This window comes from Aotus nancymaae, unplaced genomic scaffold (genome assembly GCF_030222135.1).
Source record: "Aotus nancymaae isolate 86718 unplaced genomic scaffold, 86718_ANA_hifiasm-v0.15.2.pri h1tg000033l, whole genome shotgun sequence".
Taxonomy (NCBI): domain Eukaryota; kingdom Metazoa; phylum Chordata; class Mammalia; order Primates; family Aotidae; genus Aotus; species Aotus nancymaae.
The window spans coordinates 22716428-22860606 of NW_026988447.1; the positions used below are offsets into that span (position 1 = coordinate 22716428).

At 36.9% G+C, this 144179-nt stretch overlaps 1 protein-coding gene and 1 long non-coding RNA gene across 4 annotated transcripts; one reads left to right on the top strand and one right to left on the bottom strand.

The window, feature by feature from the left end:
• Positions 1–21790: 21790 nt before the first annotated feature.
• On the bottom strand, positions 21791–115756 carry HHIP (hedgehog interacting protein). 3 transcript variants are annotated; one of them, XM_064383843.1, is made up of 14 exons: positions 114952–115756; positions 109133–109325; positions 102682–102838; positions 101786–101987; positions 57528–57679; positions 56959–57132; positions 55907–56050; positions 52161–52282; positions 49383–49506; positions 48307–48437; positions 46057–46138; positions 30356–30504; positions 27400–27524; positions 21791–26573 (listed from the first exon to the last, which is right to left on the bottom strand). In XM_064383843.1, the coding sequence occupies exons 1-14, from the start codon at positions 115228–115230 to the stop codon at positions 26559–26561; spliced, it is 2049 nt and encodes a 682-aa protein (XP_064239913.1). In that variant the 5' UTR covers positions 115231–115756; the 3' UTR covers positions 21791–26558. The 3 variants fall into 3 exon arrangements, with proteins under 3 accessions (XP_064239913.1, XP_064239912.1, XP_021522400.2); XM_064383842.1 differs by having other exon boundaries at positions 27396–27524; XM_021666725.2 differs by having other exon boundaries at positions 21791–27524.
• Positions 115757–116388: 632 nt separating this feature from the next.
• Positions 116389–118885, top strand: LOC105718356 (uncharacterized). The gene is made up of 2 exons (XR_001107742.2): positions 116389–116683; positions 118083–118885. It is a non-coding gene; the product is annotated as an uncharacterized LOC105718356 (long non-coding RNA).
• The last annotated feature ends 25294 nt before the right edge of the window (positions 118886–144179 follow it).

A 144179-nucleotide genomic window follows, 5' to 3' on the forward strand; every position in this document is an offset into this window, starting at 1 on the left:
ACAGACTGGCAAGTTGGATAAAAACCCAAGAACCATTGGTGTACTGTATTCAGGAGACCCATCTCCCATGCAAAGACACACAAAGACTCAAAATAAAGGGATGGAAGATTTACCAAGCAAATGGAGAGCAAAAAATAAAAATAAGCAGGGGTTGTAATCCTAGTCTCTGATAAAATGGACTTTAAACCAACAAACATCAAAAGAGACAAAGAAGGGCATTACATAATGGTAAAAGGATCAATACAACAAGAAGAGCTAAGGATCCTAAATATATATGAACCCAATACAGGAGCACCCAGATACATAAAGCAAGTTCTTAATGACTTAAAAAGAGACTTAGACTCCCACACAATAATAGTGGGAGACTTTAACACTCCACTGTCAATATTAGACAGATCAACAAGACAGAAAATCAACAAGGAAATCCAGGACTTGAATGCAGATCTGGACCAAGCAAACTTAATAGATATTTACAGAATTCTTAACCCCAAATCCACAGAATATATCTTTTTCTCAGCACCACATCACACTTACTCTAAAATCGACCATATAATTGGAAGTAAATCACTCCTCAGCAAATGCAAAAGAAAGGAAATCATAACAAACTGTCTCTCAGACCACACTGCAATCAAATTAGCACTCAGGAATAAGAAACTAACTCAAAAACGCACAACTTCATGGAAAATCAACAACTGGCTCCTGAATGTAGACTGGATAAACAATGAAATGAAGGCAGAAATAAAGATGTTCTTTGAAACCAACAAGAACAAAGACAGAACATACCAGAATCTCTGGGACACATTTAAAGCAGTGTCTAGAGGGAAATTAACAGCAATAAATGCCCACATGAGGAGGAAGGAAAGGTCTAAAATTGGCACCCTATCATAAAAATTGAAAGAGTTAGAGGAGCAAGATAAAAAAAAAAACCCAAAAGCTAGCAGAAGACAAGAAATAACTAAGGTCAGAACAGAACTGAAGGAGATAGAGACACCAAAAACCCTTCAAAGAATCAACAAATCCAGGAACTAGTTTTTAAAAAGATCAGCAAAATAGATAGACCACTAGCCAGACTAATAAAAAAGAAAAGAGAGAAGAATTAAATAGATGCAATAAAAAATGATAAAGGGGACATCACCACTGACTCCACAGAAATACAAACTACCATCAGAGATTACTACAAAAAATTCTATGCACACAAGCCAGTAAATCTGGAAGAAATGGTTAAATTCCTGGACACTTGCACTCTCCCAAGACTAAACCAGGAAGAAGTTGAATCCCTGAATAGACCAATAACAAGGACTGAAGTTGAGGCAGGAATTAATGGCCTGCCAACTAAAAAAAGCCGAGGTCCAGATGGGTTTATAGATGAATTCTACCAGACGTACAACAAGGAGCTGGTACCATTCCTTCTGAAACTATTCCAAACAATCCAAAAAGAGGGAATCCTCCCCAACTCATTTTATGAGACTAACATCATCCTAACACCAAAACTGGGTAGAGACGCAACTGAAAAAGAAAACATCAGGCCAATATCCATGATGAACATCAATGCAAAAATCTTCAATAAAATACCAGCAAACAAAATGCAACAGCAAATCAAAAAGCTTATTCATCATGATCAAGTAGGTGTCATCCCGGGGATGCAAGGCTGGTTCAACAAACACAAGTCTATAAATGTAATCCATCACATAAACAGAACCAAAGACAAAAACCACATGATTATTTCAGTAGATGCAGAGAGTGCCTTTGACAAAATTCAACAACCCTTTATGTTAAAAACTCTCAATAAACTAGTTATCGATGGTATGTATCACAAAATAATAAAAGCTATTTATGACAGACCGACAGCCAATATCATACTGAATGGGCAAAAACTGGAAGCATTCCTTTTGAAATCTGGCACTAGACAAGGATGCCCTCTCTCACCACTCCTATTCAATATAGTATTGAAGTCCTAGCCAGAGCAATCAGGCAAGAAAAAGAAATAAAGCATATTCAATTAAGAAAAGAGGAAGCCAAATTGTCTCTATTTGCAGATGACATGATTGCATATTTAGAAGACCCCATTGTCTCAACCTAAAATTTCCTGAAACTGATAAGCAACTTCAGCAAAGTCTCAGGATACAAAATCAATGTGCAGAAATCACAAGCATTTCTATACACCAATAACAGACAGAGAGCCAAATTAAAAGTGAACTGCCATTCACAATTGCTAAAAGAGAATAAAATACCTAGGAATACAACTAACAAAATATGTAAAGGACCTCTTCAAGGAGAACTACAAACCACTGCTCAATGAAATAAGAGAGGACACAAACAGATGGAAAAACATTCCATGCTCATGGTCGGGAAGAATCAACATTGTGAAAATGTCCATACTGCCCAAAGTAATTTATAGATTCAACACTGTACCCATCAAACTACCATTGACCTTCCCAGAACTGGAAAAAACCACTACAAACTTTATATGGATCCAGAAGAGAGCCCACATAGCCAAAACAATCCTAAACAAAAAGAACAAAGCTGGAGACATCATGCTGCCTGACTTCAAACTATACTACAAGGCCATAGTAATCAAAACAGTATGGTACTGGTACCAAAACAGAGACATAGACCAGTGGAACAGAACAGAGGCCTCAGAAGCAACACCACACATCTACAAGCATCTGATCTTTGACAAACCTGACAAAAACAAGCAATGGGGAAAGGATTCCCTGTTTAATAAATGATGTTGGAAAAACTGTCTAGTAATGTGCAGAAAGCAGAAACTGGACCCCTTCCTGACACCTTACACTAAAATTAACTCCAGCTGGATTAAAGATCTAAACATAAGGCCTAACACCATAAAAATCCTAGAAGAAAACTTTGGCAAAACCATTCAGGACATAGGCATAGGCAAGGAATTCATGGCTAAAACACCAAAAGCAATGGCAACAAAAGCCAAAAATAGACAAATGGGATCTAATTAAACTCCAGAGCTTCTGTACAGCAAAGGAAACAATCATTAGAGCAAACTCTCAACCAACTGAATGGTAAAAAATTTTTGCAATCTACCCATCTGACAAAGGGCTATTCTACAAAGAACTAAAACATATTTATAAGAAAAAGACAAACAAACCCATTCAAAACTGGATGAAGGATATGAACAGCCACTTTACAAATGATGACATCTATGAGGCCAACAAACATGTAAAAGTGCTCATCATCACTGGTCATTAGAGAGATGCAAATCAAAACCACATTGAGATAGCATCTCACACCAGTTAGAATGGTGATCATTAAAAAATCTGGAGACAACAGATGCTGGAGAGGATGTGGAGAAATGAAAACACTTTTACACAGTTGGTGGGAGTGCAAATTAATTCAACCATTGTGGAAGACTGTGTGGTGATTCCTCAAGGACCTAGAAATAGAAAATCCATTTGACCCAGCAATCCCATTACTGGGTATATACCCAAATAATGATCAATTATTCTATTATAAAGACGCATGCACATGTATGTTCATTGTGGCACTGTTTACAATAGCAAAGATCTGGAACCAACCCAAATGTCCATCAACGATAGACTGGATAAAGAAAATGTGGCACATATACATCATGGAATACTACACAGCCATAAAAAATGATGAGTTCATGTCCTTTGTAGGGATGTGGATGAACCTGGAAACCATCATTCTCAGCAAACTGACACAAGAACAGAAAACCAAACACCGCATGTTATCATGTTGGTGTTGAACTATTAGAACATGTGGACACAGGGAGGGGAGCATTACATACTGCAGTCAGTTGGAGGGGCTAGGGGAGGGACAGTGAGGAGTGGGGAGGGATAAAAAGGGGAGCAATACCAGATGTGGGTGATGGGGGATGAAGGCAGCAAACCACCTTGCCATGTGTGTACTTATGCAACAATCCTGCATGATCTGCACATGTACCCCAGAACCTAAAGTACAATAAACAACAACAACAACAAACAAACAAACAAAACAGAAAAACCTTTACATCCAGTTTGGCAGATGATATGCCTATTTGTTGTATCCCGTAATTCATGCTGCCAGATTTTTGGCACCAGGATCACAATCCTACTCATCTGAAACCCACTTAGATGGTGCTTTTCTGCCATATTCCACTTCCGTGTGATATTCAGAGATGTCTTGTTAGCTTGTTTCCATAGAGAATGGTAAGAGCCCTTAAGTAGAGGCCACACCTAAAATAAAGCTTGATAATGGAAAAAAAAAGTATGGTCATATTCTTTTTTATAGCAGTGTAATATTCCATTGTTTATACATACCATATTTTCTTTATCTAGGCTACCATTTACAGGCATTTAGGCTGATCACATGTCTTTGCTGTTGCAAATAATGCTGCAATGAACATATGTGTGCATGTATCTTTATGATAGAATGATTTATATTCCTTTGGGTATATACCCAAAAATGGGATTTCTGGGCTGATAATTCACTTTGAGTTCCTTGAGAAATCTCCAAACTGCTTTCCACAATAACTGAACTAATTTATATTCCCACCAGCAGTGTATAAGCATTCCCATTTCTCTGCAACTTTGCCAGCATCTGTTGTTTTGGTTTGTTTGTTTGTTTGTTTTTTTACTTTTAATTAGTAGCCAGTCCAACTGGTGTTAGATGGTATCTCATTGTGTTTTTGATTTGCATTTCTCTAATGCTCAGTGATGTTGAGCATTTTTTCATATGCCTGTTGTCAACATGTATGTTTTCTTTTGAAGAGTATCTGTTCATGTCCTTTGCCTACTTTTTAAAGAGGTAGTTTTTTGCTTGTTGATTTATTTAAGTTTCTTATAGTTTCCAGATATTAGACATTTGTCAAATGTATAATTTGAAAAAATTTTCTCCCATTCTATAGGTTGTCTACTCTGTTGATAGTTTTCTGTGTTGTGCAGAATCTCTTTAGGTAGGTCCCACTTGTCTTATCTTTTTTTTTTTGCAATTGCGTTTGGCATCTTCATTGTGAAATCTTTGCCAGGCCCTACATCCAGAATGATATTTCCTAGGTTACTTTCCTTAGTTTTTATAGTTTTTGATTTTACATTTAAGTCTTTAATCCATCTTGAGTTGATTTTTGTATATAGTATAAGGAAGGGATCCTCTTCAATCATCTGCATATTGCTAGCCAATTATTCCAGCAACATTTATTGAGTAGAATGTCCTTTCCTCGTTGCTTGTTTTTGTCAGATCTGTTGAAGATCAGATAGTTTTAGGTATGCAGCATTATTTCTGGGTTCTCTATCCTGTTCCACTTGTCTATGTGTCTGTTTTTGTACCAATACTATGCCGTTTTAATTACTTAGCCCTGTAGGATAGTTTGAAGTCAGGTAACGTAATGCTTCCAGCTTTGTTCTTTTTGGTTAGAATTGCCTTGGATGCTAGGGCTCTTTTTTGGTTCCATATGACTTTTAAAATAGTTTTTTCTAATTCTGTGAAGAATGTCATTGGTAGTTTAATAGTATTAAAAATACTGTTAAATCTATAAGCTGCTTTGCTCAGTGTGGCTATTTTAACAATGTTGATTTTTTTCTATCCCTGAGCATGGAATGTTTTTCCTTTTGTTTGTGTCATCTCTTATTTCTTTGAACAACCTTTTGCAATTCTCATTATGAAAATCTTTTACCTACCTGGTTAGTTGTATTCCTAGGTATTTTATTCTTTTTGGAATGGGATTGCATTATTTTATTCTATTGTGAATGGGACCGTATTCTTTCCTTTTTTTTTTTTTAAAGAAAGAAAGCAAGAAAGAAAAAAAATCAAGAAGAGGAGGAAAAAGGAAGAGAAAGAGAGAGAGAGAATGGGAGTATTGCTTTCTTGCCCAGGCTAGAATGCATTTTAATAATGGGTATTGAAAACATCTTTTATACCAATAATTATACTTGATGTAAACAGAAAGGAATAAGGGAAGAAAATAACAAATGAGCAGCCAACCAATATTTCATTTAAACCTATGAAATGCTATGCGATTACTGAGGAGTGATTTACTTCCAATTATGTAGTCACTTATGGGATAGGTGTGAAGTGGTAATGTATGTTTTATGTATTTGAAGTGGAGAGTTCTATAAATGTTTATTAAGTTTACTTGTTCCGGGTCTGAGTTCAAGTCCTGGATGTCCTTGTTAATTTTCTGTCTTGTTGATCTATAAAATCGTTAGCTCTTCTTGTTACATTGATCCTTTTGCCATTATGTAATGTCCTTCTTTGCCTCTTTTGCTCTTTGTTGCTTTAAAGTCTACTTTATCAGAGGCGAGAATTGCATCTCCTGCTTATTTATTTATTTATTTTTACTGTCTGATTGGTTGATAAATCTTCCTCCTTCTCTTTGTTTTGAGTCTTTGTGTATCATTGCATGTGAGATGGGTCTGGATGCAGCATACCAATGGGTTTTGGCTTTTTATCCAATTAGAATATATATAACTTTAATACTGGCATTTGATGCTGGCTGGCTGTTTTGCCCATTAGTTAGTGTAAATTTTTCGTTGTGTTAATGTTCTTTTCTTTTTGATATATTTTTGGGAAGGCTGATATTGGTTGTTCCTTTATATGTATAGTGCTTCTTTCAGAAGCTCTTGTAGAGCAGGCCTGGTGGTGGTGAACTCTCTAAGTACTTGTTTGTTCACAAAGGATTTAATTTTTCCTTCGATTATAAAGCTTAGTTTGGCTGGATATGAAATTCTGGGTTGCAAGTTCTTTTCTTTAAGGATGTTAAATATTGGTCCCCACTCTTTTCTGGCTTGTAGGGTTTCTGCTGAGAGATCTGCTGTAAGTCTGATAGGTTTCCCTTTATGGGTAACCTGACCTTTCTCTCTGGCTGCCCTTAGTATTTTCTCCTTCATTTCAACCCTAATAAATCTGGCAATTATGTTCCTTGGGGTTGGTCTTCTTGAAGAATATCTCTGTGGTGTTCTCTGTATTACCTGGAGTTGAATATTACCCTGCCTTGCCAGGTTGGGAAAATTTTCCTGAATGATATCCTGAAGAGTATTTTCCAACTTGGATTCATTCTCTTCATCACATTCAGGTACACCTATCAAACGTAGATTAGGTCTTTTCACATAGTCCCATATTTCCTGGAGACTTTGCTCATTCCTTTTCATCTTTTTTTCTCCAATCTTGTCTTCTCGTTTCATTTCACTGAGCTGGTCCTCGACTTCTGATATCCTTCCTTCTGCTTGATCAATTCGACTGTTTAAACTTGTGCATGCTTCACGAAGTTCTCGTGTTGTGTTTTTCAGCTCCATCAATTCACTTATATTCTTCTCTAAATTGTCCATTCTCAATAACATTTCGTCAAACCTTTTTTCAAGGTTCTTAGTTTCTTTGCATTGGGTTAGAACAAGTTCTTTTAATTCACAGAAGTTTCTTATCACCCACGTTTTGAAACCTGCGTCTGTTATTGGAACACACGTGTAATCTATTAAGCCTTGTTCCGTTACTGATGAGGAATTGCAATCCCCTGTAGAGGGAGAGGCATTCTGATTTTGAGTATTCTCTACCTTTTTATGCTGGTTTCTTCCCTTCATTATATATTTGTCCATCTGTAGTCTTTATAATTACTGACTTTCTAACTGGGTCTCTGACGTCCAACTTGTTGATTCCCTGCGCCGAGATCTGAGCAATCCACTGTGCCGGCCAAAATAGCGGTGCTAAGATTGATGGTGCTTTTCTGCCTGGGAATCTCCGGACTCTGCACCAAAAACTGGCGCGCTAAGACACCAGCAAAACCGCCGCGCCAGCCACAAGAGTCGCCCTGGCGACACTTGGGGCTCCTCTGCTGGGAATCTCCTGGTTCGTGAGCAACAAATATTCATCTGAAAGTGTGGAGTCCTCTCGGTCTCTGTGCTTTTACTGGGAACTACGAGCCTGAGCTCCTAGTGATCAGCCATCTTCGGGACTGTATTCTTGATCTGACTCTCAGTTTGGATGTTGTTGGTGTACAAAAATGCTACTGATTCTTGTACATTCATTTTGTGGCCTGAAACTTCACTGAAGTTGTGTATCAGATCAAGTAGGCTTTGGGCAGAGACCATGGGGTTTTCTAGGTATGGAGTCATATCTGCTGCAAACAGGGATATTTTTGTTTACTCTTTTCCTACTTAGTGATGCCTTTTATTTCTTTCTATTGCCCAATTGCTCTGGTCAGGACTTCTAGTACTATGTTGAATAGGAGTGATGAGAGAGGGCAACCTTGTGATACAGGAGTCAAGAGTAAATCACTTAGGCAGATAGTAAGGGTGTAGGAGTCCTTGGTAAGGCTTTTCTTTTTAATGAAAAGGAGCCCCAAATCATTTTCTAACAAAGAGCAGCCTATGAAGTTGAGCTGCAGACATAGACAAGCAAGCTGAGAGATTGCATGGGTGAATGCTGGTAGGAACTAGGGACTACACACATTCAAGATGGCGGCTCCATCTTCCTTTCTCTTCCTCTATGGAGGACCCTGTTTTTCTTTCTCTTCTCTTCTACCTTTTAAACCTCCACTTCTAAACTCCTCATATGTGTCTGTGTCCTAATGTGTTCTATATGTGGTTATCCAGTTTTCCCAGCACCATTTATTGAATAGGGTGTCATTTCCCCAATTTGTTTTGGTATACTTTGTCAAATAACAGTTGGTTGTTCGTGGGCTCTCTATTCTGTTCTATTGGTCTATATATCTTCCTTCACACCAGTACCATACTGTTTTGGTTTATGTAGCCTTGTAACATAATTTGAAGTAGGGTAATGTGATACTCTGGATTTGTTCTTTTTGTGTAGGATTCCTTTGCCTGTTTAGGTTCTTTTTTGATTCTATATGAATTTTAGGATTGTTATTCTAATTCCGTGAATACTGCTGTTAGTATTTTGATAATAATTGCATTGAATCCATAGATTGCTTTGGGCAGTGTGGTAGTTTTCACAATATTATTTTAATCCAGAGCATGAGATGTATTTCCATTTTTTTGTGTCATCTATGATTTCTTTCAGCAGTGTTTTTAGTTCTTCTTGTAGAGATTTTTCACCTCCTTGGTTAAGTATATTCCTAGGTATTTTATTTTTCTGAATCTATTGTAAAAGGGATTGGATTCTTGATTTGATTCTCAGCTCAGTCATTGTGGATGTATAGCAGTGCTACTGATTTGTGTGTATTGATTTTGTAACCAGAGATTTTACTAAATTTGTTTTTTTTTAATTGCATTTTAGGTTTTGGAGTACATGTGAAGAACATGCAAGATTGTTGCATAGGTACACACATGGCAGTGTGATTTGCTGCCTTCCTCCCCATCACCTATATCTGGCAATCTCCCCATGCTATCCCTCCCCAACTCCCCACCCCACACTATCCCTCCCCTATTTCCCCTTGATAGACCCCAGTGTGTGATGCCTCCCTCCCTGTGTCCACGTGTTCTCATAAATTTTTTATCAGATTTAAGAGTCTTTTGGAGGAGTCTTTAGGGTTTTCTAGGTATATGATCATATCATCAGCAAACAAAGATAACTTGACTTCCTCTTTTCCAATTGGGATCCCTTTTATTTCTTTCTCTTACCTGATTGCTCTGGCTAGGACTTCCAGTACTGTGTTGAATAAAAGTAGGCATCCTTTCTTGTTCCAGCTTTTAGGGGAAATGCTTTCTATTTTCCCCCACTCAGTATAATGTTGGCTGTGGGTTTGTCATATATAACTTTTATTTTTGAGGTATGTTATTTCTATGTCTAGTTTGTTGAAGGGATGCTGGATTTTATAAAATGCTTTCTCTGCATCTATTGAGATGATCATATAGTTTTTGTTTTATTTTAATTCTGTTTATGTGCTGAGTCCCATTTATTGAATTGTATGTATTGAATCATTCCTGCATCCCTGGGATAAAATCCACTTGATCATGGTGAATTATCTTTTTGATGTGCTGTTGGATTCAGTTTACTAGTATTTTGTTGAGGGTGTTTGCATCTATATTCACCAAGGCTACTGCCTTCCATCTGCCTTCTAGTTTTTTTGTTTGTTTGTTTAAATGTCCTTTCCTGGCTTCTGTATCAGGGTGATATTGGCTTTCTTTGAGTTAGAAAGTATTCCCTCTTTCTCAATATTTGGATTAGTTTCACTAGGAATGATACCATTTTTTTTCAAATGTCTGGTAGAATTCAGCTGTGAATCTATCTCGCCCTGGGCTTTTTTTTATTGGAAATTTTTTTTTTATTACCGATTTGATTTCACTGCTTGTTATTGGTCTGTTCAGGATTTCTATTCCCTCCTGATTCAAGCTAGAAGGGTTGTATGTTTCCAATATGTTTCCAAGTGTTTTATATTTCCAATTTCTCCATTTCTGCTAAATTTTGTAGTTTGTGTGCATAGAGGTGTTCATAGCAGTTTCGAATGATCTTTTGTATTTCTGTGGTGTCCGTTGTAATGTCTCCATTTTCATTTCTAATTAAACTTTTTTGAATATTCTTCTTTTCTTGGTTAATCTAGCCAATTCACCTGAAATCATAATTGTGACACAGGTAAGATCTCACCCACATCTCTTGACCAAGGACCCAAACATAGGCCTTAGGTAAGTAACTGTAGTAGACTACATGTAGGAAAAAAGTTTTGGTTTGCCTAGTAAGTACTTTTAGATACTAATAATGTTATCTTTTTGTGTTTAGATTGTTGTCATTTCTTTCCCCCTGGGTTTAAGTGTTTTGAGAATGAAGGACCTTCTTTTTATACCTTTGTCTTTTCAATAGGGCTTAGACCTGTCTTGAATAACTATATATCAATTGATTGGTAGATTGTTGAAGGCTAGTCTAGGCCCTTTTGGGTTTAACCGTGTAAATTTAGAAAGACAGTATAATATATAGGAAGGAAATCTTCACATTTTTTCCTATCTTCCTCCCTCCTTTCATGCTTTCTTTTTTTCTTTCTCTATTTTCTTTCCTTCCTTTGCTTTTTCCTCTCTCTATATCCCCTCTTTTCTTCCCTTTTTCTATTCTCCCTTTTTTTTTTTATTATAAAAATAAGGACCTGCATTTATTTGGCTTTTGTTTTTCCCCAAACACTGGGAATCAAATTACACTTTCTCCCTTTACATTTGCAGTAACAATAGCACATTAATATGAATGCTTTTTTTAAAAAATCTAATATTGTAGAGAAGATAGCCAATTAATGGAAGCACATGGAAGCACATTAATATGAGATCCTAAGTCAAAACAAGTGGAATTGAAATACTTTAAAGCAAGCTGCTAAGAAGCCAACAGAAACACACCAAAAAATTTCTTACTATAAAACAAGGAAGTAGTGAGACCAGTCTCCACATATATCCATGGAGGATAGAGGAATGTTGAAAGTAGGTGAAAATGTGAGTTCATGTCTCAAATATGATAATGCTTTGTGAGATGAGTGCAGTAGACCTTCCACATGACTGCTATGTTTGATGTTCAGCATGCCTTTGAAAAACTCTGTGGACTTTGTTCTTACCAAGGTCAGTAGCATAGTGAGTTCAGCTAGAAAATCAACAAACTTACTAACAAAGCATGACTGCATTGTTGTGTATTAAACTCATAATCAGAAACAAAAACTTACTAACAAAGCATGACTGCATTGTTGTGTATTAAACTCATAATCAGAAACAAATGTTTGAAAACAACATACAAATAAATATTATCATTAATCTAGCAGTCTCATTGTGGGAGGCAACATAAATACCTAGAAATTTGGAGCAATTAAGTCATTGTGACCTTAATTAGTGTTTTTAAATGAATGAACAAATTAAATAAACTTCAAAACCCCCTTCCTCTTTTATTCTTACTAGAAACTATCAAGATTGTCCATTATGCCAAGAAGATATGAGGCCAGTTTTCTCTGTTAGACTTCTAATGAATTGTATCTGCATCTATGGGACACTATTTTCAAAGAAATTTCATGAAGTTATCTCATTTGAATTTAGAAATGTGTAATTATCTTTTCATCCATTTTATCAAATACGAAATAAAACACAGATGATGATTTCTTCCAATGTCTTGACTATGAGACATTATAATGACTACTAATCAGTAGCCAGTGAGACTCTGACTCAGTTTCCACTGCTGGTTCAGGAACTTGGCACCATGTTGTTATCTAGTCTAAAGTACCTTAGACCTCAAACTATGAACACAGATTAGCTTATACTCAACATTAATTTCCAGTCTAGCACATGATCTTGAATTATATTCTGATGTCAAAGGTATGTAAGAATTGCCATACTGACCCATCCACCCCACTATTGTCTTGCTAAAGTACTTTCCTGGGAAGAACACAATCTGAAATTATCTTTAAAATTCAGGTGTATTTCAGCTTTAGTATACATTATGGATTTTCCTCTTCCACATGTCTATAGGAGAAAGAAGACAACATTTTGCTTAATCCTGTAATTCCTTATTCTAATAGTTACTTTCAAAAGAGTTTGAATGATTAATAGAATTATCTGAACTTTTGCTACTCAGGGAAAATCTGTGGAGCAGTAGCATTGGAATTACCTAAGACCTTATGAGAAATGCAGACTATTGAGCTCACTCCATTCTTAGTGAGTCACAAGATTCACTAAAATCTTAACAAGATCTACAGATAACTGGTTAGGAAGAACATTAAAACTTGAGAAGAATGAGCCATAGAAAATGGTGTGCTAATTAACAGGGATAGGGATGGGGTATCTGGGTCACACACAGCATCTGAGGTTGAATAAATGGACACATCTTTTCAGAGATTTACTGTTCTGGTGTTTTGGTTGGTGATGCTTGCTGTTCAAGGTTTTCGGCACTAGAGGGTAATGCTGGGCTGAATAACCAAGTGAGCAAGCCCTCTCTCCAGAAAACAAATGGGCATCTCAAAATTATCTACTCTTAAATGTTTGTTTGGTCTTTTGTGTTACATTTATTCTAGCTACCGAATAACAATTGGCATTTACTTAGCACAAATTATATGTCAAACACTATGCCAGGTCCTTTACATGAATCACCTTATTTTATCCTCATATGTGCTATTATTACCCTACTTTAAAGATAAACAAATTAGGGTTAAGGAAGGTCAGGACATATGTTTGTGGTCCCACAGCTGAGAAAAGGTATCTGACAGAGCTTGGATCAGACCAGGTCTGTCTGACTATGAGCCTGTGTTCATAGTCTACACTACAGCCATTCTGCTCTGGCTTCTCTTGACTTCTCTCAATAATCTATCAGGGAAGGGAGATAAAGTAAACAACTGTGACTACATTGAACGATCAAAAACAGAAGGACAAAAAATTAAATTAAAATTCCATGTTTTCAATGTACTTTCTTTGTAAGTGAGAACATAGTGATTATGTGCCCACGTTCTAGAGTTTTCTGTATAATAGAGGATTGCTAGCCATATATGGCTTTTGAGTGATTGGAATGGGGCTACTATGACTAAAAAACAATGTTTAAATGAGTTTTTAACTAGTTTCATGTTAATTAGTTTAACTCTAAAAAATGATACTCAATTCAGTCTTTAGAAAGCTTTTAAGAGTGTTTGGAATGACTTGGGCATGTTAATCCATTTTTTCAGCTGTAAGCTTTATGCAAAATTTATTTAACAGATCAAGTATTTTAGCTGAAAATTTTGTGTTTGAATTGAGATGTGCTATAAATGTAGAATACACACTCTCTTCCAAAGACAATATACTGACGTAAAGTATTTTATGAATAGTCTTGATATTGATTACATGTTGAAATAATAATATTCTCGGTGCATTGAGTTACACAAAAAATATTGTTGAAATTAGTATCAGTTGTTTATTTTACTTTTAAAATGTGGCTACTAGAAAATTTTAAATGATATATGTAGTTCACATATTTCTGTGGGACAGTGCTGCTCCCCCATTGCTGGGCTCAAATCCTCACTCTACCATTGAATAGCTGTGGGAAATTTGTGTCCTATTTCTTAATCTATAAAATGGCATAAGAGTACCTATCTCATGTGGTTGTTGAGAAGATTAAACAAATTAATATATGTAAAATACTTATTGCGAAACAATTCTCCATGCACCTTTTGTGTTTCTGCACATCTTGTAAGCAGAAGCTCTGAATGCCTTTCTTCTCAACTAGCTTTTAAAGGATGCTTGTATAACAACCAGCCTTGGAAGATAGTGATAGCTTCTCTCTCTAATGCAAAGTTCATGTAGGTTTTGCCTACTGTCTTTTATAAAAGATTTGGGATTCTTAAGCTCAAAGTTTCTTTTCTGAAACTCAACCAACTGCCCATGCAGATTATCACATGGCTTTTTATGTTTCAGTCTGTGAGAACTGGGGCTCAGGGAACTGATTACTGGTTCTGGATATTCCTGTGATTCATAAACTGTCCTTTGTCTCTGACCCAGGAGTCTCATGTCTTCTGTCAACCTCCCTGAAATTATGTCAGGCCAACTTGTTAGTTTCTAAGGGGAGTGAAATCTCAGAACTTTCATAGTTCTTGGCATTTCTTTGAGTAGGTGTCTGGCACACAGCACCACATAAGTGTTAGCAATTATTACTAACTCTCACTTGTTTCCATTCTGTTTAGCTGACTTGTTACTGTATACACCTGTTATGTCCACTTCCACTTAGGTAGGTATCTTTTCTTTGCTCTTTATTTGGGTCTCTGACATTCCCTCTGGCTCTACTCTATTGCTTATCTCTCATGGTTATTTCAGGTTGTATGTGATGAAATTTTTAGAGCTGTATTTTATGAATCAATGTAATGGATTTGATTTTCTTGCTTTAAATATGCTTTAAATATTCAAAATTATTTTATTGCTCCAAAATTTGTCTCTTCCAGGATAATTTTACAAAACTAAATATAACAATGTGTGGTGGCAGTCTCATGCTCCTGGTTCCTCTGCCTGTATTTAATTGAGGAAAGTTTGGCACCTGACAAGCACTAGCCTCCCCTTCTTCTGCCCACTAGCAATTCTCTCTATATAATGCTTTTTCTTCACTTGTACAATTTTAGAGATGTGCATACCCATGATCACTGTGCATAGTTTCCATTTGCACATAATGCATTTTGACTACACTATAAAACTGTATTTAGAGTTTAGAATTTTACTGAGTTTGGTCAAAGGTTAAGGTAAAAGTTTTCAGAGCAAAGAGTATGTACACTATACTATTTTCAGTAATTACAGGAACAAATGAGAACAATGTTAAAGGGAATATGAAACATTTCAGTACACATTACATATAAGGGATTATCAAACATATCACCAAAATGTTTTAACCAAATTGTCTCAATTGCTTTTAACTCTGACTTTTGAAGTAGCCAATATTAAAGAAAAAGCCAATATTAAAGAAGCTACTCTGCATGATACCGAGTGGCAGGTACATGTCAATATCCATTTATCACAACCCATAGAATACACAGCTAAGAGTGAACCCTAAGGTAAACCATGAACTTTGGGTGATTATGAGCAACTAATATTTAAATTTAATTAAAATAATATAAAACTAAGTATTCATTTCCTCAGTTGTACCAGCTGCATTTCAAGAGCTTGATAGCCAACCATATTGGACAGTCCAAGTATACAAGATTTCTATCATCACAGAAGGTTATATTGGGCAGCCCTGCTGTCATCCCTTCTAAATGTGGTACATAAATGTGCGGATCAGATATTTTGTGTTGTTCTTTAACAGATAGCACTAGATTTGCTTCCATAGCATTTTTGACATAATTCCAGATATGTTTACAATTCTAAGTAACATGATTATACCTTGGTTTAGGATAAAGTTATAAAACATTTCCTTCCTTCCTTCCTTCCTTCCTTCCTTCCTTCCTTCCTTCCACACCATGAGCCACCGTGCCCAGTCTGGATACACATTTCTAAGCAAATGCATATTACTAAGCAAAGAAGCCATTCTGAAAAGGCTACACATTGTTTGATTCCAACTATATGACATTCAGGAAAAGACAAACTATAAAGACAGTTAAAGAGATCAGTGGTTGCCAGGGCTTGGGGAGAGACAGGGATAAGTAGGTGCAGCACAGAAAACTTTTAGGGCAGTGAAGCTACTCTGTGTGATACCATAGTGGCAGGTACATGTCAATATCCATTTATCACAACCCATAGAATACACAGCTAAGAGTGAACCCTAAGGTAAACCATGAACTTTGGGTGATTATGATGTGTCAATGTAAGTTCATCAATTTTAACAAATGTACCTCTTTGGTGAAGGATGTTGATAACAGGAGAGGTAGGCTATTGCATATGTGGGAGGAGAGGGTATATGAGATATCTCTGTACCTTCTTCTCAATTTTGCTATGAACCTAAGATTGCTCTAAAACATAAAGTCTACTTAAAACTGGTAGAAAAAAATGTAATATAACATAGATGTTCATTTTCTTTGTTTTTCAAGGTCTCCATCTTCATTAAATATATTCATAGTGATAGTTTCCTTTCAATTTTTTTTTCTCTTAACAGGAGTCTTTCACAGTTTTCTGTTATTGCAATGTACCATCTTGGCACAATTTACACAGTTTAAAACTAATGTATATTTTATTTATAGTACATATGACTTTAGCAACCCAGTTTATTTTAAACAGATAGAAGAATTCTAGCATACATTGAAATATTGCATTTGTTTGTGTGATGATAATGTTATTGCTGAAAATAAGATCCTTTAATAATCACAGCAAGGATCCCCAGTGTCATGAGGATGACTGACTGCCATGCACAAATATTGACTCAGTGCTGTTGTGTACATTCAACCCAACTAAGCACAAGCCCGGAATTAAGATGGAGACCACACCATTGTTTCCTTTTTGGAGGTAGAAGGCCATGTTTCCACTAAGTTTTTTCCAGCATTGCCATTCTACCCTCGAAGTTAAAACAGCTTATGCCCCATGAATTAGATCCTTGCTCCTCAAAGTAAGCCCATGTACCATCAGCATTAGTATAACCTCAGAGTTTGTTAGAGAGCATCTGAGGCCCCAGCCTAGATGTGCTAAATCAGAATCTGTGTTTTAGTGAAGTCTGCATGTGACCTAAGGCACCCTGGAGATTGAGAAGCCCTCAATCAGACAAAGAAAATGAGACCTTCGTGACGTAGTGCTGTGGTGAATTGTGTTCCCTCCTCCTCTCCTCTTCCTTCCTGCCTCCCTCCCTCCCTCCGTCCCTCCCTTCCTTCCCTCCACAGGTGTGAGCTGCCAATTCACTTCAACATATGAATTTCATATGGTTGAAACCTCCAGTACCTTAGAATGTGACTCTTTTGGAGAGAGAGTCTTTACAGAGGTAATCGAGTGAAAATGAGGTCATTAGTTTAGGCCTGAATCCAGTATGATTGGTGTCCTTATAAAAAGGGAAACGTGGGCACAGAGACACACATAGAGGGAAGGTGATGTGAAAAGACACAGGGAGAAGTTGGCCTGGCACAGATCTTTTCCTCACACCCCTCAGAAGGAGCCAGCCCCGCCAACACTTTGATCTCATACTTCCTGCCTCCAGGACAGCAAGGCAATAAATCCCTATTGCTTAAGCCTCCCAGTGTGTGATACTTTGTTATGGAAGCCTGAGAAGACTAATAATCTGGGTTATGCTTTCTTCTGTACCTTGAATTGAATGCCTTCTCGATGGTATCAGCTGGGCATTTCTGCTCTTCTATGTGCCCAGAGTATGCTGTCAGGCAGGGTGCCTACAGCAGTTCTTGCGGGGACATAGTTCATGGAAGAGACAATAATGGTATTTGTGACAGTTGTAAAACCAAGCATTAAGGACCCATTAAGGACAATGGCAGCTTCCCTGTAACATTGACTTCTTCAGCATAAAGGAAATGATGGACATGGATCAGATAATGTCTTAAAAATTTTGGGTGAGAGCTGTGGGAGACATAAATGGATTCAAGAATGAACCTACCAGATGGAAAGAACAGAAAAAGGAGATTCAGAGAACACCTAAGAGCAGGCAACACCAGAAACACAGAAGAGTGGGAGAGAGCCAGGGCAAAGAGGAAGCTGGGAGATGAGCAGAAAACGAGCAAGAGTGTCGTTTATGGTTATGTAACCACCACAAATTCGTGAAATGCAGTGGTTAATATATTCCTATCTAAGATTTGCAGTTTCAAATCTGCCATCCACATGGATCGTGGAATTAGTACTACTGAATAGTAATACCTGTTTGTTAGAGCTGAAAGGGTGTGAGTTCTTTTATATATAAGGAAGCTGAGTCTCAGTGTGGTGAGAGATGTATCCAGTAGCTTCCAGCTAATTAGTTGGAGACTCAGGCCCAGGATCCACATCTCCCAGCCCTAGGCCAGAGCTCTTGCCAGTGCACCTGGCATGTGTGGTTTTTGGTAGCTGTAGATCATAGAACAGAATGTCTACGATAAGTGAAATTGCTTTACATGAAGCACATGGATTTTGCATCAAGGAGTTTTAATTATAAGGCTATAAATGTGTCAAAAGGATCTGACAACATCTTATTAAATTACAAGACTGAGCTCAAGTAGTTTCTGATGCTGGCATAGTCCCAAGAAGAATAAGTTTTATAGTTGGGAGCTACCCAGCCTTATACCTCCCTCTCCCCACCCCCTCCTTTTCCCTTTTAAAGTGTTTATTTATTTTAACCATAGAAAATACTGTATAGAAATTATAAAAATGCAGAAGAAATATTTTATCCAAATTGTTTTCCTTCCCTTTTTCCTCTTGTTTCTTTGAATGATAATAGACTTTAATCTTCAGAGAGTCCTCTTTAGAACTCCAAATAGAAAAAACTTTTTTTTACTGATGAGATATTAAGTGTGGCTGGTATTTTAAATTGCATTTCCATTGGAAATAGGACATTAGTCTCAAATTTTCTATGAAAAAAGTGAGTGCAAAGGAGTGATTTTATAGACGTATCTGTCACATTACCTGTCAGAATCCTGGGAAAATTGGCATCTGAGAATTTGTGATAGTACAAGTGTGAGCTATGAAGACTTTTAGTGAAGACTGAATGTTCTACTCCTCCACTGGTAGCTGCCTGAAAAATGTAAGAGTTACAGTCCAAGTTTGGAAGTAGGATCCCACTAACCTCATGTTATTGTGATTATATGGGATCCAAGATAATGGTTTCTTAATGTGTCGTCTTAAAGATCTCATCATGTCCCTTTTTAGTTCTGCCACAGCATCTCTCTTCTCACCAGTCTGTCACTCTTATTAATATTTGTATTGGCCGGGTGTGGTGGCTCATTCTTGTAATTCCAGCACTTTGGGAGGCCGAGGTCAGTGGATCACCTGAGGTCAGGAGTTTGAGAACAGCCTGGCCAACATGGTGAAACCCCGATGCTACTAAAACTATAAAAATTAGCTGGGCTTGGCGGTGGGTGCCTATAATCCCACCTACTTAGGAGGCTGAGGCAGAACACAGGAGGCTGAGGTTGCAGTGAGCTGAGATTGTGCCATTGCACTGGGCAGCAAGAGTGAAACTCTGTCTCAAATAATAATAATAATAATAATAATAATAATAATAATTGTAGCAATCAACATCTACAAATGGGAAATGGAGGCCACTTTAAGTGTTTACAACAGTGGGAATTTAAAGCAGGGAATTGCTTATGCTGGTGATGGTAGAGCTGAGAAGCCAAAAAAGAAACAGTGAAGGAACCCAGAGAAAAGTGCAAGAAATCACTTCCATCACTAGAGTGGATATATGGACTACTATATTATTTTTATGTGTGTAGGAAATAGGTAGGTCTGTCAGGGATTCACAAGTAGTAGACACACAAGAAACAAAAGGGTGGTCATGAGCTGAGCCACAAGGACGCATTCTAGGAGCCGGAAGGTAGAGCATAAAGAACTCTGGTGCTTCCTGGGTCACTGTGAACATTAGCTAGAAGGCTCTTTTCATGGTGACATTTTGTCTGACTTAAAACTTTTCTAAGGAACAACCTGAGCTGAGGAACACTTTCTGAATAAACATGTTGTAACACATTTTATTCTCTTAGAGATAACAATGTCTTGCAGAGAGATAGATTTTCCTTTCAACCAGTCAAAGAGATGCATTTTTCCAGGAAGAAAGGGGACTTAGATGAACACATTTTGCTTTTCTAAAAAAAAATATTGGCAGATTTTAAATTCGTGCTTAAAGTAACTGATGAAAATACTCCCGGTAGGGTTAACTGGAAGCACAATGGCAAGGTCAGCAAAGTTGTGGGGTACCTGCAATCGCCTTAGTTCATATCCCTCCCCACTCCACGTGCTGCTTCTGTTCATTTTGGGCACCCAGTGTTCCTAACTTCTCTTCTACATTCTTTACTTATTCTTACTTGAAAGAATGAGGTTTAAGGGACTTAACACTTAGAACAAATTTATCAATGTAAGATGTTCATGGCTGCCTAATGGAACTGACCCTTAACGTTGGCATATATTTTGGAAGATATTTTAAAATTAGAACATGAAAATGACAAAAGATGAGAATATTTTGAAGTAGTTTGGCTATAGAGTATTTAAAAATTGGTGTTTATGTAATCAGTCTGTATATTTAGAAAAAAGTTTTAAATTCTAAAATAAAAAAGAATTTTAAAATAGCACATGTACATCAAGTCATAAGATAAAGTTTAATACATTTGATCACGTTAAAAGACACAAAACACAGCCAATCTAACCAAATTTCAGGCATGCATTTACATAAATATATTAAATTAAGAAAAGAAATTATACACTTAAACATCCTTTTCACCTAAAAATCATTAAATCCACAGATCAACAATAAAACCAATTCTCTGCATTTACCACTTCAAGATACAATTGTTCTATTTTAAAGATAACACAATACACTTGTTAGAATTTATATGCATTATACATATATTATATTTTACATAGATAGTGTGTATACATATGTAGTGTTTGTACAGATAGATAAATATATATACATGGGTGTGTGCACACGTACAGATACACACAGATGTACTTTAGGCCATCTGTACTATTACTGCTGAATTCTAAAGTTGAGCTGAACTGGTGCTGTTGGACGTGATTATTGTCTTTTACTTCAAACATGCTCATGATGCCCATGGGGCCCACAATCCCCCCTAGTGAATGTCCTTGTCTTTCTACAGCACATAATCATGGTAGGCACTTTAATAAATATTTTTTGAATTAATAAATGGATAGATGATTGAATAATAGAAGATTGATTAAAGAGAACTGTGTATTTTAATAACTTGGTTAAATAAATCAAATAAGTTCAAATTCAGAGAAATTTCCTGAGCCAATGACTATGCATGTAACTTTTCAGACAGTTATAGAAGTCTCTCCTAGAACATATGCTAACCCTGCTCCCTTAAGCTTGTACCTGCCTTTACTACCTGTTCATATACCTTCTCCCTCTTATTAACAGAATTCTAAGTATGGGTCGATTCTGGTATTTGCTGTTAGTTAGGTTCTGGACAAACTGCCCTAATTTTCAACAACCTAAAGGAAAATGAACCGCTAGAGACACCAAAACATGTTAAAAGAATGATAAAGATAATCATTCCTTAAAACTGGACAAAATTAATCACAGATGAAACCAAAAAAGACAGAGTTTTCATTTTAGTATTTTGTATTTGTTCATTATGATTCAACAATTTTTTTCACTTTATTTAGTTGGGTTACTTTTGAATAAATAGTTTAGTTTACTGTAGCATGTCCTGGAGAATCAAGTTCTAAAAATTTCATAGTACTTCAGTTACCATTTATCTTATTACTACATGGTTCTTGGTGAAATGCATGTCTAAACATATGTAGTGAATATAATGAGATAAGGGAAATACCCAATTTCTCATAAGGTAGTCAACTGGGTTTTTCAATAATAGTATTAGGAAAGGGACTCTATTATACATGAAATCTTAATTTATTCTAGACAAGTCATGTCTCAGATTTTAAGAATATGAGGTAAAGAAACATATCTTTTGGGCATACCATCCCAAACCTGATCATACCTTGTTCATGCAAATGAAAACTATCAATCAGTTATTTTTTTAATGAAAAGAGATGGCTGACTTTATGATGTCTGATAAGAGGTAACCTTAGATTTATGTTGAGCTGATACCATTTTGTTATGTTACTATTTAGTCTGGCTCAAAAAAGAATAACAGATTTTAAGTACAAGGCTTTCTGTTGATACAAGGAATCTAATTATTTATTTTTTATTTTGTTAATTGACTTATATATGACCTATACAAATCATATGAGAATCAAGGTAAAGATGGGTATACCTAAGGTTCATATTTAATGAGGAATTTGAGAAAAGTCCTAATCTTATAAGTGAACAAACCTTTCCATAGCAGCTAGGAAGACCACCAGCATGACTGAGAAGAAAACAGTTCTACAATACTCCCTCCAAATCCCATGAATATATGTTACTCTTCTAAAATCTTGTTTCAAGGTGATGTCCAAAACTTATTTAGAGAAGATAGTTAAGAGAAGGAAGGATTGAAGTTGGCTAGGATTAGTGATTGACAGGTTCCAAGGTCATTATATATATGTGTGTGTGTGTGTGTGTGTGTGTGTGTGTATACACAGTAGAAGCATATATATATGCTTCTATTCTTAGGTTTCATACTTTCCTTTACATCTTATTAATTATCGGAGGTATGACCAATTTGTGTTGGTGTGACACAAGAGAAAGAGAGTAAGATAGCAAACATGTATTTCTTTTATGTATTGTAAAGATGAATTTTCTGATGGTATTGCCAGCATTCAAGTAATAGTTTACTTCCTGGGAGTAAAAATCTGTACATTTTCTGCCATGGGACTTTGTTCTGAGTTCTCTGCAACTTCAAATCTCATCCCAGGGGTGGGGATATGAAGATTTTTAAAGTCTCCATTGACGAACTGCTTATTTTTTTCCTCATGGATTTGGAATAACTTTCTTTAAAATTATTCCATAGAGAAGGTTGTTCCTCAGCTAAGAAATAGCTACTAACTTTCCCTGCTGTTAGCTAACCCCAGTGTTATTCCCTATGTCTTACTTATATCTATGCTTGGGCAGCTGAATTGGAGTATCTGGACTGTTAGTGATTTATACTCTTCCTTATATCTTTCAAGGATTGTAATAGATCAGTCTAGTATGTCATTTGTTTACTATCCACTATTCTTTGTTGTATAGAATTTGAGAAAATGTGGGACAAGGAGAGACTGTTTTTCATAAAAACAAAGAAAAGATCATAACCAGCAAAATCAACAGCAAACTATCCCAGGCTACCTTGAATATGGGTATATTGAGAACATGTCTATTTAGGCAGAACCAACAGAAAATATAGGAGAGAGAAGTGGTTAAAAGAAAAAAGAATATATGTGTGTGTGTGTGTGTGTGTGTATGTGTGTGTGTATATATATATATTTTAGCTGAGAGAGAGAGAGAGAGAGAGAAAGAAGGAGGGAGGGAGGGAGAGGAAGACAACACAGATATTATAGGTAACATTTTATAGAAATACTTAAACTAATTTGTTAATCTGTCAACTACAATTAAAATTATAACTCCCAATGGTATACCATAGTTTTCCTCGAAAAATTTGGGCTTGATTTCCTTTTTATGTTTCAAAGCTAAGAGGCTTAGTGGAAATTTAGACTAATAAAAGTTTAATGTATACCTTGAACGCTCCTAGATGTAGCATCTAATCTCACATTTTACATCTGGTAGGCTTGTATAGTTTATAATTCAGAGATAAAAACAACATCAAATGCAAATGGAGGCAGGGTGTGGTGGCTCACGCCTGTAATCCTAGCACTATGGGAGGCCAAAGCGAGTGGATCGCTTGAAGTCTGGTGTTCGAAACCAGCCTGGTCAATATGGTAAAACCCTATCTCTACTAAAAACAAAAAAAAATTAGCCAGGCATGGTGGTGGGCACCTGTAATCCCAGCTACTTGGGAGGCTGAGACAGGAGAATTGCTTGAACATGAGAGGTTGAGGTTGCAGCAAGCTGAGATCGCACCGTTGCACTCCAGTCTGGGCAACAGAGCAAGGCTCCGTTTCAAAAAAAAAAAAAAAAAAAGAGCAAATGGATTAAAATTATTAGTATATTATTTTGTAATTATTTCCAAAGAAATAAATAGGAAAGAAATAACTATCTGGGACTTGCAAACGACAAACAGAACCGTTTTCTGTTTAGGTTGTGTGTATATATATGTGTGTTGGTTTCCCTACTCTTTATGAGATACTCAATAATCTGAGAAAACTTCTGAGTATTCTTTGTGATAAAATAAAATATATATTTTACAATAATTACATTGAAAAAAATCCAAGAAGAAAAGTTATGGATGGAAGCACTTTTTGCCATCACTCACGTTTCTTAAATCTTTTCTCCTTTTCACTTAAACATCTGCCAATTGGTGTTTCTTTTATTACCTTAAGTAACTGTCAAGAAAACAAGGTTCTATGAACCAGGACAACAGTATGGCAGAAACAGTAGTGGAAAGGTTATTTCCAAACATTTAAAACAACTATTACATCGTTTCACATTCAACTGACATTAAACTTGAGAATGGACAAGGAAATAATAATATACAATTTTCTTTTTCATTATTTCATCTTTATCTTACCCATCAGTATTCTTATGAAGGACCTTTTCTTTCCATTGAGATTGCGTGCTTTATGAACTGAGCAGATGTTGCCTTTCATATATTAAACAATAATTTTTTTCTAGCTCATACTTCTTAATTAATTCCTACCTGCCTCTCATCATGAATCATGGAAGATAATTCACCAGTCATGCATTTAAAAAATCTACTTGAAAGAAAAGGTCAAAGAGATTTTTCGAATTGACCACTTAATTTAAAATATGTTGCCATCAATTAGCCAGTGCTATCTACTTTTCTCCTAAGAACAGAAAGAAATGACTCCAATGACTTTACTTTCTTTGCTTGGTTTAATATCCGTGGATCTTGCTATCTTCTCTTGAGAAGAACTTGGTCTTTTATTCTAACGACTCACAAAAGAAAAGGCAATGACACCTGGGGCACATATGTTTTTCTAAATCACTTAAAAATCTTTCACTTGGGAAAAAGCCATATAAAAAACCTGGGTCTGTTCAACTTAATATAGATATTTTAAAACAGTAGAACTAATGGCAATAGGACACCTTTTATTTTGGGGAGGAGATGGAACGTTTAAAGATGTAAGAAGAAATGCTTGATTTTTTTACATTTTGCTGAATATATAGCAGTATCCTTATTGTTTTCAGGGAAACTAGGAATGGGAGAATGTGTAATAAAACTGCACAATTTGACAGATTTAGACAGCTGGCTCCCTCACAAGAAGTTCACATTTTGTTAATGTCACCCACGTTGAATAAGAGACGATTAGATGGTAAGGTCCATTTACAAAAATGGTTGTCAGGACATTTTTTTTTTTAATTGTAAAACTTTCTGTGATGGAATTCAGTAAAAGGGCTATGAAGAGAAAGCAATGGAGACAAAAGATTGCTATTAACCTACAGATGCAGGCTACTGCATGGTTCATTGCAAGATTTGTCACACTGTTGGGCCAATGAAGTGTTGGTGTGACTAGAAGGGACCACCCCTTTTCTGGGGTAAGAGGGCAATTTGGTCTCCATGCTCATTTAATCCTGAGACTTCTTTGAATAGACTGTCAATTGAATCTAAATTGTGCAAAATTATGCATGCACTTTTTAATGCAGGCTATTGTTCACTAAGCACTGAACCAAGATTTCTCAACCCATTTCCATTTGGCATGAGGTCACTTGAAACTTAAGTAATCATATATGGAAGACAAGAGCAGTATACTTAACCAATCTTTCTACATTGTGGCTTCTATATAAACGCTTACTGGGCTTTAATTGAAAATCTCTCACCTTAAAACAATAGAGAAATACCAGCTACAATATATTTTTTAAATTGAGGGCTGTATTCCTAAAGGTAAGGAGCAGGTTTAGAAAGTCAGCTGGTGCTGCATAATCTATACTGCTCCACAATTTAGATTCTACAGGAATGGATGTTTACAGAAGGACAGCCATAGTGAGTGTGCACTTGTCATGAGTAGATGTGTTTTTTTAGTAGTGCAAAGAGGCCTTATATTTTGTTAAAATCCAAACTTGGAGAGCTGGCCTTGAAAACCATGAAGAAAAATATCTACTAGACTTTTTGCAGATTTAAATCAGAATGTGTCATCTCTTTAAAACCCTAAACAGAACATTTACAGAAAATTTATTGATACATTAACCAAAGAGTATTTTCATTGAGTTCTGAAGTAACACATACATTTAAAGTCATATTTGGCAAGAATTATTATGTTAAAAATTTGTACAGGTGACAGCTTACACAGCCAAGGTTTTTTAAAAACAAGTGAGCTCTTCTCCAGTGAGGTTCAATTCAATGGAAATCTGCAACATTCTAATAACATATACTCTGACAGTCTTACTATGGCGAAAAGCACTTTACAAATGTTTAATGCTGGAATTTTATAAAGATTGGCTGTTTTCTTGCTTTTTCATCCGTCGTTAATGATTACATGTTGGCACAAGAATACCTTGCTAGATTAGATCCACAGCACATTAAAGACTGTTTGCTTTCTCACTCCCCTTCTTTCCAATTAAGTTGGTGAAAAATGTAACTTTAGTATTTTACAGGACAGGGTAAAGGTGTTTCATCTAGGTGATGTCTATATTATAAAAATAAAATAAAAAATATAAATACGTAACACAAACCCAGTGCCTATTGTTAAATAAAATATACAATAAAAGCAGACCTTTTAGGAAGACTGATTTTAAAATATGCCATTATGATTTAATTATAAAACCCTTGAAAACAATCTTGAGATTAAGATGAAGTAACCAGATTTCTCTGCCAATAAAAAGGTAAGTGCGTAACATTCTGTAATTGGATACACTGACAAAAATGAAGATTACAATTTTATATCAAGTTGCTTACTTAGAAATTCATCAGGGAGTTCTGAAACATTCTCTCCCAGTATAGTACTTTAATATAAAAATATTGCCTTTTTTATTAGATCCATCAGATTGCACAGTAATGTTTCAAAACTCTATTAAAGTTGACTTTAGTGATTACAGACAGAAAATTCCTGGGAAGTCAAATAATCTATTCTGGTGACATAAAAAATCCATTATCAATTTACAATGGAATTTCTGCATAAATTACTCTGCACAAGGAAGTATATACTTTAAAAATTCATCTGTTATGCAACCACGCATATAGGGGTTATGAGTGTGTGTATGTGCATATGTGAACAAATGTGCTGACATACACACAAAAGATCTGCACATTTTTGGAAATTATTTTTAAATTAGTGAAAGAGAATGAAATCACAGGAGTGTGTAGCAGGATAACAGTCTTTCTTTTTAATGACAGAATAAAAAATAAATGCCCATTGGAAAGGAATATTCAAACAGTCCCATAAACTATACAATGTAACTTGTTAGATCCAGCAAGTAAGATGTCATGTCAATGATCTGATCAAGAATACCTGCCCTGGTCACTCTGCGGATGTTTCTGTCCACTTGTTCACATTGAGGACCAAGATATCCTTTTTTACAGAGGCACTTGTTTGGTCTAACACAGACACCTCCATGACGACAAGCTGGCTCACATTTTGCTGGGAGAGAAAAAGAGCAAGAACATCATACTCTCATTCTGTATGTCAGAAACAGGACTGAGCATGAGACCAGCAAATATTTGCTGACTAAGGGAAGCACGGGAAAGAAAAAGGGAGATAATTACAAAATGATCTGAAAGATAAATATGTAAGTAGGAAACAGGCTTTTACACCTATAGCTATTTGGGGGCCTGAACTCAGCAGAGAACGGGAGACATTTCTAGAGAAGCAGAGATCACGAGAAACAAATGCAATGCTTTGCAAAATTAACTCTTTTTAAAATGAAGATTTTAGTCCTTTGAAATCTCTGCTCCACAGGAGCCTTCCCTACAGAGGGCCCCGCACACTCTGCTATGTTCCTATTCCTTCAAGGTAGGACCTCAACATGGAAGCAGCCTAGCCCGAGGGGGAGACACAGAAGCTCAAGCATCTCCAATGCAACATAAAGGAACAATTTTGGATTTTCGTTAGGTGAAATATCCACCATATAAACTCCCTTGAATTCCTTTTTTCCCTTGCTTCCAGGGGGCACACAGCATATGCTTTGCTCTCTGATTACACTTTGAAGTTCCTTTCTGGAATCAGTGCAATTGGCCAGCAAAGGATGTTTTGAGCAAACCTTTTTAGGGTCACCCTACAGCCCAGAATTTATTTATTAAAGAATTTTTACCACTACATTATAAATGGGGAATATGAAGATTTAATGCTAAAATGAGACATAAAGTTGGGTGTATAAATTGCCATTTTCTGGTAAGATAAATCTGGGGAGTACAATCCCTGTGGATGGAGTCAAATTCCTTCAATACATTTCCTTATGTTTTGACGAGACACGGTCATTTTGACCTTTCAAATGCATTAATCAAATTCCAGGGGTCTGTGGTTGACACATGGAAAAGAAAAAATAAGAAGAAAATAAACAATTTTATCTTTTAAATCTGTGGGAGATGAGAAAACAATGTGAGTACATTAATAAAATTCTTGTTTGCGTACAAAATAAACATTACTTTTATAAAATGATTTTGGTAAATGTTATATATTCAAATGATTTAAATTTACTCAGTGTAAAGATGAAAGTACCTCATGGAGTAAAACTTTAGGATAACTCAATGTATGTCTATTTTAATTTATATCACAATTTACTATTAATATCAATTAAGGTATGTATAATGCCACCCGTATTCAAGATAATTCATTCATCGTCAGTTTAAACATACTGCCACTAGAAGGCTTCAGGTAACATAAGAGATTAGGCAAAATGCAAAGCAGGGAATATAGCAAAATGGACACTATTATGTTATATTCTGTTACTAAAAGATGCAGAGAGGCTGAATGTGGTGGCTCACACCTGTAATCCAAGCACTCTGTGAAGGTGAGGCGGGCGGATCACATGAGGCTGAGAGTTCAAGACCAGCCTGGCCAACATGGAAAACCCATCTCCACTAAAATACAAAAATTAGCAGGGCATGGTTGTGGGCACCTATAATCCCAGCTACTCAGGAAACTGAAGCAGGAGAATCATTTGAACCTAGGAGGTGGAGGTTTCAGTGAGCTGAGATCACCTCACTGCACTCCAGCCTGGGCAACAGAGAGAGACTCCATCTTCAAAAAAAAAAATGCAGAGAAAGTAGATATTGTCAGGCAGCAAAGGAAACAGAGAGACAATATATTATCAGGAATTTGAATATCACTGCATTTGAATACTGATTGTCATATTTTTGGTCAACGAACAAAAAGAGAGAGGATGGGTCAATAAATTGTGAGCATTTGTTTTAAATAATGTAATTACTTAATTTCTGTTGAGTTTTAATTTTGATATCTCCTTCCTAGATACATAAGCATAGAATTAATAAACACATCATGTTATTAATGCCAAAGCAATGTAAGTTTAAAATGTATCCTCTATATGTGATTTTCAATGTTGGTTATTTTTGTTAGGCAATATAAAAATAGACAAGTATAGTTGTAATTTTTTGAAACAAATACATCTTGAGGACCAACAAGAGCATTTATGAATTAATACTATTAAATGTTAATCTGAGATTTTAATTTTCATTGGCAATAAGTATTTTCATATTTGAAATAGCTGAGATCGAAATCTTTTCGAAGTGATGATATATGCTGGTTGTTAATTATGCGTATTCAATTTTAAACTCTAGGTTTCTAAATGTATCTAATTTTCTTCACACAAAGTCGAACTTAACATCATTGCACATAATTGAGGAAATATCAAGTTACAGGCTAGAACAACCCTGGAGTAAATCTCCTTTGCTGTCTCTGAGCAGATGCACACCTAGTTGATGGTTCACAGGGGAGTGGCAAAAAGCATGAAAAAAATCTCATAATATATCTCTAGATAATTGCATTTCTCCTTTTATTTAATAACACCCACTGAAAAGCCCTGTTTTTAGTCTGCTGTAGCAGGAAAGCAAGCAGTAAAGCCAGGGAGGTCATTTACGGGGTGTCTGGAAAATGCTAGCACTTGGAGGGGGGCTTTGCAAACACTAAGTCATCGCTAGTGTGAAATCTCAGAGTCCAGGACTGAGAGGTCCACAGAGATGATCCAGTTGTGCTGTTTTTTACTTTTTGAAAGGATTCAGTCATTTAAAGATTTTGTATCTTTATAATTAACTTACATAAGTGAATTGTTCACATTAAGAAAATGAGCAAGATTCTACTTACAAGCTCGGAGACAGATGAGCATTAATAGTATTGTAAATGGCTAACCACTTTTGAACGCTATATAATTGGAGAAAAAACAATAGATGTCGAGTTCTTGAGTATCTAAGGACTGGCTCGTCCCCAGTCCTCAGGTGAAAACAGAAAATACTAACCGATTCTGCAGAAGTCCCCCTCCCAGCCGGCGCTGCAGCAGCATTTTCCTGTGGGGGTGCAGTAGCCGTTTCGACAGAGCCTGGAGCACTCTGAAGCCAGTGTCTGTGCGGGTTGTACCGTGGCTCTGCATTCCTCAGGCATTAAAGGTCTACATTAAAAGACAATAGTTGAAAGTATATTCTCGTTGAAAATCAACATTGGAACGAAATCTAGTGATTCAGTGCCTTACAAAACATGCCTCTTACTTTATAGAGAGACTTTTTTTTTTAAAGTGACTCAGATATACCACTTTCTAAGGACAGGAAATACATACCAGTGAGGAAACAAACTAAGCTGTTTGGAACCCAACTGAACACATTAAACATTCTCAGAAATTTGATCCTGATCAAAACCCATTGATGAAAACTGTTTAATTAAATTAATATTTCACATTTGGTAACTAAGAATTTCTAACCATTGCAATATTTAAAATAAATATGTATAAATATCTTAAAACTTTCTCTTTTATATCTATGAAAATGTTTAGGAATAGCGTCTGAGAGAGTTTCACTTGTTATTGACACAGTTGGCAGCATTACAGGGCTGAAGGCATTCATCAAAATGACTCGTGGCCTACAGAGCTTTGGAATCAATTTTTGTTTTAATTTTACGTTTCTTTTGAGATAATAGTTTCAGACTGATTTTTCTTGAAAGGTAACCATAATATATGTGCATACTATCGAGTCAAAGTTTAAACTCCATGCACAGAAAGATCAATATATATATTGATTATAAATACGTAATCTGATTTTGATCCATATATATAATGATTATATATAAAAATAATTTGATTTTGTCCTGCTATAAGGAAAAAGAATGCTAAAAGTAGCAAACAGAGGCCAGGCGCGGTAGCTCACGCCTGTAATCCCAGCACTTTGGGAGGCAGATCAGATCACAAGGTCAAGAGATCGAGACCATCCTGGCCAACATGGTGAAACCCCGTCTCTACCAAAAATATAAAAATTAGCCAGGCATGGTGACACGCGCCTGTGTTCCCAGCTACTTGGGAGGCTGAGGCAGAAGGATCGCTTGAACCCAGGAGGCAGATGTTGCAGTGAGCCAAGATTGCACCACTGCACTCCAGCCTGGTGACAGAGCAAGACTCCATCTCAAAAAAAAAAAAAAAAAAAAAGTAGCAAACAGAAACATCTTATTTGTAATGTAAAAAGTCATAGATTTTAATTGTTCTACAACTGACATCATTTATAGAGGGAAACCAAGATACCTTCAGAAGATTTTTTGGTTCTTACTGTTTTTAAAGTAAGATGTCATTTGAGCTGGGTCACGCTGGAGTCATGGTCATAACTGCTCATTACCTAATCTTCAGGGAAAAAATGCAGTGGCACATTCCTATCAGTCACTGTTACCTGTGCCACAGTGTGGTGAGAAGTTTCTTTTCAGTTAAGGAATGTAAATGAATGTTTTCATTGCTGGTCAAATCAACAGCATTAGGAAGGCCAAACAAATGGACACCTTAAGTATCATAAAAAGAAGGTGATCATTACAGGTCAAAACCTCAAGGGTAAATTACAGAGCGTTCTGAGAAAAGCAAATAATTAAGCCCTGCAGACTCAGCTCTTTTGAGATAGGTTACCTTGTTATGTCCCTACGGCAATATAAACAATGATAATAATCTGGGGCCTGACTTCAGGCTGTTTCCACAATGACTCAAAACCATATATGTTAAAAACCAAAATATTTAAATAGTCCAGTGACTTCTCTAGCTCTTCTCCCCAAGGAAAGTTCCACTCTATGTTGAAAGTGCTGTGTTCTGTAGCTAACATGATAATTCAGAAAACTCCCTTAAATCTATTCAGCCTCTTATTTGAATCTAGGAATGGTCAATTTATGTGAAAGGTCCTTCAGGCATTCTATGCCCTAAGCATATTTTTATTCAAAAAAACATTAACAATTTCCATGTGTTCCTCAAGAGTGTCTTTCTGAGAAAAAGGGTGGGGTGGTGTAAGGTAGAGAGAATGTTAAGTGGCTATGCCAGGGAAAGTAAGCGCACAATCTTCGTCTTCTTCTTGTCCTTGAGTATCCCAAGTATATTCTATTTCTTTCTCATTTAAAATTTTTATTTTGTTTGTGAGACAATGGTGGCATTTCTGACTACAAGAAGAGCAATTTTTCAGTAGCCATGATCATTTACTAAGTGGCATTCAGTAAACAAATACGCTAATTGAAATTGTAGAATTCTGTGCATCTAATTTCTATTCCTTTCTCACTTGCTCACCCACTTTCTGACTCATTCAAGAAAAGAGACTCCGAAATAGGGTATGTTACAAATATATTACATGCTATAGGCAATGCAAAACATGCTGGTACCTACCCTCACTTACTACTCTATGAGATGGTTTATGCCTAAGTAGGTGAATCTAAAGAGATGGCATCATTTAGGTCATGAATATAGGTCAACTTAGTTAAACAACAACTAGAAAGTGTTTCCTGTTTGAGGCAAAGTATAGGAACACTGATTCATTGACACTGGGAAAAGGAATGAGGACATGATGAATAGAAATCCGATACTGAAGGGCAATTCTTTAGGGGAGAGTGCCTGACCTGTTTCCCTGCTGATACTCCAATCGGATGCTTTGACTATTTTTCACCAAACATTCAAACATATGGAAACTCAGATTAGGAAGAAGATTCTAATTTTTTTTTTTTTTTGACTAAGATTTGGTAAATGCTTGCCTACCCACTGATGTAGTAATTATTTCACACCTGAGCTTGTTTACTTTAATTTATATAAGACTGTGTGGCTGTCATATACAAACATTGTAATTCTCTCATCTTTTATTTAAATACCAGGAGAAATTATCTTTTTTTGGTCTATGCAGTGATAAAAAACATTCTGCATTTATTATATTAAACCAATCCTCACTCTTTTAAACTGTTACTCTATGTGGGCTCCCTTAATATGAACATTTACATAAAAGATTGAGTGTCTCTTACAGGGCTTTGTTTCTCTTCAGGAATAGGCTATTTATCTCTCTCTCTCTCTTTTTTTTCTTTCTTCACTGAAGGTTTTCTGAGAGCAGAAGCTACATATTCAATCCTCTTCAAGTCGAATCATTTACTTGGGTAAGTACCACACTCTTTGGGGGGATAAGACATAAATATTACAGGGTCCTGAGCCTCACAGAGACTACTGAGGGAAAGACAGACATGCATACACAAAAGTATAATGCACTCTGACTTTGCTATGACACAGGTGTACATGAAGTATCATAGAAATACTCATGAGGAGGCAACTAGTTTAAGAGATGTTATAGAGAGATGACATTTACGCCACCATGTATTTTATCTTTTCAACTACTCATAGTCATAGGAACTAGGAAAATACTGTATAGGCAGTCAATAGAAGTTTATTAAATTAAATTAGCTCATGCCTGTAATCTCAGCATTTTGGGAAGCCAAGACAGGTGGACCACCTGAGTTCAGGAGTTCGAGACCAGCCTGGCCAACATGGTGAAACCCCCATCTCTACTAAAAAGTAAAAAATTAGCTGGATGTCGTGGTGGGTGCCTGTAGTCCCAGCTGCTCAGGAGGCTGAGGCAGGAGAATTGTTGAACCAGGGAGGCAGAGATTGCAGTGAGCTGAGAGCACATCATTGCACTCCAGCCTGGGTGACAAGAGTGAAACTCTATCTCAAAATAAATAAATTGAATTTAATAGTATAACTTTCTCAAATACACTCTCTGAAATATGAACTCCATGAGGACAAATATTTCCTCTCATCTCTTGTGGTTCCCCAAGACCTAGATGGATGTGTTGCACATGGAAAATGGTTAATAAAAATCTGTTGAATGATTGAAATTAATAAGAATATGGAATTTTAAAAGGGTGTTTGTGTTGGGTAAAGATATGAGGAAAATATGGGCCATTCAGGGAAGGGATATCCTTAAAATCTAATTGCTATACCTTCATATCATAAACACGAACATTTACTGTATTTCTCTCTATTGACTAAATAAACTTGTCTTCAAGTTTTTTCCAAGGTACAGTTAAATTCATTCTGAAAGATGTATTTTTATACTAACTACAACCATAGTAAATGAACAGAAGGCTAAGCAAGTCAAGGTCAGCATGAGATAAAGAGATAGGATTGTCTTCTTTTCCAGATGGGAATTAAGTCAACACATTAAAATTCAATTTTCTAATATTTGGTAGCATCTGACAAAGATTTTTCGTGATTCCAACCATTCCCCTGCAATAACTCTTGGTAATGGTGACATTCTCCCTTTTAAGGAAAAGAACAGGGCTCCTTTACATGGAATAAAGAGAAACAGAAAGGGAATAAATAGTACCTTTAAGCTTTCTCATTATTGTCATGTTGAAATAGACCATCTTACATATATACACCTAGATAGGATATAAACAAAACTTTAGGGTATATTTCTGTGATGCATTAACCCATTTTCATACTTATTTTTATTGGACTGGAAAATTGGGTGCTTTAATGTATGATCTAATAAGAATCATTTAAATTGTCTCATTCTTCTTTTAAACATTAACTCTTTAAACTTTTGGCACTCTATAAAATGAAGTTTGAAGTAACTTTCAAAACAGAAAATGTACCCCAGAGGGTGTTTAGGATTGTAAAAAAGAATATTTCTAGCCTGTTTGTTGACAGCTATCCCCATAGCCCTTGAACTTAATTTAAATCAGAAAAACATATTTCCTGGTCCCTTCACACATGACAAATAATGAAACACTAAAACCCTAGTGCAAAAAACTGTCCAACATTCTTTAATGCATAAAGCACTGTTTTCAGAAATTTAAAATATTTTCTTAGAAACCAGCTTTGGCTTGATTTGTGTAGTAGTATAAAGATTTGGATACTTTTTTGAAAACAAAGGAGAAGTTGAGAAGCATAAGTGATTTATAACACACGTTATAGGTGATGACTCTCTGTGAATAGCTAAGACCAACAGTGAAAGTCTTTGGGTAATGGTATTATGAATGGTTTTCATTTCATGATATTTAATTTAATGGATGAACAAATAAATCAATACACAGGAAATCCTTTGATTCTGTTTGGAGGTACAAGGATAAATCCTGTCTGAGCAAGAGTAACTACTTCCACATGAGCACTGCAGAAATCTATTTTGTCTCACAAAAAGGAAAGGAGCTCATTCTGAAATTTTTGTGAGGTGTCTAGATTTTGAATTCATTTCATTGTAAAACAAGTTATACAGATCATGAGTAATACTTAGGTATGAAATTCTGATGGAGGTTTTAGAAGTTGTAATAATTCTGTAGCCTCTCTCTTAGATAGCTATATGTTTAAGGGTGGAAGGTGACGTAAGAGCTGTCTTAATCCCTTATCCACAGACACGTTGGGATACACGGAAAAGAGCACCCTTGCAACTCTAACATTTAAAAAACTGCTTATCTTCCATGTTTTTTTCATTCTCATGAGTCAGGAAAAATTGGCAAGTCAAAATCCTCATTCCACAGAATGCAGAATCTTAGGCCCTAACCCCAGATCTACTGATTTTGAATCTTTAACAAGATGGCCAGGTGACTTGCATGCATATCCAAGTTTGTGAGGCCTGTTTCTAAATTAGGACCATTTCCCAGTCAGGAGGAATTAATGTTGCCATTAATTAGTGTGTTCAGGCGCTTCCAAGTACAGAATGCTCTGAAATCTTCCAACTGGGTGGAGTCTTTGCCTTGAACAAGGAGGCAGTCTCCGGATGCCACAGCAGATTCTATGGTTTAATGAATTTCCTCATGCTGTAAGCAACTCGATACACAGTGATTATCCTTGACCACTCATCATTTTTAAGCCAATACTCATCACTTTTACCTAAAAAAGGATAAGGAAGTGAAAAATTTCTCATGATGGGACAAATTTTTACTGCCTCCCATCTGTAGAGCTTTAGGCATAGGAATAAGTGCTAGTATGTGTACCAGCTGTGTACTTGCTGCGTCATCTGTGTATTAAGCATTTTAGTGCCTTTCTCAAAGGCAGTACACAAACTGATATTTCTCCTCTTCATAATTGTCTTTAATCTGACTGTTCACTGAATTTTTCCTGGGCATATCAGTGTTTCTTACTTCAGTGTCAGTTTACTTATAAGGAGTAGAATGCTGTATTCTGAAGGATTTACTGCATGTTTTGAGACCACACATAGCCATTTTGTAGCAGCTTTAAAAACAACAATGCGGCCGGGCGAGGTGGCTCATGCCTGTAATCCCAGCACTTTGGGAGGCCGAGGCGGGCGGATCACGAGGTCAGGAGTTTGAGACCAGCCTGACCACCATGGTGAAACCCCGTATCTACTAAAAATACAAAAAGTAGCCGGGCGTGGTGGCTTGCGCCTGTAATCCCAGCTATTCAGGAGACTAAGGCAGGAGAATTGCTTGAACCCTGGGAAGGGGAGGTTGCAGTGAGCTGAGATCACGCCACTGCACTCTAGCCTGTGTGAAAGAGTGAGACTCCATCTCAAACAAAACGAAACAAGCGAACAAACAAAATGCATTATACAAACTTAATTTAGCTGAGGAATCATATATTTATAATAAAATCATATTCCATAATGCAGCCAATGGAATCTATTCCTGTGTAACCATGTAATATTGATCTCATTGGGACTTCATGGCAGTAGAGACAGCAACACACATTTCCTAATGGTATCTTTCAAGTACTATTTGAAGTACAGCAAGGAAGTAAATGTTTTAAGAGTTATTGCTTTCATTTTATTTTTAAGGAATATCTTCTTTGACATTATAGCATATGTAGGCTGCAGAAATATCTGTTTTATGTATTCTTAAATAACTCTGGGCTGGGCCCGGTGGCTCACACCTGTAATCCCAGCACTTTGGGAGGCCAAGGTGAGCGTATCACAAGGTCAGCGGTTCAAGACCAACCTGACCAACATGGTGAAAACCCGTCTCCACTAAAAATACAAAAAAGTTTAGCTGAGTGTGGTGGCTCACTCCTGTAATCCCAGCTATTCAGGAGGTTAAGGCAGGAGACTCACTTGAACCCAGGGAGCAGAGGCTGCAGTGAGCCAAGATGGCACCATTGCACTCCAGCCTGGGCAACAGAGCAAGACTGGTCTCAAAACAAAACAAAGCAAACAAACAACAACAACAACAACAACAAAAAAATGGGGCGGGGGTTGGGGAGGGATAACAATGGGGAGAAATGCCAGATATAGGTGACGGGGAGACGGAGGCAGCAAACCACCTTGCCATGTATGTACCTATGCAACAATCCCGTAAGATCTGCGCATGTAGATCTTGTGTGATAGATCTAGAACGTATAGTACAATTAAAAAAAAAAAAAAAACCCTGATATTGGAACAAAGAGAAAACAAACCTTTAAATTCAAGGATAACTCTGAACTTATGTACTTTATGAATTATATTCAAATTTTTAATTTGTACTACGTATTTCTAAAATTCAAGTTTAGGGTTGATAAAGCTAATGTTCTATCTTATTTTTACATAGTGTCTAGAAATTTCTCTGTTCTGAAATGTGCTGAAAACAAGTGGGGCTTGGCACTGGCTGTCTTCTTTGTGACTAATAGTCGTCTCTTCCTCTCTCTATCCTGTTAGGATCCAGTGAGAGGGTGGCAATGTGCAAACCAGAAACAGAGCCTTTACCAAGAATCCAACACGCTGGCACCCTGCTCTTGGACTCCCTTCAGTACCATTACAAGTAGATGTCTGTTGTTTAAGCCACCTAGATATTTTGTTATAGCAACCTAAGCTGACTAAGACAAGCGCTTATGGCAAGAATTGGTCTGGGGCAGACCCCTCAAGATCTGTGCAGCTTTGTAACTAAAGCAGTGGTGAAAACAAAAGTTGGTATCTTGGAAGAAAGTTTGAGCAATGAAGCGAGCAGCTCAGAAGTAGCTGGAGGTTGCTTCAAGAAATTAGAAAAACACAAAACAAAATGATGATGGAAGTGGAACTCTGAAAAGACGATGTGCACCCTGAAGAGAGACATGCAAGGCTTTAGGGTGACTCTTGGAGGAGGGAAACCCAGTGCAGGCATTTATTTTTCATTGGCAGCTCAGCTGAGAAGGCTCTTTCTGCCTGTGCAACAGCTCGGCTGAGGGTATGTTCCTTTCCTTATAATTCTTTATGAAATTCTTATAATTTCATAAAGAATTATGAAATAATTATATTTATATATAAATATGTATAAATATATAAATATAATTTATATATAAATTATATTTATATATAAATAATTTATATATAATTATGAAATAATTATAATTCTTTACGAAATTCTTATAATTTTCATAAGGAATTCTTATAATTCCTTATGAAAAGCTACATAACTTTCATGTTATGCTGATATTCTCTTTTGTATATGAGCTTATTAGTGTTAAAGAAATTCATAATGTAGCAGAACAGATTTGAATGGGAAGCTGAATCATGGTGAGTTTTACCTGCATCAATAATTTCTGGATCATTCATTTGGCAATTTATGATGTATAGTGTTATGGTACAGTATTTTTGTTCCAAAGTGTTTTATCTCAAATGATATTTTTCATATTTTAATAATGTATACAATCTCCTGATTTAAAGTAAAAATAAGCTTCTTAGGGGATGGGACCAATTTCTCATTTATTTTCTCCCTCCATAGCACATAATGCAAATACAATATCTTGAACATGAGAGACATACAAAAAATGCTTCTAATGACATCAGGACTAATAAAATCAGGACTCTTGGATTATATCTTTACTTACTCTGATATGACACAAAAATAAAAACTAATTAATTAGGGTATGATTTTTAAAAAGCCAATGCCATTGCTTCCTAATATAAAGAAGGAAATATATTCTATTCAGAATTTCATGTCCAAGATCAAGTTTTTAACTTACATACTTAATTCATAAACCATAATTGATAAAAATGTTAGAAACCAAGTATTGCTTATGTAACTTAATATAACCAGAGAATTTCTTTCTGATTTTATCTATTTTTATTGTGATGAAAATGGCTCAGGGGAATGACAACTAATATTAACAAATAGAATAAATAGGCTGGGCGTGGTGGCTCATGCCTGTATTCTCAGCACTTTGGGAGGCCAATGCAGGTGGATCACCTGAGGTCAGGAGTTTGAGACCAGCCTGGCCAATTGGTGAAAACCCATCCCTACAAAAAATACAAAAAATTAACCAGGTGTCATGGCGTGCGCTTGTAATCCCAGCTACTCGGGAGGCTGAGGCAGGAGAATCGCTTGAACCCAGGAGGCAGAGGCTGCAGTGAGCCAAGATCGTCCCATTGCACTCTGGCCTGGGCAACAGAAACAAAACTCTCTCTCAAACACAGACACACAGACACACACACACACACACACACGCACACAATAAATAACACTTGTATTACAACATTCCAAAAAACTTAAAGAATGTATTTTTCTTTTAGAAATTATCAAAAAATAAATTAACTCTATTTCCCCACTCATAAAGCAATACATCTACCAGTGTTTTAATTTCATATCACATGAAGGTAGAAATTTAAGTATCACTAAATACTTTAAAGGAAAAAGAAACTTAAGACAAGTTTCTTTCCTATAAAAGAGCACAGAAATGTCAGTTCAAATTCTCTTTGAAGATGACTAGCCTGATGAATTTCCAAATTTCAATGTTCATATATCATTTATTTGTCACAGCTGACAAAAATAAGTCATTTAAATGACAATTTTTTTAACTCAACCAAAATGAATTAGTAAGAAAATGATGTTAAGATGCAGTTTTTTCTTTACAAGCTACATCTTCCTCTAGAAAACATCTTTTCAAGAAATTTGCATGACTGTTTTAGACATATCTAATGCAACATTAAATCTGCCTTTATCTAAGGTACTGCAATATCTGAAAATATACTACCTTACAATGAAAGTATCAGACATTCAAAAGTACTAATATCAGACTTCTAGCGTTGCCCTACAAGAGACAGTGTCAGGCATGGTAATGATGGTGGCCGTGTTAATAAAAAAAAAAAATGCTTTTAAGAGCTTTTGACTCAATATATAAGTCTCACTTTGAAGAATATATTCTTCATCATTCACATTCTCCATTTTATATCTTTTTAAATGAATGCCAATTTGAAGTGGCAATTCAGTCAAGTTTTCATAGCAGTCTGTCCAATTACTAAAGGGGATGATATTCTAAGATTCAAAATTGATAGCTTAAGAGTGACTACTTAGTATAAAACAGAAAATTCCTTTGAATGTTGGGCTCATATGTCACATTTCCAGGAAACAGGATATATACATATACATACAGGAAGACTAATATATATTCTCACCATAAATAACGGTAAGTATGTAAGGTGATGGCTATGTTAGTTAACTTGACTGAGTCATTTCACAGCATTTATCAAAACATCATGTTGTACACTGTAAAATATGCAATTCTTATTTGTCAATTATACCTTAAAGTTGGGGAAAATTAAGCTTTTAGTGTCATCTTTAATAGTTGTGAGAGACCAGTGAAGGATTTCAAGGGGAGAAATAGAAGTAGTTTTGCATTTTATAAATACACATTTGTCAGCATTGGGAATAAAAGCATATGATGGTTTTTAAAAATAAGACATAAGCACTTCAAAATAACATGGTCACACAAAGGTTTTTTCGTAAATTATTATATAATAGTTTCTGTTTATTTTGAAATAGATGATGGTTCTACATAACATGGCATGTGTTACTCGTATGTTTAAGTATGTCTGTATTCATGTACATGTATGCAAATCTTGCTAAAGTATAAATAAAATTTTAGTTATGCTCAGGCTGCTACCATCTATTATGTATGCATGCTCATCCATTCATTAGAAGTTTTGACTTTGATCTTGCCCAATTCTGTTGTAGTATATCTCTAAAATTTCAGATGCTATATGGCAGCTTAGGAGGGATTTGTTAGTTGAAAAGGTATTGTACACCACAACAGGAAATCTAGTATACTGAGAATAAAATATAATCAGTCAGATAAGTGTATATCCATCTTTAGTTACTGGATACATAGAATAATCATGACAGCAGATATGTGGAAAATGTTTCCTTGTCTCTTAGACTTGAAATCCACCATGCTGAATGGACTTTTATAGGGCATATACTTGTTCATGACCTCTAGTGTTAAGAAATTCGGTCATGTTTGAAAACTAGTCCCTAGTGGAGCCCGTATCCCTGTTAATAGCTGAAAGGTCAATGGAGCTGCTAAACAGTTTGTATTACTGTCAGGGTGGCCATGAAAACACCACCTGCTGCAAGAGGACTTGGCAGCTGGGTCAACAGGCACTGTGGGAATTTATCAACTTAGGGGGGCCACTTGCATAAAACTTTGACTGATGAATTGGGACTAGACTGGCTTATTGGGCTAAAGCTGCTCTATTATGTATGACTTTCTTTAGGATGGCAGAGCTGCCTGCTGGCTCCCTGAGACACATGCGAAGGATAAACAGAACTGATTTCTTCTTATAAAGTGATTTTTTTTTGAAAAAAGCACTCTTTAGCATCCAATGCAATAGGTAGGATGAAGATATTAAGAAAACAATAAACAAGGGGCAGTAAGTGGGCCATGGGGGAAGAGGTGTGGGGGCAATTTTGGATATTGGTCATAGAGGAGTTTGCGGATACAACGTTTCTGTAAAATGACCTCTCGAGCCTGGAATTTGCATTGTTAATTTATAGATGTCTTAAGGGAACGGTCTGTGTGACTTGGTTGGGTAACAGATAAACGGTATGTTAAAATATAGCAAGAGTGAGTACATAGTAATTAAATCAACATGATGGAGAATAATTTTCCTTTACAAATTCCTGGAGAAATAAAGCCTGGAAACATTTCAAAACAAAAAAGTCATTTGGTTTAAGTTCATCTAAAACAGAAATTAAAGAATATTTGTCAATGCTATGAAAAAAATTGTGTTTTATAAAAATAAATCTTGGAAGTTACATAACTGTCAGAATTCTTTTATTTCCACCCCCAGGAACATTTATGATATTTTGAAAGGATTTAGCAAAGAGCAAGCATCCAAGGTATAATTTGGACATTTGAAAACTACGTGTTGAAAGTTTTTTCTTTTTTTTTTTTGAGGCAGAGTCTCACTCTGTTGTCCAGGCTGGAGTGCAGTGGTGTGATCTTGGCTCACTGCAATTTCTGCCTCCCGGGTTCAAGTGATTCTCCTGCCTAGCCTCCCAAGTAGCTGGGATTACAGGCATGTACACCACACCCAGCTAATTTTTGTATTTTTAGTGGATACAGGGTTTCACTTTTTTCGACCAGGCTGATCTCAAATGCCTGACCCTCAAGTGATTCACCCGCCTTGGCCTTCCAAAGTGCTGGGAATACAGGCATGAGCCACTGTGTCTGGCCATATTGGGAGTCCTTAGAAGCTCCATGAAGGTCTGTATTCCAATTTTGGAACTAAAGGAACCTTAAAAGTTAAGAGATCACCTGAAAATAATCCTGGAATGCCTAGAATAAACACGCAAAAATTACTAAAGAATGTAATATGTTTAAAATATATTATTTAATCACCTTCGCAGCCCTCTGTAGAATGCAGCAGGGACAGAAATATCACCTATATATTATTTGATGGACAAAGGGGCACAGTATGGTGAAATAATCTGTGCTGAGTGCTACACTAAGAAAGATTTAGAGACCAGATCAATCCACTCCCTGTCTTACCCAGTTAGACTCGCTCCCAGTCTTGACTAGTTTCAGATGGCACTACTAAGTGAAAGCAAAATTACTGCCAAGATTTTGTGCCAGTTCATCTAAATCTGTTTTCCAGAGGTGCTAGCTGTAGGAGCCCCCAGCCTATGGCATGCTGGATTCAGTACTAGACACTTTTTGGAGCCTGTGAGTTGGATGAGCCAACTGGGTGATTGGTGTTGATTTGACCCTAACTCTGCTCTGCCATACGATGTGACTGTTCAATCCCTGAAGATATTCCACAAGTGTATACAATGTTCTAACGTGGAGGCAAACTTAATTTCTTTTTGTTTCCTTGGAATGTTCCTTCTGTTTCCTTTTTTTTTTTTTCCCCTTAAATTAACTTCTGAGTTCCAGGCATTTTCTATTTTTTTTTTCATGCTAAATGATAGCATTTAATTTTTACAACAGGGTATCTCACCATCGTTTTCTGAGATGGCTGCACACTATAATTGATTTGAAATTAATGTAAATGATTATGTAACTTATAGCCTTAGATCAAATTGTCCTTACAGACTGAGATGGTAATACTAGAGCCTTATCTGTTTTTGCCAAAATGATTTAAGAAATACTGCATATATAGTTTCTATGGTTTCTAAACTCCCTCACTGTGTGTGTGTGTGTTTGTGTGTTTGTGTGTGCACATGTAGGGAAAAATAGAAAAAACATAAATCTTATGGTAAGAGTGTAACTTCTATGGCATATAACAGAAAATAATAATTTTATAATTTGCTGCTTTTCTCTTCTTGGGCCACAAATCAACTGATGTTTGAAAGTTATTCTGAAAACATTATTCTAACAAGTCTGGGGGCTTCAGTGCAAGAATATAATTAACCTAAGAATTTAATTTGTGTTTGATTTGTGGTATAACAAAACATGTCTATATATTGCTTTTTAGTTGATAAGGTTCTTTTTAAAAATTCTGCCTCAAAAATTTTAGGAAAACAATCCTGCTCTAACACAGACATCCTGAACACTACTATGCTTATAATTAGTTTGTTTCCAAAATAATCCTGTTCACATACTTAAGTGTCTGCTTATATAGAACGTCAACTCATCTAGGAAGAAATACTATAATAATAAACGTTGATGGCCAAATCAAAACAGCATGAGGCTCCCAACAAGTGTTTATAAAAACATTTGTTTTCTTATAGTCAGTTTAATTTCGGAATTTATGCTCATGTCTGTGTACAAGGACAATGTCTTCGGGACTCTGCCACTTCCCCCACCTCCTGAAAAGCAAACACAAATCTTAACCCAAGCCCCCCACATGACATGACTCGCCAGAAACAGGCACTATAATGAGAAGTCAGGCCTTCAGGTATGTCACTCTGAGACCACCCTACTAGAGGAGAGCTAAGATCACAAAGCCAAGGTCCCTTATGGGAACCTTGGTAATTAGACACTAATAATAGATTGAAGGTGTAAAATTCACCTCAACTCAGCCACAGACTAAACAATCCAGATGAAGAGAGAAAGATTTTTGTGAGGAGAGAGAATCCATTACAGTACTACCAGGTACTTTGCAAAAACGTATCAACTTAGTATAATGGAATAACCATGACTGTTTTGAAACTAATTGTATTAGATCTGAGTGAAATCCCTACATCTCATTATGAATCTTTAGAATGCTGCTATTTTGTGAATTAACATTAGTTTGATTTTTATTCTTAAGATTGCCAACTTCAACAATCCCCTAAGTGTCTGATTTTTTTTCATTAATGTCTTTAATTTTCTCATGGAGGTCATTAATTTCACATTTGAAAAAAATCACTATAGCATATAGATGGGTATTTTTCTTACTGTGAAAGAAAGTGTACACTGTTAAATAGAAAAGGAATGTTATCAACTTGAGATATGTGATACTGCCCAGAGATCGTTTAGAACTGATTCTTCTTTTTGTTCCGCAAGAGTCGATGTAAACCTACATTTCCCTCAGAAAAGCATTTTGTGGTATAGAAAAAGGACAAAAATCTCAGAAAAACATACGAAATTTACAATTTGCAAAGAATATTTTAAAATACCCTTAGTAAACTTTTCAGATTATTAGAATTAATTCTTTTGAAAGAGACTTGAAATTCAGAAATTGAAATTTGAAAATGGGCTCATGAAAATAATGTAGAAGGAATCTGAAATTTGCAGCATGGTGTGGCTAAAGAGTAATAACTCCTAGTGTTCAACAACAGTGGTGTCTGTGATGATCCTTAGGTTTTTTTATGGTTAGTTGTTTCTAAATTTATGACTAATGCCTTTTTGACAACATATAATTTTGGCAGCTTCTGATAGCTCAGGTTTGATCCATGAAATTAACAATGGACTAGTAATGATTCAAGATGATTGAAGTACCTATGTATACATGTTGTGATGGGTGGGTGGGAAGGACTAGGGGCAAGATAAACATACTCTTTAAAGGATTAAAACATTCAAATCTTTCTTTTGCTGAAGCGAATAACAAAACCCTACCTAAGTTTTTATTTGTCTAGTCACTACAGTCTTCATGAGTACTGTGAGCTTTTCAGATAGTTTCCAAATGAGGCTCAGATGTTGAACTGCCAAAGTAACTTACCTGTTTACTTAGCAAAAATCATACTAAGCAGCTGTCACGTCTGCCAGTATGTTTCTCATTTTCTTAACAATAAGGAGGGTTTATGGCTTCCAACACCAGAGCCTAAGCCACTGCCTCACGTGTCAGGCCCCTCTCAGGCTTTTAACTGAGGACTCTATTCCATGAATATAACACTGCTCTGTGATGACAGCAAGAACAACACGAATGAGCTTTTAAAGCTCTTCATAGTGGCATTAGTCATCTTAGACAGGGGAAGAGGATCCTCTCAGGACAGTGCTGAGTATAAGGAAATGGCAGAAGTGGACATCTTGGCTGATTGCTAATTGTAACGTTTCTGTCATTAATTGAATGAACTAAAATAACTGAAAGAAGAAAATTACTTGGCTTAATGGGATAGAAAGAAATCTCACCTTTTGGGATCTACAATTTTGTAGAGTTTTCCATTGTGAGTCTGGGTCATACTTTTACTGCTTGATAAAATGTAAACTTCACCTGTTAAAGAAAGAAATAACAATAAGCAAATTCACAGCAGTGCAGGACCTTACTTCCTATTGCCTGGCAGATATTCTCTATGTAAATCTGTCTCCATCTATCCACAAGAAAATCCCTTGCCTAAAGACTATGCAAGAGTCTTACAAGTTTGCCTTCACAATGCATCCAGAATTCCAGATTCCAGTCACTCCTTTAGTAGTAGCAATATCCTGCCACTACTCAGTGCAAGCAGATATTATTTCTCACCTAGATTATGACTACAGCTTTCTAACTGAGCTCCCTGTTGCCACTCTTGTTCTTCTGTGTGTATTCTCAACGCATCAGCCACAGCAATTCTTTCAAAGAAGTTAGTTAGATCATGTAAGTTAAATCACAGTCATTTGTTTCAATGCCCTGCAATAGCTTCTTATCTCATTCAGAGCAAAAGCAAGTCCTGACAGAAGCACTTATTGCTATAACCTCATCTGCAACATTTTGCCCTCTTGTTCACTCCTCTCTAGCCTCACCGGCTTGTGGTTTCACACATGGGAGGCAGTTTCCCAGCTCAGGCTCCTGTTTCAGGTTCTTGCTGTTCCAGGCTCCTGTCACAGGCTCCACCTTTCTGTGAGTCTCCACTAGATTAATCTTTTCCCCCTCCTTCAAGGCTGTATTTAAATATCACCTTTCCTGACTGCACTTTAAAATTGCGCCTTCCCCAACTCCCAACAATTCCTCTTCACTGCTAGATTTTTCTTCAAAGCATTTATTACCCATTTATAGTCAGTATTTTTAAAAATTATTTTCATTTTCCTCCTCCTTTACAACATAAATTTTGTGACACTAGTTTAGACTTTTTGTCTCTTTGTCCACTGCTGCATCCCCAGCATCTAGAACAGAGCTTTTCACAGAGTAGGTGCTCAATAAATATTTGTAGAATGAATGTTGAATGGCCAAGTTTTATCTTGATTTATTTATGTGCAAGACTGATAGGTGTTGGTTATCAAGTTGTTACTATTAATTGATAATTTGAGGCCACATGAAATTGGGTTGCACCTTCTTAATCTTTAGCTTTTTAGGAGATATGAAAGTACACCACAATATGTTAAAATAAACATTGCGGGGAGAGAGAAAGAGAGAGAAAGAGACCCTGATGCTCAGTCTCAACTCTCTAAACTAACTCTTGATGTTAGCTGTGTTCATAATGGTGAAATAAAACAGATGGGTACTCTTTTAGGAGAAAATCACCCCTTTTATCACCACTACTTTCATATAATTCTATGTATCGAATTGATCATGTGAACAGAAAATTAGAAGCTGTATTTATAATTAGAGCTTTAAATAAGTTTTAAAATTTATATTTGGTCCTCTCTCATGAAATAATCCTTGATTTAGTCTATATTTCTCTTTTTCACTCTATTATTGTGCACTAAACACACCCTGCTACTTTTCTACTTCTGAAAAGGATGTTACACAGTTTGTACTAAAAACATAGGCACAATAGAAAAAATTAAAATGAAAGTAAAAAGCAAAGGAATGTAAGCGAGAGAATTAATACTTATTTTGTCAAATATTTTATAGTTTGCCTCATTTAATCCTCACAACAAATCTGTCCTGACTTTATAGTTAAAAAAATGCAAAATATCCCAGACTCTCAATAATTTTATTTTATTTATATAAAAGGAGTCACTATGAAACTACATTTACCTCTGTAATTTAAATTAGTAGATAGCAAAATTTTTACTCATTGACTGATCATGTTTCAATTTCAACTTCTTTTTGCTTGCTAAGCTGCATACATTTTGATAAACATGCATATTATATGTTATACCATAGATTGTCTCATGATAACATAATTTCTATTCTATTAGAGATGTATATAATAAAAAATATCATTAAACAGTTAAAAAATTATCTCTTCAGGACTAAAAAATTCTTTTTCCTACTTCCCATTTTTCCACCTTGTATTTTAGTATTTCTAGTGTGGAAATAAAATATAAAGGCCCTCAGGGAAAAGTTACTGGTAGATAATATGTAACTGGACCATCTTAATTTCTGGAGTAGGTTGTCTTTGCTGTAGATTACATTCCCAACAAGTAGAGGATAAGATTGCTATATTTATTCTTCAGGGCAGAACAAAGCCTCTTGAAAGAAGTGAGGATGAGTCTTAACAAATCTAGTTTATGCAGTACCTAGTTCATCTTCTCCAAATCCCAAGATGTGGCCGGAAAGGTAGCCTCTACAGGACCCACTAGTGCCGAGACAGAGTGGTTTTTCTTGCCATTGCTTTGTCACAGGACTTTGCTGGAGAGTTAAGAAATTCCTACAACAAAAACATACCATAAACCTACAATGAAAACATGCTTTTGTTTAAAGATGACAACAAAATGTTTAAAATAAAATTCTTAACAGTCGCTTTGCCATAGACCTGGCTTCTAAAGGAAAAAATAAAATAGCCCATAATGTGTGTGAGTACTGTGAAATTCCCATATGTGGAGAAAGTACTTAAAGATAGTATTTTGTTTGGAGGGGGCACTAAAAGTACCTGAGTATGAGAAAAGCCCTCCCCTTCATCCAGAGAATGATACTTCCTCGCCAGGACTAGACTCCATGCTGTGCTATTAATCAGAGAGAGGAACAGGGGAAGAGCATGGGGTCAGTACATTTTTCTAGTTCCCAGTAGCGATCAAGAGTATCAGCTCTGCCATATGCCTGAATGCCAGTGACTTGGGAAACAAGATTCTTAATTTGGATTTCATCACAGAGTTTCTTACAATTGTCTACAATGTGACCTTGCAAATTGAGACTAAAATTTAATTTTGTATTATTTTTACCTATAGAGACAAATTATGTTCTCTTGCTTAAAAATCCTGAAAATTTGACAAAACCAAAAATCTTTATCCTTCCAATATAATTTTAAAAATATTTATAGAGCAGGTAAAACAATAGTTTTCCAATTATTTATTGTCATGGTAAATTTATGTTGAGGATGAAGGGAAGAGGCTAAATAATATGAAAAGTCCATCTGAAGATTTCTGTGGCCTTAAAATTTATTTTGTGAAATTTATCAAGCCTGTTGAGAAGCATTTTTTTGGTAAGTTCTTCAACTAAACCATTATATCTATGGAACTAAAAGTAAACAATATTTTTGTGCGTTTCCCATCTGATCCACAAAAAGAGACACTCATTTGAATATTCTGTGGCAGTTTGCCAAGCGATTAATGGATATGTCATTTGGTTTATCATATTGTAGTATCAGGTAACCTACCCATTACGATCTCCAAACACATAGCTTCCATACAGTCTTTCTGACTGGCAGCCCCGGTATACAAATCCACCAACCAAAGGACCATTACTGAATGGCTTGAATTCTAACAGTGATGGCTCACTTTCTGGAAAGAAACATAGCATTAGATCAAATGAAACATATTTTCATAAAGTAAAAGGAATTTTTTTAAAAATTATACTTTAAGTTGTGGGGTACATGTGCAGAACGTGCACGTTTGTTATATAGGTATGCATGAGCCATGGTAGTTTGCTGCACCTATCAACCTGTCATCTACATTAGGTATTTCTCCTAATGCTATTCCTCCCCTACCTTCCCCACCCCGCAACAGGCCCTGATGTGTGATGTTCTTCTCCCTGTGTCCATGGGTTCTCATTGTTCAGCTCCCACTTATGAGTGAGAACATGTGGTGTTTGGTTTTCTGTTCTTGTGTTAGTTTGCTGAGAATGATGGTTTCCAGTTTCATTCATGTCTTTGCAAAGGACATGAACTCATTCTTTTTTATGGCTGCATAGTGTTCTATGGTGTATATGTACCACATTTCCTTTATCCAGTCAATCATTTGTGGGCATTCGGGTTGGTTCAAAGTCTTTGCTATTGTGAACAATGCTGCAATAAATATACGTGTGCATGTGTCTTTATAGTAGAATGATTTATAATCCTTTGGGTATATACCCAGTAATGGGATTAATGGGTCAAAGGAAATGTACACCAAGCAACAATTACTACAGCAATTTAACTCTGAAATGTGTTCTATGATATACCAAAGGAATTCTTGCTAGAGATATTTAGTGAAAATAGTCTCCATATTTAATGCAAATAGACCTCCTTATACAGCTTAGAGAAATGAGAATACTCTGCAAACGCTTGCTGTTGTAATTTTCAAGACATACCAAGTTTTCATTGAAATCAGAATCTGGATATTTTGGGACTCATGATTATTTACTTTAGAACCAAAATACTTTAAAAAAACACTTAAGGTTTTACATACTAAGTTTTGTGTAGAAATGCTTCTGCATATATTGAGTAAATTGAGACAGACCTCTGTCAAAATATATAAAATGTTTAAAAGCCTACACTTTAATGAAAATAAAACATAGTACATAAAAGGTCTTTAAACATGCATTTATTCTATATGTGAAAACGTTGTAACTCAGTCAAGTAATACCTTCATTCAAAATATTTTATTATTCTGTTCAGAGAGTTGTGTGGATAACAAAGTCTATTTCAATAACTCTTGAGCTACATGTGCATAGCCTGTGTCTCTATCTTTCTATGCATGCTAATTGTACTGGAAAAGCTCTAAAACCACTTGCAAATTAATATGAAAATTACCTTTTATGCATTTAATGTCAAATAAGTCATTATCAACAGCTTTTATCAAAAGCTTTTGTGGAAAGATAGTAATTTTAATGACCTCTTTCCTTCCCATGTGATTATGATATATATGAGACTACAAAAAGATAGAAAAGATAAGAGAAATTTTAAATAATGAGCACACTGAGAGGTAGCATAATTGAATAATTAAGGTCACAAACTGGAGTTAGGCTGCTCAGATTCAAATCCTGACGCTGCCACTTCGTGTTGTGTGAAAATTAATCTTTCTGTGCCTGTTTCCTCATTTGTACAACGTGACCAATGATAGTGCCTATCACATAGCGTTGTTCTGTAAAGGAAATCAGTATAAAGTGCTTGCTACTGGGTCTGGCATGTAGTAAGCACTGTAGATGTGTTTTAAAAATACATAAATGTAGGGCTGTTGATATTGTAACCAATTTTAGCTTAACCTCAATTAATGTGACTGTAGAATTTCGTTTAATCTGCAAATATAGCCAAAATTTCATCGAGCTAGTGAGGCATTAGGTTTTTTTTTTTTCTTTCAAAGCACATTACTCTTTGGTTTGGCTTTTAAAAGATGCATGTGCATGTACACACACACACACAAATACCTGAAAAAAAGTAAAATAACTGAATACCACATGAACTAACACAGCTGCTTCATTCCTGGTGTTAAATAAATATCTGTATTGAATGAGTAAATAGAAGAAGCAATCAATTTAATAATCTTAATCTACTGTGTTTCCTCAATCATAATAATGGTTGATATATTGCTTCCTTCAAAAGGAATAAATTCTAAAATATTAAAAAATACTAAGTGTTTTGAACTTTATTATTATCCAACTTTGTATTTTTAAATGTTCTCTCTAAATATTCAAGTATTCATGTTATTAAAAATACTGCTTAAATTTCCCATTCCCATGACTTGTTTTACACATTGATTACTTTTCTTTCTCTAAAATAAACATTTCTTTAAAAAAATTACATTTTAATCTGAATCACTACAATTTTCCTAACTACTGAGACAGGCATGTTGGATATTGAGAAATGTCTTACTTTTAACACTTGTTCTTTCTCTGTATGTATGACGTTAAGACAGGCTCTCCCTTATTGAAGAGAAGTTTTTCATCTTGATTCTCTGATGAGCAAAATATAAGCTGCTAACTTTTGAAGGCCTGTTAAATTTTTTGGACCTACTGAGAACCATTCAACCCATGATAATTAACCAGATGGAACCCTCAGGGCTTGTAAGAGTCACTGGAGCTTTAAAAAGTGAGCAATTTACTCCCTCATCATTGTCAGGCCAGTGTTTTTATGCTTTCCCAAATGTTCATTTTTCAGAAATTCTTTTCTCTTCAATTACTAAATATACTAAAGCAAAACTGGAACTAAAGCAAAATCAGCAAATTATGCTCTACATACCATAATCTTTCCCCTTTATTATCTGTAGGATTCTGGCTGATGATCTGTTTTTTCCATTGGAGTCTGAACAAAGTATAGTTAAATTGATGTTTATATCAGTGGGATGTCGATCCACGGCACATCTGCATAACAAAAGAGGGGATACACATTAATTCCTACCGTGATCTTTTCCAAGCTCAGACTGGAGACTCCTGACATAGGAAGGAGCCTTTTGTGGACTGGTGAGGATCCTATGGGCAATTTAGTTTGGATCTTCTAGAGACCACTGAAGGAAATAGTCCGATGTGTTTGCTTTCTTGGTTGAAGCTTAATAATCTCTGGAATATATTTCTTAATTTCTGTTGTTATGACTTATAATTTCTTCTGTTATAAATGTCCACACTGTCTTAAAACAATTGTGAGCCTGTTCTTAAGGAATATCACATGTATAATACACTGGTGAAGTACTGCGAATAAGAATCAGTGTCACTATCCAGGAACAGAAAACCAAACACCTCATGTTCTCACTCATAAGTTGGAGTTGAACAATAAGAACACATGGACACAGGGAGAGGACCATCACACACCAGGGCCTGTTGAGGGGGGTGGGGGCCAAGGGGAGGGAGAGTATTAGGACAAATACCTAATGCATGTGGGGCTTAAAACCTAGATGATGTGTTGATAGGTGCAGCAAACCACCATGGCACATGTTAACTTATGTAACAAACCTGCACGTTCAGCACATGTATCCCAGAACTTAAAGTAAAATAAATAAAAAAAAAATCAGAGTCACCATCAACTCATCTCTGTGTCACACAATACAACATTAGTTATAATATTAGTTTTGGGTTTCTTACATGAAATTGCTGCATTCTAAAACTTAGGCTGCTCTATTAAAGGAAAACATGTGCTCCTTTTCAGGGAATAGAGTAAAGCTGGTCCCTGCAAACATTGAAGTATTTTATGCTGACTCTGATTTCATGTTCTCCATCCCTATATGGGGGCCAGAGTATCTCTGACTTAAGCCACCGACAGGAAGCTCCGTAACGGGAGGTGGCACTTGCAGCTTCATCACTATCTTCCTATCATCTGGTTCAAAGCCAGGAATATAAGAGGGGCTCAAGGTTTGTGGAATATTTAAATCGCTGAGGGACTGGGCACGAGGGGGAAGAATAAAGTTAAATAATACAACTTTTGAAGTTCTCAAAAGTGTGGAAAACAGACTTGCCTTGTTTTAGGTTTCTCAGTCTCGGCACTACTGACATTTTGAGCCTGCTGCCAACTGCAGGGTGCTTCGCAGCATCTCTTGCCTCTACACACTAAAGGTCAACAGCATCTCTCCCTCACCCCCCACCACACCCTAATTTTGAAAACCAAAAATCTTTCCAGACATTGCCAAATGTCCCCTGGTGGTTAAATTATCCCATTGAGAATCACTGTTCTAGACCAACAAAATACATCAATTACACAAAAACAAACTCAAAACCATTGGAGCTATTAAAGAAATGTAAGAAACAAAATAAAATAATTGAGAGTTGGTGCTGGTTCTTAAGAGACAGAAGAGTCATGTAGCAATTATAAAACAAACAAACAAAAAACAAAACATAAACTCTGGGCTCCAGATGATCTCATTCATGATAGGGAAACCATAAGCCTGACCTGCCAAAGATGGGTTAGTTGTTCTGTGGCAACAGTCCCTTTATTGTCCTCTCTAGTTCAATGATTCACAGAACACAATGCCTGGCAGGGATCATGACAGAGTCATGCTGTGTCTTAAGGTGGAACTAAGTCCACAGAGGGGAGAACATTTTCCCCTATTACCTTTCTTTGAAGATGGAGAAACTATGAGAAAAAGAGGTTTGACTTGTTTCCAACAAGAAACAGCAAATCTGGAAAACAGGCCAGGCCTCACAGAGGTGGAGTTGCTGGGGGCTTTGAGCTACGGCTCCGGCTGAACACCAGGTCCATTAAGAACTGCTTGACCCCTGTAACCTTCAGTTTCTTATGTGAAAAAGGGTCTTGCCAGTGAAATTCTCTGAGTGACACTATAATGGTGGATGCATGTCATTATCCATTTGTCTAAACCTGCGGAATGTACGACACCAAGAGTGAATCCTAATGTAAACCACGGACTCTGGGTGATTATGACATGTCAGCGTCAGTTCATCGATGGTGACAAATGTCCCACTCTATGGGGGATGATAATGGGAGGGGCTATGCATGTGTGGAGCTAAGGTAATATAAAAGTGTCTATATCTTTTTCTCAATTTTGCCGTGCATGTACCGCTGTCCTGAAAACTAGTCTATTAATAAAAGGGAAGTGGGAGAAGCAGGGCTGATAGTGAGCTTTGCTGAGAAGCAGAGAGGAGATAAAGGACACAGGATACTTAGTTCAGCACCCTGCAGTACAGTGCTTCATAAAAGTTTGCCTTATTTTTAGCCAATAATTAATTTAGCTTTCTTTCTGCTTCATTAAATCGTCTTCTGCTTAGAATACTCTTGGAGAAAGGTGGAATATAAACACCAACTTTGCCTTCAGCCCTCTGCCCCCAGAGGTGGGGAGCTCGGCAGCCCAGGCATCGTGCCACACGTCTGGTCTCTAAGCACCTCGTCCCGTGTGTTTGGACTGAGGTTCAGGACCCCCAGGAAAGTTGTGAGAAAGCTCCAGTGGGATTGTGGTGACTCAGGCTGGCTGACTTCAAAGTGTTGCTTTGTGGTGGTATCTGTGAGTTCTGAGCTCTAGGAATGGAATGTGACAGTTTCCTCCACATCCTGAACCCACCTTAAGTATTCCCTGTCGCACAGATTTTAAGATCTGCTGAGATGCCAAAAAGGAAATGAACTGTAGACTTGGGCTTTGATGGAGGGGAGATGAAGGGCATGAGGGATTATAAAAATAAAAGGTTTGAGAAATATTCACCTTGCACATAGTGAACACTCAATAAACATTAAATGGTAATAATAACTTACCTAGTAAATGAATGAATGTGGCCACATATCCCTGAGTATGAATAATAGACCATAGACTGGATGAAGCTTTCGTCACTGAATTGCTGTATTATACTTCATAGCATTTAAAAAGAATGTACCCCAAATTTCTCACCTTACAAACTTTTTAGTTTTTCTTTATTTTGGTTTACTATAGTACAAATAGCTAATACGGAGTCTTTAATATTTGCAATTTTTTCAAAGTGAAATAAAAGTTAATATTTAGCTCAACTCCTTGCAAATGAACACTGCAGCATCATATTTGAAGTGAAGCTATGAGAATAAGAATTGCAATTTATTAAAAACCTACCAGGGGTCAGACACACTATTGGTACTTTACTTACAGATTTTTATTTAATCATTGCAAGGCGGTTATTATTCACCCCCATGTAATATATAAAGGACTTAAGATTTAGAGGGATTTAAGGCGACAAATTGAAAAGTTTATCTCTCTAAACTGTTCAGATTAAAGTCCTGGTCATTATACTAGTCCAATAGTGTTTATCTGATAATAACCCCTCCACATTTTGAAGTGAATTTTTCTCTATGAATGCGTCCTTTTCCTTGTCTAATCTGCCTTCTCAATCTGCTTCTCATGGTAGTAGAAGACAGAGTGCTAAATCCTCACTTGAGTAACGACCTGCTGTGACTTTAGAGGCACGGCCTTAGACACCACCTTTGGCTGTTCTATGACGGTATATGCTCTATGCTGTGTTTTCCCAGCTGCCAGATCCCTCCCTGGCTTTAAAGTCAGTGAGAAGACAGACTTGTGTTCTCACCTGCCTGGATCGTGGAGCCCGTGAGCAAACACTTCAGGGGGCTGGTTGGTGCTGTTGAAATGTGGGTTGCTCCTTGGTATGGAATAAGGCACGCTGCACATGTCCGTGTCCACTTCCAGCCGTAGCACTGAGCCTGTGAAATCACTGAGAAGTTGGGGGACAGAACATGTATTTTACATTTTCATTATATATTTCATCTATATTAAATATGGTGAGGTTACTCTATTGATAAAAGAAGCATCTCGTTACTTGAAATAAAATTATTAAAGTGGCTGGATGCAGGGACTCATGTCTGTAATGGCAGCACTTTGGGAAGCCAAGGTGAGAGGATTGTTTGATGACAGGAGTTCGAGGCCAGCCTGGCAACATAGCGAGACCCCATCGCTACAGAAAATTTAAAAATGAGCCAGATGTGGTGGCATGCAGCCAGGAGGACCTCGTGAGCCCAGGGATTTGAGGCCACAGTGATCCATGATGGTGCTGCTAATTCCGGCCTGAGCAACAGAGTGAGATCTCGTTTGAATAAATAAATGAATAATTAAATAAAATAAATTCATTATTGTGGAAAATGAAACCGGGGCATTCCAGACAAGCGACTGAACCAAGACACGGCGTGATGGTGGCTGAGGACTGTGGCATCAGTAGTACACTGCTTTTTTTTTTTTTGACTCTGTTCTCTTAATTTTTGTCAGCCTAAACCTACGTATTCTACATCTCCCAAGGGGCTTCACTGGACGACGTTAGCCCATTACGCAGCATTGAGAAGCAGTGTGGATGTACAGGGCCACCGCTTCTCTGTGCTGTGTGTAGCAGAGGCAGCCCTGCAGCAGAGAACTACACAACACTAATTCTTTTTATGACAAACAAAAGATCACATAGCATGTTAGTGAATTCCTTTTCATTTCATAAATGCAGACGCTGACAACACGAGTTAAGTATTTAACCAAGGTGACCATTCAAAGATGGTACTTAATTCACTGGTGCTGAGCTTTTCTCCTGGTACTTAAACCATTTCAACCTTGAGAGGAACCCATCTGTGATCAGCCTTTTACCTTAACCCATCCATTTCTTCCATATCATCCAGTGTAATCATCCCATCACCGAGAATGATGTACAAAAAGCCGTCAGGGCCAAAGAGCAGTTGTCCTCCCAGATGCTTTCTGTGGAGCTCTGCAACTTCAAGAAAGACTCTGGCTGTTCTCAAATCAACTTGGTGGGGATTTTTTCTACATGTAGGAAGAAAACAATGCCATGATTGTTAAAATATGTAAGGTGAGTCCGCCAGAAAGTAAATAGTACATCAATGGGAAAACAAACTCCTGGCACCTAGTAAATAAGTAAACATATATTTGAAATGGAGCTAATAGAAATTGCTGAAAAATTACATTATTTTCCAAGTTTCAGAAGTAGCCTTTAAGTTAAAAGATAATTGAGGAAAAATGTCAAAACCATCATTTTCAATTTCTCTTAAAGACACATATGAAGTTTTCAGCAAGATGGAGATAATGATTTAATTATCGCCACCTTACGGCTATCTGCAACTTCTAAATAAAAAAGCTTATGAAAAGTTGATGAGAAAATAAGATAAAAATTTTTATGCTTCTATGGCTTTTCGTGATACCTGGATACTGTGTATTCCACAACCCTAAGAATGTGGTCATGAGGCCCGATAGCCCACCGTTCTTGGTTGGTGGTATAAGACACATACAACTTTCCATTTTTCTTGTAATTGGGATGGAATGCGAGGCTTAGCAGTCCTCTTTCATCTCCTCCCTGCAGTCAAATGAAAAACACAAAGAATTGTAAAGTTAATTATGTTCTTTATTGTGTTTCAACTGGAACCCCAAAAGAGTCTCTTTCTTTCTTCTGGATAATCTTTGCCCAACCTCTTTTCTTTTCTTCCTTGCCTACTGCACAGAAAAGGATTATAAAACATTTCACTTTGTGGAACTCTTTAAGGGTTAGAACAAGACAATTGTCTTGTGTGGTTATCTATGCGCAAGAGTCTTACACCACTTTTGTCGAGTGATTTGTGTATGTACTCTTGGGATGCTAGGAAGACAAGTTTAAGTGCTGTGAAGAATTCTTTCCTGGGTTACTAGGTTGCTTGTAGTTCATAGAAGACAAATAAAAAGGTTCATAATCAACAGTCACTTCTAATCCAAGTCTCCAAAACCTAAAACACAGTGTGGGCTGCCAGCTCCCACTGTCTTGGCAATATGTTTAGAAAACAGTTAAATTGCTTGTGTAATATGTAAACCTTTGCTTTGCCCTGGAGGCATCTACATCAGTTGTCACAACGATGGTGGTCTGTTCATCATAGCTAGGTAATAGGCAGCCTTGCCTTGCCTATCTATATAGAAATAAGACATTGTTACATGAATCCCTTCGCTGCATAGGGTTTTTCTTTACAGAAGGATGAAGCAGAGGGAGGGGACTTAAAGGCCACGGCTGGGGAAGGAGTGGGAGAAATGTTAGCGAGGAAAGGGGACACTAGGAAATTAAAGAAAAATCCCAAACAACTTTCTTGTGTTATTACATGAATGTCAAGGATTGTATACATTAGGCATGCCAAATGCTATAACAATTAAAACATCATCATGTTCTTAAATAGAAAGGCATTTTATCTTTATTTTCTGCTAATTCAACTTGTTGAAATTCAATATGGTCTCAGCCTTTGTTTTATCCCACAAGTAGTCTAGGAATTTCTATAATGAAATCAAAGTAACTAAAATTATCTAGATCAGAGCCTTAAAGTTCACATACTAGTAAGCCAGGGAGCACTTTCTCGGTGAAAAACATGTCATAGAAATTGAATGCTACAACTGCTGATAGCACATCACCTTATTTATTCCATTAAACATCACGACATACCCTATGGCAAAATGCTACGAGAATTTATTCCTTCTCAAGTATTAGCAGAGAAAAACAAAATTTCTAATACTGCAACCTCTTCATAAGGTCATGTTCAGTCATGGAATCACTCCCATGTTTTTATCCCCCACAGAACAGTATATGTTACTAGCAAAGCATAGAACTGTTTGTAGTTCTTATTTTACATGGCATTCAGAATTGAAAGCTTTAGGCATAGAACTTTACTTTTAATAAACATTGATTTGTTTCTTGGCTTAGGGAAAATGTTTTTAGATACAGATCATCCAAAGTAGAATATCCAAACTTTCAGAGCATATAAATATTAAAATGGCTGCAAATATCACAGAACTACCAAATCATTATTTAAATGTCAAAAAGTCAACTTCCATTACAATCGGTGTAATTTTAATTTTAATCACAAAGGTAAAACTCTAATAACATATATGAATGACTCTGTTTTTCAGATTATCTTGTTCTGATGATTTTAATACTGACTGATGGTGCTGTTTTTCTTCTTAAATCATCATTAAATAAAAATCTCTTGGCTTTCTTATGAGACACTGGAAGCTAGGATATGTAAGTACAATTTGACTGTAGAGAAGCCACTGAACATTTGAACCTTCTTGATGGATTGTCTAACGAGGCCCAAGGGTGGGATTTCGTTTGTGATTAATTCCTCCCTCAAATATATTTCCCTCTAAAGCTGTGAGTGCAGGTTAAGTACTGCATGCCTGCTTCACAAATGTTTGTGTTCCACGATAAGCAGCTTTTGTTGAAAGTAGTTCTTTGTAGTTTTTAATCAAATCATCAGAAATGCAATTTGAATTGGATAGCAACATGTTTTAAAACTGTGCTGCTTGCTTTTCAGGAATTAGGAATGTAGAATTAATGCACTGTAGAAAGACAGATGGGAAAAGAGATTTAAACAAATCCACAAGTGATAGAAGACAATTGTTCACTTTAGAGATATTATCTATCACATGAATGACTTTGGGAGCATTTTTGAAATTTATTAAAGTGCCAAATATGGAAACAGAATGAGACTTGTGAATGACAGAGAAATAAATCAAAAAGGCAATTTATAAAAAGTCAGTAATTCTGAAGTTTTCAGGTAATAGGATTTTACAATTGATTAATCATTACATATGATCTCACTGTTAATATCAACTTCCAGTTGCAAAGTCGTGTTTTCGTTGGGTTAGAACTTGACTACTCTTAAGTCATTTCAGAGAAATACTCACTTTTATAATGACACTGATGAAAACAATTTAATGTATTATGTAAATATCCTAGATTCGCTTGAATCCAGATTTAAAAATGATATAACAGGTTTCCTAAATGTTCAGAAATTAGAAAGGACAGATATACTCCTGGTGTGCCAGTGTGCCAGGAGATTAATGTATCGAGATCTCACATGTCATTTGAATTAGACTTCAGAGTTATGTTGTCTATTTAACTAAAATATGTTACTGACAAATTATGATTTAACTCTCAAATGCAAACCTATCTCAGATCTGGATCATTTTTCAAGGTCTTATGAAGAAATATGTTGATTGGGCACTGAAGGGTTAATTGTAGATCAGGGTCAGTTACGGGCCACACCATCAGAAACACCACCAGATATTTAAGGCCCTCAGGCCCCATAAGGTCACTTCAGCTGTAGTCTTCAACAGGACACTGTTCTAGCCCGAGAGCCTGAACATTGACGCCTGAGCCACGACTGGCAAGCGAACCAGACCTCCCAGGGTCCTGAACTTTTTTCTATTATCTTAGTCCCCTTTGCCCCATAACTGACTGTGTGTGTTCAAAGCCCCATTCTGTTGGTCTGAGCCCCAAGCCCAAAGGCTCCCTTCTCTTCACTGTTTCCAAATCCGATAACCCAGCTTTAGAGGCTCAGTAGAAAAAAAGCAACAAAGCCCTGGTGCCAATATTACTAACTGCTCTTCTTCTTACCCCTATCCATCCTTCTTCTTCAATATGTGTGGTTTTATGGCTCAGAGTATATGGAATCAAAATCATACACTCCTTCCAGAAATGTCAATTATCAAACTGAGTCTAGAGAGCATCTGAGGAGTTTTTATTTCATTCTTGAGCTTCTAGTGATTAGTTGAGCCAAGCTGGATAAAAAGGGAGAAAAACATATTAATAGAATGGCAAATGGAAGATTTGTGATCCAGACGATCATGCCTTCCAAAAAGACACTGACTTCTAACATTATACTATATATTTTTTTGAGATGGAGTTTTGCTCTTTTTCCTAGGCCAGAGTGCAATGGTGTGATCTTGGCTCGCTGCAATCTCCACTTCCCGGATTCAAGTAGTTCTCCTGCCTCAGCCTCCTGAGTAGCTGGGATTACAGGCGTGTGCCACCATGCCTGGCTGATTTTGCATTTCTAGTAGAGATGGGTTTCACCATGTTGGCTGGTCTTGAACTCCTGACCTCAGGTGATCCCCCCACATTGGTCTCCCAAAGTGCTGGTATTACAGGCGTGAGTAACCGTGCCTGGCCCTAACATTATACTTTTAAAAACTGTTAACCAATTCCAAAATGTTTATCCTTGCCCATGTGAAAAGCAGTGATTTGCCCAAATATTCACATTATAATTGTACTTTATTATTAGCACTGAGCTCTTTGTATGTTGTGCTTCTGGGAATGCACAGACAGCATTGCTAGAACCAAACTGAAAGCTCAAAGGGCAACAAGTAATTTACAAACAAGACTTTACAGTTTCCTCAATTTGGTAATGCTTTAAAAACAACAACCAAAAAAACCTTACTGACTTGAACCACACCCAAACTTCATAGGCTGCCATGAGACCCCCCTCTTTTCTTTTGCTCAGCTCTTCAATGCTATGTCCACTTCTGGACAGCCATACAGCAAGCATAGATGACTGCTCAAATTTGGAGTGTCGAATGATTTGAAAATAATGTTCCCACACTTTGGAACCTGGAGACTAACTTGTTTCAGAGGAAATCATAAAACCCTCTTCAGGAATGTTTAATAAGTATTTCACTATCTGCCATTCTACTTATCAGTGAGCTCTTAGAAGCAATTTCACAGGGTCCACAGAAAATAGACAAAACCCCAAAATGAAGAATGCTGATAACTTGAATGTAAGTATATGTAGATACTTACATTCAAGATATACTTGAATGTAAGATCAGACCTAGTGCTAGAGCTTTGGGATAAATTCTTCCCTGATGAGCAGATTAAAGTTATAACCAATTAAGAATATTCCTCTTCTTTGAATAATCAGAAAGTATTATTTTTTTCTTTTCTTTTTTTATACATGGCTTCCCTCTGTCACCCTGGCTGGAGTGCAGTGTCACAATCATGGCTCACTGCAGCCTTGAACTTCTGGCCTCAAGTGATCCTCTTGCCTTGGCTTCTGACAGCGTTGATATTACAGGCATGAGCCTCCACACTTGGCCCTATGTTTTCCTTTTTAACGAATGTTGTGGGGCAGTATCTTTCACTGTGATACTTTAAAGACATTTTCTTCATATTTTAATGTGGTTAAAGTTCATTTTTTCTGATTTCAGTTTTTGCTTTAAATTTGCCCTAATGTCCTTCAGGAAATGTTGACTTGTACATTTTAGGAAGCATAGTTTTTTCTTAGTGACCTTTTGGTAAGTGGCTAATTTCAAGTTCAGTCATCCACAACATGACCCTATGACATTAAGAAAGCCAAAAAACATAAACTACATAATGTGACACTATGTTCAAGACATTATTTGTTACTGCCTTGTCAGAAAACTTATTTAATATTTATTCAACAAATACTTATTGAATACCTATTATGTGTAAGACATGGTGCTTAGGAGTAAATAATCAATAAGAATAAATCCCTGCTCTCAATGAGTTTATATACGGAAGCACATAACAAAGTATAGTTTTGAATATTGAGTTGTTTCATTCCTATCATACTTTTTTTTTGAAGAGGATGAACAATGCTACATGGTTAGAAATGTGCATGGCCCAGGAACAAGCATTAAAGATAAGAAATAAATACTTTTGGTAACTTCTGACACAAAGGTTAATTTATGTATTAGCACCTGAGGTTTCTCCATTCTAAAACTTGGTAAGAAAAAGAAAAAGAAAAAAAGCTTGGTTACATAAAAACTAAATTACATGAAGAAGTAAGCAGAGTTTCTACAAACAGTAAGACCATCTTGTAGTTTATTTTATGTACATGACACAGGCACACAGGTATGAATGAAGGTTTCTAGTAAAATTCTTGCTCTCTTAATGCTCAAGAAATTTCTAAGAATTCACATAAGAACAGAGTGGTGGTATTTTGAATTTTCTATAAGATATATACTTTTACTATAAGGCAGGCTTTCACTTTTCTTTTATTAACTGTCATTTTCTTGCCTATTTGTTGCTGATATCCATCATGAAAAGAAAAAGAGGACTTGGGACTAACATGGGACCCCCTCATGGAAATCTATGCTTTCTCTTAGACTGGAATTGTTTGCTGATCAGAAATGGGAAAACGGGTTTGTTTGAGGATTGTTAGTTCAAATACGATACCAAATTGTATTCATTTTTTATTGTTGCTATAAAAATTTACCACAAATTTTGTGGCTCGAAGTAACAAAAAATTATTATGTTAATTTGTAGATTAGAGCTCAACATGGGTCTCACAGATTATAGTAAATGTTGGCAGAGCTAAGTTCCTTTCAGAGGTGCTAGGAGCTAATCCATTTTCTTTCATTTTCCAATTTATGGAAACCATCTGCATTTCTCAATTTGTATCTTCTTTCTAGCATCTTCAAAGCCCGAAATGATGGATTGAATCCTTCTCATATCACATCACTGTGACCTCCTTTGTTTCCCTCTTCCACTTTTAAAAACTTGTGATTACACTGAGCACTCCCCACCACCAGATGATCCAGGATAATCTTCCTATGTGCTGTTTAGCCATCTTAATTCCACTGCAACCTTAATTCCCCTTTGCCATGTAAGGTAACATATTCACAAGTTCTAGGGAAAGGACAAGGACACCATTTGGGGAGGGACATTATTCTGTCTACTACATGAATATTTTAATCTGTTTCTATAAAAGGATCCCAAGCATTTATGACTTGTGTCTTCATGGCTATGCCCTACTGTGAGCACTGAAAGAGGAGACCAGTGAAGTTCATCTATAAGTTCACAGGATATACTTAAGGAACACTCTCCCTGTTACAACAAGCTCTTTCTCATAGCTGTCAATACTGAAAGAACAATCAACATTCTTCAGAATGAAGTGAAAGCATCCTTCAGAATTGAGGAGAAGGAGACACCATTTAATAAAATGTGGACACGTGAAACTTTCACATATGAATTCCGTGATGATCAGAACTCCCATGTTAGTCAAATGCATATCCAAGATACAGAGAAGGTAAAATTAAATATACACAAACAACTTCTACTAACTAGAGGACAATCTTTGCATTTTCAGTTAATTAAAATGGTGTTATTTTGCTGTGTGTATAAGCTGTGAAACATTGCAGAGCACTGATTTCTTAACAACTCTTGGAAAAGATAAGGAGCATCACTTTTGAATAGTTCCAAAATTTGAAATTGGTCTTAGAACAGAAGTCAATCCGCTGAGGTCCCTGAGTTAGCTTACGGGAGAAACATGATTTGCTTTTGTGATATAATAAAAAATATGTTTGTTCTTTGTCTCCAGTTCTTCACACTAAGCCTCTAAAACTCTTGGAATTTCCTGAGTGATAGGAATGCCTTTTTTTTCATTTGTAAGGAACTGCTTTAATCACACCTGAGTTTATGCTAATGAGCTGACTATTGGTGGGTTTCTAGATAACTTCAGGATGGGGGCTGGTAACCAGAGGAACCCACCATGTGATTAGAGAATTGGAACTTTTCAGCCCACCTCACAGCCCCAGGGAGCGAGAGGGGCTGGAGGTTGAGTTCAGTCACCAAACGGCCAGTAATTCAATCAATCATGTCTATGTAATGAAACCTCCATAAAACCCTCCAAGAGAGGGAAGAAGAGCTCTGCACACGACTCCCTTCCATTGTCTTTTTCTATGTCTCTCTTCCAGTTGGCTATTCCTGAGTTGTATCCTTTATAATAAACCACTAACAGCAAATAAAGTGCTTTCCTGTGTTCTGTGAGTCATTCTCGTGAATTACCAAGCCTGAAGGTGAGTTATAGGAACTCCCACATTTGTAGTCAGCTAGGCAGAAATGTGGCTAGCATGGGCATCCCCTTTGTGACTGGTATTTGAAGTAGGAGCAGTCTTATGGGGCTGAGCCCTTAACCTGTAAGGTCTGAGCTAAGTCCAGATAGTTTCAGAATTGAACTGAATTAAATCGAATCCTCGGACACATATTGGTGTGGGAGAACTGATGGGTGTGACAGAAAATCTCTCATTTGGTGTCAGAAAACACCCTCAAAAGAACCTGAAAGGTTAGTTAGCCCATTCTCTTTTCTAGGGAAGTGGAGATTATGATCAAGTCTACTGAAGAAGTTAAAGTCAAAGAATACTTCGAATAATTTGGTAGTTCTCTTTTCATTCATAAAATTCTTACTCTTGAACTTGACTTTTTTTCCTCTTAAACTTAAGTTTGGAAAAGACATAAAATATCTTGTGTCAATTTGTAATCCACTCGTTTAGCTTTTCTGACCTGCACTATTCTCTGAGGATAAAACCAGACACAATAAATTGAGGACCTATCAATTCTACTAGGAATTCTCCCTTTTTCATTAAAATTTCCTCTATTTTTCCAGATTTGGTTTTCCTCTAAACTTAATTCCAATTAATGGAATGCTGAGGCTCAACTCGTCTCTTCTCCTTAATTGTGTTTACTCACTGTTTCAGTCATGAATCACTTAACAAATGGGGACACCGTCTGAGAAACGTTTTGTTAGGCAGTTTCATCCTTGTGTGACCATCAGGCCTAGATGGTAGAGCCTTCTACACACCTAGGCTACATGGTATGGCCTATTGCTCCTAGGCTGCAGACCTATGCGGCATGTTACTTTACTGAATACTGTAGGCCACTTAATACAATGGTAAGCATCTGTGTATGTAAACATAGAAAAGGTACAGTAAAAATATGGTGTTACAATCTTATGGGACCACCATTGTATATACGGTCCGTCATTGACTCAAATGTCTTTATGCAATGCATAACTGTGTATAAAATTTTCAAATGCTGGTGGGATACAAGCTCACCTGCATCACATTCCATCACACCTGACAAAGAAATCTGTCCTGCTTCAGATAACATTGAGAGCTGCTAGAAGGTACTTAGCAATTCAGAATTTTTGGAAGTGTCTCATGGGGTATGTAATCTCTGGTATGTAGCAATTGGTCCATATCAAATCTGTGTCTAGGATTTTCAAGCAATTTATCTTTTGAAGGTAGCAGATGCAAAGACAGACTAGAAAAGTATAAATGGGAGAATAAAAGAGATTCCACATGGAAATCATCTACCTGTAAGTCACAATAATTCTCTTTTCTACTCCCTTCAAACAAACTAAATAAATCAGTCATACTAGGTTTAAGTTATAACCTACGCAGAGTCAATATATTAAAAGTGGCTATTTTCTAGAATTTCTAGTTTCATAGCTCCTTCTTATTTCATACACCAAAGATCTTTTGATATTTCCACCTATAAGGAAAAACGTATACACATACTCAGTAATATAACTATTATAGTCACAATATTTTATGTATATATGTGATTTGTTTTATATAAAATTTGTATTTGTCAAATGGAATTTAATTTATTATGTTCATATTACTATTTCCTCCTCAGACTTTTAAAGCATTTGAACTGTGACATGTGATACATCAAGGCATATTAGAGATTGGATTGACATGTACCTTTTATCTTGCCGAGGCAGCAGTCAACAGCTGTGGAAACTTTAATATATGTGCACAAGGAATCCAACATAATATCAGAGAATGGTTTAAACACAAGGGACTATCTGGCTCAATATGCATCAGATGTTAATAATATCCATAGTATTCCAAAGTTCAGTTTTCTAAAATATCTTCTCAGTAAGTCAAAATGCTCTAACAAAATTAAACTGTGTGAAACATCTACTTGAAACAATAAAGTAATAAAATAATAAGCACACAAAAAGCATAAACCCTTCTCAAAAAGAAAATCCTAGCACCAAACACTTTTTTGAAGAAAAAAATATATAGAAATATTGGTGACACAGAGGGAAAGCAAAGCTCTTATTCTGTGCACTTAAGCTAAATGAAAATAATGACGGTTTAACAAAACCACAAGAATAGTCTTGGGAATAAAAAATGAATAAAAATTGCAATTAGAAAAAGCTTTGTAACCTCACTAAACTATTATGAAAACCATAGGTTTAAGACTTGTTGAACCTTAAATTAAAAAAAAAATTCTAGACTGAACTATAAAAGGGTAAAATATTAAGCTAACTACTTTGTTAGATACAACACAATGTTAGATATGTAAATTAGGAACAAGTCTCCAATAGACTGTAAGCTTCTTGAAGGAAGGGACCACATCTTGGTATTTCTGATATCTTACATAGTACCTCATTTACAGTGGAGGTACTGACTTGTTTTAGTACTAGCAGGTTGTACTGAGTTCTTACTGTGTGCCAGAGATTGTTCTAAGAGATTTGCAAGCATTAATCTGTTTAAATCTTATAACAACTCTAGAGTTTCATACTGTTTTATTATCCTTACTTTCCATTTAAGGAAACAGGCATAGAGGAATTGAGTAACTTGCCCAAAGTGCACAAATAGAAGTAGCAAAGCAGAGACTGTGACTGGAAGACACACAATTTGAACTATTATGTTACAATGCTCTACCAAGTATTTCCTAAGTGAAGAAATGAACATATGAAGAAGAGATTGTTTTCTCTTATCAGCACCCATTGTTCATGAACTAGGCAGTTTTGAAACAGTCTTAAGTAACTTGAGTTTCTGAAGTTCTACAGGGGAATAAAATAAAACTCATCCCTCAGTTACTTTAACTTATATATATTACTTTAAATTAAATGACTAGGTCATTTTAACTTACGTAGGATATAGTGAAGTGTATGCCTCAGTTATTTTAACACAAAGGTTAATTTAGGTTTTAAGGTAATGTTGTGCCAATAAATGGGATGTTAAAAAAAAAAAAGAAGCGCTGATTTGTGTAAATTTCTGTGGTATAAATACTCTCACTGAGGCAAAGGAAAACTTCTTGGTAAGTGTCTTAAATCTATGACATAAGGTTGCTCAGATAATCCAAAAAGATGATGAATGTAAAATTACTTTATGCGCTCTAAAGTGCTATTCGAATTGAAGACGTAACTATTATAGTGCACAGAGAAGGAAGAACTATTCTCACATTCAGTTGTTCTATAAAATAATAAGCTTCTTAAGTAGGGAATGTGATTTGAAGTACAGAATGTGAAGTCCTACATTTTGATCAGATGAGGAATGTGTGCACATTATGTAGAAGAAGTATTAACTTGCTGCCTGCCATCCAAAGAACTTTTGGACTTCAGAAAATTACAGGCATGGACAGGCACATTTATACTTATATTTAGCACCAGGCTTACCACATACTTTTGATAAAGATTTGTGTATATCTTTTCAGGAGATTTAGGTGGTGTGTGTTACCAGTGGTTGGTTTATTAACAAATGATTTGTAAGGCTTGAGGTAATCTAAACTTTTGTTTTAAAATTGAAATATCCTTAACTTGGTGATTGTAGAAAGATAGTGTTTTTTCATTTAAAAATATATAAAATTTATACTCTAAAGTTAAACATAAAGCAATTTATTTAGTAGACAAAGATAAGGGGTGAAAGAAACAGACCCCAACATTTGTGTGTTCTCTAATAATACCAGTGGAAAATCACAATATTTCCTTCCCACCAAAAACAAACCCAATGTAAAAATGCACTTCCAAGAGTTGTGATAGAAAGATGTGTGTTTTTGATAGTAGCAACAGCTGTGAAAATTACTTCAGAGCACTATTGACCAATATGACATGTATTTATAGAAACAAAAAGAATACCGAATTTAGATTTAAATTTGGATAATCAATTATAAACTAAAGAAGAATGTAAGATTATTCAAAGAATGTGTGAGAGTATGCACATCCATTAAAATATACATATCCCCAAAGACTAGATGACATCACAGAATAAAGGAAATATTATATGTATTTGGAGAGGTTCAATTCTTTCTTCTCTCAGTGTCTCATGGATTTCACTTTTAGGACCATTCTTAAGTATAAATAGTTTTAAAAAAACTTAAGTTGACAAATATTGAGCAAATCTTGTGAGAAAAGCAAGTAGTTCATATGGAATAAGAAAGACAATTTAGAAAATCCATTAAGTTATTCAGACCCCTTACAATTTATTTTACTTAATGGATAAGAAGTGTCTTTCTTAGAATGACTTGGTCTGTAATAAAGACAAATACATTTTCATATTTTGTTAATAATAATCTTACAAACATAAGAACCACTAACTTTTACAAAAACAAAAGTTAATTTTATGGAGTTACTGGAATATTAAGACTTTTATATTGAAAACAAATGAAATAAAATGGATTTACATGATTTCATTCACCATCTTTAAAGCTAAACTCTCTGAGGCATAAAGTCTTATCATTTTATTTTAAACATTAAACCCAGGAATATAAAGTAAGTTTTCTCGATAGTTTCATGTGATTTATACCTTTTTAGTTTAATTTTTTTTCTCCTGTCAAAAAATGGGAGATTCAGGGCCTTTTCAATAGAAGAAAGAAATCACAATATTAAAGATAAATGCTTAACTGTAGCAAAGGGTACAAAATTGTTTTTAATGAATTTGACCTCTTGCTGTTATAAAGTTTGTTTTTTACGACGTGTGGCTAATATGCCGGTCATGCAGCTAAAAGCATTATCTTCACATCGTTATATAGAAATATAACACTGGCATACTTGAGTTTCCTAGTCATGTTTCACTACTCTTGCCCATTATGTATTTCTATTGTTACTCTAAATAAGAACTCAAATTGACTTATGTAAGAGAAAACATTAAGCAATTAAGTAAGATTATTGCTTTGAAAAGAGACCTTGAAAAAAACCCCAATCGTTTAGACCACCAAGGAACACTAATAAATTTAAGGAAATATGAGGTTTCCTCCATGTGACTTCTCTTGAAGAGTTATGCAATAGATTGCTGGAACTTCAAGGTCATATAACAATTACGGTACTTTAAAAATTACTTTCTAAGTAGAGTTTGTATTTACATGATTTATATGCCATTTAAACTTGCAATTTACCAAGAAGCAGAATCAAATTCTTTGAATCTTTAATATTTTCATTAAGTACTATTTTCCAAAATGATCAAATGCAGAATTCTAAACATTAAAACACTAAAATATGAGAAATCTAAACATTTATTTTTATAGGAAAATTATACTTATTCCAAAATATCATTAGCTGCAAATCAACATTTAGAAAATAAACATTTGCTGTACCTCAGATATCTAAATTAAGAAATTCTTTTTGATATTTGATATCTTTTCTTTGTAATTCTGAATAAAAACTATTAATATATATTTCTGACCAAATGCATCTTCACTATTATATTAGGTGACAATTTAAAATATAAAATTTTGTAATTCCATGTTCTCTATAAGAAAGAAATTATGGTGCTATTCCATTCAGATAAAATAAACGTGGGAACTATATATTATAGATATCAAAAAATCTGGATGAAGTTTAGATTAAAGATAGAAAAGTGATTATAAAATTAGAATAGAATTTATAAAGAAAGTCTAAAGGGAGGGCTTGAATTTCTTAAAGTAACAAACGAAAAAACTCTGAGGAGTACAAATAACCTTATTTAAGTACATGAGGATTTATTTTAAGGAGGACAGTGTCCAGCTGTTCATCTTTTCCATGGAAGTTTCACCAACAGGATAGATTTCAATGAATAAAAGCTCTGCTCCTTTTAATTTTTAATATAATGGAAAATATACTTTAAAAATCTATGATTAATATAATTTTGGATCAAAGGGCAGAATTTGAGGGAACTTCTGATATTAAAATTTCTTGAGACTGTGTTGTTAGTTAACTAAGGGAAGAACCAAACAGTGAAAGACTGACCAGGGTTCTAGTATGTTCATAATTCAACACACGTAGCAGTTTGAAAAAACTGCTGGAAAATTAATGAGTCCCATTCAAATTCCCAGAATCACTATGCAGAGACTAGTTCTTGATTCTAAATAGTAGGGCAAATGAAGTGTTTATAGCGCTTCCACTTTTCTGACTGCCAGCACCCAGTGTCTTCAAAATCTTTAATGTTATGAACATTTATCCTCACTCACTGCACAGCTTTTGCTCTCAGATTCCACCACATCACTCAGTCATCAAGGGGCAGATGTGGTATGCCAGTTGCATCCATGTTTTCATGTGTCAGATTCCTATTCATTCATAGCATGGTGTTTAAGACTATGGGCTCAGAGATCTAGACTATCTTGCTTTGCAACTTGACTCCACCACTTGATAGCTTTCTGACTTTGGGAAACTTATCTTAGCCTCTCAGTTTCTCAGTTTTACCATTTTCAAAATACACGCAGTTCCTACTTCGTGGGTTGTTGCATGGAAAGATAGAAGGATGATCCCTGACAGACTGTCGGTGCTCAAGAAAATTTAGCCATTGTTACAATATACCACAGCCTGGACTATTGTATTCTAGTTGGGGAAAGAGACTTTACATAAGAAAGGCTATACAGAGGCCGGGCGCGGTGGCTCACGCCTGTAATCCCAGCACTTTGGGAGGCCGAGGCGGGCGGATCACGAGGTCAAGAGATCGAGACCATCCTGGTCAACATGGTGAAACCCCGTCTCTACTAAAAATACAAAAAATTAGCTGGGCATGGTGGCGCGTGCCTGTAATCCCAGCTACTCAGGAGGCTGAGGCAGGAGAATTGCCTGAACCCGGGAGGTTGCAGTGAGCCGAGATCGCGCCATTGCACTCCAGCCTGGGTAACGAGCGAAACTCCGTCTCCAAAAAAAAAAAAAAAAAAGAAAGAAAGGCTATACAGAAAATACATATTGCAACTTTGGAGAGGACTATAAAACACAAGAATAGGGTGTTACGAAAAAGAATTCAGGGGGAATGTAATTCAGACTAGAGCGTCAGGGAAGACCTTTCTAAAGAGAGAAGACCTCTCTAAAAATTCAAGTTGAGACTTCAATGATGAGAAAGAGCCAGAAAGGGAAGAAAGGGCAGCATCTACCAGAGAGATACGTTATGAGTAATGAGTGTGATTCTTCAGAAAAAAAGAGAAATGGAAGAGAAGAGTACAAAAATAAGTGTACCTCCTATTCTTACAGATTGTGGAGAATTTCAGGTATCAGAGGGCACACGTAAATATGGTGGAGAGAATGTGGGCTCTATTACATGAGAGTTGGGTCTGAATCCTTGCTTACATGACTTCCAGGCTGCTTGACTTTGGGGAAATAATTTAACACCCCTGACCTTCAGTCTTTTTCTATTGTAAAGGCATTATAGCTTCTACTTCACAATGTCATTTTTTTAAAAATTAAAAACACATAAAATAAAAATTTAAAGTTACTAGTACTCAGACGGCACATATTTATTAATTATTTAGTAATCAGCTCTTTTCTTCATCGTGGTGGGGACAGGTGGGAGGAGCAATGAGCATATTGTTCATATACATGACAGTAGGAAATAGGAGAGCTATCCCTAATTGTATGGAAGGATTGAGAATATAAGATTGTACCAAGGAACACATAATCATTCATTCATTCATTCATTCACCGAATTCTTCTCTCAGAGCTATCACCCCAAACCAAGGTGCCACCTTTGAAATGAATAAGGTCAACTCTAGCAAAAATGATAGTTTAATGTTTCCACCTAGACGTTTTCCATTTTAATAGGAATTTTTTTTTCTATTTTGATAGTTTCAGGTGGAAAACTATAATTGGATATGGTGCTTGTTTTTTTCCCCTCATTTGACAGAATGCGTGACAAGTGACTTTAGGGTGAGGGCTTTGGAGGAGGCATTGCTGATGGTACTTAGATTTGTCATGTTCAGCATTTGCAGTAAAGCTGCTTGTTTTACTGGGTAGCTGGAATTATTTGAAATCAAATTTAAAAGCTAATTTAAAAAAGCATCTCCTTCTTTATATACAAAATGTAATATATGATAGACAATAATAATCTAATATACATAGACTTATTTAAGTATATAAACAGAGAGACTGTATTTGTATTTATATGTATTATGTGTAATTATTAAAAAAAGAAAATAGAAATATAAGCACATTAGCAAAAACTACATGGGTATTTCAAGAACCATCAAATGGTTAAAAAGCAAAACTCCTGAAACAGCAATCCATCAGCCTAATTATGGACACAAATATCATCAGTATCAACAAATTGCCTTGCTCCTCTTTTTCTTAAATATTCCCAGATGCAAACAGATTGTCTTTATGTCACACACGTAAGCCTAGATAGCAGGAATCAGGGACTCAAATGTGAAATTACCTATCAAAATTAGTATGCATGATATAAACCTTGAATATCTTTTTATATGTATAAGCAAAATGTAAGGCCATGTTGATGTTAATATTAGAAATCCACATATCTGGAAGTCTATATTTTATTGCTGTAAAAATGATAAGGGAAGTTTTTTTTCTATTAGAAAATTGGCAATCTTTCAATTTTAATAAGTGGTAGATATCAGAGATACATGTAAGATTGTCTGGGAGCCCCTCAGTATACCGTGAAATATTATTTTGTGTAATATTACACATCATTCCAAAACAGTCTTGAAGTAGGAATACGGCCTAAGGTAGAACGCCCTTATTAATGCTGGAGTGACTTTGGCATCCATTGCTGCTGAGCTGGTTAAAACACAGATAAAGCTAAGCTTTCTTTGAATTTCCTGATATAAATCTAAATGGAGGTTAAAAAAATCATGGACAGCGTAAAGAACAGTTCATTTTTCTTCTTTGACTGTGAGAGTTTTTGTTTCTGTTGGCCGTGTTTGATGATAGGACACTGGTCCATTTTTCACATAGATTTGTAACAAACAAATGTGGTCATTTTACTTTGCATCTTTAAAAGAATAACAAAGCAAAACTTTTTGACTCTTATCACCTATAAAATAGGCCCAAATAATTTAGCAGGGACCATGAGACACTTTACAATATGGCCTTAACCTTTCTTTCCAGCCTCCGCTTCTGTCATTCCATCTCATGTTCCTGTTTTTCCAGCTATGGTAAACTCTGATGCTCCCTTGGCTTTCATATCCTGATGCCTCTGCATTTGTTTGTTCTCTCTGCTCTGAAGACCATTCCCATCTATTTTCTCTGGAATAGCTTGTTGATCATTTAGGACCAGTTCCAGTGCTTCTGTGAAGTCCTCCTTGACTCCAGAGTTTAGCAAGCATGTCTTTTTCTTTCTGTCCTAGTAATTTCCAGATATTGCTAGGACACCAGACTACCATCATATAATTTTGCATTGATTATACCTACCAGTCTCCCTACTCCATACAGAAGAAATCTTAAATGGAAATCAAGTTTTATTATTCTTTGATTGTATCTCAGTACTTAGCCCAATGGCTGACACCTCTAGGTATACAAATATTCATTGTGTGGGTTAATAGTAGACTATAAGACTTACACCTCAATTTCATGAATTTCATCTATATTTACCCAATTAATCTTCTCTTTCAAAACACAGTGTTACCAAATAAGTCATTTAAAATGATTTACTTGCCTGTAATCTCAGTACTTTGGGAGACCAAGGTGGCGGATCATGTGTGGTCAGGAGTTCAAGACCAGCCTGGCCAACATGGTGAAACCCCGTCTTTATTAAAAATACAAAAATTAGTTAGGTATGGTGATGCATGCCTGTAATCCCAGCTACTCAGGAGGCTGAGGCAGGAGAATCACCTGAAGCCAGGAAGCGGAGGTTGCAGTGAGCCAAGATCACACCATTGCACTCTAGCCTGGGCGTCAGAGTGAGACTCCATCTCAAAAAATAAATAAATAAAATAATTTACTTAGAAAAGATACTAGGATAAGGCTTCAGTATAAACAGAACATTAACAATTTCTATTTGATATTAATAGAGAAAAGAAGCATCTTGCTAAAATATATAATAAACAGTTATGAAAAACCTTATTCTGATAGTAACAAATAATGGTCTATAAAATATTGGTCTAAAATTGTTTTTCAAGTTGTAGAATAATCTGAGCAGTGCTCCAGACAAAAATCAAAAGTAATTATTTACTATTTTGAGTTTAAAAAATTTTTGTACTTTACCACCATGTTCTTTTTGATGATAAACGTATAAAAGAGAACTCATGGTAGCAGAGTAGTCCTGGAATCACTTCCCAAGATTAATGTCACTAGAAAACATCAGGCAAAGTATTAAGGGGCAACACTAGACAATTTGTTTTTCTTTGTAACTACTTGTCTAGATCTTCAGAGCAAAAACACTAATAAAAGTCAGACATCATGATGATGTCATTCTCATAATTTCCTTAGAAATAAACCAGCAAGTACAAAAAATATTTATAATGTACGACATCATCTATGTGCCTTTCCATTGCTCAAACTTTGGGTTATAGTTAGTGAGGTTTCCTGTTTGTTATAAGGAACACACTCTGGGTGAAATAAAATACATTAATAAAAGCTCTCTGAAATCAAATTGTCTTGTAAATCACATGTGCGCAGGTATAGTTTAGTCACTACAGATCGAAACAATTGTATGACCTAATAATCTAGCAATTGATAAAAAGATTTTTTTTTTCTTTTTGCAAACCAAACCCTTGGGAAGGTATTTATCTGTCACTGAAATGGTTTCAGTGTCTACAACAAGCTCTAAATGATATCTTCCTACTGGTACGGCATGGTCCCTAGATGACATTTATAACACACCAAACTTGAAGAAATAAACATTCCAATGACATTTTTGGTGCTACCACTTTAAATTCATAAAATGTCTGTGGCCTTCATCCAGACACAGGAGAATTGAGAAGTTGTGTGTGTATGAGAATGACTTCTCATCTCTTTCATTCTTGCATATAACTGCTTAGATGGTGCATTTCCTCATTTATCCAATCCTGCAACTGTTTTGTCTGGCAGAGTTAATTAACGTCTACCAGTTTACATAGTTTCTCTGACATTTAACATGCTCCCGTGACTTGTGTCTTTCAAAGGATAAAACGGACTGAGGAAGGGAACAGAAGAATCTCACATTTCTTTAAAGACATTAGAAGGCATAACTCTTCCTCATAAGTTCTAATATTTAGATTTCCAATTTATTTTTGCAGAAAAACTTCTCCCTCATCCAAGATGGGAAAATCTTATCTTGGCACAGGTGAACCTTTTCCCCAACACCTGCATAAATTATGCATTTTCACTTGTTGGCTGCCTGCGACTTCAAAAAAAGAATCTCCAATTAATTCTACAGAAGGACACTCTGTCAACCAGCACCACTGGGACTCTTCTAGCAAGCCACACTTAACTTCCTTTACAATTCATATTGCTACTCAAGGCCAAATCAAGCACAGCTTTTTTTTTCCTGCTTCAACAAGCAGCTATTCTGAAAGTGACTGTGTTTGGGAACCAAGGCTGACTAAGGCAGGAACACGGTCTGTGTTTGACTTTGTGTTAGTTTATTATGCAATGCTCACAGAAGACAGCAGAGTTGAAAATCAGTGCTGATTCTGTAGCAAAAATTTTTAAAATGCATTCATAGGCTGGGTTTTGGATGGTTATTAGATGGATTTTGTCCACAATTATTGGACATGCAATTTGAATCCTGGTTCTACCAGTTGCTAGATATATATCATCGAGAAGATTGCTTAACTTTCTGAACATGAGTTTCCTTATCCATAAAAAGGGACAATCATACCTAGATTACAGGACCACTGCAAAAATTAAATGCATTGCATCTTGTAAAAATTCTGTAACACAGTGAAACTTCAAAAAAGTGGATTCCCATTCCTAACAAGTTAAAAGCCATATGCAAATAGAATGCAAGTTATCAAACTTAGCTTTGATAATGCTGAGGTGACCTATAGGCCAATAGCAAAAAAACAAACAAACAAAAAATGTTGCCAAAAGTTATTAGGCCCCTGAAACGTTTAAAGCACTCACAAGACCAAGTGACCTTAACGGCTTTGTGGTGGAGGAATGATGCAATTGATCGTGTGAGGGGTGAAGACACTGAAGCATCAGCTTAATTTAGGGCAACTCCACACAGAAGAAAAGAATTCGAAGGTGCCTGTTTTCCTTTTCCGACATAAGGCTCACTATACTATGAGCACATCTAATACACTTTCTTGATTCCTACTTGCAGAAGACTAAAATATCCTCTGTGAAGTTGGTAGAAATTAAGCAGGGATGCATCATTAAACTCTGTATTAGCCTAGAGTTTATGCATTAATGTAGACTCTAAACCAAAGCCATGTGGAGGAATGGCAGCATTAAAGATGGATTTGCCAGATACCACATTCAGCCCTTTGATTTGTCTGAGCAGCACCATCTGTGGGATCACACCTTACCCCGAGTCACTCCTTTACTCCAAAACTCTCTACTTATACGAAAGCAATGTTTATTGCAAAGTAGCTTCTGCACAAAACACATGAAGAGCATATTATTAGGTTGTCGTAGGATTTATTGCATGGATGGTTAACACCTAGACAGACAAACATAAGTAGGATTACTTGCGACATTATGAAGCTATAACCAATGATAAGCAGAGTGGCTGAATATAACAATTACGTAGAGTGACAAAGTTGCAGTAGACAACCAAAAAATAAATCACCCTTGCACTGAGACTTGATCATTTATTTTAAGCCACTCTGTCATGGGGCCCAAGAAATAAAGAGCAATGCCTTGAACAGCAATGATCTGGAAAGAGGAAATATAGTCTGAGCATCTTTCTTTTTAAGTGTTTAAGTTTTCATAATGTTCCTGTTTTCATATTTGTCCCTGTGACTGTGACACCTGGACTAGGGTTCTACCAGAAAGTTCTGACAACTGTACAAGCTGCGTTGCTAAGAAAGTTGTGGCCTTATGCTGAGCCAGCAAATGGCTCTACATTCTCATTCCTCTTTTCTCCTTCTTTCCACTCAGAGTCATGTAGGTCTTTAATAATCTTTTAATAGTCTATATTAAGTCTGTAACTTAACGTTTTAATTACAATTTGGATAGGCAGAGAGCAATTGCCTTTCCCATAATTTCTTTTAGTAACGTTTCCTATTTGTCCTTTGTTTTACTATTAATTTTTCTAACAGATCTTTAATCTCCCCTTTTCTTCTCCATCCCAATTTCAATAACATCTTTAATCCCAAGACACCCTACTCTGGTGATAGATACTGATTTACTAGTACTCAGGATAATAGATAACTAACTACTACATTTTAACCAGCCTTTACTTTTAAGCATTTGTACTGATTTTTAAAAATCTTTGCAGCATTTCCCCAAAGACAGCTTCTCATGGATATCCCAGCTCTTAAAAAAAAAATCCCTCTTCTTTAAGTTTGGTGTCATAATAATACTTCATAGAGCCTCTAGGGAGGATACCAAACTTAATTATATTATGACCACCGTAATTTGGTGGGTGAGCCACACTTACTTCCTTAACCAATTCGCATGCTACTCAAGGCTAAACCAAGAGTAACCTCTCTTTATGCTTCAGCAACAAGCTGTTCCAAGAAAGCAGTTGTTTATAGTATTGAGAAACTGTGCCTCCAAGCCACATCCCAGTGTAATGTTCAGTTGGCAAAAAAGAAGGTTGTATGTTGTTCAACAGGGAAATTTGCCTCATTCGACCACCCAAGAGGGCAGCAAAAATAAGTCACCTAGTAAAGGTGGTCTTTATACAAAGGTCAAACAGAACTTTACTGGAAACTTTGGGTGGACTGGAAAGTCCTGGCTTAATATAGTGAACTGCATAATTTAAAATGTGCTTCAGTTTTACTATAAGTAAAGCTTATTTCAAGATCAATGCATGCCTGATTATGCTTTTTAATAAAAAGAGCAATAATTTAAAAGGAAAGAAATGGAACAAGATGGCTGGTGCAGGACATTATTTCCTAATCCTGACACAACCACAGATGTGCCACCTTCTTACTTCTATTGTTTTTTTCTTTTATTAGTATTTGCCTATAGTGATAGATACCTGATTTTCTTAATGATGAAAAGGATAGGAACAGCCTGTGAAAGCAGGGGACCAAGAAAAGGAGGCATGGCCATCATGTTGCTTATATCAGGCACAAGATACTAAGTCCAAGTTAACTGAAATTCCACAATTTTTCCAAAGTTTTTGTTTTTGTTTTCAGTTATTTCTTGCCATTATAAAGGTCATTTTAATGTCTACTTTATAATGTACAACTATTTGATATCAGACATGGTATGGTTAAAGAAATGTTATACTTTAAAACTCTCCAAATATTGCGGTGACTGTATGTCCTGGTTTTCTGAACATAGTTCTGGTCTACGTCCTAGTAAAACTATTCAGATATTCTTCTTAAACTCTCAAAATTGTCCCGATTTGGTGACAAATTAAATGGACACCCTTACTTTAACATATACGTCAACTATTGAGCTTGAACAGAGGAGAAAATTCTAAAAGTACACTTCTAGATAAAAATTTCAGTTTTGTATAGCAAACAGTGCCCAAGGCTGGCACGCAGGAACATGATATTGGTATGATCCCTCTTCTCCAGAAGCTTATGGCCCACATGGACAGGGAATGTCAGTGTAAGGTGGTTAGTGCTACAGTTAGGATACAACTCATGAAGAGTGTTCTTTGGCTATCTTGTATAGTGCATAAGGTTGCAGCTGTACAGTACGTGGAAACTGTGGCATTGATAATGGCAGAGAGAGTAACAGTATATGCAGGGGGCCAACATCATGAAGTTAGGATTGAAATAGGTATACAAGACCCAGGCATACCAATGACTGGTGAAAATCCTACACAAGTCATTTAGAGTTGAAAGTTACAGTATACAATCAGATGCAACGATGCTACTTTCTTTTCACTAGTCCGGTATATGGAACTGAAAACTGGTTCTTAATAGTGATGTTCTAAAAAATTCAAAGCCCTAGGAAATATAAACCATAATCTCAAATAGGACTAGAATGTGTGTTAAGAGAAATATGCTAAACTTTTATAGAATATCCCTAATTTTGTTAAAATATCCTTGTACAAATGATATTCTAGTATCTTCAAAGTTTTTTGTTTGTTTGTTTTGTTTTTTGTGTTTTTAATGGAGACGGGATTTTGCCATGTTTGCTAGGCTGGTCTCCAACTTTTGACCTCATGTGATCCGCCCACCTTGGCCTCACAAAGTGCTGGGATTACAGGTGTGAGCCACCGTGCCCAGCCTAATTCTTTCTTTCTTTTCCTTTTTTTTATTTTTTTTTTAGATGGAGTCTCACTCTGTTGCCCAGGCTGGAGTGCAGTGGTGCGATCTCAGCTCACTGCAACCTCTGCCTCTTGGGTTCAAGCAATTATCCTGCCTCAGCCTCCCAAGTGGCTGGGACTACAGGAGGTCTTTAAAGACTTAAGCCAACACAATTTCTCAGGGCGAAGTTTGCTGAGAATCACGAATTGACCATCCATATCATGGGTCAGCAAATGTTTTTCTTAAAGAGCCAGATATAACAGTAAATATTTAAGGCTGTGTGGGCCATGGAGTCTCTCTGGCAACTACTCAGACCTTGCTGTTGTAGCACAAAAGTAGCCACAGAGAATACATAAACAAATGATGTGGCTGTGTTCCGATAAAACTTTATATACAAAAACAGGCTGTGGACAGGATTCAATCCGTAGTTTGCCAGGCCTGAATCTAAGTCATTACCCTATAGTGTGTCTTAAGTATACTTTACTCTGGCCCAAAAGCTAAGTAATATCCACATATGTGGAAGCAGTCGGTATACTATAATTTATCATAAGTTTCAAATTCAATTAAATTTATATTATTTGACTATTATCTTAAATTTAATTTCTAAGAACCAACCATTATATAGTGTTTTTTGTTGTTAACTCCTTAACATTCCTAAAACGAAAGGAAACATTGTAATTAGCCACGATTTTTTTAAACTACAGCTTAACTTTTATATTCAGAAACTCCTCATAAAATACCATATACTTTATTTTTTTGTAAAAATGAAGATTAAAGTGAATAGCTTAGCTCTGGTTGTTTATCCTAAGTGATGATATTTTATCTCCATCCAATCTGATCCAAGCTTTTTTATTTTAGATATAAAATAAGAAACATTAATTATTAATTACATATCAACGGTCTAAGCAAATTAATAGTTTCAAAATTACTGAACAAGAAAGTAAAATCCTATGACCTGACAATGGAGCTTTATTCTAGAAGTTACTGCTTTAATGTGGGCAAGATTATAAACCAGAGACTCATTTTCAGTGTCCAAACTCTCTCAGGTTTTGCCTTTCTTTCTCTCTTTGCTTAATTCTATTTCTTTCTCTCTAAACTCAAAGATACCCAAGCTTTCTGCTATCAAAATCTGCATTTGAGACAAGAAATGGAATTTGCTCGCACTAAACTAAAAGGACTGGTAAGGATAACAGCCAGCTTTTTCAGGAATATTTGCATTTTAAAAGAGATTAAGCTAATAAAAATTTGGCTGATGATCTTTGAAAAATGTATTTTACACACCCTTGTCTTCGTACATACAGTTTTAACTTGTTCTTAGAGTCTTAGTGTCAACCTTTTAAAAAATGGTCTCATCTGTATTTTTTTTCACACAGAGAGATGGTGTTTTCCTGAAAATAACTAATAGTCAACAGCAGTAGCTGCTGTTTCAATCTCTCTTCTCAAAGTTGTCTGTTAAGAAACTCCATTAATTGAAATATCAATGAGAAGTGAATGCAATTCTCTCTCTCTTTCTGTCTCTTTTAATAGAGTTATTGTTTAGAGAAGTTTAAACTTTACAGGAAAATTGAACAGAGATAGCGATTTCCCATATATTCCAGTCCCCTGAAATTACCTTCTTTTACTTTGATATTTGGTGGTGTTTTGAAAGAAATAAATCTAACCCAGGGTGAATGAGTTTGTCAAAACATGGTGTCATGTGGCCCTTCACTTTGTTTTCATGGGAAAACACTGCATTTCCTTTGGTTAAGAGCACCTGAACAACCAACAGCCATTGTCATCCCTAAAGGAATCTGTTACTCGTGCTTTCTAACGTTCAGAGCATGTTGGGAAGTTTTCTCTGTCCTGCAAATCTGTTGCTTCCTCTTCTGCTTCTCAGTTCTACTTCTCGGTAATTAGTCTCTAGAGTGCCTTCTATATCTCCCATATTTCTAATCTACTGTACTAATCACTATCACTCAGAAATATGAACGTTCTGGGAAAGCTTACAGCAAAACATCAAGCTTGTTAAATAATGAAGATTAATTTTACAAATAATTCAACACGACTATGGCTCTGTGTGGCTAGCCAACCTCAAATAAACTATTCTGTCTCTCCAGGCTTTAGTTTCCTCAACTGTAAAATGAAAGAGCTAGGTTGCATGATTCCAAAGGTACCTTTCACTTCTAAAAGTTCTATAATTTTATAACTAAAGCACACGACCCTCAGAGACAGCTATTTTATTTGAAGCTCAGCAGCCAATTTTGCCTTCCCAACTCTGTCCCCAAAAGATGATGTGGAAATCTGATTGCCAGATAAATGAGATCCTAAAGCATGCTGCTGTGAAATAAGAAGTCTGCAATCTGATAAATTTTTGAAGTTCAAGAAGCTCTGAAGAGCAAAAGCAAAAGCTTTTTCTATAAGTTTCGTGCATATTTATTTGCCAGCAAAACTAGACCTCAATGGTTGTGAAAAAATTCATAGTCGTTATATACTCAGATGTTTTTCTGCAGTTAGATTAATGTATTTGATTATGAGGTACTATCCCAGACCTCTTGGGTAATATATAATATATGAAACATATTGGCTTAATATACACCTGAAAATCTTTGAATTCTAATACTTATCTAGTCTCAGTGGTGAAGAATAGTGAAGGATGGTGAACCTCATATATGTGTAAAGATGATCTAAATACTACAGTATTTCATATTTTACATATAAAAATAAGCTGTTTTCACATTTTTCATGATACCTTGATGTACATTATTTGAAAACTGGTCATTTTCATCACGTATCTTTTAAATTATTAGTCAATGAAAATATTCAGTTACTGAGAAGTTCCCATTCCTTGGTAGGAATAAATGGAAATTTTCTGCAATTTAGTATTTTGCAGGTCAATAGTAGGAACAATGAGATGGCTTCAATACCCTAACAGTGAACAAGTAAATGGGATGACATTTGAACCTGCTTATATAGTAATCCTGGACATAAGTCCCAAAGCCCTCATTTCTTCTATCTTCTTTTTTAATACCATAAATCTCTATGTGAATGCTTACAAATAGTTTATTATAATCCATCAACATGTAAAGACAAAATTTCTGGATTTTTTTTCTAGTTCCTCTGTTCCAATTAGAAGAAGTCCAATAATCATTCGCTCAGTGAATGAATGAATCCATCAATGAACAGCAAACATACAGTCACAGCTCTGATGTAGATCTGAATCACATTATTTTTGCAGATCTACAAAGTACAGGGAAGACGTTTACTAAGTTCCTACATAGAGATCTTGGAAAGTAGGTTATTCTTCTGAGCTGATTTCCACAAATCTGTCAGTTTTTTGATCAAACAAAAAGTAGTTTTGTAACTGTAATAATCTGGTAATAATCTTCTAACTGGGTTGTTCCATGGGTAAAAAGCTAGTTTTAAAGAAAAATGTCTTCTCATCATTTGAATGAATGGCAGAATGAACAGCATGACAAGGGGTCAAGGTGGTGAAATAAAGCAGAAAGGTTATTTAAACTTTCTAGATAAGTAAATTAAACATTGCTTTTAGAATGGATATGGCAGACAATAGAAAACAGTAAGTTTTTTTAGTATAAAGTACATAAGTATGTTACTAGGTAGAAAAGAGCAAAATTCTGTCACATAATTACATAAAACTACTCCTACTTAAAACTCAGATATATGACATAAAGTGGTTTTTTTTTCATTAAAAAGAAATTAGCTTTTTATTTTTGAGTGCTTATTGTATATAGGTAGCATTAATTTCATGAACATGTTTAAATGTAAAGAAGGCTGTCAATGAGAAAACAAATGACTAATTTAAAGACTCTCCAAACTGCTAGAGGTAAAAGCACACACATTCTCCAACAGTCAAGATTTGTGCTTTTTAAACTTTCTCTTGTTTTCATTTAAGTGAACAAACAAGAACAGATTTTAATATGCATATTAAATAGCCAGCAAAGGCACACTAATAGACTAATGAGAATGTTCAGAAATGTCCTGCGTATTTCAAAGTGTAACTGACAATATTACATTTTAAGTAGTCTGCAGCATGTTAATCATACTATTGTGACTAAAGACAAATTAAAACATGTCATAGAGAACAGAGGCCTCAGAAAATATGCCTCACATCTACAACCATCTGATCTTTGACAAACCTGACAAAAACAAGCAATGAGGAAAGGATTCCCTATTTAATAAATGGTGTTGGGAAAACTGGTTAGCCATATGCAGATAACTAAACTGAACCCGTTCCTTACACCTCATACAGAGATTGACTCAAGATGGATCAAAGACTTAAATGTAACACTTAAAACCATAAAAACCCTAGAAGAAAACCTAGGCAATGCCATTCAGGACATAGTCATGGGAAAAGACTTCATGACTAAAACAGCAAGAGCAACGGCAACAAAAGCCAAAATTGACAAATAGGATCTAACTAAACTAAAGAGCTTCTGCACAGCAAAAGAAACTACCATCAGAGTGAACAGGCAACCTACAGAATGGGAGAAAATTTTTGCAATCTACCCATTTGACAAAGGGCTAATATCCAGAATCTACAAAGAACTTAAACAAATTTACAAGAAGAAACAAACAACCCCATCAAAAAGTGGGTGAAGGTTATGAGCAGATACTTCTCAAAAAAAGATATTTATGTGGCCAGCAAACATGAAAAAAAGCTCATCATCACTGGTCATTAGAGAAATGCAAATCAGAACCACAATGAGATACCATCTCACACCAGTTAGAATGACGATCATTAAAAAGTCAGAAAACAACGATGTTGGAGAGAATGTGGAGAAACAGGAATGCTTTTACACAGTTGGTGGGAGTGTAAATTAGTTCAACCATTGTAGAAGACAGTTTGGTGATTCCTCAAGGATCTAGAACTAGAAATACCATTTGATCCAGCAATCCCATTACTGGGTATATGCCCAAAGTATTATAAATCATTCTACTATAAAGTCCCATGCACACATATGTTATTGTGGCACTGTTGTGTTGGCAAAGACTTGGAGCCAACACAAAGGCCCATCAATGATAGACTGGATACAGAAAATGTGGCACATATACTGTGGAATATTATGCAGCCATAAAAAGGATGAGTTTGTGTCCTTTGCAGGGACATGGATGAAAATGGAAACCGTCATTCTCAGCAAACTAACACAGGAACAGAAAACCAAACACCGCATGTTCTCACTCATAAGTGTGAGTTGAACAATGAGAACACATGGACATACGGTGAGGAACATCACCAGGGCCTGTTGGGGGTGGGGGTCTAGGAAGGGATAGCATTAGGAGAAATACCTAATGTAGATGCCAGGTTGATTAGGAGAAATACCTAATGTAGATACCATGGCACGTGTATGCCTATATAACAAACCTGCACATTCTGCACATGTATCCCAGAACTTAAAGTATAATATAATAATAATGTCATACTTGTCTACCAAAGTTAATTAAATGCACATAATGGAGCTCAACATCATTGGAAAGAAAATGTGAACTTTAGAGCTGCAGGGTAAAAAATATTCCAAAATTATGTTACCAAAGTACAAAACCTCATCATTAGATGTTTCATAATCTCTATATAAGCATTTTGGAGGCAGTTCCTGATATCCTTCTGTTATTCTTATAGATTTGGAGGCAAACTACAGTGATTCCCTAATAAATACAATTAATGGACAGAAATAAAACAAATTTTACAAAATCCTTTCAAAATAAGGATTGGACTATATGTTGTATAGATGTGTTTATTACAAGGCTTCAGCTACTCCTTTTTTGGGAGATGAGCCATTTTCTGCAACTTAGAAGTTACTAAGTGATTCTTTTTGACTCCATTGCTTCTGGCATTTCAGCAAGGCTTTCTGGGTATATTTCACTGCTACCTCAAATGTGGGTATCTGGGTCTACAGGTCTTATAAAAGAAAGTAGATATAAGTAAGCAAGAAACAAATATTATGTGAACATTAAGAAAATACCACTTAATTAGGCACACTCTACCAAGTGAAAACCTTAGTTGGGCTGCTTTATAAATCTTGAATGTCCCCAACATATATCACAGAAGAAAGCCCAGTACTAAGAAGCACGAGGAGAGAGTCAGGCAGGATTGAATATTAAGAGCCTGGACTCCGGCTCTGAGTGGTCTTACTTGTTTTGTAAGAAGTAAATGTCTGTCGTTATCGCCGCACAGCGTCCACTCCCTCTTCCTCGACTAACAACACCTTAAATTCCCCTTGGGGTTGTACCCTTTCCACACGTGGGACTGAGTGCTTTGGACTCTGTCCTTGGCTCCAGAGAAGTTCTGGGACCCATTAGCGGCCCCAGGGTGGGTGTGAGGCCCAAGCCAGCAGCATTTGTTATGAGACTGCTTTGGCACCCAGGGAATAGCAGCCCTCATTCTCCTGGATTCGCTAAGCTGGTAGGATGTAAGCCTAGAGCTGCTACAATCTGTGCCACAAGGAGAAAGCTTGCAAAAAAATGAAGCCAACACAGGAGAAAGTAAAATTATTTTGGTTTTTGATTAAGCCCATCTGAACTCAGTTTCTGTTTTTCCTGAGATCTTCTCCCCTTGCATTCATTTTTCACTTATTTTGAGACTCAGTTCTCCCTGTCTCCCAGACAGGGAGAAGCTCCCAAATCCTGTACTAGGGGAAGAACAGCAGTCACAGTAGCTAAGGTAACATTTGTCTTAAGCCAACTGATTACACAGAGACCTAACACATCACTGGGAGGCTGGCCATAACTGTCTTTGCTGTCTACTACTGAAGAGACACAGAATCCCTAGCTGAACATATAAGATACTTTATAAGGTACCCTCTCTGGCCTCATCCAGATGTTTAGCCTGATCTCAGTCTCTTCATCATGTTTTTTGCATGAAAGGCAATGCCCATATCTTTTTTTTTTTTTTTTGAGACAGAGTTTCGCTCTTGTTACCCAGGCCGGAGTGCAATGGCATGATCTCGGCTCACCACAACCTCCACCTCCTGGGTTCAGGCAATTCTCCTGCCTCAGCCTCCTGAGTAGCTGGGACTACAGGCGCGCGCCACCATGCCCAGCTAATTTTTTTGTATTTTTAGTAGAGACGGGGTTTCACCATGTTGACCAGGATGGTCTCGATCTTTTGACCTTGTGATCCACCCGCCTCGGCCTCCCAAAGTGCTGGGATTACAGGCGTGAGCCACAGCGCCCGGCCAATGCCCATATCTTTTAAGAATCATTCCCATGTGAGTCACAGCCACCGTCGGAAGGATGGATTTACCTGTTCTTTCCTCTGGTGTCTCCAAGACTTTGGTTATACTTTCCTTACAGCATATATCAGGTCATTTATAGTTTTTCTGCTTCTATTTCCTCTCGCTCATTATATTTGAGTTCTTTATATCCTTGTTGGTTTTCCTGCCCACCATCCATTTACCTTCATCCGATCAAAGCACACTGATATTCCTGTGGGGAAACTACCTTCCACATTCTAGGTCCTGTGTTTTGGGCTGGGCTCCAGATATGGCTCCAGAGATATGCCCTGTTCATTGCATATGACATATAATGAACGTGTCTTTTGGTCCAGGTTGAATGGAAACTGAATTGCAAGTCTCCAGAGAATAATGTGGGACATGCTGTAATGGTTATAAGCATCAATTTACTTTCATGCGTAATTTTTGATAAAACAAAAACAAACACACAAACAATGACATAAAAAATTCTGCACCTAGCCGTATCTAAGTAGAAATGTACATGATGATGAACAAATGCTTTTGGCAAGATTAAAATAACATTTTATTCTAACTTTTATTTTCAAATTCGTTTCAAAATTGTGAGTTTGGTTGCCATTTTCTCAAGTAAAATCTTCTGCTTCACTATTATTATCTCTCTCAGATCCAAATATAAACAATTTAGGGTGGGGGAAAAGGGGACATTTTGTCCTGGATTTCTTGGAAGCACGTGCCTGTGTATTCCCGACATTAGAGTCATTAATTTAATATTTTCTCCATTATTTAAAGATTGCCCTCAGTCTGTTGACAACTCTTTCACCATTGGATTTCTCTCCTGGGTGGCATTTAAGCTATATTTAAAACGTACGTCTTGTTTACATACACTCTTGAGCCAGAACCTTTGGTTTATAGGAAAGAATTTTGCTGATCTCTTTCTTTCCCCACTGAAAAATTACTGAAGATATATTAATGACTGCTTATTGTTGAATTCCTCCGAAGGATTGATATCAAATGTAAAGTTTAGACTGCCTGGCTTTGCTTATGCTATAAACTGAAATATAAACCAAAGAGATTATGGAAATATTCTACATTTAGTCTGTGTATACATATACCTAAACATTCTCTGATTAAAAATTAGGTGTGTAATTTTTTAGAAAAGCTTATTATCTTTAGTAATATTTCATTGAACAATATAGTGTTTTATGCACATACATACATACATATATATGCATATGTAAATATTTTTAAATTCAATAGTGCAATTATAGATAACAAAACTGAGCCATGAAATATTTTGTTTAGGAAAGAATTAAAAATACTGCCCTATCCAATGTCAGCAAAAACTAATGAGAAATTAATAAACTCTTTCTATTTTATGTCCTGTAAATAAAAATTATTTCCCAATGATTTGAGTTTAATATAGCCAAATAAGGTTTTGTTAATCCAAAATTGAACCTAAATTCCTATGTTTGATAATTTCAATGCATTTATTATTCTCAAAAAGCACCATAAAAACTTTCTCATAATGGAGACAACAAAGTTAGCAAGATTTGTCTTCAATAACTAAATATTTTGTCAAAAATTAATTGTATTCTGATGTAATATCTTCATTCATCTCTAATTGTTCTTACACAGTTTCAAGTCCCATAGCAAGTTCAAATTAGCAAAATTAGAGAGATTAAATGTTCTAAATTTTACTATGAATCATAATTTAACTATGACTCCATTTGGAACTCATTTGTATTTCAATTCAATTCATTAAATGGTATTTAAAATTAAAGTATAGAAATAAAATGCTTATTGGGATGCTTCATCTGGAGGTTAAACAACAAATTCGTGGTTAACACTATCTTCTGAGGACAGGAAAGACTCTTTTAAAACGATATCCAACAATGTGACTAACTGCCTCGCAGAAATTTAGAATTAGAAATGCAAAGGTTAGATGAAGTTAAAGGTCATCCCCCTACAGGCAAAGGAGGCCAGTTCCCTACCAAGTTTCTAGCAGAACTACTTCCCTAGGGCACATCATAAAAGTAATTTACTGACAACTCACCTTACCAGGGGTCACCTGGGGCCTCAAGTCTTCTGGAATTCACTTTTAAGAAGCATGATTAAGTGAGGACAACTATTAGCCCTAAAGTATTTATGCTGAGAACAAATGTCTGTCATAATTAAATTCTTTGTGTGTGGTGGTTTCAGACTTAAAAAGATACGTGCCTGATGAAAAGCACATATATTCGATTCAGCAAATTAAATTTCAGAATGAATATTGGTTAATTGATTTATTCAATTTTTTTTAACCCCAGAAATCCAAACAGAGAACTCAGTCTAATAAAAAGGATAATATATTTACCAAAAGTTAGTTATATTGTTTTCAATCTTTTCTAGTCCAGTTTATTCTCACAGTGGAGACAAAATGCATTATACTATTTTTAAAAAGTGAGGATGCCGTTTAAACCCAACTAAGAAAGTTGACTTAAAAAAGAAATGGCAAGAAAAGCTATTTCCTAATTAAAACAAATCTCCTGCTTTTATTTTTTTGACATAAGTTATTGGGTTTAATATTAGACAGAGATGGCCTTTGCACATTAAAAAATGCTAGAAGTTAAAATATGTGTACATTGGACAAAATTAAAACATTATTTGACACTGTGTGTGGGATACAGCTCTAATCTATACAGTGCATGGAAACGAGGCTGGTACTTTCAATTGCACAGCACACATCTCAGTAATAACAGGGGATGAGGCATACAATTTCAGGGAACACCCACAATGAAAATTATTCTTTCCAAACAGAGAATTGTTTTGGAATAAGTTAGGTTAATTGGCATCAAGGGAATTCTCTCAAGGAAACACAGAGCCTTGCAATCCTTACATGTGCAAGTAAGATGATCAAGCATTAACCTCTTTCCCTTTTCAATTTTTCACATCTAATTTACTCCATCCACAGCCAAATTAACTTCTGTAGATTCAGATGCAGGTAGGAAGGGGACAGTTCTTTGTCAGCTTAACATACAGCCTGAAAGAATGATTTGTTAGATGAGGTTATTTGTTCAAATGGCAACAACAAAGAAGAAACCCACTGTGGATATTTGGGATTACTCTAGTTTTGAGAGTGAACTACGGGGACTTTATTAGTAAGGTCAATTATTTTACAATTTAAAAAGCTAGAAATTCCCTACAACAAGCTTTCCATATCCCCTTATTAGAGATCTATGTTTTTATATTCCATTATCATTTTAATCTTCTTTGACTTCAGGATACATGGATTTAGACCTTTTATATGCTAAATCCAAGTATAGTTATCCTTTTAAAAAAACTGTATTTTCCCCCCTTACCCTCTTTAAATGTGCATTTCCTAGGAGGAACACATATGTGTGTGCATGTGTATCATTCAAACAGTCTTTAATTGTGGTTACCATTTTCATGAATTACCACTTACAGCCGGCATAGAGTGAGCCTTCTTCGTAACATTACCACAATTGATATTTTCCTATAATTTACAACCTTTCACCAGAACCCATGAAATATCCTATGTTGCTAATGTACTGAGTTTCAAAATTTGCACTTTAAAACTATGAGAAAGAAGGTATAAATTTTGGAAACATCATGTGTAAAAAAGCTTATGTTTAATAGGAAAAATTTTGCAATATTCTTCCAAGTATCGACACACTGAAAGGTAGAACTGAAAGGAAGCTCAGATATTAATGATCCTCTCATTTTACAGGTAAAAATTGTGGCTCATGTGGTGAAATGACTGGCTCACAGGCACAAAGAACAGTCACAGAAGAGCTGGTACTAGAAGTCAGGATTCTACCCTACATCCCCACTTCCACCCTTGCGTCTCCAAGTCTACTCTCAGCATGGCTGCTATGGATCTTGTTTAAAAAGATTAAGTCAGATCATATCACTCCTGTTCAAAAGCCTCCAATGGTTCCCCATCGCACTCATCTCACTCAGTATAGAAGCCAAAGACCTTAGCAGAACCTGTACACTTTGTGGCCCCACCAACACTCAGATGCCCAACTCTGCAATCTCATTTCCTACCAATAGTCTCCTCTTCCTTCACTTAGTTCCAGGCTGGACTTCTCCCCCACCTCCCCAAGTACTGTCCACTTCGAGGTCATGGTATATCTTGACCTTGACCAAAGTTTGAAAATTTACTTCCCTGTTTCCCTGCACATTCAAGACATTATCTTGTTATTAACCGAAACCTGAAATCTCAGTACATGTTGAGTTACTGCAGCTTTCAAAAGTTGAACTGGAACAATGATGATCATACAGAAAGACAATGCAACTATTGGGCAATGAGGCAAGGTGCCCACATGAACTCTGCATTGGGAGTTGCTGACTGGGTTTCTGTATTATTACAAAGGGGAAAAAATCAAAATAAAGCAAAGCATACCCACTATTTCTGAGCCTGGACAAGCATGGAGTCATCCAATGCCTGATCACACTGAACATTTCTGTTTTCCATAATTCTCTTGGAGACTTGCACTACTTTCCATTCCTCAGAATTGAGGAGCAAGAAGGAATCTAAGGTATTATTTAGCCTAGTCCTCTGACTTAAAAGATGAGGCCATCGCGATCCCAGAAGGGATCATGCCACCACTGTGTGGCAAAACTGGTGTCATATGGACAGTGAGTGATACGGCTATGCCATGATTAGTTCTCACACATCCAGCTGAGGTGGGATATTACAGGATCGCAAACCATTAGAGATCAAAGGCTCTGACAATTGATGCTATCACCTAAGTTTTATTTAGTAGTTCCTCCAGCAACTAATTCTTCTCAAGGGAAGAAGCTCACCTAGTCATGCCCAGAACTTTTCAGTTTTTGTCTGCCTGTTTGTTTGCCCAGAAGGCTTATATGCATTAACATTTAATAAAGGCAAAATCTTAAGGGGGAAAAAAAAAACCCTCCTTGGACAAGGAGACATTGTCTGCAGGTTGCAATTAAGGAATTTATGCAATTAAAGAACTATGTCAACTATAGGGTAAAGCATTTTGGTGCTACAAGCGTAAGATTAGCCCCAGGGTGATGTACATAGACACCTCGAGTGTAAATATATTATTAACGTCATGGGGTCAACTGATCTTCCAGATCCCTGGAGACTTAAACAGAAGCTTTAAGTCACAGAAAAATCACAGACAGGGCAAGAGAATGAACTATGTGGCTTTTTCAACCTTGGGTCACAGGCTTGAGTCCAGTCTAGGGTAGTAATTGATAACTTATGACAGATGTTTGGTGACCTGTGTGTGGGGGGACATTGGTTCAAGTTTTGTTTCACTTTTCCTGAACAGATGTGTTCACAACCATCCACAAAGATATTTACACTTATGGGAGCCTCATCACCACATCTTTCCTAGAAAGCCTAAGAATGTAATGGAAATTAAATTTTGTTATTTCTATCCTCTTAAGAGTAGCACTTACACATTTTTTTTTCCAATCTCAAGCATCTTTTCATTCACACACACAATCTTTTTATTTTTTTTTCTTAAAGGAATTCCTCTGAACAGTTGGAAACTGTGGGCTAAGGTTTCTTATGAAACAGACATGTTTCCCTATCTAGAAATAGCCTGAGGACAGATGTCATTTTATTTAAGTTTGTGATCTGTTTGGATAAAGATGGGTTACAATAAGAGGCTAGTTTAGAAACGGCTTTTTAGAACTAAACAGTGTGGCAAAAACCGCAATTACTTTTGCACCAACCTAAAAGTAAATAATTTAGATTTTCTTTTTTTTTGACAGAGTCTCTTCAGTCACCCAGTCTGGAGTGCAGTGGCACGATCTCGGCTCACTACAGCCTCCATCCTGGAATCAAGCGATTCTTCTGCCTCAGCCTCTCAAGTAGCTGGGATTACAGGCATGTGCCACTATGCCTAGCTAATTTTTTATTTTTATTAGAGATGGGGTTTCACCATCTTGGCCAGGCTGATGGAGCACTCCTGAACTTAGGTGATCCACTGGCCTCAGCCTCCCAAAGTGTTGGGGTTACAGGCTTGAGCCACCGCGGGGAACGAATTTAGCTTTTTTTTTTTTTTTTCTCCCTGTGTCACCAGGCTGGAGTGCAGTGGTGCAATCTCGGTTCACTGCAACATCTGCCTCCTGGGTTCAAGTGATTCTTCTGCCTCAGCCTCCCGAGTAGCTGGGACCACAGGCGAGTGCCACCATGCCTGGCTAATTTTTGTATTTTTGGTAGAGATGGGGTTTCACCATGTTGGCCAGGATGGTCTCAATCTCAGGACCTCGTGATCTGCCCACCTGGGCCTCCCAAAGTGCTGGGATTACAGGCATGAGCCACCGCACCCAACTGCTCCCTCCCAACTCCTGACATTCTAAATCTGTGCTGTGAGCCATAGTTGCTAGTGGGCAAAAATATGTGCCTTCTTACTTTTCAGTCCCAGTATATTTCCTTTGCAAATCCTACAATTTATTAACTCTATGGCAGATTGACACAAACCGTGTTCCAAAATAAACACAAAACAGACCGACATTACTATAATATCCAGGTTGAGAAAAACGACTATGAAAGCAAGGAAATGCTGCTGAAAGGTTGCTGTAGTTCTTGTGGGTCAGCTGCTCGGTGTTTAGTCATCGTTAGGCAGGTGCTCCCAGAAACTCCAGAGCTGGGGACTTTGCAGAGTGAGGTGGGTAGCAATAGCCTATAACTAATGTCAAAAGCTGATGCTGTCAAAAGGTGTTGTTTTTCTCTAGTAACACATTTAAATGAAAATATATCCTGGGTTTATCTTTCTGAGGTAAAGAAAACCCTTCCACATGCATCAGTAACTTTGTTTCCATGGGACTGCCATATAATTTTGGTGTGAATGCTAATACTATTACGAGTTTCCCCTAAGTTATCATTCATATACATTTTATTTTATTCATTATTTATTATTTTTTTCTTTTTTGAAATGAGGTCTGACTCTGTCACCCAGGCTGGAATGTAGTGGCAAAATCATAGCTCACTGTAACCTTGAACTCCTGGGCTCAAGGGATTCTCTCGCCTGAACTTCCCGAGTAGCTGAGACTACAGGTACATGCCATCACACTCGGCTAATGTTAAAACTTTTGGTAGAGATGGGGTGTTGCTATGTTGGCAAGGCTAGTCTTGAACCCCTGGCCTCAAGCAATTTTCCTGCCTCAGCCTGCCAAAGTGCAGGGATTGGAAGTGAGCAACCAAAATTCATGTTAAGAGGAACCGTTTCAACACCAGGGTGCATTGCTAGCAGTGGTCACTGCAGTTTGTGAATTATTCTGGGGGCTGGGCATGTTTTCCTTTCTCTCCTCCTTTTTATGTTAGGATGATAGATGATGGCTAACAGCTTATAAAGCACTTCACACTTATGTGTGATTGTGCATGCAAAATATTAGCTGTGACCTTTTACTGTCTCTATTTAACAAATGAAGAAAGTGACCCTAGAGAGTTAAACAACTTGCCTAAGGTCAAACAACCAGTAAGGCTTGGTAGGAACAGTGGTCAGGACCCAGGCATCTATCCCTGACTCTAGATGCTGGGCTCTCAGCCTCCTCATTGAGCATGCTGGCACCAACCATCATCAATGTTGTTTACTGAACATGCTCTGCAGTCTCTCCTCTCATGCAGTGCTGCTCATCAGAGGCATATAGCAGCATTTAGCAACACAGCACCCTGGTTGAGAGCACAGTGTCAATCTGCATTTAAAATCTGTCTGTGGTACTTGCTAGCTGTATTATCATGGCAGTTTCCTTAATATCTGGGCCTCAATCCCTTTATCTGTGAAATGGGATATTAACACCTACCTGACAGGGATTCCAGAAGTAATCAATGTAATGACTATTAAAGTAAGTCCTTAAAAAGTGGTGGTTATGATTAATAAGAAAGAAGCGAGTGTCTACTAACAACACGGCTCGCTTGAAGACTGTAGTATTAAACTTTATTGTATACTTGAAATTTGCTAAGAGATTTAAGTGTTCATACACACACATACACACACACACAACTATAGTGTCAGGAAATGATCAATTATCAAAGGTAAATCTGTACCAAAGGGAATTCTCTGTCATTTAGAGATAGTTCTGTGATGTTAGATATTTTCTTTTCATGAGGTAATACAGCCACTGGAAAACAATGGTAACAGATATCACCAATAGATTTCCTTTTTTTTTTTCCTTGTCAGAGATAGTCTCTAGAAGATGGTAGATATCTCACTTAGGGAGATTCTCTTTAAGATGGCAGACTTTTTCTAGGGTCCAGATTTCTTGGTTTTTCACTTGTTTTAAATGATTATCATAAGATTTCTCAGATTTATAGCTTCTATGTCCTTTGCCCTTCAAATCTTAGGTAAATATAAAGATATTAATGTAAAATCTTTCCTTACCTCTGCTGTGACTGTTGGGACCTAAAATGTAGGAGAAGGCAGGACTATCTCTATTCAGCTGGAGAAACATTGCATCTGCCACTCCAGTCTCTGCCTTAGCAAAAAACATGATGGCAAATAATCTATAAATTAAATGGCCTTAAACTGACATAACCACACAAATGCACACTTATACTTACTGAAAGGTTTTATGAATAGAATAGCAAATTCAAAAATAATAAAAGAATATCAGAAGCAAAAACTAATTCAACCAAATGGAAAATTACACTGAGGTTATTTCACATTATTAAGGGACTTTTTGCTTTATGAAAAATAATTTTTCTTTGTGGGCATGTATACATTTAAAATCATATTAAAGTTATAAAAAAATTGAAAATGGCATTTTTTTTCACAGGGTAGAGAGCATCGTGATATAAAGGATCAGCAACACTCAATAAAACAAAGTTGTATTCAAAGTCATGTCATCACTACCTTGATATTAAAAATAACTGCAGTCAAAAACTTTACTTGCCAGAGGCCAGGTGGAATCCCAGCACTTTGGGAGGCTGAGGCGGGTGCATCACTTGAGCCAGGAGTTCGAGACCACATTGGGCAACATGAAGAAACCCCGTCTCTACTAAAAATACAAAAATTAGCCAGGCATGGAGGCACATGCCTGTAATCCCAGCTACTGACGAGGCTGAGATCAGAGAACTGCTTGAACCCGGGACATTACAGTGAGCCTAGAATGCACCACTGCACTCCGGCCTGGGCAACAGAGCAAGACTCTGTCTCAAAAAACAAACAAACAAAAAACAAATAAAATGTATTTATTTGCAATGTGCATTTCATTTATATTTTTATATGACATAAATGGTTTATAACCAGGATTTTAAACTATAAAAAAAGAAGTTGCTTAAAAGTTTTATTTTGGTGAAGACAATTTCTACCACTTTTTGAATAAGTTTATTTATTATTTCCACCACTATAGCAGCTCTCTTTTAGACGAGGCTTAATGACTTCTGAGCAGTAATCTGACAGGTCAAGAAGTTTAAAAATACCATTTAGTATTCAAAAATATTCCACAAGGGTGATTCTTCTATTGCAATATTTAACAAATATAATTTCTTGCTTTCTTTCGATTAACACAGGCTTTATTCTAACCTAATGTGTGCTTAAAAGCAGAATTCTCTGCAACTTTTCTGGGGAAGCATTTGTTACATGGTCTAATAATCACCATATGTGTATGTATGTATAATGTATACGCACGTTATGTTACCAGTACTACTTTTGAAAAATAAATTCCTTCTCAATCTGCTTTGACTCATTTCACTCAAGCAAAAATACACTAACACTTCATAGGTTGCCTTAAGATTGCAAGTCAAAGAAAAAAATGTAAAAAGTTAGGTTTGACAAAGTTCAGAGAAATGGAACATCAGCCTGCATGCTTGATGAGCACTTAGATTTCACTAAACTTTCGACGCTCATAATTACATGTGTGATTTACAAGCCTGCGAAAACAGAGGCTGCCCCATTAGGGCTTGCCCTGGTGGACTCTGTATCCTTCTGCACATGCTCCTGTGACTCCTGGGCACCCGGACTGCTGTCTCTCAAGAGCCCCACCTCAATGGGCTCAGTCACCCGGACAATCAGCAGCTTTCAGCCTCACGTTCTCTCCTCCCCTGGTAAAAGGACTGATTCTAAAAGCATCTTTTGAAATGAGTATCCAAGTAGAGAGAGAGGGGCAGGAGTCCAGTGACACTTGTTCCAATGATAGACAAGCCTTTCAGCTTTGTCTGCTGTGTGCTGCCAGTGGAGGGCTGCTGAGGGTGTAAACCTCTCCGTCCTCTGGCCACTCGCAAGAACTAAGTGGCAGAGAATGGTGCTTGCTAGTTTCCTTAAGGGGCCACCCTGTAAAGTGACAGGTGCAGGCATGTCCTTCCTTTAACACACATGCAAAGCTAAGACTGACTTTCACATTCTTGGCAGTCAGGAGCGCTTTGGAGAAATTACACTAGAGTATCTTCTGGTGGTCTTGTCACTTGTAGTAAGGGTTTACCATATATAATCACAATCCACATATTTTAAGATTAGGAACAATGACAATTTTGCCAACTAGCTAAGCATCAGATTCCAAAATGGAACAAAAACGGAAAAAAATTAATGGGTACAGCCATTCTCAATTAGAATTAACTTGAGATTTTTAAATACCTTTTTTTTTCAAATGGTATTTAGTATGCTTTATATCAAGCATCTTACATGCTGCCAGAGTTAACCCCATTCCTCACTCAAGTTGGGTAAGTAATATATATAAGCTAAGTAAATGACAAAAGGTACAGGGCAAATGACAACTGGTGTCCAACCAGCTGCTCTTAGTTGTTATGTCAGAAACAGGACTTAGAGGTAGGCTTGGCAGAGAAAATATGTCTCATTCAATGTGTAACTGACCCAGAAGTTTGGCTGTTTATATCAGTGTTTTTTAAATCGGCTACACACGGAAATTACCTAAGAAAGCTCTAAAAACATATTGCTACCTGGGTGCCAACCCCAGATGTTCCAACTTTTGGGGGATATAATACTTTTTTTTTAGCTGTTTGTTTGTTGTTTTTGAGATGGAGTCTCGCTCTGTTGCTCAGGCTGGAGTGCAGTGGCACGATCCCAGTTCACTGCAACCTGTGCCTCCCGGGTTCAAGTGATTCTCCTGTCTCAATCTCCTGAGTAGCTGGGACTATAGGCACGTGCCACGATGCCAGGCTAAGTTTTTGTATTTTTAGTAGAGACAGGATTTCACCATATTGGCTAGGTTGGTCTTGAACTTCTAACCTCAAGTGATCCTCCCACCTTGGCTTCCCAAAGTGTTGGAATTACAGGCATGAGACATCGCACCCAGCTTGGCTATAAGAATTTTTGAAAGCTCCTGGGTGATTATACTGTGAAGCCATTCTTGAGAGCCACTAGTCTATCATTGCCAAAGACTTTACACAGATACAGTTGGTTTTAGTACTTGCAAGAAGCTCTGATTCAGAGCTCATATAAGCTCAATTTAAAGATTTCAAATCACCCAGTATCTTAAAGAAGTGTTTCTCTCTGAAGATAGTACAATTTTTGTAAATTTCGCCCTTTGGAATAAAGCAGTAACAACAGAACAATAATAATGCTGCATGTGCACATGCACATACATAACCACACACACAATGAGAGTTTTAAAGTTTGTTCATCAATTTAACACTTGGGCCATTCTTCACAGTGTCAGTATTAGTGATTAGCTTGCAGAGTACACTATCATCAAAGACACACCAAATCACTACGTATTTTTAAAACATATTCCTGACTTATGCTTTAATCTCAATGCCACAACTTTTTTTCTATAGCAAAAAGTTAATTCTTTAGCTTGTGCTTTGCATTTTCTGCAGATTAACTTTTTCTCTGGGAACTGCAGACAGTTTAGCTCCTAAGGTACTACAAGTTCTTACAATTTAGGAAGCATGATCTTAGTGTTTAAAAATAAGACATCATATTTTCAGCTTCAGTCAGACCCATTTAGGAAGAGTTGTCCAAGTTCCCTTATGATTGGCTCTTGGCTGATGGCATCTGTCTTAAGCAGTTATAAGAATCAGGGTTGGCAGAGGTTTAAAGAGATAAGCAAGTCCAACTCTTGGCCACAAAAAAGGTCAGCCTTTACCATGTGACAGAAATTACTACCAATTCTTAATCGACATTAGCAGACAAAGAATTCCAGATTTGTTGTATAGCCAGCAATAGATTTCAGAAACTCTTAATATCAGGAATTCTTCCTTATGTCTGGCTTAACATATTCCTACTGGTCATCAATTTATGTAATTGTGAAGGGGGTCTGCACTGTGGTTTGCGTTATTCTCAATTTCAAACATGTGGAGGTTAGGTTTAGTATGTATTACCAATTCCGTGATTTGAGTATTGCAGTTAATACTTCAGTCTGTTAAACAGCTTTATGCCCCCTCTTAGGATTTTAAAACTAAAAAAATAGAGAAGAGTTGATATATATAATAATTCATGAAAATTCTTATTTGCATTATTTATGCAAAATGATTATGGACAAACACAGAATACTGTCATAAACATAAAATAACTTTAATATATTAAAGAAGCCAGAAATAGCTGTGAAAATGCTTTTACATTACATATCTTTGAGGGGCAACCACCAAAATCAGTGCTATGACCAACTCATGAACATGGCAGCATCTGCCTCATCATACTGACAGTGGCCTTAACTCCTCCAATCAGGGACTTCTCTGGGGAGTTCAATAGACACTGAAATAAAGGTTAACTGCAGCATAACCTGCTTGAGGTAAGAAGGATGTGATCTCATTACACACTCTGTCATCCATGTGATATATTCCTATCTTGTGCACATAATTAGTGCTAAAACACTAAAGGAATTTAAAATATTGCACTTTAAAATATGTCATGTAAGTTCACTAGAATAATAGATTTTGAAGTATAGTTTAGGCCCTATAAACCCTGGAGCTCTTCTGGAGAAGGAGATCCAAATTCTGCAAGTTTTCTTGCAAATTTGGCCAAGTTCTGCAGAATTCCTAGAAGACTGCAGAACACACATACTCAGAACCAAGAAACTGTTATATCCTTGTTTGCACAATTTTATTGCATGATGAAATATCTCCATGTCAGAACTGAATTTTCTAATGAATCATCAGAGATCCCTATGAAGAGGGTAAACTGAAATAGAAATGCTGAAGAAAGCCTTTAAAACGGTTTCTCATATTTACAGATTTACATATGTAATATTTACATATTACATATTTAAAAGGCAGTCAAATTGAGGTAGAAACAAGAACATCAGTTCTTGTTCTAAAACCATTTTCCAGTATTCTGAGTCCTTCTTACATCTATATTTTATCATACATATCTTTTTCATACCGATAGTTTTACTTAAAGCACATTTGAAAACTATTATTAATATTAATATTAATTCTCTCAAATATTCTCTCAAATATCTGAAAATATTTTTAAAGCAAATTGGCAATAAGTATTATGGTTATAATCTTTAACTGAGTAATGCCCCTCCTGTGAATGCATGTTAAGGAAGTCATCCATGGTAAGATTAAATAAAATGCACAAGAATAAAAAATAACATTATTTACAACGGTAAAAAGTAAAGACTGAAGTAATCTAAACTCTCACACAATAAGAAAATGAAATAGATAGCAGGAATATATCTATATTTTTTCTGCCTTGCTTCTTCTGATTTGGGTCTTCTTACCACTGAGTAGAGCACACCAAAGCAAGAAAGAGTTCATTTCTATGTGAGCAGGAGACCATAAATCCTCCTTCAGTTTTTTTTTTTCAGTTAAGAAGTGAAAAGGATAGCCAGTTCTTTCCAAATCATATTGTTACTTTGTTTCAGTCTAAAACAGGCATGAGCTATTAACTATGTCTTAATTTTAGAATGTCATCACTTCCTTTATAGTTTAGTACTGCTAATGTACTCTTGTGAAACAAACTTGACAATAATTTTGTTTACATACCTAGGTTATTTAACACGAGAATTCAAATTAGAGAAGTGAAAAAGGGCAATATACGTTATATAGATGGCTAGTTATAGAAATATTTGACTTACCTGTAAAAACATTGTACAAGGAAGTCATATTATAAGTAGCATTTTTTTTATGAGACAGACTCAAAAACAGAGATGGTGAAAGAAAGATTTGCAGTTGCCAAAATAACCAAAAGACCTCTTTGCTTCTACTAGCAAATGTTGATGTACAATCCTGTGCTATGACCATTAAACAGTATTTAAACAAATACTTTTATAAAGTCAAAGATTCCTTTAAATTTGTCAATTACATAGGGAAAGTATGTCAAATATCAATTCGATTGCACAGCACCACAGTCAACAAATAACAGAAATTTAATGTCACTGTCCTAGTTTTTCAGGTGCCATAATTATTGTTTCCTTATGTTGCCCCCTTATTTTCTCCTGCAAGATTCTTTCTTTTATTACAAAGAAGTGCCTTCACCGAGGAAGGTAACACTAAAATAAAATTAACATAGCCACCACAAAAATAAATAAAATTTAAAAAGCCAACCTTTATTCCACTTTGAACAAGTTTGTGAATGTCCAAATAAGGCTCCTTGAAAATTTCTCCTTCAGGGGTAAGTATCTTCACATAACCTTCTTTTTCCAGAATGAAGAGACGGTGCGAGCCATCCCCACTATGCAGGGCACCAACGGGCTGCCGCAGCCCACTCACAACCTCCTGAATACAGAAGCAGTTGTGTTTGTGCTTTCTAAACAAATTAAAGAAAACCAGTAAGCTTTCTTGAGATGAAGGAGATAAGGGATGCACTTGGCATCCTGTTCAAACTCTATTTCCTCTAGGAATCATGGTTTTGAGAACCATGAAGTGCTGCTAACCCAAGGGTCACAATATAATTCTTTTAAGTGGTTCTTTTAAATTCTTTCAATGGCAAATGACAAAATAGTCCTCTATCAGAAAGTAAAATAAGTGAATGAAAACATGCATATATTTTCAAATATCATAATCTTATTTTCTCATCTTTCAGTGACTATAACTAAAATTAGTTTTACTCACAATAAATAAACCTTACAGAAGATATGTAGAGAGATAGCTGTAAGATCTATTTATAAAAACCTGATTTGCTAATAGTAATTGCACTGAACATTTTCACAGTGCCATAGGCTAACAACAATTGTAAAATTCAGGCTTAAAACTATACCCATAAAATTCACGTGAGTCATAGAGAAGCCAAGCTCATAATATAAGATTAGTAGTCTAAGTATTAAAAGCATTTAATCTATGATTTTAGAGAAACAAACTACCACAAAGAAAAAAATAAAGCATCTGGAGGATATAGCTGCTGAACATAAGCACAGACAATTGATTCACTGTCAAACCCACAAGATTTGTCAGTTGGGTTTTTTTTTTTTTAAAAAGATTAAAGAGCATTTATCTTTATGAACCTGCTGATCTCTTCCACTTTGTCGTATTCTTCCAACTGGTCCAAGTAGTTAGATGCTGGTCCTCTGACTTGTTTTCTTGGAAAATCCGGAAAGCACAGCCCACCATCTTTTCTTGCATAGTAAAAGCAAAACTCATCTGCAGTTGTTTGAAGGAAACCTTTAAAAATTATAGAAAGACTCATTAGAAACACGTAGTGTCATAGTAAAACCACCTTATTTGAAAGATGTAAGATGAGGAAAACAATTTTTAGAAACTAGATGGATATTTTAGGAAGAGCCTAGACTGAAATAAAAAGACACGCCTGTAATTCCAGTACTTTGTGAGGCTGAGGCGGGTGGATCACCTGAGGTCAGAGTTCGATACCAGCTTGGTCAACATGGTGAATCCCCGTCTCAACTAAAAATACAAAAATCAGCTGGGTGTGGTGGTGTGCACCTGTAATCCCACCTACTCAGAAGGCTGAGGCAGGAGAATCATTTGAACCTGGGAGGTGGAGGTTGCAGTGAGCCAAGATCACACCACTGCACTCCAGCCTGGGCTACAGAGTGAGACTCTGTCTCAAAAAATAAATAAATAAGAAATAAGAAGAAAGAAAAAAATTGGGGGTTGGGATTTCCATTTGCACTTTAAACGAAATTTAAAAATTGTGGTAAAAATGAAATAACATTGTATTGGGTATTTTTAAAGGCTCCTGTGAAGTATAAATAGGACAAACTTGACATTTATCTTGTTATTGCATTTATTTCTTTTCAAGATTCTCTAGTTACTGTATGTTGTACTTGTGAGCTTATCTCATCAATATTTAGCATTTTGTCCTACGTTACTAAATAAATTCCTCAGATGAGCAAACTAGAATCAAGAAGGAGATAGGCCATCAGGTGCCAGTTTTGGTTATTTTACAAGTCTTAGTGTATTGCCATTCACATAAGATTAAATAATAAATCTAACGAATAACACAAAGTCATTATATGCTACGATAAATAACTGACTTACTGTGTAACGATCAAGCAATGAATTGATGCTTGATCATTATAACAGAGCCTCCATTTTCAAATATGTAAATGCCTTTTTTCTGCACTTCACTTATAGGAGATAATGATTAATTTGTAATAGAAAAATTATATTTAAAATATTGCTTCAATCTTCTAAAAAATTTAACAGACTCACTTAATAGAAGCTAAAAGATTTTTTTCTTTTCTTACACATTAAATATTTCATCATATAAAGACAGCTATCTTTGAATATGAAAGAAAAGAACTTTATGGCAAAAAAGTTTTGATATTACTTTTACAATTTGAGTTAATAGGGTGTTACCTTTCTGGGACATATTAAAAAGACTCACTTCCACATGCTAATGATTTCTGTTCTCAAAATAGGATGGTGCTACCAGAGTCAGCCTTATATATGGTCCTAAATTGCTGCTTCTGGTCTTATACTTTATATTATATCTAAAGTTTTGATTTTTATATAACAAATTATATTATCATACCTCATCAATTTTGTGATAAATGCACTGAGTAGTTTAGTGGAAATTTACAAGTTGTATAACAAATTCAGATTTAGCAAGAATTTCTAAGAATAAGAATTTGGAATCAGCCAAGTGAGACTCATCAATGGTGCATAAAAGACACTACAAGTTTACTTTCTGTGTGCTTGACCTAGAACCCCTCAAACTTAAAACTTATCTTAGAATGTGAAGGTCCCAAATGGTTGTAAAGCTTGAAGTAAATTTTCACCTAACTTTAGAGTGAGATGTATCACCCTGATCTTTCTGAGAGAGACTCTTCCAGGCCAATTTCTGACTGGGCTATTGGAAAAGATCTTGTCTTTGGCAACCAGGCAAGTAAGAGCAGATGTCCTTGGGAGTGTGTGTGTGTGTGTGTGTGTGTGTCTGTGTGGTGTGGGGCACAGAAAAAAAGAGACAAGCAGCTGGGAAGTGCTCCATGGGAGGGGTAGGCAATTGGAAAGTTATCTTTCTTTGACCAAAAATTCAAGGATTAGGAACTGGGGAGAGGAATGAAGGCCATAGAAGCATTTACTCATCTTTGGCAATTCACCATTTGCAAAAGATAACTTTTCCCCTCCCTTCTTTAATGGGTAAGCCTTCAGATGAAAACTGCCTAATAGGGTTCAACAAGTCTCTTAGAGGTAAAAAGGAAAGAAAAACTAAATTAACTTGATTGGGTTCATTAAATCGAACTCTTTGCACAGTTTTGGGCTAGATCATATTTTGGAAATATTTACCATCAGGCAACAAAATCTCCATATATTTATGATGCATGCAGGAAGACTGTCATACTATGATCATATTTAGAACTGAGTATACGAGTGAGAAATTTAGTTTTAATGTGATGTTTGCCTGCAGGGTCACAGAAAAATTGCAAAATGCAATTCAAAAGAGATTTCAAGCTTGCTTTTTTTAAAAAAATGTGTGCTTCAGCATTGCTGTCTACCAACCAACACCATCTTAAGGGGAAATTAATTAACAATGCTGGTGGCCGATTCCATTTTATAGGGAATTAGTAGCTGGGACAAACATGAGGAAATGAGAAGTCATTTTCAAATGGAATATCAAAAGATTAATGAATGCATATTCATAAACTTGGTGGCTCCAGAAGTATGATGCCTGCTTGGCAAATTAAGAAAAAATAAAGAATGTTAACAATAAATTTACTCCAAGTTTCTTACATAATTTAGACAAACTGAATAGACTATGTGTAAAAGAACCAGCTCAGAAGATTTTTACCTAAAGACATGGGTATTTTCTTTTTATGATCATGTAATTTTGTTTGAATTTAAGTATCTAATACTTTTATTAATACTTTACCTTAAATGACCCGATTCTGCAGTGAACAATGATGAATAAGGAGACATATTTTAACATTTATTGCCAGGGAAGATGTAATTTACTTAATGGTTCCCTCTTGTTTGGCATTTTATTGAAAGTGCATGTTTAGCTCACTTGGGATCATCATAATATAGTCAGGTCTACTAATAATCAGCAAACACTGAATATTCCAGCAGTTGTATTTTTTTAAGTCCTGGTCACTTATCAACTATCTTGGATCTGTAAATGTTCTCCTGGATCATGAGCCTGGTTCTGCTATACCACAGAGCACCCTATAAATACTGACAGGTAAGATAAATGCTTCCTGCGGAGGATTATGAGTTTTCCCTTTTCTCTCAGCATGTATTCCAGAGAAAAGTTATTTTTCCTCATTATAAGTGTTGCTCATCATGATAAGGAAAACAAAAGAGCTACTGACTCACTGGGAGTAAGGCCTACTCATGAACATATTCTAAAAGAAGTGGTGGATTTTGATATAGCCATCTATTCCTTCTGGTTTACTCTCCTTGAGACTAAGAAGACACATGTGTAAGTGAACTGACCAGGGTTAGGAATGACTATGGACTAGAAAAATTCAGTTTGAATCAAACCCTTGACCCTGGCCTTCTTAGAAACAGGATTAAACCAATTGAACTAATTGTGTGCAGACATTTCACACTACAATAACTTACTGCTGAGAAGATGAGGCTGATGAGTAATAAAAATCAGTATGACTACAGGTATAAAGGAAGAAGCAAGGCCAATAGATGTCCACTGGTAAGGTTTCCATAGAGTATGTTATACCATCTTTTAATGATCAGCAAAGTAGCTACCCTGCTCAGTCAAGCAGAAGAAAAGACTTGCAGAGACGAGAGGAAAGTTTTGGCATTTTTAGAAGTTTTGAGAATTTATTTCTGTAAGTGAATTCACAACTGGAGAATATTACGATTAATAAAACTCTAGTGTATACCCACTATATTGCTTTGTAATATCTTTTCCCATTTTTGGGAAAATAAGCAAACTATGACTATTTCTTAATTGAGCTTTCTAGAAAGTAGCTATCTTGTAGGTATATGACTATGTTAAAGTGACTGTGCTTTCTTAAAGCCATGAAGCCAAAGGAAATGGTTAAGTCATTTATATATACATTTCTTCATGTATTGGGTAGTAAGGAAAAAAATGAAGATGTCTCTGGAATTATTTTCTCTCTCCCAATTCTTTCAGCATTTGCCTTCTTTTAGCAAAATACATCCCATGGGGTACCCTCCTCTTCAAGTTTTTGATTTGTAGAAAGATGAAACTATTAATGAGGACAGTCAAAATATGTTTCATTTCTTCTAAAAAAGAAACACAAAGTAGCTGCTTTCCAACACTTTGAACTTCAGAAGAAAGTGAACGTATCATTAAATCAACTTAAGGGAAAATGATTAAAAATTTGCTTTTCTTTGGGAGGCCGAGGCGGGTGGATCACGAGGTCAAGAGATCGAGACCATCCTGGTCAACATGGTGAAACCCTGTCTCTACTAAAAATACAAAAAATTAGCTGGGCATGGTGGTGCGTGCCTGTAATCCCAGCTACTCAGGAGGCTGAGGCAGGAGAATTGCCTGAACCCAGGAGGCGGAGGTTGTGGTGAGCTGAGATCACACCATTGCATTCCAGCCTGGGCAACACGAGCGAAACTCCGTCTCAAAAAAAAAAAAATATGCTTTTGTAGTAATTTCCCAAAAATCTATGTTCCACAATTGTAAAGATAGTTCGGTGCTGAGGGCACGCGCTTGGGGGGTAGGGGCTGATCAGCTTCTTAGTTATTGTACTTGAGGAAATGGTAACCTACATGCCAACGATCAATCCAGGTAACAAATCGATTAGCATAAGTAATGCAAAGAGTGTGTTACTACAGCTCAATTTTGGGACAAGTATTTAGAATGATCATTAGCATCTGACGCATGGAGGAGCAGCCCCCTCTGCTTGTTGGTAACGCCTTCCAGAGTCTCTGGAAAGCACCCTTGCTGCTCTGTCCACCTCTAGAGTGGAGCTTTCATCTGGATATCTTTCAAAGCAGCCTGGGTGGCCACCAAAAGCACTTGACATCTTGATGCACTTCAGCAGTTTTACATATATACAAACTTTGTAGAAAAATAAATTTGTCATTCATCACCACATATGTTGATCTGGAGAGCGAGGTGCTTGCAGTTCTGGCTCTGAGCTGTTTGCTGTGCTCTCTCTTTCAGTGTATTGCTTTTATTTTATTGTTTTTTGGAAGCTAAAAATAACTTCAAATATATAAAGACCCCCACAAATAAGTCCCCAAATCTAGCATGTTGTATTTATCTAAAGTAGATAATGATAAATAAAAATGCTAAGTGTGGATAACACTTTCAATTTATAGTCCTAAAGACAAATGTGTAAGACTTGAAGTTTCCAGCAAACATTTATGGTATCTAATCTGTTATCACTTCTCTGGAGGCCATCTAGGCAACCGTGACCTATTCTACTTTGCTTTGGGGAATGTGATAAAGAGGAAGAAACAGCTGCTTGAGAAAAGGCCTAGGAAGACAGCTGTGGTTTAGGAAAACAATAATAACATTTTCATATTGAACGGGCTTAGATATATGTTATGCTCTATGCAAGAGAGCAAGCAACCCTAGTCAAAATGTTTTCTAAAGTTATTGAGAGAGCTATATTAAAAAATACAAAAATCCACACTTTCCTGGGTCAGAGAAAAAAGTAAAATGTACATAGCACTTAAAAAAATTCTCTCAGTGCATTCTGCAGTTCTTAAAGCTTGCCTTTTGCTTAAGTACTGCTTAATCTTCAGTAGATTTGTGTGCTACTTTGCCTAACTAAACAGAATCTGTCTCATTAAATTATTTTCTTCCTATATGTTGAATCTTGCAACTAAAGCAACAGTAACCAAAGTTTACAAACTTTTGACGATAAAAATTAATTAATGAGTATTTAAGCTTATTGGAGTCCAAAATACGATAGTGACTAGGCATGTTCATGACACTATCCGTGTAAGAACGTCCATATCTCTCCTATCACCTTCTCATTGTACAACATTGATTAAGGTGTGTGACTTCTCCCAAGGCTCAGATTTCCTCATCTGTCCAATGGAGAGGACTCTACTGTTCCTACCTACCTCACAGAGTAAAAATTAGCCATTTTATTGAAAGTGCTTTGTAAAATATTATTTTTTTGGATTCCTAATCATATTTTATTTAAGGGTCTATCTTACAGTCAGTGGACATTCTCCAATTTTGTATCAGCTGTGTACAAGAAGACGCTGCCTTGATACTGATGCTGATGGGTAAGGAAGGTACTAAGAAGAGATTTGGACTGAGAAACCAATGTGTATAAAGATTACCACCTGTATTATCAGTTTAACAAGAAATATATAACAAGTCAACAAAACCAATTATACTATTTGCAGACTGAAATTACAATACTCCCTTTAGAGGCAATAAAAGTTATAAATTTGGAAATGTTAATTAGGAGGTAAAACAGGGATTTTTAAGGGCAAGATGAATTTTATAAGTCATGTAAATAAGCATTTAAGAACGCGTATCTTACAAGGAGATTGTGTGGTGGTTTATTTCACTGGTGCACTTTTTTTTCTTACCTGGAATATGGCCTCGGCAAGTGTAAAAGAATTCTTTGCAATAGTCTTTGCAGAGCAGGGGAAGTACTAGGTCTCTTTCCAGGACTTCTCTCTCAGGTGAGTGGAACAGGCTTTGAGAATGTGGAGAGCAAAGTGCACATTTGATTTCCTCCAGTAACTTCCCACATTCTGTGTTGTTGGTAACAGAAAATATCTGAAAGCCATAAATCAGAAACAATATTGTTTTAGTTAGGTAAAGTTTAGGTTTAGTTATTATTATTATTTTTTTGCAATTGTGTAAGTAGAACAGTCTAATCTAGCCAGTGAAGTTTTCTGAAAAGAATTACCGTGTCACAATACAGAATGCCTTTATAAGGATACAAGTACAGTCTCTGGAACCGAGCTGGGAGAACAAAGGGCAGGGACACATAAAAGTGCTTCTTATTCTTGCAAATCAAAGACATTTCATCTGTACTTCAGGTGTAAAAAGTTAAAAGGCTATTATATTTAGACTCTTTAAGGTTTTATTACTTCATTCTTCCTCAAAGTGTATACTGTATGATATTTAACTTTAAAGTTCTAACCTTTGTCCAACTGTGTGCAAAACAGAATTTTTTAAGACATGGCTTATTTGTGTCTTATGTGAAGATCTATTTCATTTCTGAAATTCTTAATATGATAATCTCAAAAATGTACTTGGGTTACATTTTTAAAATTTCAATTAATTTTCAATCTGCAGACTGCATTAGGGAAAGTTTTCTAAAGTAGGATAATATTTGCCTTTCATGTTTTATAAAAATAATATCTATAGCAAAATCGAACAGGTTAGACCAATTTTTATTATTCATTATATCTTAGCCAGGAAAAATTTTCTAACTAGGTCCTCAGGTATATTATACGTATGAACAAATGTAAGAGTTTAATAAAGTGTTTTTGAATAATATGTAGTAAATTTTAATGAAAAATGGCATACCTTCATCACAATTTTTTACAATGATATGTCTTTTATTTCAATAAGACCAATTTGAGTTATTGATTCATTGAGTTTAGCAATTAGTAGACAGAATAGGTCTTGTTGTCTAGCAGTAACTTTAAAAACCTGACTTCAGAAGCTTCTTTAATATATATAGAAGACAATAACCACACAATATTTGACATGTGAAATGTAGCACTGTCTAAATCAAGTATTAATTTTTTATATTAAAAGCACCATAATGGAACTGAATTTTATACCTTTTCCCAATTCATCTAACTATATTCATACTTTATTACTCCTTTAGAACTGTCAACCAAAATTAACATTTTAAATTCTAGAGCATTGTTTTAAACAAGTATTTCATTCACAAACGAAGGTTCTAATTTGAGTAAATCCATGGCTTCTATTTTTTGGGATAATGATATTCTAGGTAATCACAAAAATTTAAATCTGCAAGAGCAAAGTAACTAAAAAAAATCATTGAATATAGGCATGCTGAAATTTTAGTAGGCAGCAAGTCCAATAAAAGTTAAAAAAAATATGATGCATTGTAGCTACACTATTCAGAAAAGTTATTATTAACCACAATTATATTTACAGTCTTATCAATTTATTTAAATAACAATTGATTAAATGGGTAAAATCTTCTAAAAGGAAACATACACTACACCCTTAGAATTTGCATTCCAAGAATGCTTTAAATGACTTTTACTGTCCATACTCTGGCAAACCTCACCAGATCTATTCAATATTAATAGTGTTCAATTCTGTTCTGTTTGTTTATCATACAGCAGTCCACTAAGAACAAAACAATTGCAGGATGCTGAAGCCACCTTTTTTGCTGGCTGAAAACCTGGAATGTAATTACCTTTTGTTTTATGGAGATTATGCATACTTCCATTTTTTATAGCTGAAACAAAATGATCCTCATATACTCTCTCAGCTGCTATCCAGGAAGAGCTTGATTTTAGTGCCTAAGTAATTTTGTCTTTTACAATTTTTGGAATGTGTTCTGGCCACAGATCTCTCATCAAAAGTTTCAGAAGTAGGATTCAATAAATTATCCGAAATCAAGTATAATATTATTCTTTTTAAAGTTTCATGCTGTTCCGGCCCAGCAGGATGGTAACATTTTGCTCTGTGTGAGGTCTGCAGTGTAAATACCTGTTTGAAGATAGATAGAGCCATCATTCTGGCTTTGGTTTCAATGAACCAATAGTCTTACTGAAGTCAATTAAACTGACTCAGCCAAAGCTGCAACAGTATTTTAGACAGATGAGTCTGGGTGTGTGTAGGGTGATTTCTACTTTTTTGCCTATGTGTCTGTGTCTTATATAGGTCCTTAACTTTATTTCTGACGATGCTATCAATCTTAAGAAGAAATTTAAGCTAATTTCCTGTTTCGATTTTTAAAAGCCATATACGAAACCATCAAATTATAGTGGTTTAAACTAAATATACTTCAGAAATCATGTAAAACTTCGAAACATTATTACAGCATGCCTAGTAATCATTGTGGCTGTTGCTAATTTATAACATCTGGCAGGTCATCCTTTAATCTTTAGCCACACGAAAGTAAAATCCATAGAAGAAGGGTAAGATAAATAGGGGATACACAGTAAAGTGTGGCCTCCAACTATAGCTTATCAACAAATAGTAAAATGGGTGACAGAGACCTTCTGTATTTCTCTTTATTTACCAAGTAACTAAACAAAGAGGGCAAAAGGCACCCACATGGGTTCGATGAGGGGACAAAAGGAGAAAATACATGACAGTATATTAAGATGTCGCCTTAAGATCACTTGGTTTACAAAAAGTTATTTCTAAAAATCATATGCCTACAAGGTTGTTCAGCTGTTGGGTAGAACACATGTGTCTCTCAACTATAGTGCTGGATTATGTCATTAAAGAGTTCAGTTTCAATTTTAGGCTAATATGTAAATAGATCATTGTACTAAGGCAGCTGTTAAAGGGACCCCAGGATGAGTTATTTGTTTAGTTGGATGTGTTCAACAATAGCCTTTGTCCCTGAAAGAGCCAGAGCAAACAAATGATTGTAAAAGGGCACACTTGAAAACAATTACTTTTCACCCATTCCTTGACAGCTTTGGCTGTGAAACCACCCAAGGTAGAGAGAGCTCTATGCCTCTGTGGCTACAAGTTAAGTTTTAGAAATGGGGGTTATATCATCTGGTTGCAGATTCAATTTGCTTAATGAGAATTAGATCCTTTTAACATGCTATGTTTAGAAAGTGCGATAATATTGCTAAGATAATATGACTTCCTAAATTTTGACAGTAATTATTTGCCATAGTAAACAATCTCATCGCAATATACAATATTATTAAAATATTTAAAAAATTAAAATAAGAGCACAATTCCATGGCTAAAGAATTGAAGTCAATTCTGGTTCATTAAAGAAAATTTCTTAGCTGAGAAACAGGACTTAATTGCATAGCTGAGCATGCTAATATTTCTACTATCTATTTGTCTAAGAAATTCTTCCTGTAGGAAAAAGCTACTACTGTAGTTTCTTGAAAGGCTGCAGAAATCTTTCTGGGGATTTTTTTTTTCATAAACAATAAAGGACCCTTTCAAATAGCAATCATCCCTCCTGTATACACATTATGAAATAAGATCCTAACATATATTATAATCCAGGAAGGCTTACGGGAAAAAGGGAAACACTGAAGTTTATTATAAAATAACATGTTTTAAAAACTATTAAAACTTGAGAACTAACATAGGTCAAGAATGCATATGCATAGCTATAGCAAATCTCTGTTTTGAACAATTTGGGTATTGTTAGTTTATAAGCCACTTGTAATGGAACCAGCAAAAGTCTAGTGTACCAAAGTTAACTCAGACACACTTTCCAAATGAGTAGGGGTTTGTTGGAGATTGGAGGCACGTAAAACAGAAAGGAATATGTATAGTTAACATGGCAGATTGCTTCCTAAAGAATGATTTCTTTAAAAAAGTTTTTACATAACTACTCTTAAGGACTGTAACTCCCCTCAGTCCCATCTCCTTTTCCCTTCTCCCCACCATTGAGTCAAGAACAAAATTTTCATTCCATATGTCCCTGGAAGAGTTCAGTATTGCAGGGAACTCTACTCTAGATCATCAGTTTATTCATAGCATGTATTGCACCAAGGAAGACTTAATGGCAAATATTTCTAAACCTTTCTCTGAATTTCCTGGTTCTTTAGGGCTGCTGAAAAAACCTTTAAGGTGACCTGAATGTAGCTATTTTGTAACTTAATTCAATTGCAACACGGGAGCTTAATGACATTGATTTGAATAAAATCCTGGAATATCTGTTCCCTGAATCTCAGGCTCCTGCTGCATATGGTAAGAATAAAAAGAGAGTTGCAGCTGAAAACCTGCAGCAAGACAGTTCTCACTCATCTGGGAATAGAAGGAGTTGGACAAATGCTCCCTCAAAAGGCATGAACATTTGGACAGAGCTGGGGACTGAAAGAGAATGATGTTCTCTAGTTTCACCCATTAGTGAACCAACTAACAAATACAATGGTGTTGTTGTTATTCTTTTGCCATAAGCAACAGGACTCTGTGTGTGGGCAGCAGTTTAGTGGGGAGGAGGATAAGTCGACCCCTTTTTGTCCTATTGATTTTTTCCTATTTGCATGACTTGAGCAAATTAAATGATGCAATATGGCTTTTTGTTACAAAACAAAGTGAGAGATACCACCCAGACACATATGTTGATTCGTAGGAGCTGTTTACATGAGAATAGAGTGAAATCTACCGTGAACTGAGCATAAAAATTAGATTCAGCCTGGGTATTTTTTTTTTATTATTATGCCTGGGCCAGCAAGACTGAAGCACAAGTTTTCCAAGAGCCTCTCAGACCTTGACAACTGGCAGTGTTCTAACAGAGGAATTCTTAATTAAACCTAAAATGGGGAAAGGGAGGGGGAGCAAAGACACCTGATTGTTTATTTCACGTGCAGTGATTGTTAATGATGTGATCCAACAATCATTCCTTGGAGTACAGTAGATACCACACATGACGGCATCTCCTGGCAAGAACGATACTGCAAACTCAAAAATAAGCGTGTCTTTACAGTCAACAAACACTATGTTGGTATTTAGTTAAACTTATAAACACACAAGGAAAACGTAAATGCCATTACTCTTAAAACAAATTCTTACAGAAGCTCTTCCAAGACACCTATCTGACCCTGAAAGCCTGAATTTATAATTTACAAAATGACGGAGAATCGTCTCCGTTTTATGTGACAAATGACGTCCCAGCAAAATCTTTCGCCAGTGTTTTTCGGGTCCCTAACCGGAGGACCAGGAGTTCCTTTCCGTTGGTTTAACTAATGTAATGCGAGACACCCCCCTCTGACGGGGCTGGGGATCATAAACCAACCATGCTTCAACATCCTTTACGACTCAATCCTCTCCCTAACCGAGCACGTGGAGAAAACGGCACAAATCTTTTTACCCTAGAAAAATAAACCGGAAACCACAGCCACCTTAATTTACAGTTTCACCGCAGCCAATGCCCCCATTCGATCCAAAACACACTGTTAATCGCGATTCTTTTAAAATATTTACCCAGCCCAGGGTGCGGGTACCGCAGAAGCGTCTGTTTTCTGAGATAGGCAAGTTTGCACAGCATCCCCACCGTGGACTCTGGGGGCGGGAATGCTGTTTGCTTTACCACAGAGGAACACACAACGGAATCACGTTAGCGCTTTAGAAAAGTTAGAAAAAGAACGCCCCCATAGAAGTTTTGCCTTTCTTACAGCCGCCGGCTTTGCCAGAGCCACAGGGAACCCCACCCAGCCAATATGCCAAGTACGCATCCGTGAGGCCAGTGAGTGCCTACCTTGTTCTCCAGGCGCCCCAGCCCCGGGCTGTCACTCCGCAGGCAGCAGGACAGCCGAGGGTAGAAGCCCCCGCACAGCATCTCTCCCCCACTCAGCAGCTCCAGCTGGGACATCATCCTCCTGTCTCTCCTTTTCAGGCGCTTCGGGGGGTTCCCATTCAGGCACCTTCTCCTCCTTGCTCCGCTCCCTTCGTTTCTTTCCCCAAACTTAGCATCTCCTTCAAAGAAGCCCAGAGCCATGGCCAGCAGCAGCAGCTTAAAGGAGAGCATCTTCAGCATCGTCTGCCCAGGGCAGCAGGGGCTGGGCGCGGGAAGATGAGGGGGAAACGCCACTGCCCAGCAGGGGCACTAGGGCGCAGCTCCAGGAGGAGGCTGCGGGGCTGCAGGGCACTCTAGAGGCAGAGGGAGGTGGCGGGGACAAAAATATGTACAGCGATGCAACTTTGCAAAAAATAAAAGACGCGGCGATGGGTCCAACGCCTTAGGGGAGCCAGAGGAGCCAGAAAAAGTTGTGCAGATGACACCGTTTGCAGTTGTGCCAGTGTCAGTTGGGTTGGGGGCTTTCTGCTGCGGCTGGGAAGTGGGAGGAGGAGAAGAAGTTGGAAGAAGAGGAAGAAAAGGAGAGGACAGCCACAGATGTTCACTTGTCCGTGTAACGGGAGTTGTTTAGGTGGGACAGTAGCAGGAACAGAAACGGCGACGGCGGCGGTGGGGCAGTGCTGGGCTCTAGATGATGCTGAGGTCTCCTCTGCCGGCGGCTGCAGCTTCTCACACAGCCTCTCATGTTTCGCTCCCTCTTTTCTTCTTCTTTTTAACTAGCGCGCGGGGAGGTGCTGCCACAGCGCGCCCCTTGACGTCACCGCTTCTCGCGCGCCCCCGCCCAGGGTGGGGGGAAGGGGAGGGGGCGGCCCCCGCGCGAGCGCGTCCCCCGGGCCCGGGCGGCCTCCCGGCTGCGGCGGGGAGGGGCTGCGGGCCGCGACGGCGGCGGACGGAGGGGGAGGGTCGCGAGCCTTCGGAGCCAGCCTCGAGGGCGCAGAACCCAGCGCGCCCGCATCGCCTCGGCGCCCGGGTGGGGGCGTCCACGGCTCCCGGTCCCTGCGGGCCTGGGGCAGGGGCGCAGTCCGGAGATTCCGGGACTGCCCGGCTGCTGCAGCCAGCAGGCTCCTCTCTCCTCCCCTCTTCCTCTCTGCACTGCCCGGGCTAAAGGCGGCCAAACTGAGGCTCCGAGAGAAAGTGAGTAAGAGTGGGCCGTGGGAGGTGGGAAGGGAGGGACCCCTTCCAGGGCTATCCCCACCCCGACCCCCGGCCAGCCCCTCGCCCCGTGGGAGGGTGAACTAAGTGGGCTCGAGCCGACAGGAGGGAGGTTTTGGGCCCCTTTGTCTTTCCCAGCCGCACGGACACCCCTTTTTTCCACACTGACTTTCGATGTGAAGCTCAAGTCCTCAAAGATCTTTCTTGGGGTCGAACTTAGAGGCAGGGGACATCCCAGATGCGGTTGAGTACGCTGAGATGGTTTGGAGACTCGTCCTCGCCGGAAGTCCTGCAAACCACTGAAGTGGCACAGACGCGTGTGCGCGGAGTGGGCGGTGTGTCCGGCTGCAGGCCGAGCCCGAGTCGGCCTCCCAGAGTGCTTGCCTTGGTTTGGGCGGGTTAGTCCCCCACCTGCCCCTGTCAGGGTCCCACAAGTGTCCAGGAATAAGCTGGGCCCTGCTGGTGCCATCTGGGAGCACAGGTAAAACACACACACACACACCCCCACCGCCCCTGGGGAGAGATTTCCCAGGGTGTAGAAACAGAGAAGTTAGATCTGGAGAAAGAATTAGAATTAGTTGTTGAGGGCGTCCAGAAGCGCTGTGCCCTGCTTATCCCCCAGTATACAAATAAATTAACCTTTCCCCCAGCTAGACAAAGTCTGTGTTTTAAATAAAGTGTTTCTAAAAAGATGTCTACGTTATCAAGATCAGTGACTTGTCGTTTACCGGATCCCCGAAAGTTAGCATCAGGAGGAGCTTCTACAGGGTTGCACACAAAATGTGCATTTAGCCCACTTGGGTATTTAAACGAGGAGCCGATTTCCAAGAAGATGGACTTTGATGAGCAGATAAGGCAGTTTTCCCATTTTGGCAATGGAGGAATATTCACCATATTTGGATTTGCTTCATTTGTTGGACATAGATTTTGCCAAGTGATTGCGAAAGTTGGTGATGGGTGAGGTGGGCTGTTGATTAAATTGATTGCTTCTTCAAAGTGGTCCCAGTGGCTAGGTAAGGCTTCTTTTTCACTTCCTGAGCCTGGATATTAGCGAAGTTAGGTTTTTCCCAAAAGAGATGACACATCAGAATAAGTGAAAAGAATCTGCCAAGATGTTTGGCCCACTCCTCAGCTAAATGTAGGGCCTTGATGACATATGTAACATTTTCCCCAGGGGCTGTTGTACACACATGACTTCTTCATACATGTGGTTGTAAGTGCCACTTTGGATCCCACAGGCTATTTCTTGTGATATTCTTTCTGCTTTGAGGACTTTTCATATATAATTAACCAGAGAGCTATAAAGACCTTAAGACTTTAAACTCATTAATAGATCTCGAGATGAATCCCATCAAATTTAAATCACTTGCACAATTTCATCTCATTAGGTAGTTTGAGAATGAGGAATCAGGACCCAATCTGGGGTGCTTTCCGCTCTCCAACATTTTATTCCCAAATGCCAGTTTTATATTCTTTTTCCAAAATAAAAATCCTTCTAAAATTGTATTTCAGTGGTTTGCGCTCCTACTCTGATAAATTCATGTTAGTAGTTTTGAAACAGGCCTTTCTTATGGCTTATAATTCAAGTCAAAAGACACTTAAAGGTAAATTAATTTTGGTTTTAAAATACTATGTATCTGTTATAACCCATGACCCTAAGATATAGAAAGTTTATAAAAGATTACTGAAATGAGCCACACTTGTTATTTCTTGACATATGGAAACTAGAATTGATTTCATCTACTGTTTGTCTGAAAGTCAATAAATTGGGTCACTTAAGAGATAACTTGAGCTTATTCTTCGTGTTACTGATATAATTTCTAAACAGTTACTAAGCAGTGCTATACAAATGGACTAACTTCTGATTCTTTTTTCCGGAGGGAAAATTGCAACCCTTGCCTACAACCAGACTGACAGCATAATTAGGAATCAAGAATCAACACTTGGTTATTTCTTCAGATTAAACCCAGAAAGCCCTCTTGGAGGCTGAAGTGGGGGAGGATGCCATGCATACACTCGAACATGAAAAATGATTTTCTTTCATCAGAGAGCTCTCCCTCTTCAGCTAAACCGACAGAGTGGTGAAAAGAAGAAGGGAATCCTTCCTGACTGAAATAATCCAGACAAATCAAATCGCCCTTATTTAGCAAGAAATGGAACAGCACAAGGGTGGCTAGTTCATATCTTCTGCTCATACCACCACTCAGCAACCCCCCCAGGACTGCCCCCCATGTGCAGGTCATGCCCTGTGCAAGAGCACCTAAAGTGGGAGCTGAAGCCCTGCCCAGGCTCCATTCACCAAGCAGAGCTTATGTTGCTGTGTGTCTGTGTCTACCCAGAGGATGTGGGTGCTTTTTGAAATGTGCACCAAGGCATCTTGTATGAGCTAGCACCAGCTCAGACCATCCCACCCTCATACCCTGGTCCTATCCAGGGTTATATTTCCTACTTTAGAAGAATTAATGATTCTCATGAACATACTCAGTTTATTATAAAAAGAAATGTGATACAAATTGAAATTAATTTCAGACGTAAAGCTCAAACTATTACCATGTATGTGAATTATGTATGTATGCATATGTATATATCGAGAGTTACAGGAATATCCATTTTTTGTGTATCAGAAGTGATGATGATTTAACTTTGGTAAGTGTTTAAAATAAAATTATTTTGGGTTTTGGAATCGGTTTTATATATGGAGTTTTGGCCTTCACAGAAAAATGTACTATTTAATTCCATTTCAACAAATAAATATTAAGTGTCAGGTACCATGCTAAGCAGTATAGTACTGAAAAATAATACAAACATCCTGCTTCTAGATAGTTAATAATCTAGTATGGAAGACAAATGATAAGGTCACAAATAAAGTTACAGTTATAAATTATGGTAAGGGCTATGAAGGAAATGCTGAAGTACTGAATAACAAAGCACAGCACATCTATTTCAGATTAAGTGCCTGGAAAAAGTTGCTCTGGGAAAATGACATTTCAACGGAGACCTGGGATGGCTTGGAAGGAGTATGAAGTGATTCCAACAGCCATTTAAAGTATAGGAGCATTTGAGTTCAGAATATAATTTGATACATTTGAGAAGTGCTGAACAGATAGCTCAGAACAGGAAGATTAGAGGCCAAATTCATAGATTTTTAGTTTATAGACTCCAGGTAACTAATTAAGTTACTTCCATATTGTAAGGCTGGTTGCGTCGCCGGGAGCTCGTGCACACCCCCCTTCACCTCGCTGGGAGCTCGGACGCTACCCCCTCCCTCACGGGGAGCTCGGACACACCCCCTCCCCTCGCTGGGAGCTCGGACACACCCTCCCCCGACGGGAGCCCCGTAAAAAAAAGCCCCGCCAGGACCTACCTGATAACATTTTGTCCAATCCAGGCCCCACTCCCTGCCATTTTGTCCTATCTGGGCCCCACTTCCTGCCTACCATTTTGTCCTATCTGGGCCCCACTCCCTGCCTACCATTTTGTCTTATCTGGGCCCCACTCCCTGCCATTTTGTTCCATTCGGGCCCCACTCCCCGCCATTTTGTCCCACTCACCTTGGGCACAACCAATCAAACGCCTCCACTCCCTATAAAACCCCACGTCTAAGAGGAGTCCGCGCGACTTCTCCGGCCCCTCCTGTCCAACCGCAGAACCTCACCCGGGAGCCTGAATAAATTCCTTCACATTGGATTATTTTCGTGCTGGCCTCAGTTTCTTCATTTTATCCTCGGCGAGAACAGACCTTACACATATATTTGTCATTTCTTTTTGCTTTTGCAAGTGCCCTTTCTTTCCTACTTTATACTTATCCATCTTTGTCTCTTTCTTTAAATTCTGGCTTAACAGCAATCTCTTCTAGGAATTATTCTAATTTGAACAGCCCTTTAACCATTGCACCTCATCTAACAACCACATAGATACCATATTTTCTTTATTTTCTTCTGTGCATTATTGGTAAATATCTGAGACATTTTCATATGCACAAGTTGAACATTCATGAGATTATAAGCTCTGCAAGGGCAGGAACTGCATTTCCTTCTTTGGACACCTCAACATGGTCTAGTTTAGACTCATTGCACAGCAACCAGCCTCTCAGTAAATGCTGCTGACTGGCTGATCTTGATTGAGTTGATAATTTTTAAAGGTTTAAAATGAAGCAAATATTTGCATTATAAAAATTTTAAATTGAACCAGGCATAGTGGCTCACCCCACCCCTGCAATCCCAGCAACTGCAGAGTCCAAGAGGAGGATAACTTGAGCCCAAAACTTGGAGACCAACCTGGGCAACATAGTGAGATTCCATCTCTAAAAAAAAATAAGAAAAATTAACTGGGCAAGGTGGAACACATCTGTAGTCCCAACTACTTGGGAGGCTGAGATGGGAGGGTCACTTGAGCCCAGGAGATCAGGACTGCAGTGAGCTATGATTGCATCACTGCACTTCATCCTGGGAGACAGAACAAGACCCTGTCTCAAAAAGTAAATTGTTAAACAGAAGAAAGCATACGATTTAAAGGAAGTGCAGGAGACCTTGCTACTAAAGTGTGACTCCACAGAGGAAGAGTGGCCAGCAAAGCGAGCTAATAAATACATATCCTTTAAAAATTAAAGGTTGGTTATAGTTCAGGTAAATGGAAACAATGGTAGGGCTGCTCCTAGAGGTTTTTCTACAGTTAGTTTGTCTTTCTTTCAAAAGTCAGTACCTACTGTGTGCCAGAGCCTGCTGTGGACCCTGGGGACTCAGCAGTGAATAAAACTTTTCTCATGGAACTCATATTCTAATGGGAAAGATAGATGACAAATAGATACAGAGTATATCAGATGGCAAGGAATGCTGCAGAGAAAAGGGAGCATGGGGACAGATTGCAGGTGTTGGAAGAAATAATTTTATATACATCATCGGGAAAAGTGTTTTCTGAGGCAGTATTTGGGCAGAGACAAGAAACAAAGACAGAGAAATAGCCAGGGTCCAGATTGCATGGGATCTTATAAGGTATGTTATGGTTTTAGATTCTTAATTTGAAATGAGATAGTTTTCAGTCAGAGGTCTTTGTTAGAAATAGAGCATGCTAACTATTTTCACAGTGAAATTTACATATGTGGAATTAGTTAAGTGGATGTCAGGGAACTGAAAGGTCAAATGGGGAACACTACTGCAGGAAGCCACTCCCATCTCTAGGGATTGAGAAATGAGGGAAGAGCTGGGGTTAATAGAATTTAGGTGCTTATTGGAGAGCCCTCCTAGAGCTGTGGAGACAGGGTTGCTGCCCAGTGGGTCCTGATACCCTGAGATGGTGAAATGAAGCTGATGATGGCAGCATAGGAAGAAGATTGGAGGCTGAAACCAATTGCTACAGACAGGATATATTCCTTTCCTAGAGCTGCCTTAACAAGGTATGACAAACTAGGTGGGCTTAAAACAACAGAAATTCAGCCGGGTGCGGTGACTCATGCCTATAATCCCAGTACTTTGGGAGGCAGAGGCAGTTGGATCACCTGAGGTTGGGAGTTCGAGACCAGCCTGACCAATATGGAGAAACCCCGTCTCTGCTAAAAACACAAAATTAGCCTGGTGTGGTGGCGTATGTCTGTAATCCTACCTACTAGGGAGGCTGAGGCAGGAGACTCTCTTGAACCTGGGAGGCAGAGGTTGTGGTGAGCCGAGATCGCTCCATTGCACTCCAGCCTGGGCAACAAGAGTAAAACTCTGCCTCAAAAAAAAAAAAAAAAAAACCCAAAACAAAGCAAACGAACAACCAACTCCCCTCCACTCCAGAAATGTATTCTCTCAGTTCTGTAGGCTAGAAGTCTGAAATTAAGATACTAGCAGGCTTGGCTCCCCTGAGAGATACGAGGTACAATGTGTCTGGGCTTCTCTCTCGGCTTCTGGCAGCCTCCAGCGCTCCTCTCCTTGGTTTGTAGGTAGTAATCTCTCTGTATCTTTCCTCTATGTATGTCTATCTCTGCGTCCAAATTTCTCCTTTTAAAGGACACCAGTCATATTGGATTAGACTTTACCCTAATGACCTCACTTTACCTTGATCATCAGCAAAAACACTATTTCCAAATCAGGTCATATTTACAGATACTGGGCATTAGGATTTTAACATCTTTTTGGGGGACACAATTTAATCCATAACACAAGATAAGGGGTCATTGCTGGGGTGATGTAGCCAGGAACTGCAAACTAAGAGAAAGGAGCAAGTCCCTCCTCCCTCTCTTTTGCCTTCTAGCCTCCCTCGTGTGCCCTATCTTAAGTAGGACTTTTTATAAGCAGAGATTGAGACAGGGATTCTTGGGAAAGTAATTCATTGAGAAGAACCAAGGAAGAGGAGGGTGAGAACAGCAGGATATGGCCAGGGAAGGAAGCTAAATAAGGGTGGAAGCGGGATCTAGCTTCAGCCTGATTCTAAGAAGGCTCTGGAGCATGAATTGCACCATAGAATTGGTTCCAACTTGAGACAAGGGTAGAGGGATTACTTTTTTAAACCCATATGATAGTTGGTTATTATTTGCAGGTTTTTCCCTTAGGGGTCACGCATCTTCAGTTAGGCAGGTTCCATTCTGCCAAGAACAATTCTGGAGACCAGGCAGCTGTGAACTGTTAGCAGCATAGTGAGCTTTGATAGTAGTCTCTACTTTTCAAGGAATCTCTCCATTTCATCTATTGGCACAAAGTTGTTCCTAATGATTGCCTTGTTAGACTTTTATCGTATAGCATCTGTAATAGTGTCACTTATCTCATTCCTGATATTGGTGGTAATTTGCGTCTTTTTTTTCTTATTTCTTCATCAATCTGACTGTAGGTTTATCAATTTCATTGATTTTTTCCCCCAAGAACCAGCTCTTGGTTTCGTTTATTTTCTCTATTGGTTTTTTGTAATTTAACTGATTTCCTCTCTGATCTTTATTGTTTATTCTCTTCTGCTGACTTTGGGTTTAATTTGCTCTGATTTTGATAGTTTCCTAAAATGAAACTTGAAGTCATTGATTTCGGGCCCCTCTCTCTCTCGGTTTCTCTCTCTCTCTCTTTCTAATGTAGGTATTTTTCTCTTCGTACTGTTTTAGCCATATTCCAGAAATTTTGAAATGCCATGCTTTCATCTTCATTCAGTTCAAAACACTTTCTAATCCCTCCTTTAAGTTTTTCTCTGACCCACAGTTTATTTAGAACTCTGTTATTTAGTTGTCAAATACTTGGGGATTGGTTTTTGAAGACTTTCTGTTGTTGATTCTAACTCAGTTCCACTGTTTTTAGAGAATATATTCCATATGCATATAAATTTTTAATTTTTGAGACTTATTTCTATACATATTCTTTTTTTTTTTGAAATTTTTGAGAGTCTCACTCTGCTGCTCAGGTTGGAGTGCAATGGCATGATCTCAGCTCACTGCAAACTCCACCTCTTGGATTCAAGAGATTCTCCTGCCTCAGCCTCTGAGTAGCTGGGATTACAGGCGTGCACCATCATGCCCAGGTAATTTTTGTAGTTTTGGTAGAGATGGGGTCTCACCATAGTGACCAGGCTGGTCTTGAACTCCTAACCTTGTGATCTGCCCACCTTGGCCTCCCAAAGTGCTGGGATTACAGGTTTGAGCCACCACACCTGGCCTATTTCTATAAATATTCCTGAGCTTTGCTCTTCTTGAAATTACTTAGTAACAATTTGATCTTTTCAAGCCTGCTGTTAAACTGTGTTAGGTGAAACCAAAACCACCTTTATTCTAAGTCTTATTTTCTCCACTACTAAGGCAATACCACCAAGTTTGCCTAGAAAAAAAAAAATGGACACTACCTGATTTTCCTTGAATTATGAGATGTTCTCCTCTGGCTCTTGTAACACCAGCTATTCTTGGGCCTATGTGAGCTCCAAGGACCTACTTCTTTCAAGTGCTTCTTCCTTTTTCTCAGGTAATTTCTCCATATGCATTTTCTACTAAATTCGCAGCTTGAAGAATTGGAGGGTATCCCTCTATGGATCTCCATAGCTTTCTGTGTGCACCTGACTCCTGCCTAGTACTCTGCTTTTTGAACTCCAGTTCCCTTGGTCTCCCTAGAGCTCATGTCTCTCTCTTCAGTTCAAAGTTATTGCTTAGCTCTCTCTCAATTCCCCCTCCCTGCATTGCTACCTGTGAAATCCGTCTGGGCAGTAAACTGGGACGGTCGTAGGGCTTACCTTGTTTGTTTTCCCTTTCTCAGGAGTCAGTGTCCTCTGCTTACTTATCTGATATGCAATGTCCAAAAATTTTGTCCAGTTTTAACATTCCCATTGTTATAATATTACAATATTAACTATTTAGTTGTTTCAGGGGTTGATTAATCTGATCCCTGTTACTCCATCTTGGCTAGAAGCAAGAGTCTTAACTCTTTTTATTTGTGCGTATAAGAAGTTTTTCAATAACCAATTCAATTACTTGAATAAATACAGGACATAGCATGCCCAGTTACCAAGCCAGTGGGTGGTTCATGTCAATGTTTTATTATCAGCCTCTGTTTATGTCTTTCTGTCTCTGTGGGACTATCACTTTATATAATCTACAGTCTCACAAAGTAGTTGGTGGGAATTTATTGCAGTCTTTTTCCATTTTTGCTCTTTATTATGAATAGTGATCCTAACTACATTTCCCCATCTCATATCTAAACCTTTGAATTCTGTCCATCACCTTTTGTTTCCAGAGCCATGGCCCTGCCTTCTTCCCTACTCTGCCATTAGCCTGGGGAACCAAGAATCTCAGAATGTTTTTTTTTCCTGGTACTCCAACATCCATGGTTACTTCTTTTGTACAGTGTGTTAAATTCATTTTGAAAACAATAACCCTTTCTACTTTTTTCTTTCTTTTTTTTTTTTTTTTTTTTTTTTTTGCCTAGAGGGTAACACCTGGCTGCTATGTATTCTGAATATAAGGAAGGGAAATCAGTAGCAGACTTTCAGTAACTGTTTCTGTTTTTAGTCTTATGCTGTACTCTGCTGCCCATTACGCCTGGCATCCTTGAGTCTATAACCTCCCCCAAGTTCTGAAAGACAGAACGGCTCCTGCCTTGGCTGCAGCCTCTCCCTATTTATTCTGGATTGCATCTTTTCCCAGTCTGCTTTCTTGAGCTCCACTCTTCCACTTGTTTTCCACCTCCTAGAAATGTGTTGAAACAGTTTATCCACTGATAAACTCCTTCTTGTTCTTTTCACAGCTCTGTGTTTGCCCCTGCCCTTTTAAATTGGTATGCAGCAGCCCTCCCTTAACCTTGGGGCTATTTTCAAGACCCCTGGGGGATAATTGCCATCAGTTGAAACACACTACTGTTCATGTCTTTTACCCACAAATTTAATGTCTGTTTCATCTTCATTCTAGGATGAAAGCACTATGGCTATAACTTTTTCAGTTTGAGGAGCGACAGTAAAACTAGCACAAATTTCTTTCTCCTTCTTCACAATTTCACGAAAAGATTTGTTCTTACTATAGAGCTCAGAAACCTCAGCATATGAATTTTTTCTTTCCTTAAGTAGAGAACTTTCACTTTTTACTTAAAAGAAGTACTTTCAGGCCTCTCTCGGACATGTCCAAATGGTCAGCACCACTCTTCTTGAACTTTGGGACCATTATTAAGTAAAATAAGGACCATCACATATGGTAACTGAGATGCCTAAGTGACTAAGGTGTGGGTAGAGTATTTAGTATGGATACATTGGACAAAGGAATGATTCATAACCCATGTGGGACAGAAAGGACATCATGAGATTTTATCACACTACTTAGGATGGCATGCCACTTAAAGCTCACAAATTGTTTATTTCTGGAATGTTTCATTTAATATTTTGGCCTGAATTTGACCACAGGGAACTGAAACCATGGAAAGCAAAATCTTGAATAAGGGAGAAGTACTGAATTCTTATTTTAGTGGAATCCCAGGAAAAAGAGAAGATAAATTCATAGGCTCAGTTTGCTGTCTTGAACTGGTAACCACTTTAGCTAAAACTAAAGATATATAGTAACTAACATTTAATTATTTAATTGACGTTATTGACCAATTCCTTTCCCTGAAACTATGTCTTCTCCTGTTTCAGTAACTCCAGTCTCAACTGGGTTTCCTATTTATCTGGATACAACTCCTCAGTCTTCACTTCCTCTCTACATCTCCTTTGCACACTTACTTACCCCGGATTTCTTTCCTTGGCCTCCTTCTCTTCTTGGTATGCCCTTTAGACATTTTTGCTTGGTTGTCCAGCTAGTATTTGAAACTCAGCACATTCCAAACTGAACTGGTCATCTTTACTTCTAAATCTGCTCCTCCGTGTGTACTTTCTGTCTCGATGAACAATACATCCATATTTCTTTTTTTTTGCGGGGGAAGGCAGTGTCTCTCTCTGTCTCCCAGGCTGGAGTGCAGTGGCACAATGTCAGCTCACCGCAACCTTAGTCTCCCAAGTTCAAGTGATTCTCCTGCCTCAGTCCCTGAGTAGCTGGAACTACAGGCGCCTGCCACCATGCCCTGCTAATTTTTGTATTTTTAATAGAGATGAGGTTTTGCCATGTTAGCCAGGCTGGTCTTGAACTCCTGACCTCAGGTGATCCTCCACCTCTGTCTCCAAGGTGGTAGGATTACAGGCGTGAGCCACTTTGCCCAGCCAGTACACTCATACTTCTAATCACAAGTCCAAAAATGTATCAGCCATCTTCACTTCCTCTTATAGATATAATTGGCCATTAAATCTTGTGCATAGTACCTCTTAAATATTGCTCAGAAATGTATACTTCTTTCCATTCTCTCAGCTAGTGCTCCTTTTATTTAACAGTTATTTTAAATTTTTTACTATAAAAAATTTTAAACACAGTAAAATACAGCTGTCACTCAGCTTCAACAATTACCAACATTTGGCTTATCTTATTTAATGTATATTCCTCCCTTATTAAATCCCTCCATTGAATTATTTTAAAATAAGTTCCAGATACTATATTATTTCCTTGGTAAAATTATGCATTTCTAAAAGGAAAAAAATTCTTAAGACATAGCAACAAAATTTTTATCATCATAGAAATAATAATTCCTTTTTAATTTATTCTTGTGTCCACTATGAAATATGTTCATATGTCCACTACATTTCCTTGATTGTCATATATATTTATAATTGGTCTGTTCAAATCTGGAACTAAGCAAGATTCATGCACTGCATTTGGTTCACATAGTTTTTTGATTCTTCTTTAGTTTAGAGAGGTTCCTCCTTTTTTTTTTTTTAAGACAGAATCTTACTTTGTCATCCAGGCTGGAGTGCAGTGGCACGATCTTGGCTCATTGCAACCTCCACCCTCTGGGTTCAAGACATTCTCGTGCCTCAGCCTCCCAAGTATCTAGGATAACAGATACATGCCATGCCACCATGCCTGGCTAATTTTTGTATATTTAGTAGAGATGGGGTTTCTCTATTTTGGCCAGGCTGTTCTGGAACTCCTGGGCTCAAGTGATCTGCCCACCTTGTCTTCCCAAAGCGTCGGGATTTACAGGAGTAAGCCACTGCTCTCAGTCCTTTTATGTTTTTCTTTCCCGTTTATTTACTGAAGAAATCATGTTGTTTGTCCTGTAGGATCTCTCTAAACATTGCAGATTTATTTGATTGTATTGTCCTAGTATCTTTAAGCCTATTTCTGTATCTCTGTATTTTCTGTAAACTCATATTTAGATCTAGAGGTTTGAATGGACTTTTTGTGAGAATATTCCATAAGTGGTTTCTATTTCATCATATTTGGGAACACATAATGTATGGCTATTTCTCTCATTGTAACAATAAGAGTTTTCAATGGCTTTAACTATTATTATACTAATCCATTCACTTAAGAAATCCCTATAATCATTTATCTAATGGGTTCAACAATGATTCATGATCATTGTCTAGGTCCATTATATATTAGAAGGCCTATCATTTCTTATTAGCATTACTGCAACAACTTCGTAAGATTTCCAAGCCTATAATTTATTTTCTTCAACTCTATTCCATATGTCCAATGCCACTAAATGAATTTTTGTGTACCACTACTCATTTCATATGCTTCCCCCTGCATAAAATTCTTCAATGAATTCATAGTCAATTAAGAAAAAAGTCCAGCTTCTATAGGAAAACTATGTAAGTGCCTTTATCATCTAACCCCTGCTAACCTATTATTAATGCTTAAATTTTTCTGAAACAGAATTCTTCTTAAAGTAGAGAAATTGCAAAATATTGATTGAGCATTTATGGGAAATGAGAAGTAAGTTGCTGACATACAGGCATATGGCAGAATTATTTTTATGGAGATGACATCTAAGCCCTCAAGAATGAGAGCATCTTGAGAAATCTTTGGCCGCATCAACGATAGCAATGTGGCATGCTCAAGACCATGTCCAAGAGTATTCACTCCAGAGCAAGGAACTTTGATGAGGGATATTGGATAAGGGAGGAGTGATTTTTGGCAAAGTTGTATTTTAAAATGCATCAATTGTAAATTTGCCAAAAAAAGTACATTGTTTGCCTAGCTTGTATCATCTTTTCAAGTTTCATTCCCACGACATCTTCTCTTAAAGTTACTATGCAGATATATATTGATTATAGTTTAATTCATATGAAATAATAAGAATTTCATAATTGTTTTAATGGTATTCAATTTATATTTTATTTATTCTTGATTCATTATAACTATTTTGCTAGATAATTAATTCATTATTAAACAATATTATGGACTATGCATTAATTATGCCTTACCCTTTCCACTTTACATGTTATGTTTACTTTTTAGTTCAATTGGATAAAATTTTGTTGCTACATTTAAAATCTTTAGGAGTGGCAGCACCACTTAGCAGATGGCATCTACATTTATTAAATGTCTACAGTTGGTACTTTATCATATCTGAATCATGATGGAATAATTTTCCCCTCAGCATTCACTCTGTCTGGCTACGGCTGCAGGCTCTGTGACCTACCACTATCTCCATAATCTCTTTGGTGGTGCCAGCCCTATATCCTATGAGTGTTTTTGAATCTCCATAACTGTTGACACCCCACTAGACGTCCCCAATTCACTGATTTGCTCGCTGCACATTGACTGGAGTCAGTGTAATAAAGATAGAATTGAGATGGAGATCCCTGGGTACCTGCAACAGTATTCTCATGTAGATTTCTTATGAAAGTTATGCCTGAAAGTTATATCTCTTGGAATTGCATCTTGTCAAGTCAAACTCACTTAAAAAGTGAGAAATAGCCTCTTGGAATTGCATCTTGTCAAGTCAAACTCACTTAAAAAGTGAGAAATAGCCATACATTATGTATTCCCAATAAAAAGTGAGTTAAAAAGTGAGTAGCTACTTAAAAAGCTACTTTTTAAATAGCTTTATTTAGTGGTAATGACTTAAACTGTTATTTTTTATAGTACTTCTTTAGTAAGTGTCATTTTCTGTAATACCTGAATCAGCTGCAAGTGGTGTAATTTATTAATACATTTTCCTTCCATGGAGTTGGAAGGGTGAGCTAATGGGACCAGAGGATGAGCAGAAATGGTACTTAATAATAAAATAATGAAAAACAGTCTACATCGTGAAATTACCTCATAAACAGAATGATCACAACTGAGATGATTCAGTAATTAATGATTACATCAATTAAATTAACTTATTTGCATCTCAACCCTATGTAAATGATATAAGGAAGTATAATACCTTAACTATGTAAATAACTAATAAAATATGCAAGACATTATAAATTCACAGAATTGAAAGCCCACACAGCTATAGCATTAATTACTTTTGCATGCATTAGGTGTTTTGGAAACTAAACATTAATTTCCTGGTTTTGACTCATATCAAGACCACCCTGTAGGAAAGTTTAATTCCTCAATGAGTATCTATCATTTAGCTAAATGTTTGGCAACTAAGCCACTAAAACTAAATATGCAAATGAATATTTGCTAATGACTGAATGAAAACATGCTCTGTTTCTAGATATTTTTAATTTAAGAGTAGTGTAAAAATACTAAGACATTTATTCAAAACTGGCTACCGTAATCAAGGCACAGAACCGATCCTCAACAATTCGAAGGTGTGTACAATTTAGGTAATTAGACAATCTGGCAATACATTTTTTAAAAAAAATTTGAAGGATAACTATTTTGTATTTTTAAAAATATATAATTATATCAAAACTAAATATATGATAATTTAAATATTGTCAACCATTTAAAGCATTACTTATAAATAATTATCCTGGAAAAATGCTGTGTTATGAAAACCGCTAAACCTAGTTTAAAATGTGTATTTGCAACAAACTTTTTGGTCATGTGGTCTAGAAGGGGTCAGATACATTTCTGAAAGAATGTTCTGAGAGACTAAAACAAAAACCTAGCATGTCAATTTTTGGACCAAAGACATTACTAAAACTAAGGCAACAATTTTAGTAGCAATGTGATGTAGTTAAAAATTACTTGTGTGGTATGGAGCATAATTGCAAATTCTTTTTCTAAAATTTGTGAATTATACATATTGGTTTTATTTTCCAAATGTGATTTACTTATAAGGAAATTCTTCAGTTTTTTTTTTTTTTTTGGAAGTATTCTAAATTTTATGTACTGCTGAAGGGCATGCAGTTCTGCAAACATTTTCATTTATTAATGGTTGTAAACACCTGGGCATTTGGTAGGCATCACAGATACTTTTATATGCAAAAAATTAGAATAAATGTTGGATAAAAGAAAAAGCTTTTATACTTTAGGATCTATTTATATTTCATAAGACCAGAGATTCCATGAAATTCAAACTTTTGGTGCTTTGGCTTTTTTTACCTCACATAAAATATGATTTTTCTATTTAAATTATCCAACAAATATATTCTCTAATATAACTAGTTCTTGATATTTCTTTGGATAGTTATAAGTATAAATGAATCCAAATATCAGGATTATGTGCCCTTTAAAACGATTGATCTTTCTTTCTACTTGGTAAGGAGATGGAAAATTACATGGTGGATTTTTTCTTGTACATGTTAATCCAAAACATATTGAGCCAGACTTTATTTTCCTATGAAAAATAATTCTATGCTAATCACCATGTGTGCATTGTTTATTGCTTTTAAACGATAGCTTAAGATGATTAATAAGCACCTGAGGAAGAATAGCATTACTTTCATCTTGAAAAAGTGACAAGCACTGTATATGAGGCCAATCCAAAGCCAGCACTACATCTGGAGGTACAACACGGTTCTGAAATAAAGGCTTTACTCACAGTTAGAAAAGAAGGGTTTAAAAATGTGTTGCTCTTGTGAGGTATGGTTGCTGATTTAGGATCTCCTCAGGGGAAAAATGAGATCATATTTTTGAAAGTTAGTGTTGCATTCTGTAAGTTTGTAAGCAAGCCTTACCTCATTTCTTTTAAAACTGGGCTTTTTCTTCTTCATCCCTGCTGGGACATAATTAATTTCTCAGTTCTTTTGTGTTATCTACTTATACAAATGGTTGACTTTTTTTTTTTTGAGATGGAGTCTTGCTCTGTCTCCCAGGCTGGAGTGCAGTGGTGTGATCTTGTCTCACTGCAACCTTCGCCTTCCGGGTTCAAATGATTCTCCTGCCTCAGCCTCTCAAGTAGCTGAGATTACAGGTGTGCCCCCCCAACGCCCGGCTAATTTTTGTATTTTTAGTAGAGACAGGGTTTCACCATGTTGGCCAGGCTGGTCTTGAACTACTAATCTTAAGCAATCCACCTGCCTTGGCCTCCCAAAGTGCTGGGATTACAGGCATGAGCCACTGTACCCGGCCTGGATGACTTCTTAATAGATTCTTCTAAGACCTTTCTTTGACCTCTTATGCGATATTTTCTAGTCTTTCGAATATTTTCTAGACTTTGAATTCATTTGATCAATATTTTTATGTGTGTGAAGTAGGAGTTTCTCACATGAAAAGCTGGTAGAAAGAGCTATATTTAAGCCTTTACCTTATGCCAGGTGCAGTGATAGATGTTCTGCATCTATTATCTCATTTAATCATTATAAAAACCCCACATGAAAGAAATACATTTTATACATAAGAAACAAAAACTCAGTGAAGAAAATTTCCTATGGTCACGTAGTTGGTAAGTCACAGAGCTAGGTATAAACACAGACATGTCGAAAGACCATTCTCAATCAGTTCACTACAGTGGGGCTTCCAAATATCTGGGCTGTGATTGTTGTTTTATCCTAGACACAGATATCTTATTATTGTGTTCATTTTCTGATTATCAGTCTAATACCACATCCTTTTGTATGTGTACTGCCAACAGTTCTCTCAATAATACCTTTTTTTAAATCATAAGTTTTCAAAGTCTGAAGTTCATTGCAATATAACGTCTTAGTCATTATGCAATACAAACAAAATATGATTCTCTAAGTTGTTCTCATTCTCACTGTTTCCTTCCTTCACTTCATCTCATCCACCTACTATTGAGATAACCCAGTGCTTGTCATCATTTCTGGTCTGACATTCCTATCTCTGATGACATCCTCTGCATTGGTTATATATGCTTTGTAACCATATTATCACAAAGTCAGCAGCTTAAAAATAAAACATATTTATTATCTCACAGTTTCTATGAATTGGAAGTACAGGCTTGGCTTCAAGGTCTCTCAATGCTGCTATCAAGATGCTGGCTGGGGCACCAGTCTCAATGAAGACTAGACTGACAAAGGACCCTCTTCCACTGACTTCTCAGCCCACTCCATTCTGGTTTTCAACTCCTGTGCACCACTGAAATGGTCCCTGCTAAGCTCACCAATGATTACTATATACTTATTATATCCACATAACACTTTTCAGTCCTTGTCTTACTTAACCACTCAGCAACTTCAATAACTTTCTCCATTCTTTTAAAATAATATTCTTGCTGGGCATGGTGGCTCACGCCTGTAATCCCAGCACTTTGGGAGGCTGAGGTGGGTGGATCACAAGGTCAGGAGATCAAGATCATCCTGGCCAACATGGTGAAACCCTGTCTCTACTAAAAATACAAAAAAAATTAGCATGGCGTGGTGGTACATGCCTGTAGTCCCAGCTATTCAGGAAGCTGAGGCAGGAGAATCACTTGAACCCGGGAGGGGGAGGTTGCAGTGAGCCAAGATCATGCCACTGCACTCCAGCTTGGCAACAGAGCAAGACTCCATCTCAAAAAAAAAAAAAAAAATCTTTTTCCCTTTTTTCCATGTCAAGACATGCTTCAAGATTCATGTTGTTGTTAGCAGCATTCATTCTCTTGCAGGCTGTTGGACCGAAAGCCTCCATTTCTTGTTGGCTGCTGTCCAGAGAACATTTTCAGTTGCTTGTCACATGGCCCATGACACAGGCCAGTGCACAATATGGCAGCTTGCTTCTTCAAAGCCAGCAAGGGAGAGAGAGTCTCCCCTAAAGACAGCCTTTACAGCTTACATAATGTAATCATGTGCACATAATAGTATATATTCCATTTCCTTTGCTGTATTAGTTGGTTAGAAGCAAGTCATCGGTTCTCTAAGTTGTTCTCCCCATTCCCACTGTCTCCTTCCTTCACATCACCTCATCCACTTATTACTGAGATAATCCAGTGCTTTATCATCAACTCTAGTCTGGGGAAGGAATAGAATCCCACAAAGACCTGAACACCAGGAGATGGGCAATGTGAGGCCAGGTTAAAATCTGCTGCACCCTCCTACACTTCAAGGCTTACTGCTTTACTATTTCTGCCATGTCTTTCTAACTCATTTGGTTCTCTAGGCCATTGATGTCTCTTCTCTCTACTGATATCTGTCTCCTCCTGTCCTTGTCTTTCTTATATTAGATTTCTTGCATCCACATTTCAATTGCCGTCTTGCTAAGACCTTAGTGCCCTTGACCCTTTGTTGGCTGCATTTACTTGGATAGCCCCAACTCTAGATGAGCCCAGATATCCTCCTCCTCTGAATCTAAAGTCAGATGACACTACTGTCATCAGATAAGGACTCTGTTTCCCATAATAAGTCATTTCTTCTGCCTGAATCTCACCCCTACTTTAACCTCTAGTTTCAACCTCTTTCTCTTCACTGGATCCTTCTCATCAACATTTAAGTATGTAAATATTTAAACCATTTCTTGACTCTCTGTCCTGCTGAGTAACTATATTCTTATCTTTCTCCTCCATTTCTCAGCCTGACTTGTTGATAGAGCTCTGTACACTATCACTTTTAACTTACTTTCCACTGTCTTCTCAACCCACTGCATTCGGGTTTTCAACTCCAGTGTTCCACTGAAATGGTCCCTGTTAAGCTCACCAATTATTACTATATCCAGTTACTATATCCAAATAACACTTTTCAGTCGTTATGTTACTTAACCGCTCAGCAACTTCAAAAAAGTTCTCCACTCTTCTTTAAAAGTATTCTTTTCATTTTTTTTTCCATGAACGTGCTTCAGGATTTCGTTTTTCTTCTGTTTTTTCTCAATCTTCTTAGCTAGATTATCCTTCTCTATTAAACTTTTAAGTGTTGTCATTCCTTCAAATCCAGCCCAGGTTCCTTCCTTCTCATCATTTACACTTTCCCCTCTCTAGACAATCTCATCCACTTCTGTGTCTTTATTTTTATTTGTGTATTTGTTTTTTTAGATGGAATCTTGCTGTGTCACCCAGGCTGGAGTGCAGTGGCATGATCTTGGCTCATAGCAACCTCCACCTCCCTGATTCAAGCGATTCTCTTGCCTCAGCCTCCAAAGTAGCTGGGAATACAGGTGGGTGCCCCCATACCAGGCTAATTTTTGTATTTTTAGTAGAGGTGGCATTTCACCATGTTTGGCCAGCCTGGTCTTGAACTCCTGAACTCAGGTTATCTGCCTGCCTCAGCCTCCCAAAGTGCTGGGATTACAGGCATGAGCCACCGTGCCCTGCCAACTTCTGTGTGTTTTTGATTTTCCATTACTATGTCAAATGATTCTCAATATGTGTAAAGATCAAGTGTCTCATAGAACTCTAGAATGACAGCATTTTTATTATCATCACCTTAATAATTTTATGAGCATTTCAAAGTTAACATCATGAGATCCAAATTAATAATCTTCATTATGTAGACCTCTATTTTCAATGTTTCATACCTCAGTAAAGAGCACCATTATTTATTGGCAACTTGCTCAAGCCAGAAAAGTGTTATCCTTGATCATTCTTTTTGCTCACTCCATATTTTTAATCAGTTACCAAATCCTATTCTTTCTATTTCTTAATTAATGAATCTCTCTACTCTCTATGTACACAGATAACATCTTACACTAAGTTGCAATCATCACTCTTTGGGATTATTGCATCGGCCTCCTAACGTGTCTTTCAGTATACACTCTTACTCCTTTGCAATCCATCGCCCATATTTTAACCATAACAGTCTTTAAAATGCAAACCTAATTATTGTCCTCTTGCTTTAAAGACTTTTAGTAGTTTGTTACTATCTTTATGACAAATTTCCTCAGTATGGCTGATAGGCAGGTAAGATCCATGAGGGCAGAGACCTTGTGTTTTGTACACTGCTGCATCTCCAGTACCTATTTTAGCACAGTATATGGTACAAAGTTGGTGCTAATAAACATGGGATGAATTAATAATAATTATAGGATGCTATGTAGTTTGTGTTCTATTTGTATCAATTAGCTTTTGCTATGTAACAAACCATCGCAACATTTAACAATTTAAAACAACAATGTATTTGCTTTTAATTCTGTAGGTCAGAGAGGCATTTCTTATCTGTATTGTCTTGGCAGATCTCTGAGGTTACCTGGCAGCTTTTCTAGGGCTGGATAGTTCAAGAAAACCTCACTTCTGTGTCTGGCTATTGAAGGCTGGATGGCCTAAGAGCACTCAGCTGGAACAGCACATTTCTGTTCCACATAATCTCTCATCCTCCAGTAGGCTAACACAGGCTTGTTCACATGTGGTGGTCTCAGGATTTGAAGGAGCAAAATGAGAGTGACTTGTCAAGGCCTTGCTAACATTGTGCCTGGTATTTTCCTATTGACCAATGCAAGTCACGTTGTCAAACTGTGTGTAGCAGAGGTGTGAACCAATCGGGGCCGTTACTGGAACAATCTACTCCCTCTGCAGCTTCGTCTTGACAAACCTACCCCTATTTTCAAACTAGTCATGTAAAAGTTTTATGTTCTTGAATGGGTTGTGCAAAATTATCTTTTCGTCTGGAATGCTGTCCTCCTCCTCTTCTATTTTTCTTAGGCTCTTCCCTCAAGACAATGTTAAGATGTATTTTGAATTGTGTGTAGCAGAGAACAACAAAACCAGTGGTAAACAAGACTGTATTTTATTTCTCTTTAAGTTGGTATGGCTGCTGTGCTCTGAATATCATTAGAGGCCATATTTTTTTTTTTTTTTAACTACTCTTTATCACCATAGTTTCCTTTACTCACATTGTCCAGGTTGTCCTGTCACCATGATTGTGCTCCCGACAGCAGAAAGTGAAGAAAGGAAAGGTGAAATCATCCATATTTTCTCAAAAGGTACAATTCAAAAGTTCCACACGTTTCTACTCATATTTTACTGGCCAGAAATCGGTTATTTGACTTTATTTAGCTGCAAAGAAGGCAGGGAGTCTTATTCTGAGTCTCAACCAGGTAAAATTATATTCCTGGAATATGGAGAAAACCAATATTGGAGGACAACTGATATTAGTTCTCAACCTTATTTTCCCCAGAGAGCCTTTCCTAAAATTCTATTAAAGATTAAGTCTTCCTCTTGAGATGCCATAGTATTCCATTTCTTCATAGGACTCACTATTCCTGGTTGCTACTGGTTCAATAGCAGTTATTCCTGTCAGATCACTGGTAGACCAGAGATAATATTCTTATTCACACCATGATTTCCTGAGTACCTAGCATAGAGCCTGGTCTATTGTAGACAATTGGTGCATATTGGTTGTAGAATAATTGTGACCAGAGCCAAACCAATTACCAACTGGTTGAGGAAAAAGAAAGCCTGGTTGCTTTCATAATTTTCATAATTAATTGTTCACATTAATTTTTTGAAATGTAAATGAACAGAAAATAACATTAAAATGTGAATAAGAAATCAAGCTCTGGTTGACCGCAAGTGAGAGGCTGTTGCAAATAACTGCTACACCATCCTTATTAAGTGTGATTAAAAGCGATGCTTGGAGATGTGACCTAGTGTGACTGAATAGAGTGGTTACCACAGTCTGTTTAGCAAACCAAACCAAACAAAAACATTATCAAACAATTTTTATTAGGATATATGAAGTAGAGATAACCTCTAAATTGCAGAATAAATCTGTACAATACCATCCCCACATCTTTTGGATGCAATTTCTTAGCATAATAGGTCTTATCCAGGAAAATTGAAAGCAAACTCTTAACATTTTACACCTTCTCAATAATGTGATTACTGCACTACTATTCAATTATAAATTACAACCATTTTAAAACATTTTGGAAATATTCTTTCTGCTTTTTCCCCTTATTGTACATTTATCTGAAGAACCAAGAGGTTTATGAATCCATGTACATTCTTTTCCTTTTTGTTATACCTACAAAGTGGTAACATAATAATGATAAACTTTTAAAAATATGTATGAACTGAAATAAAGCATTATTTTGAATCTCATTATCAAGACCCAGAAAAAAAGAAACATAAAATTTATATTTTCAATATATGTTGTGAAACGGCAGCAGCTTCATATCCACTGATACCTCGCTATTCAGTTAGTTCCAGTGTGTTTATGTATAACATCATCTGTCTGGAATATGTCCTTTATACTTCCAAAGAAAAGGATTCCTTTAAAGGGAAACGAGTACTTAGGTGGAGGGAATTAAGGGTATATTATAAAATCTTATATTGTTAACATATTTTTTGACAACCCCATCATAAACAAATTGGTCTGAACTTATGTGCTACTGGGCAGCTTCTCAGTGCCATGTTCAGCAGTTTTATGTTTCTATGTTGATCTGGAAGCCAAATGATAGACTCCATCTAACGGACTCCTAGAACAAGGCATGTCTGTTGTTGGCATTAATGTAGGAGTTTTCTTCTTGGTTACTTTGGAAGCTGGGGATCCCTGACTGGTGCCCTACCTGGGGCTCACTTGCACACACTGGCATGACCCAGCTTGCCTGTGTTATAGCTTGTAGCCACGTTTGGCATTCCTGAGCTCTTGTACTGTGCCCAAGAAGAATGAGGTTATGCTGGACGTTGAAGGACGAGGAGGGCAAAGAAGAATTTTTATTGAGCAATGGCAATAACTTTCAGCAGAGAGAGGATGCGAGGTTGGTCCTCCTACCTGAAGGTGGGAAAGTTTTCCCATGGGGCTTGGTCCAGGGCCTTTTATACGCTGGGGAATGCATGCTGATTGGTTTGTGAAGATGCAAAAAAGGGTAAAGGGAAGACACCACTCAAAAGTGGGCATGTCAGTGTAGAAAACAAATTAGGAAAGAGTAGTTATATATAAAATATAGGTGAAGGGTGGGGACCAATCAGAGGAAAGTACACCAAACAGGAAGACAAGTTCTCAATCCTGTCTGAGGATTTAACTTGTAGCTTGGCTTTCAGGTTCTAAACTGTCTTTGACTTGGAGATGGGAGACCCACCCCTATTTGCCAAGGCATTTGGCTGCCTACTTTTGCTATTAGTGTGATTATAGTTCATTGAGAGAAGTACATGCCTCCTAACAGGTAGCAGGCCGTTTTTCTTTTAGGGACTAGGAAATTGTTTCTGAGAATAAAAATGCTGTGAATTTAAAAAAAAAAAAAAAAAAATCACCCAGTCAGAATCTTGAGCATTCCTAGTAAGCCAGAGGAATGATTTCTAGGAATTCTGTCTTCTTATCTTTTATTAATATGTTCATAAGGAAATGGTACCACAGTGGACATATCTCTTACATTCTCTTAATTTTTTGCATATGGATATTTACACTTAGATAATAACATCTATGTGTAGGAACCTAGAAAACTGAGGTGAACTTGACATTTGTGCATTATGAAAGGTGCCCTTGGCTGCCATTACTTTCTTAATGGATGCCATTTCACACTTACTGTTTGCATGGATGTCAATGTTCATATGTGTAAGAATTTGCTTTTAATTTCCCTGGATAAGACCTATTATGTTAAGAAATTGCATCCAAAAGATGTGGGGATTACATTGCCCAGATTTACTCTGCAATTTGGAGGCTATCTCTACTTCATATATTCTAATACAAAATATTTAATAGGGATGGTGTACCATTTTAACAGTAAGTTTGCATGGATGTCAATGTTCATGTATGTAAGAGAAATAAAATGAAGGCGACTTGCCCTTGAAAGATATAGCAAAGTGAAGCTCAGCAGTCATGTTATAACCAATAACAACATAGGGAAATTTTTGTTCTATTTTTGCCAAATTATTGAATTAATATCCACTGGCTTACTCAGATTTTCTTGTCTAGTCTACCACCATGCTGCTAATACAACATATTTTAGAAGGCAAAATATAGCATAACATATTTGGTGAAATAGTGCTCATTAATTTCTTTTTTTTTTTCTTTTTTTTTTTGTGACAGAGTCTCACTCTTGTTGCCCAAACTGGAGTGCAATGGCACCATCTCGGCTCACCACAACCTCCACCTCATGGGTTCAGGTGATTCTCTTGCCTCAGCCTCCTGAGTAGCTGGGATTACAGGCATGTGCCTCCATGCCTGGCTAATTTTTTTGTGTTTTTAGTACAGACGGGGTTACTCCATGTTGGTCAGGCTAGTCTTGAACTCCTGACCTCAGGTGATCCACCCACCTCGGCCTCCCAAAGTGCTGGGATTACAGGAGTGGGCATTAATTTCTTAATAACTGTTCCTTATGGAGTTGGGGGAAAATTATGAAAACCAAAAGAATCTAACTTTTACCTTTCAATCATCATCAGTGTTTTATATTGTTACCTGAACCAGGAAAGTCAATGTCAAAAGAAATAAAGAGAAAATCTCAAGGGCATTTTAAAAGTTTCATTTTTTATTACATTGCATGTACTAATTTTTAATAAATATCCATTTTAAAGGAAACTTAAAAAAGCAACAAAGGTTTACCCATGTCCCAAGTAGGACAAGTTTACTCTGAATGTGAGAAGCAAATATGATGAGTAAACCTTTCTATTTTTTAAAGTGCTTTGTATTAAGAAAATCTGCTGCAGCATGTTTTTTTGTTTGTTTGTTTTGTTTTGTTTTTTCCTAAATGAAGTCCTCCTTAATTCAAACCCAGGAGTATTTTAAGAAAAATTTAATAAACAAATGCTTTTCTGGCCAAAAAGAATTCTGTGCTATACAAACAATGAAAAGAATCACGAAAGAAGATGCTGACTGCCTGCTGCAGCAGGTCTTAGTTCTCTTTTCTGGGTGGCTTATCCATGCATGGAACTCCTTGAGAGTCAGTGAGAAGGCATTAACATGGTACCCAGAGCAGAGAAATTAAAATGTGCTCAATTAATATTTTAGATGATAAAAGTCATTCAAAGAGAATTCTTTCAATAGGATGCCAATCAAAGTTTGGTTGTATAATTCTTACATAAACCTTTTCTCTTCCTTCTGAAAAGAAATTTTGGCTTTTTTTTTTCCTGGAAAGAATGGTGCTGCTTAATTCCTCCAGAAAACAATGTGAGTAAGCTTATTTTACAAATTATAACTTTTTCTAATTATAAAAATATAATTCTCAATGTAAAAAATTTGGAGAAGTCAGAAAACACCAAAGGAAACAAAAATCACAGTCATCTCACTCCACTCCCACCCTGAGGTAAACACTGGTAACGTTTTGGTGTATTTAAAAAAAATCATAGTGTTTTGAAGCCAATACAGTTAGTATCTAGTATTGTTGAAAAGGTATTTGAGTATATTTTGTCTGAATGATGGGTATTATAACTTTTGAGTAGCAAGATCAATTTTTAAAAAGACATATCAGCACCTATAAAGAGAAGCTGGCATTGTAATAGTGAAAATTAGACACTCTGTTGACACTTACTTCCTTTGCTCACAGTATTTTAGTTTCTTCTTTCTTGTAATTGCTCTCAGAATCAGTTCATGAGCCAAAAGAAAAAGTAATCTTGTAATTGTGTAACCTCAATGCTTCTTTAAAAACATTTTTTCTTCTTCTTTTTTTTTTTGTTTGATTGGCTTATTGTTTTCAGATTATCTTTATCTGGAGAAGCAAAACAGAGTTACTTGTAGATCAGTTGTGGGAAACAAATGCTTTCAGAGAATTTTATGGTGTCTACAAAGTTACTTAATGTAGATTCAACCTCAAATATTTCTGCTAATGTGAGGCGATGTCTGCATAAATGTTCCAAAATTGTATGTTATCCATTGGTTTCAACCTGTGTAATATATCTGTTACTGCCACATTTGCTGAAGAGACACTCAGCAATTATAACACTGACAAATTTGAAATTCAGTTTTCAGTGATCTACTGATGGAGATGAACATTTATCTTCGTCCTAAGCCTTTTTTTCTTTAGAGCTTAGTCTCTTTCAGAAACAGATGTTTCAAGACTTTTTGAAAAGACTGAGGATGCAGGAGATTACACTAGTATGTCTTCATTAACAATCATGAAAGGCATACAGATGTGGCTGTGAAATAAAAAGTCATAATGTATATGGGCAAACTACGGAATGCCTTTGTTTATATTCACACTGTACATCAGTGACCAATGGATGTGATGGTGGGGTTGAGATGGACGTGTGTAACTCCAGCATCTGCTAATGGAGGAGATAGAATTGACAGATGTAAGAGACTTAAAAGCAAAAGGTACTTTCTTTTTGAAAAAAAGAAGCCATGAATAAATTCAGCAGTTGGCACTTTTGACAATTGCCATCCTGAAACTCCCCTTTTCAGTGTCTGTGGAGTCATGGCATTCTAGTTGCTTACATCCAAATAGATTTTTTCCCATAAATCAAGAATGATTTGGTGCCTCTCTTGAGGGCAGTAACTAATTAGTTATGTCCCTACTTCATGGAAAGTGCTATTACATGTTGTTCTTCTTCTGTGTGCAGTTGGGTATGGCAGTAGCAAGAGCGGTGATTTTAAGGGACAAAGACTGAAGATGAAGACACCCAATTTGTTATTTGCCAATCTATCAGACAGTAGGGGAACAACTGTTTTCTTTTAGTTGTCAGATTATCTGTGCCAAAGGAAAAAAGCAAACTCTAAAAAAATTTTAAGGAGGTTTATTCTGAGCCAATATGAGTGACTGTGGCCAGGGAAAACACAAACCTAAGTATCATGGAATAAGTGGTCCCTAAGCAGTCACATTGTAACTGTCATATATATTTCAGGACAGCAGAAGTTTCAGGAAAAATCGCCAGTCATTATACGAAGATTATACATTGGTTTGGCCCAGAAAGGCAAGGCATCTTGAAGCAGGGGTTTACAGATCATAGGTGGGTTTAGAGTTTTCTCAATTTGTGATTGGCTGAAGGAATAAGGCTTTGTCTAAAAACTTGGAATCAGTAGAAAAGAATGTTTAAGTTTAATTTTAACATACAGTAATTAAGAGAAGTTGTTCACTAATCATCATCCTGCGATGCTACGCCAGAGTCGGGTTATGGGAGCATGAGACATATACTGTGTCAAAGTGACCTGTAGGGGTGTATAACTCAACTCTTGCCTGTCATGGCCTTAGGACTTGCTCATAATTTGGTATCCTACTGCCACAAAGAGTCTGTTCATCAGTCTTATGATCTCTCTTTTAACAGTAATGCTGATCAGTTGCTGTGTCTAAACTGCAAAAGGGAGGGTGTATAACAAGGCATGTCTGACCTTCCATTCTGTCATGGCTAGGAATTCTATTTTTAAGGTTTCTCTGGAGTTCCCTTGGCCAAGAGGGGGTTCATTCAGTAGTTGGGGGGCTTAGGATTTTATTTTTAGTTTACACCTGAAACTCTCCACAGTTATTAACAGAGATATATTTCCACTCTAGGAATAGTAGCTAAATCTGGCTAAGATTCTCTTTCACCAAAGATGCTACCACTATGAAGGTTTCAAGAGGACGAATGTGGATACATGATTTCTTTTTGTCCTCCATAATGCCACTAAGAGAGAAACAAACAATTTATTTATTTATTTATACATACCTTTTTGAAAAGTCAACTTTTATCTTAGATTCAGGTGGTACATGTGCAGGCTTATTATCTGGGTATATTGCATGTTGATGTTTGGGGTATGATTGATCCTGTGACCCAGGTACTGAGCACAGTACCCAATAGTACTCAATTTTTTCAGTTCTTCCCCGCTCCCTCCTGCCTCTATTAGTCCCCAGTGTCTATTGTTCCCATCTTTACCATCTTTATGTCCATAAGTACTCAATGTTTAGTTCCCATTTATAAGTGAGAACATGCAGTATTTGGTTTTCTGTTCCTGTGTTAATTTGCTTAGGATAATGGCCTCCCTTTGCATCCGTTTCTGCAAAGGATGCGATTTCATTCTTTTTTATAACTGTGTAGTATTCCATGATGTATGCATATCACATTTTCTTTATTCAATCCAACACTGATTGGCACCTACGTTGACTCCATGTGTTTGCTGTTGTGAATAGTGTGGTGATGAGCATATGAGTGCATGCGTCTTCTTGGTAGAACAATTTATTTTCTTTTGGATATGTACCCAGTAATGGTATTGCTGGGTTGAATAGTACTTCGTTTTTAAATTATTTGAGAATTCTTCAAACTGCTTCACACAGTGGTTGAACTAATTTGCAGTCCCACCAACAGTGTATAATTGTCCCCTTTTCTCTGCAGTGTCACCAGCAACTCTGTGTTTTTTAAGTTTTTAGTAATAACTATCCTCATTGGTGTGAGATGTTATCTCATTGTGGTTTTGATCTACATTTCTTTGATGATTAGTGATGTGGAATTTTTTTTTCATGTTTATTGGCCACTTGTATGTCTTTTTTTGAGAAGCGTCTGTTCGTGTCTTCTATTTTTTAATGGGGTTATTCATTTTTTGCAACATATTTAGATGAGATGTTGAAGTTTTGGGTTAAC

Coding starts and splice junctions, on each gene's coding strand:
- HHIP (XM_021666725.2), bottom strand. CDS start 115,230: ATGCTGAAGATGCTCTCCTTTAAGCTGCTGCTGCTGGCCATGGCTCTG. Junction 101,988..102,681: donor AAAGTGGAAGAGATCAGCAG/GTTCATAAAGAT, acceptor TAATTTGTTTAG/AAAGCACAAACACAACTGCT. Junction 48,438..49,382: donor GTGTTTGGAGATCGTAATGG/GTAGGTTACCTG, acceptor TTTTTGTTGTAG/GAATTTCTTAACTCTCCAGC.